Source organism: Peromyscus eremicus, unplaced genomic scaffold, assembly GCF_949786415.1.
Source record: "Peromyscus eremicus unplaced genomic scaffold, PerEre_H2_v1 PerEre#2#chr22_unloc_1, whole genome shotgun sequence".
In the NCBI taxonomy this organism is placed as follows: domain Eukaryota; kingdom Metazoa; phylum Chordata; class Mammalia; order Rodentia; family Cricetidae; genus Peromyscus; species Peromyscus eremicus.
In genome coordinates, this window is record NW_026734286.1 from 5,451,128 (window position 1) to 5,591,887 (window position 140,760).

The window sequence follows — 140,760 nt, forward strand, 5'->3', positions numbered from 1 at the left end:
CCCGAAAGAAAAGAAAGAAAGAAGACATTTTTGAAGATTGTTTTATGGGTGTGGGTGCTTTGCCGACGCCTGTGCACGGTGTGTGTTGTACCCACAGGGGCCAGCAGAGGGCATCAGAGCCCACGAACTGAAGTTAGAGGTGGTTGTGAAATGCTGTGTGGGTGTGGGGAGTTAAACCGTGGTCCTTTGCAAGAGCAGCCAGTGCTCTTAACCGCTGACCCAGCTCTCCAGCCCTAGAATAAAGAACTATTTTATTGTTTTGAGACAGTGTTTCTCTGTGTAGTTCTGGCTGTTCGGGATCTTACGGTGATATTTTATTTGTATTAAAATGTTATTTGTATGGGCCGGGCGGTGGTGGCGCACGCCTTTAATCCCAGCACTCGGGAGGCAGAGCCAGGCGGATCTCTGTGAGTTCAAGGCCAGCTTGGGCTACCAAGTGAGTTCTAGGAGAGGCGCAAAGCTACACAGAGAAACCCTGTCTCGAAAAACCAAAAAAAAAAAAAAAAAAAAAAATGTTATTTGTATGTTAATAAATAAAGTTGCCTGGGGGTCAGAGCTATTAGCAAGCCATAGGAAAGCAGGGCAGTGGTGGTGTATACTTGTAATCCCAGCACTTGGTAGGCAGAGCTAGGTAAGTCTCTGTGTGTTCAGGGATACAGCCATTATTGGACACACATGCCTTTAATCTCAATACCAATCATGGAAAACCTGGAGGCCTATACAGACAGGCCGTGACGAGGTGATCATGTGGTTGGGTTTACAACCAATGAGAAGGCAGAACAGAAATTCTATATAAGGACTTTAACACAGAAAGTAGCTCTGGATCAAAGAGGTAGGACCACCGCAGGAGGAAGGGTAAGGTTTTAGCTCTTAGCTCTGACCTCTTGGCTTTCTTCTTTGCATTGGTTCTGGGTTTCTTATTTAAAAAGACGGTTGGTTACATCTACAGGATCTCGCTCTACAGTGCTGGGATTAAAGGCATGCGCCACCACTGCCCGGCTAAGACCTTTTTAATTTTTTGGAGGAGCTTTGCCATCCCTCATCCTCCCTGCACCAAGAGAAAGCACCAGGGCTGCAGCCCTCCTGCCCACGGCGCCCTCCCGCCCACGGCGCCCTCCCGCCCACGGCGCCCTCCCGCCCACGGCGCCCTCCTGCCCACGGTGCCCTCCTGCCCACGGCGCCCTCCTGCCTGGCAGCTTGCTGACAGCATTCCAGACAAGTGAGAGACCCTACCTCAAAGAGACAATGGATGACGCGCGAGAAACAACATTCGAGGCTGTCCCCTGGCCTCCACACAGCCACACACACACCTGCAAGCACAGATACTCTCATGTGTGCCCTGGCACACATACGAACACACACATATGCACATGTGTGCACACACGGACAAAAAGAAAAGGAGGTAGAGTTCATATGTCACCCCCAACTCTATTTTGAAGACACTGTGAAACCTCCCAGAGAAACCTTATAACCTTATCTTGGGGTCTGATTGCAGATGAGACAGTCTAGGACAGCAAAACCATGACGGTGACACTGTGGACTTGCCGGGCTCTAGCATTCTCTGGTCAGGCCTGTGAGAGATTGTCTACGTTAGGTTAACTGATGTAGAAAGACCCACCCTGAATACGGATGACCCCACCCCAAGGGTTGGGGTGCTAGACTGAGCACCAGCACTCATCTCCCCACTTCCTGGCTGTGAATGCCCTGTGACCTGGCACCTCACACGCTGGCCACCATGCCTTCCCTGCCGTGAAGGACTGTGCCCCGGCAACCATGAACCACAACAAACCTCCCTGCCCTAAGCTGCTTTGGCCAGAGTGTTTTATCCCACCAACGAGAAGAGTGCGTGCCCCGCAAATGTGACACTCTGGAGAGTGGGACAGTGTCCTGGTGAGCTTAGCTGTCCACTGACCACAGCTACTCCTGGGGAGTCTAAACTGAAGGGCTAACCAGATCAGACTGACCCGTGGCTGTCTCTGAGAGAGGTCATCTTGATTGGTGGTGTCTGCTATGGGCGGCACCACGCCTAGACAGGAGGTCCGGGGCTGTAAGAAAGCCAGCTGAGCCAAAGAGCATCCTCCACGGCCTCTGCTTTAGTTCCTACCTCAGCTCCTGCCCTGACTTCACCAGTGATGGACTGTGGCCTGGAAGTGTGGCCAAACACAGATCCTTCCCTCCTCAGGGAGCTTTCGGTCAGGTTGTTGGCCCCAGCAACCAACATCAGACTTGGACACAGGTCATGATTAATAACCACACCAGGGCAACAGGAAAACGACCCTGGGTAAACCGGAGTGCAGTTGCTCTATGCGGCAGGCAAAGAAAACTCAGGTCTGGCATGTGCCAAGGGCTCCAGTGCTACCAATGATGTCTCTGCAGGAAGCAGGGTGACAGAAGAAAGCCAGCTGTCTCCCTGACACACCTGGGCCAAGGTTTGTAGGAGTCAAGCTGGATTTTTGGAGAGTATATATCGAGATTGCTTCCCTTGCTCAGTATAATGTGGAAGGAGGGAACTCAATTCATTAACTTCTATTACAAGAAAAGCAAATGATGGTGGAGGCCTGTCATTTAGGCCATTCAAAAAGCTGAGGCAGGAGGATGACCAGTTAAAGGCCAGCCTGGGCTAGAATGAGCTCAAGGCCAGTCTGGGCTATAGAGTAAGACCCTGATTTTAAAGTACCTGGAGTTGTGGCACAGCAGAGGAAGCCCTGCCTGGAATCCCCCAGTGAAGGGCTGGAGGCGTGGTCAGGGTGGAGCCCCGCCTAGAATCCCCCAGTGAAGTGCTGGGGGCGTGGTCAGGGTGGAACCCCACCTGTAATACCCCAGTGAGGGGCTCAGCAGTAGTGTGTCTGCCCACAATACTGCCCACCCTCCATAAGGTCCATCTTAAGCACAAAGGACAGAAAAGAAGAGAAGGAGAGGTGTAGACTTGATCTCTAACCCCGGCCCTATAAGCACAGCACCTTCTCCTGCTAGGTAGGAATCCCAGGTCTCCTTCAACCTGCACCATAAAAGGCAGAGAAAGGTGACCTCGTTGTGAGCGGGCAGTGCTGAATGAACTTTTGTCGGTGTGCACCCTTCCTGTGGCTCCCCTTACAGACGGTCTGGAGCACGCCAATTCCTGCTCTCCTCATTTTATTAGAAGCAGTTGCCTCAAGCCCCATCTTCCTTGGGGGACTCGAGACAATCAATGTGTTATAAATTAACCATCTGGGCTTCATCCTGGGAACATGCCACATGGCTACCGGCTGTCTGCTCTCCATCCAGACGCTCTGCCATCGAGGACCGCTCAAGGCCCCTCAACCTTGCTGGCGTCCTGGGCTCAGCACGCATCTGCCTCTCTCTCCTCTCTCTCTGTCCTGCAGGGCACCAGGCTCAGCAGTATTCAGAATAGTCTTCCTCCACATAGTTGGAAGGGAACCAGCCAATCTGGAGACAGAAGAAAACCCCATGAGAAAAATCTGTCATCTTCGCCCCTCATCACAGCAGGCTGGACCCCTCCTGCCGTGGGGCCTTCACACCTGTTGTTACTCCACTGTGTATGCCCAAGGATGGCCCTCTGCTCATGTGTCACCTTGTCAGTAAAGTCTTCTGGTCACCCTGCTTAACAAAGTAAGCCACACCCACTCCACACACATCTAGCCCTGATCGTCCTCCACAGAGCTCATCATCATCGTGACATAATAATGAATGATTATGTATTCTGCTGATTGACAGGATTAACTGCTAAGCCAACTCCCCTCCCCCATCACAACGTGAGGTTGACAAGGGCGGGGAGTTTTGTCTCCTACTCAGCAGACTCCCAAGAGCCTAGAACAGGTCCCAGGGCTCAGTAAACACTTTATTAATAGTTCTTGGAATGTTGAGTAGACAGATGGATAGATGGGTGGGTGGGTGAGTGATAGATGGATGGATAAATGGATGGATAGATGGATGGATGGATGGATGGATGGATGGATGGATGGATGGAAGGATGGATGGATAATTGAGTAGATAAGTGCATGGATAGATGGATGGTCATAGATACATTAGTGGATGGGATGGATGGGTAATGAATGGATGGATGGGTGGGTGGATGCATGAATGGATGGATGGGTAGCTGGATGAACTGGTGGATAAGTGGATGGGTGGGTGAATGGCTAGTGCATAAATACATGAGTGGATGGGATAGATGGGTGGGTAGGTGGGTGGGTGAGTGGATGATGAGTGAATGGGTGGGGTGATAGATGAACAAATATATAGATGATTGATAGATAAATGGGCATGGTGGGTAGATGATAGCTTGATGAATACATGGGTGGAAGGACGAGTGGGTAGAGAGACAGACACATAAACAGAAAGAATGGTTGCACAGAGATGGGTGACTTGCACATGAATGCCTGGATGAACCCTGTCTGCCCCAGACCTGCTTAAACAGTCTAAGTGACTCTCTCGACCCCCAGCTGAATGTGACAACAAATGTGTTTATCATCTGAGCATTTCTCTAAATCATGGGAGCTTTGTGACATGTTTCCCCCAATAGAACAGAAGTTCTAACCAGTGTCCTTATCATCATTCAAAAAAATACTGAGAAAACTTTCGAGCAAGGAGGAATGCTAGATGCTCAAATTCATCAGAGGATGACATGGAGAAGGGCCTCCATCCATACAGTACAAAGTAGGAACTTAGCCAAAGCGAGCTGGCCTGAAGCACCTTCAGGAGCATCTTTCTCCTTCTAACTAGAACCAGAGTGGGCAAAGAGCACTGTGGTCACCCCAAGTCTGCCTCTCCATGCATTCAATAGTTACTGAGCACCTACTATCTGCCAAGCCATGTGATGCAGCAGTGATCGAGACAGATTCCTCCTCTGCATCTCCCATATTTGTCGATCACCCTCTCACTCCATAATTTGCATACACTGGGGAATTTGTCTGATGAATGCATGAACTGATGGATGGGTGGGTTCTGATGAATGGGTGAACTGGTGGATGGGTGGGTTCTGTGGAATGAATGAACTGATGGATGCGGTTCTGTGGAATGAATGAACTGATGGGTGGGTGGGTTCTGATGAATGAATGAACTGATGGGTGGGTGGGTTCTGATGAATCAGTGAACTGGTGGATGGGTGGGTTCTGTTGAATGGATGAACTGATGGATGGGTGGGTTCTGATAAATGAATGAACTGATGGATGGGTGGATTCTATGGAATGAATGAACTGGTGGATGGATGAGTTCTGATGAATGGCTGAACTGATGGATGGGTGGGTTCTGATGAATGGCTGAACTGATGGATGGGTGGGTTCTGATGAATGGATGAAGTGATGGATGGGTGGGTTCTGATGAATGGATGAACTGATGGATGGGTGGGTTCTGATGAATAGATGAACTGATGGATGGGTGGGTTCTGAGGAATGGATGAACTGATGGATGGGTGGGTTCTGATAAATGAATGAACTGATGGATGGGTGGATTCTATGGAATGAATGAACTGGTGGATGGATGAGTTCTGATGAATGGCTGAACTGATGGATGGGTGGGTTCTGATGAATGGCTGAACTGATGGATGGGTGGGTTCTGATGAATGGATGAACTGATGGATGGGTGGGTTCTGATGAATGGATGAACTGATGGATGGGTGAGTTCTGATGAATGGATGAACTGATGGATGGGTGGGTTCTGATGAATAGATGAACTGATGGATGGGTGGGTTCTGAGGAATGGATGAACTGATGGATGGGTGGGTTCTGAGGAATGGATGAACTGATGGATGGGTGGGTTCTGAGGAGTGGATGAACTGGTGGATGGGTGGGTTCTGAGGAATGGATGAACTGATGGATGGGTGGGTTCGGGAGACTGAACTCGGTCTTCAAGTTTATAATGCAAGCACTGCACCAGCTTAGAACCTTTCCAGCCCACTGGCAGCCATTTTATTGCTTTAACCTTTTTATTCCTTACCCTCCTAGCCTCTCATCACCCTAACCTCTGGAAGGGTGGGTGAGGAGCTCCCCTGCTTGGGGTCCTCTTTCCCATCACCATCCTGACCACTCCCTGGTGTGACTGCCTTGTTAGAGGTCACATGATCTCACTGTTTCACAAAGACAGCCATTGGAAATGCTCCCTTTGCACTCAGAAAAATCTCTAGCTCATAGTGTGTTCTCAATAAATAGATGTGGGTGGGAAAATGTGTTAAATCTCAGTGTCCTTTTGCCCCTCAGACTAAGGGTGACCTGCATGGGAGCCACACTCCATCCCACCACAGCCAAGCCACGCCCCCCACACCCCACCCAGTTAGCCCTCCCCCTCCTGCCTCACCCGGCCATAGATCTCCCCACGCCACCAGCCCTGCTGTCCCTTCTTGTTGAGGATCTTGATGATATCACCCTCCTTAAGGGACAGTTCCGATCGGTCCCGGGCACAGAAGTCGTAGCGGGCTTTGGCGGTGCCGAAATACTTGGTGCTTCCAGCTGTGAAGAGAAAAAGAGATGCCTAAGCGTCTGAGGTAAATATCAGCCACCGTCTGGGGACAGTGTAGAGAGGGACACGCTCTCGGGATGGTACCACCTAGCTGAAGGGTCTCTTTGATGGTTAGCTTCAACTGTCAACTTGACCCAACCTAGAATAACCTGGGGAGAGAGTCTCAGAGAGAGAGATGTCTGCATTGTGTTGGCCTGTGGACATGTCTGTGGGAGTTGTCTTAATGAAGTGAATTGATGTGGAGATCCAGCCCACCATGAGTGGCACCATTCCCTAGGCAGCGGGGGGGGGGGGGGTCTTGGGCTGACTAAGAGTGGACAAAGTGAGCGGAGCACAAGAGAGCAAGCACACATTCATCTCTCTCTGCTCCTGACTGTTGATGGGATGTGGCCAGCTGCCTCAGGCCCCTGCCTCTGTGGCTCCCTCACAGGGATGGACAGTAACCTAGAACTGTGGACTAAAGTAAGTCCTTTGTCCCATGTATTGCTTTCCATCATGACATTTATCACAGCAATAGACATGAAACCAGAGCATCCACTGGGTGACCTCTAGGCTGAAGGGACACAACTCTACTCCCAACACTATCCTCTCAGGCCAAATTTAGAAAATTTAAATATTTTAAGTAAGGTTTCATGATGTAGCCCAATGTGGTTCCAACTCACTATGTAGCCCACACTGAGCCCAAATTTATCACCATCCTGCCTCAGCCTCCTGAGTGCTGGGATTATAAGGATGCACATCACACGTGGTGAGACCAGGTTTTCAATCATTTTAATGGTGTTTCATATATAGTCAATTTCTGTACACCTGTACGTCCTTAACTTCATATTAAACTCAGATACACAGAGAAGGTAGACTATATTTTAAAAAGTCATTAAGGGTGGCTGGAGAGGTGATTCAGGGCTTCAGTTCCCAGCACCCACATGGAGGCTCCAAATCACCTGTAACTCCAGTTCCTGGAAATCTAACACTCTCCTCTGGATTCTGTGGACACTGCACTCAAGTGCACAGAGCAATACACAGACACACATGTATACACATGATTAAAAATTAAAAATAGGGGCTGGAGAGATGGTTCAGCTGTTAAGAACACTTGCTGCTCTTCCAGAGGACCTGAGTTCAGTTCCTAGCACCCACATTGGGCAGCTGTAACTCCAGCTCCGGGGGATGTAGCACCCTTTTCTGGCCTCTGCAGACACTGCACTTGGGGTAGTTTGAATGTAATTGGCCTCCATAAGCTCATAGGGAGTGGCACTATTAGGAGATGTGGCTTTGTTGGAGGAAGTGTGTCACTGTAGGAGAGGGTTTTGAGGTCTCATATATGCCCAAGCAATGTCCAGTGCCTCAGTCCACTTCCTGTTGCCTTCTGATCAAGATGTGGCCAGCACCGTATCTGCCTGCATGCCACCATACTCCCTGACATGATGATAATGGACTGAACCTCCGAAACTGTAAGCGGGTCACCCCAATTAATTGTTTTCCTTGAGAGTTGTCATGGTCATGGCGTCTCTTCACAGCAATAGAAACCCTAACTAAGACAGAAGTTGGCACCATGGCCAGAGGTACTGTTGTGATTGTTAGCATTTAGGCATCTGTACTGGCCTGCCCTTAGGGTCCTGACAGGATGTATCCTCAGCTGCAGCCACTAAGAGCGTCCACTGTGCACATTTGCTACGTTTCCTTATGAAAGGCAGGCCTTGCCCACCTCCCGTCTCCTTTCTCTTTTCCTTCCTCATCCCCAGAGACCAGTCCCTGCCCCCTTCTCTGCCCTTTCTCTCTCCCCTCCCCTCAATAAACCTCCTATATGGACCCTGTTATATGGTGTGACTCCTTCCCACCATTTTAAAAGTACAACAGTGATAGGCTTGACCATGGTTTTGTTTGGAGTAGTTTGGACTTTGGGAGTTTGAGAGCAAGTGGGATGCTTTAAGCACTGCTTAACGTGCCCTACTAGTAGGAGCATGGAAGACAGTAGTGCTAAGAGTGATTTGAACTGTGAGGGGCATACTCAGCAATTTTTAGAGGAGAAGAATTTTAGTATGTTGCCTAGAGATCATTCTTGTGATATTTTGGTGAAGAATGTGGCTGCTTTTTGCCCTTGTCCAAAGAGTCCACCTGGGGTCAAAGTGAAGAGTTTTGGATTAATTGTGTTAGCAGAAGAAATCTTAAAACAACCAGCTATAGATTCTGTCACGTGGTTATTAGTGGTAACTCTAATGAAGATCTATAATGAAAAATAGCAAGCTGAGCAAATAAAAACACAAAATGTACAGCTTGAGAAAAGGGGCACCAGGAAGTGGAATGGAGCTAAGTCTTGTGTTCAATAAGATAAATCGATGAAGAAATTGATTAAAGGGAATGGTGATCCCAGAGCAAGATCCCACCCAGATAAGTTTCCAACTTGTGAAAAGGAATTAAAGAAAAGCTTAGAGCTGGGTGTGGTGGTGCACGCCTTTAATTCCAGCACCCAGAAGGCAGAGGCAGGTGGATCTCTAAGTTTGAGGCCAGCCTGGTCTACAGAGCAAGTTCCAAGACAGCCAAGCTTAGGTAGTAAAAGACAGAAAGCTGGTGAAGATGTAGTTAAACAAGGGGGCCATGTTCCAGCCCTGCTGGGGGATGTCTTTCCATACGCTGTGAACATATGTTGTTCCCATTGGTTAATAAATAAGCTGCTTTGGACTATGGCAGGGCAGCTTAGAGACAAGTGGGAAACCGAAGGAGAGAAACAGGAAAGAGAAAGGAGGAGTCTGGAGAGAGAAGCCAGCACCACCAGGAGAAGTAAGATGTGAAAGTATCGGTAAGCCATGAAGCCACGTGGCAGCTTATAGATAAATAGAAATGGGTCAAGTTATAAGAGCTGGCTAGCAAGAAGCCTGCCACAGGCCATGCAGTTTGTAAATAATATAAGCCTCTATTTGTTTACTTGGGTCCAAGCAGCTGCAGGACCACGGCTGGGCAGGACCAGAGAAAACTTACGGCTACACAGCCCCAGTAAGCAACAGAACTTGTCAGCTTCTGTCACATGACTCTAGCTTCAGAGTTAAGGATAGAAGAAATGGGTTACGGAATTTGCCTCTGTGCCTAAAGAAAGCTAGGGCCAGGCATGTGTTAAGGATGTCCCTGAATGGAGGCCTAGTAGAGAGGCCTGTGTGTGAAGCTGCAAAGTTGAAGCCCGGATTGCCTTGGAGAACCCAAGATACTGGCGATGCCAGAGTCATGGGATGGCTGCCCAGGAGAGCTGCTAACAGGGAGTGGAACCAGCCCAAGAGAAAGAAGTGTGCTGCAGTCAACAAAGCTGAGTGGAGTTGGAGATCTGAAGAGTGCTTTGACATCAGACATGGAGGCGCAATGTTTGGAGTTTGCCCAGCTGTTTTTCGGTCTTGCTTTGATCCAGTATTTCCTCACTATGCTCCCTTTCCTGTGTTTTGAAATGCTAACATATATCCTGTGCCATTATATGTTTAAGTTTATTATCTGTTTTTTTTTTAAGTTTTATTTTACAGGGAATTAATTACAATTAAGAGACTGCATGAATCTCAGAAGAGACTTTGATCTTTTGACTTTTCAACATCATTGAGACTATGATAGACTATGGGGACTTTTGAAGTTGGACTAAATGCATTTTGCATTATGATATTGTTACAAGCTTATGGGAACCAGAGAGTGGAATGTGGCAGTTTGAATGTAATTGGCCCCCATAAGCTCACAGGGAGTGGCACTATTAGGAGATGTGGTCTTGTTGGAGGAAGTGTGTCACTGTAGGGGGTGGGCTTTGAGGTCTCATATATGCCCAAGCCATGCCCAGTGCCTCAGTCTACTTCCTATTGCCTTCTCATCAAGATGTGGCCAGCACCATATCTGCCTGCATGCCACCATGCTCTTCTTCATGATGATAATGGACTTAACCTCTGAAACTATAAGCAACCCACCTCAATTAAATGTTTTCCTTATCAGAGTTGCTGTGGTCATGATGTCTCTTCACAGAAACCCTAACTAAGGCAGCACTTGGGTGGCATACACACACACACACACACACACACACACACACACACACACACACACACACACACATCAATCTTTAACAAATAAAAGGAGAAATCTCCAATATCACACAATGGCACATAAAGGGGCAGGCAGGCCCTGGAACCCCTGGCTCTCCCTCCACGGAGAGAAAGTGCTGTGCAGCCCCCCAGCCTGGGGTGTCCCCCTACCTGGCGGCTTGCTAATGGCTCTCCGCTCAGGCTCCTTGTAAGGGAACTGCAAGGTGGTGTCCAGCGACTTGAAGCAATCTTTGAGAGAATTCTGCTGATAAAACTCCACCAACTCCTGGAAAAATAACCACAGAACAGTTGTTCTCCCAGCTGGCCAGCCCACGGCAGAGCAAAGCCCAGGCCCTGTCTGCACTCCAAACAGCAACTTGGTGGCTGACTATGATGGGGAACTCCTTCCTCTACTGGAACAGCAAGGACCATCCTCGGAAGGGACCCTGCCATGAGCATTATTGACCATCACCTTGAAAGACCTAGACTTACCCTGAGACAAACCTCTGGGCATGGCTGCACTCAGATGAGGTGGGAAATTCCACCTGAATGTGAGTGGCACCATCCAAGGCTGCTGTCCCAGGGAGAATAAAAAGATGAAAGCAGGCCGGGCAGTAGTGGCGCACGCCTTTAATCCCAGCACTCAGGAGGCAGAGGCAGGCGGATCTCTGTGAGTTCGAGGCCAGCCTGGTCTACAGAGGGAGATCCAGGACAGGCACCAAAACTATGCAGAGAAACCCTGTCTCGAAAAACCAAAAAACAAAACAAAACAAAACAAAACAAAAAAAAAAAAAAGAAAGAAAGGAAGGAAGAAAAATGAAAGCAAGCTGGGCACCAAACCACATCGCTCTCTGCTGCCTGACTACGGATGCCTCATGCTCCTGCCCCACACCTCCCTCCAGGACAGTCCCCAGCCTCCAGCTGTGAGCTGGAAAAACCTGCTTTACCATGTGTTCGGCCACAGCAATGAACAAACTCAACAATAGACTACCACAGGCTGAGGCTGGTTCTCCAAGCAGCCAATTCATTTTACTTCCTGCCGAGGTTACCAAAGAGGCTCACCAAACCCAAGGCCTCCCATAGTGCCCATGCCTTTATAATTAATAATCATGTAAGCACCAGCCAGCATGCACACCACACATGACCAAAGCCTCCGGGAACCCTGAGTGTTGAGGATGTTCACAACTCTCCCATTTCACATTTATTTGTTTGTTGTTTGTTTATTTATTTATTTATTTGGGGAACAGGGTGCTACAGAGCGCATGTGAAGGTCAGAGGTCAACTTTCAGGACCCAGTTCTCACCTTCCACCATGTGTGTTCCAGGGGTCACACTCAGGTTCTCAGCGTTGGTGGTAATCACCTTTACCCGCTGAGCCATCCTGCCCGCCCTCTCTCATTCTATAAATAGAGACAATAAGTTCTCCGCCCAGGTCCCACAGCGGGGACAAGACGATCATGGGTGGCAGCTGAGATCAATAGCTCAGATCTGGCCTCTGTGAAAGACTTTAGATTTGATTTCAACTTCCCAGTTTGTTGGGTTTATGGGTCTTTCTCCCACAAATGGCTCATGCTGACGCCATAGAATCAGTTGGGCCCAAATTCAAGAGTGTTCCACAAACAAAGTGCCCCATTCAAGAACTTCAGGTTAAAAAATGCCATTATCATGAAAAAAAAATTAGGGGTGGGGCAGGTAGGATGGTTTAGTGGGTCACGCTCTGTCCACAGCCCCAGACCCACGTAACGGTGGAAGGACCTGACTCAACACTTGTTAAGTTATGAATTTGTCAATGTCCTCAGTTTCCTCAAAGATCTACTGATCATGGGTAAGGCCCACGTGACGTGCGCACACCAATCAGTTTCAAACGCCTAGAGGAAGATAAAAAGCATTAACAGTACACCAAACACTAGCTAAGCGCTCATACATTCTCAACGAGACAGGCAGTCGCTCAGGTCATGTGGAGCCAGTGTGGAGACCTGTAACCATCTGGGCTCTGGTAGCCTGTGAAACGGGAAGGCAGAGGGTGGGCTGACTCCAGTCAGCCGGGAGGGGTGGTGGTGAGTGTGAACACATCTGTGTGTGGGTGTGGGCATGCGTGTGGGGACCAGAGGTTGACTCCAGGTGTCCCCATCTATCACACTCCACCTTATATTTTGAGTCAGGGCCTCTCACCGAGCCTGGGGCCCCCCGGTTGCCTAGTCAGGGAGGCACTTGTCTCCAGTTCACCAGGGCTGGGGTTACAGGCATTCACCACCACACCTGGCTTTTCTGTGGGTTCTGGGGATCAAACTGAGGCCCCTTGGGCACTTTATCTATGAGCCTTCTCCCCAGCTCAGCCTGTTTGATATTAACAGACACCCCTGTGAGTGCCCAGCACTATTATCTGTCTTTTCCACACAGTTGGTCCTTAGGGAGATGAGTTCATGGTCAACGTCTCCCTGGGAAGGGCTTCTCTAAGTATAAAGTGAGGACCCTATGACATGGGTGCAGACATGTGCCACACAGGCTCTGGGCAGCTTCTGTGGGGGTGGGGGCAGTGGCCCTTACCGGAAGACCCCGGAAAGCCTTCTTCTCCGTGATCCGGTATAGCCCCTCTGATGTCATGATTTTAATATGTTTGACCTCGACGTTATACCTGAAGCGAGGGAGAGAAGAATCAGATGGTTGAGTCCCGAATCTGAGGAGCTCTACCACGCCTCCACCCAGGCTGCAAGCCCCAAGGATGGAAGAATCAAGCTGGACTCCTTCAGGGATGGGGATCCCAACCCATCCTCCTGGGGTCTCTGCCACTGTGAGCCTCCCATTCTTCATCTTCTACAGAAGTTTTCTTTCTCCCTGAGATAGCTCATCCTGGGTGTCAACCTGACAGGATTTAGTGACCTCTGGGTGCATCTGTGAGGGGATTAACTGACAGGGCAAGTTCCTCCTGGATGTGGATGGGAACATCCCCGGGACTGGAGTTCTAAACTAAGTAAAAAAGGAGAAAGCGAGCTGCATTCATCTCTGTTTTATGTCAACTTGACACAGAGTCATCTTGAAAGAGGAAACCTCATTGCAAAATGCCTCAGTAAGATCTGACTGTAGGGTGTTTTCTTAATTAGTGATTGACAGAGAGGGCCTAGCCCACTGAGGGTGGTGCCGTCCCTGGGCTGCTGGTCCTGGGTTCTTTAAGAAAGCAGGCCGAGCAAGTCAGGGAGCAAGCCAGTAAGCAGCACCCTCCATGGCCTCTGCCTCAGCTCCTGCCTCCAGGTTCCTGCTGTGACTTCCCTCAGTGATGGAGTGTGATGGAGTGGAATTGTAAGCTGAATTAACCCTTTCCTCCCCAAATTGCTTTTGGTCATGGTGCTTCATCACAGCCGCAGAAACCCTAAGACATTCTGCCCTCTGAGTGTGGGTGCGATGTGACCAGCTGCCCCATGCTCCTGCCACGGCACCTTCCCCATGGTTTTCTCCAATCGTGAGGTGGACAAACCCTTTCTCCATTCAGTGGCTTCTGTCAGGATTTTGTAAATCCCACTACCTCAGGGATGTGTTGAGAAGCCACAAAGAGCCTGCGAGAAGACAATAGTGTCCTCGAATAGAGAGGGAAGAGTCCACCGTGCAGCCGGAAAGATGGTGGAATAGGAAGGATGGGAAGAAAAAGGGCTTCGTTAGCCTGGTGAGTCACAGAACAACAAAAATGGAAGGGACCCTGGGCATGGCGGCGGCGCTCGCCTTTGATCCCAGCACTCCGGAAGCAGAGGCGGGTGGACCAAGGGGAAAGACGGGCATTTCTGCCAACAGGAGAAGCTAAGTAACACAAAAACCCCTAGAAATGCTTTTTTTGTTTAATCGTTGAGGGGGTCACTGAGATGGCTCAGCCGGTAAAGGTGCTTGCCACAAAGCCTGACAATTTAAGTTCAACCCCCAGACCCCTCACATTGGAATGGAAGAACAGACTTTCGCAAGTTGTCCTCCGGCCTTCACAGTGCACCATGGTACACGCACACACAGGAAACAAACTTTCGTTAAATTGCTGAGCTCTCGCAAAAGTACTGGAAAACCCCAAAGCTAAAAATAAAGGTGGAATCAGGGGCGGAGTGACCGGGGCAAATTAACTCCCTAGCTGCCGCGTTGAGCTTAGCATCCAAGGCGGCTGCGCCTGGCGGTCACGTGCACACGTGGAGTGGGTCCTGGTACTGCGGCCACTCTCCCCATGCATGCTTCATGGGCTCCCCTCCACGGACATCTGCACTTTGCACGCTCCAGGGACCTGGAGCTCGGGGATTAGGCCAGGCTGGCCAGCGAGGTCCTGGGATCCTCCTGCCTCTCAGTCCCCAGGGCTGGAGTCACGGGCACAGCCAGACCTGGCTTTAAGTGGCTGCTGAGAATTAAACCGAGGCCCACAAGGTGATCTGAAGGGCACTTTTCAAACCAAGCCATCTCGCCAGCCCCTATCCTGGGGTACTTTTCTGAAACTATTGTGCAGATGCAAATCAAGACCACAGTGACTGCAGTCATTGCAGCTGTCACCAAGACAAGACACAGCCAAAATTCCAAAGAGGATCGAGGCCTGTGCACAGTCTGCTGGGATCACAAACTCACGATGAAAACTAAGCTAGAAAAACACCACCCCTCAACTCAAGGAGACAAGATATATGTAGGGGCTGGGGAAGTGGCTCAGTCAGTAAGGGCTTGTTGCTCAAGCATGAGGACCCAAGTTCGATTCCCAGCACCCACTTAAGAAGACCAAGGTGGACGCCTTTAATCCCAGCACTCGGGAGGCAGAGCCAGGCGGATCTCTGTGAGTTCGAGGCCAGCCTGGGCTACCAAGTGAGTCCCAGGAAAGGCGCAAAGCTACACAAAGAAACCCTGTCTCAAAAAAAAAAAAAAAAAAAAAAAAAGAAGACCAAGGTGGGGTAACACTTGTAACCCCAGTCCTAGGTGGGCAGAGAGAGGTGGGTCCCCAGCCCGCATAGCCTATTCTCAATGAAAAATGATGCTTCAAAACTCAAGGTGGAGCTGGGCCATGGTGGTGCACGACTTTAATCCCAGCACTCGGGAGGCAGAGGTAGGAGGATCTCTGAGTTTGAGGCCATCCCGGTCTACAGAGTGAGTTCCAGGACAGCCAGGACTACACAGAGAAACCTTGTCTGGGGAGGAGGGGACAAACTCCAGGTGGGGGCTGCTGGTGGTTCAATGCATAAGGAGCTTTCCACAAAGCCTAACAACATGAGTTCAATCCCGGAGACCTACATGGTGGAAGGAGAGAACTGACTCCTGCAAGTTGTCACCAACCACTACATGCCTGCTGCAGCATCCACATGTGGACACATGGGTGAACGACCACAAACAATAAATAATGCAAGTAAAAGTCACAGTTCAATGGCGGGATGTAAGTTAGTGCAGCATGGAGACCAGGAGATCTGTCCTGGGGCAGCTAGGTTTTATATCCCAAGGACAAACGGTCAGCATATCCACGTGATCCTAACAAGCCTGTATTCATTGCAAAACTATCAACGACACCCAGGACACGGAATCAACTAAGGTGTCTGTAGACGAAGAAACTGTGACAGACACACACAGTGGAATATTATCCAGCCACGAAAAGGATAACATCCTGTCATTTACAACGTGGAGAAAGTGGAGGATGTTATGTAGTAGAGTAAGCCAGACACGGGAAGACAAGTACCACAGCTTCTAATTCACACATCAAAGCTAAAAGTGTTGGCCGCAAGAGTAGAGGCAAAAATTGCATCAAGGGAGAGAAAGGAAGAGGGAACAAGACAAGGGAGAGAAGAGGAGGAAAAGAAGTAAAAATCGGTAGAATGCAGTAGTTCAACAAAAGGTGCGTGTGGACAGTGTACACTTTTAGACAGTAAAAGCCTAGACACGCTTGGCAAGCCCAGGTCGGAGGGGTGCGGTCAGAGAGGGAGGAGCCCATATCAGAGGGGCGTGGTGAGGAAGGGAGGAGCCCAGGTCAGAGGAGGCGTGGTCAGAGAGGGAGGAGCCCAGGTCAGAGGAGGTGTGGTCAGAGAGGGAGGAGCCCAGGTCGGAGGGGGGTGGTCTGGGAGGGAGGAGCCCAGATCAGAAGGCCTGGTCATAGAAGGAGGAGCCCAGGTCAAAGGGGCGTGGTCAGAGAGGGAGGAGCCCAGGTCAGAGGGGCCTCAGGGAGAGAAAAGTTACTTAATGCTGATGGCGAATTCCGCTGTATCCTTCACCCTCTGCCGCACCAGGTAGGTCCCATCAGAGCGGTTGGTGAGGATGCCCTCGGCTCCTGCTCGCTCCATGGGGCCAGCATACCTGCAGGGACACACCTGAGTCAGTCATGCCAAGGGGTGCAAGGTTGGGGTGCAGCTAAGGTTTTTGGGGTCCTTGGAATTTGGCCGTTTGCTGTGACGGGCATTTTCCTGAGCTCACACTGGACACTCATCTCTGTGAGCACCAGAGTAGAAACCCAGTGAGGTGTCAGCCTTGTATACTAAGGTTAAGGGGAAGGCTGTCAAGAGGGCTCAGAGGTGAAGGAGCTTGCTGCCAAGCCTCAGGACTTGAGTTCAATCCAGGGAGTCCTCTGGATGAATCGAGAACCAACTCCCACAAGTTGTCCTCTGACCTACACACACGTGCACACACAGACACATGCACATACATACACACACATACACACATGCACAATAAGTGTAAAAAAACCACTTAAGTAAAGGGAAGCCTTAAAATAAATTAATAGTATTCAATGCAATGTTTAAAAACCCAAAAACAATGAAGTCAACTGAAAAAGGAATGAAGCCTATGCGTGGCCACAGTGTGGCCTACACCAGGCTCCGTGTAAGAACCAGACACCAAAGAATGCACAGCGTGGGACTCCATGTGGGGCACGGCCACAGCAGGAGAGTCCAGAGGCAGGGAGTGCATTTGTGGGTGCTGGGGCTGGTCAGGAGAATCCCTCCTGTAGGAACGGGACTAGGGAGTGGGAAGAAGTTTCTGGAACTAGAGGCGATGGCTGCAGTCCATTCTAAATGCACCCAAACATACCGAATACGAATATAAATACAAATACACTGTCATGTGATGTACTTATGTCCTTTGAATTCCTTTATTACTGTTATGTTGCATGTGGAGCTTGGCATCAGTCTTCTCCTCCAGCCGTGACACAAAGGCTTGTTTTGTGCCCTAAACTCAGGTCCCCCAGCTCAGCAGCAAGTGCTCTTATCCTCTGAGCTGTTTTCACCGGCCTTGTCTGTTTCCTTATACAATACACGCTGAAGTATCCATACTTATGTGTGTAACTACATGTAGAGTGTATTATGATGATATATGTAGCATGAATAACACAGTTATGTGTAATGTATAACTATACATATGTAACTGCACTTTTATATATTGTGGCATATATAATGCAACCTATTTCTATGTAATCAGCATCATCACCATCACCTTCAGAACCATCCTCATCACCATCACTGTCATCACCACTACTGCCACTATCACTCTCACCACAACTACCATCACCACTATCACATGAACCCCAATCACACCTTCCTCTCCACCATCACCATCCTCATCACCACCATCACCACCACCACCAACACCATCCTCAACACCACCATCAACATCACCAGCAACACCATCCTCATCACCACCATCAACACCACCAGCAACATCGTCCTCATCACCACCATCAACACCACCAGCAACACCATCCTCATCACCACCATCAACACCACCAGCAACACCATCCTCATCACCACCATCAACATCACCAGCAACACCATCCTCATCACCACCATCAACATCACCAGCAACACCATCCTCATCACCACCATCATCACCAGCAACACCATCCTCATCACCACCATCAACATCATCAGCAACACCATCCTCATCACTACCATCAACATCACTAACAACTCCATCCTCATCACCACCATCAACATCACCAGCAACTCCATCCTCATCACCACCATCACATCACTATCATCATCACCACCATCATCTCCATCATCAACACAATCACCATCTCCACCATCACCATCATCATCATCACCACCATCATCTCCATCATCCCCAACACTACCCATCACTATCATCAGCATCAACATCACTATGCTCATCACCAGCAACACCATCACCATCATTACCACCATCATCACCACCACCTCCATTACTGTCCCTGTGACTTTAATAATTGCCCAGTCACCTTCCTTCCCCCCAAGTCCCTCCCCAGCAGCTCTTGGCTCAGGGTAAACTCAGAAGTGCTTGGGATCCAAATAATAAATTGCTGATTATCCTGAAAACTTCCACATTCAGCCTGAGTTCTCTCTTGACAACACACACACACACACACACACACACACACAGACACAGACACACATACATACATACATACATACACACACACACACACACACACACACACACACACACACACACCATTTTAAAATAAGAAAATGTGATTGTACTCACCAGAGATGCACGGACAAGTCCTGAGGAGGACCCTGGGAACACAGACAAAAACCCAGACTCAGAGAAGAAGCCCTTGCCTGGAAGACTTCAGGGACACCTGCTCATATCCACTCCACTAACATCTGCTGCTTGGGTACTACGTTTCAGGCACTGTGCCACTCAAGGGAAAACAACACTAGAACCCGGTTGACTTCCCTCATGTCTATACATCACATACAACACACATACATTAGCCTTAAGCCAAAGGTGCTGGCCACCTTTCCAGCATGACCCAACCTGGGAAGACAGTCTCAAGGAGAGACTGTGTAGATCAAGCTGCCCATGATGTGCCTGTGGGAGATGTTCTTAATTATGTTAACTGATACAGGAAGCCCAGCCCACTGTAGGTGGATCATTCCCCAGGCAGGGATCCTGAACCATATGAAAGAAGATAAACTGAGTAGAGTATAAGCAAGTGAGTAGGTGACCGTGCACCTAGTCGTTTCTCTCTGATCTTGACTGTCAACGTGATGTGACAGCTGTTTGAAGTTCCTGCCTTGGCTTCCCTACAATGATGGGCTGTAACCTGGAATCACAGGCTGAAATCGACCCCTTTCTCTTCCAAGTCACTTTCTGTCAGGCATCTTATCACAGCAACAGAAATAAAACTTGGACACCAGGAATGGTGTTCCCTTCCTTCAATGGTGGACAAAAGTCTACACAATATGACAGATGCATAAAGTGGCAGGTCTACAGAGGACACGGAAGGAGAAGAGAGAAGTCCTGGAGGAAAGAGGGGATAGCGGGACTGAGGAGGAGGGGGACGGAGGAGAAAGAGAGAGGGGTGAAAACAGTCAAACAACGTGGCACACATGTCTGACAATGGCTTTATGAATCCCGTGGCTGCATGCAATGAGTATCCCCCACTTAAAACTATATTGAAGGAGGATTTTCTGATTTGCGCAGATCATAGAAATCATGCCTTCCAGCAATGATGGGTACGTGGTGGCATGTGGATAGAGAAAAGGGACAGTGCTTCCTAGGCAAGCTGTCCACCACTCAGCTAAATTTCAAACCTAAATGATGTATATTTGTGTTATTGTTTAGAATTTATCAGGAGTGATGGGGATGGATTCAGGGCCTTGTACATAAAAAGCAAGTACTCTAAACCCTAGTTACATCTCAGCCCCTCACTGGGGGGATTCTAGGCGGGGCTCCACCCTGACCACACCCCCAGCCCTTCACTGGGGGATTGTAGGCAGGGCTCCACCCTGACCATGCCTCCAGCCCCTCATTGGAGGATTCTAGGTGGAGTTCCACCCCTGACCACACCCCCAGTCCCTCCCTGGGGGATTCTAGGCGGGGCTCCACCCCTGACCACGCCCCCATCCCCTCACTATGGAATTCTAGAGGAGGGCTCCACCCTTGTGCCATGCCCTAGACCTTGAGATGACCAATCAGTATTACCCAATCAGGAAGGAACAACGGAGTTTGAAACTCATAACATAATTTGACATTACAGAAATTTAAGTTCACACAGAGGGCATATATATGTGGCATGAAAGTAAAAGAGAACTGTTCGGGAAGAAGATCGGGAACAGGAGGAAGGGGAGGAGGAAGAAAGGGAAGGCAGCTGGGGATAAATGTGAACAAAAGACAATGATGTAAACAGAAAACCGTCATTAGGAAGCCCATTGTTTTGATGCTAACTGGAAGTTGATTTAGGGCTAGCAAGATGGTCAGTGAGAAAAGGTTCTTGCCCACAGGTCTGACCACCAAGTTCAATCCCCAGGATCTGTATAGCAGAAGGGGAGAACCAGCTCCCACGAGTGTCCTTCAACCTTCACGTGTAAGCCACGGGAGGCACACCCACACACATACAAAATAAATGACTGTAACATGCACTATTTTAAAAGTGAATCGAAACTACTGAACTTGAAGGCTGTGGCCCCGGTAGATGAGCCAAGCTCCAGTCAATGGCCTCACACCCATGAGTGTGTGGGCAGCACAAATTGAACTCTGGGTTAATTTTAAAATAACAAACAAAAAGAACGTAAAGTTGGTAGGGATGAGAGTGGATTTGAGAGGAATTAAGGGCATGAATGGTGGGGGAATATGGTGAAAATATATTGTGTGCATGTACAAAATGCTCTAAGAACTGATTTTAAAAAATGTATTTTTAGAAGAAAAAGAAAAAATAACAATGACCATGGAACCACTGAGAAGAAATGACAGCTCTGTCCATCAGGAGAGTGGCCAGAAGAAGGAGGCCATGATGCCTTCACAGGACTCTGTTTAGTGCTTAGGAAAGAAGCCAGGGACTGGCCCACCTCCTGGGCCTCTGCCCGCCCCATACAACACCCCAAGAAAAGTGTAAGTTATTTCATAGAAAAAGCAAGAAGCTTCCACAATCAGCAATCATATGCTGACTCCAAGGTGGCTCAGTGGAGTAGACAAAGCCTCGGTTTGGCAAGGTGTGACCTGCCATGACGGACAGGATGGGTAGGGACATGACAGATGGATACATAGATGATGCATGAGGGATTCTCAAGGTGACCTCCCTGGTTGGTTTCGTCCGCCAGGCCTCTATCTGAACCCTTGACCCTAACAATCCCGAATCGAGGCACTCACGTGGACGTAGGGACGCACTCTGTTACAGGGGAACCAGCCGACATCATTCGTAGCAGTATTTCTTCCCTAAAAATGCAGGAGACAAAAGCATGAGCAGAATTTATAGGTATCCATTCGCACGTGTGTGTGAGAGAGTGAGAGACAGACAGACAGACAGACAGACAGAGAGACTATGCACTCACCTGCATGCATACATCTATTTCTCCTCTCAATGGATACCATGTTTATTCATCTCTCACTCACCATGAGGAATCAGGGACATATTTCAGAGGTAGAGGCCCTGCCTAGAATCCCCCAGTGAGGGGCTGGGGACTTGACCAGGGTGGAGCCCAGCCTAGAATCCCCAGTGAGGGGTCAGGAGTATGGTCAGGGATGGAGCTCCCGCCTGGAATCCCCCACTGAGGGGCTAGGGTATGGCTCAGCAGATAGAGTTGCTTAGCACCCTTGAAGCCCACAAGATCCACCCCAGCACCACAAGATTAAAAACATCTAATCCATAGAATTAAGATATTGTGGTGTCCTTAGAGCTGCCAAGGAGTTCCAGGCTCCCAGGAAGGTAGTCATCCCCGGATATCTCCACTCATATACCTATCCCACAGGGACCCACTCCAGAAACTCATGAGACTGTGGCCCCACTCCCTCAGGTTCCCTGCACCCATAACCATGACCTCGTCTACACTTGGACTCCTCTGGAAGCAACTCAAGGGCCTCCTGAGGCTGGGCCCTGACCCCTCCATGTCACCCGTACTTATAACTTCATGCCTTGCCCCTCGCTCCTACAGCCACAGTCCATACCTCCCACCAGTTGTGTTCAGCCTCTGCCTTAGTGAGCTCCACAATGTCCCCAGGGTTGAGCCGCAAAAATACTCCAAAGGCTCCAGGTGGGGGAGGGATCCCATAGTACTCCTGAAACACTTCCATCTTAGGCAGGCCTGGAGGTGGAAGGAGACAGAACAACATGGCTAACAGAACACTCACAGCTGTGTCTAAGATGAGAAAAACTGATAGTACCAAGTGGTGGTGAGAGTGTGAGGAAACTGGAATTCAAGCTGAGCAGCATGTACTGAAGTGTATCTGCGCCGGATCCCAGCAATCCCACTGCAGCTTACACACTAGGCAATGCATACACAGCTGCCTAGAAGTAGAGCCCCCGCCTAAAATCCCCAGTGAGGAGCTGGGGGCGTGGTCAGGGCGGAGCCCCCGCCTAGAATCCCCCAGTGATGGGCTGGGGGTGTGGTCAGGGTGGAGCCCCGCCTAGAATCCCCAGTGAGGGGCTGAGGGTGTGGTCAGGGTGGAGCCCCGCCTAGAATCCCCCAGTGAAGGGTGGGGGCGTGGTCAGGGTGGAGCCCCGCCTAGAATCCCCAGTGAGGGGCTGAGGGCATGGTCAGGGTAGAGCCCCTGCCTAAAATCCCCCAGTGAGGGGCTGGGGGCATGGTCAGAAGTGGAGCCTCCTCCCCCTCCTGGAGTAGCATCCAGTTGCTCCCCTCATAGCACTCTGCACACTCACCCAGTTCATTCCTTTTCTTTTCCTGGGCCCTTCGATGTAGCTTGTCCTAGAAGGAGAGATAAAGAAAGTAGGCACCTATTCCCAGCCAGGCGACTCCTTAGCTCTTCACTGTCCTTGTCCAGCCAAGGACGGTGATGCCCACTGCTAGGGTCTCCTGGTTCCTCTCTCATGAGCCTCTGTGATTTCCCAAGTACAGAATGAAATTGGATCTTACCTTCTTCATAGTGCCTGAGAAATCTACGGAAGGGAAAAGTGCATAGTTCAGAAAGAAAATCCCCCCACAGAGAAGCAAGCCCACCTCCCTCACATTGGCCGAGAAATACCTTGCCCATGGCGGCCACACGGAGGCACTCTCCCCAGACACTCCTTGTGTGCAGGTGCCCTGCACCTGTGACAGCGATATCCCTGGTAGAATGTGCCTCTGGAATGCAGGAGAGATAAAGGAGAGTCATGGGGTGTTACTGGTACCCTAACCATCAACACATGTCCTTTGGAAGGAAGCAAAGGCCAACTGTGGGGATGCATACCTGTCATGCCAGCATTGGAAGGATGAAGCAGATAGTATGTCCAAGTCTAGCCTGGGCTACTAAGGCAGACACTATCCGAAAGAAGGATAAGGGAGAAGAGAAGAAGGAAGACAGGTAGAGGAGGAGTAATGGATCACAGTAGGGCTTCCCTTCTCTCAAGCAGGTGACCAGTGAAGGATCTCTCTCTACAGAGGAAAGTCTGAGAAAGCCCAAGGCTCAGGATCTCCCACATACCCACCTGAGTAACATCTGACAGGCCTTGCAGGAAGTGGTCTCCTCAAAGGAGAACATCTGGAAGTCATGCCCATTAGCTGCGGCATTCTCTGGGTAGATGTTGGAGCTGGAGAGAGAATTTGAAAGCAAAGAACCAATATGTCATCCCATACATGGACGAAGAGCATTCTACAGAATAAAGGTATTGCAGTATCCATGCATGGATGTTTGAATTGCATCCACCTTCAGGCTACTGTGAGTCAGGTGCTGTGCGTATCAAGGAGAGAGGAAGCAGGTGGGCAGGTACCATAAGGGCTAGGAGAAGGAGGGAGAGCGATAGTTTACAGGGTACAGGGTCTCCTGTGAGGTGATGGCAGGGTTCTCAGCTAAGAGGTGATAATGACACATTTCTAATGTGTTAAATGCCATGGAATTGTAGCTATAAGATGTTTGGGGTTTTGTTATACAACTTTCACCTCAACAGAATGAAGAGCAGGTGGAGGGGGGAGGCAGAGGAAGAGAAGGAGGTGAAAAGAGAGAAACAGATGGAAACGTGGGAAGGGAGTGTGTACACAGAGGCAGAACTGGAGAGGGGAGAAGAAAAACTAGAGAAAGAAGGAAAGGTAGAGGAGAAGGAGATGAGAAGGTCTTCGTTTTTTATTTTTGTCCTGTTGTGTTCAGTTTATCGTTACTGCTGGTTCAGGTTTTTCATTTTATCTTTTGGGTTTTTGTTTGTTTTTAGTTTATTGTTGCTGGGGTTGGTTTGGTTTGGTTTGGTTTGGTTTGGTTTGGTTTGGTTTGGTGTGGAGAGTGAAGCAAGCAACAGGAGAAGGGGACTCACATGGCCATTTCAAACTGTTCCATCCACTTCTTCTTCAGCTCCCGAGTCTTGAAGAACAGCTCATAGCCCTGGGCGCCTTGATCCTCGATGAGAAGGAACATATGGCTCCACTGTATGTGGAGAAATGGGTCTCAGATTGAACCCCCTGCAGAAGGCAGGACCACATCCCACCTTCCCCTCATCCCTCGGGGTAGCAAACCACTCCTGCTGCTGGATATGTGCATGGATGTATTCACACAGGGCGCCATCTAGACCATCCAAACACACATCCATAAGCCCAAAAGCCACACACAGCCTTCCGGACAGCAAGCCATTATTTGTGTGTTTATTCTCTAAGGGGTAGAGGGAAGAGAGGAGGAAGGAGACAGAAGAATGGAAGAGAGAGCTGATGCAAGAGGGAGATTTCCACTCTGTTGTGGAATATGACTATGCAAAGGTGTGTTACATTTGTTTCTGCTGCATTTGTTTAACAATGTAAGGATGTGTGTTTAAGTATGTAAAGATGTGTTTCATTTGTTTAGCCTTGCCTGCCCAAGGCACCTGATTGGCCTAATAAAGAGCTGAATGGCCAATAGCTAAGCAGAGGAAGTATAGGTGGGGCTGGCAGGGAGAGAAAATGAATAGGAGGAGAAATCTAGACTCAAGAGAAACTAGAGAAGAAGAGAGGAGAGAATGAGGGAGACGCCCAGGGCCAGAAGGCAGGCAGCCATCAACCAGCCAGACACGGAAACAGCAAAAAAGTACGAGAAGGCAAAAAGCCCCGAGGCAAAAAAGTAGATAAAGAGAAACAGGTTAAGGTAAAAAAGCTAGCCAAAAAACGAGCTAAGCTAGAGCTGAGCATTCAAGACTAATAATAAGTCTTTGTGTCATGATTTGGGAGCTGGATGGTGGCGCAAAAGAAAAAGCCTGGTATATAACTCAAACATCATGTCCACACTCTGACCAGTGGAATCTTGTAAACAGCCCACATCCCCTCTCCCTCACCCATCACTGTTGGGATCCTGTGTTACTTTCTTTGTAGAATCCCTTTCCTTTCCATCCTTAGTTCCTACAATGTAAGTGTGATGGCAGAGCGGATAATGCCTGGGTTTTTGATATTTTTTATTGTTTTTTGTTTTGTCCCTTGAGGTCTGTGTTTCTAGTTGGTACTTGCTATTGTGTTCCCAGTACAGAAACTGAGCCCAGGGCCTCCCACAATCACTCAACAGCTAAGCTCATCCCAGACTGGCTCTGAACTCACTTTGTAAACAGGCAGGCCTTGGACTTGAGGTCCTCCAGCCTCAGACTCCCAAGTAGCTCAGATTACAAGTCTGCACCACCAAGTCCACCACCATGTCTATGCCAGCACCCTCATGAATGATGCAGACATATAAGGGCTCAGCATTGGGCAATGGCTCAGTCAATGAAGTGCTTGGGGACCTGAGTTCGAACCCCAGAACCTACATTAAAAATATCAGGAGTGGCCAGATGGTGGTGGCACACAGTCTTAGTCCCAGAACTCTGGAGGCAGAGGCAGGCGGATCTCTGTGAGTTTGAGGCCAGCCTAGTCTACAAATCAAGTTCCAGGACAGCCAGGGCTGTTACACAAAGAAACCCTGTCTCAAAAAAACGTGTGTGTGTGTGTGTGTGTGTGTGTGTGTGTGTGTGTGTGTGTGTATCAAGAGTGATGTCCCAGAGCTGGGGAAGCAGAGATGGGCAACCCTCTAGGTCACCCTGATCAGCTGGACAGTCTAGCCGAAGGGGCAAGCCCCAGGTTCAGTGAAGAAAAAACAAAACATAACAAGGTGTTGGCTGGCCCCTGAGGAATGGCACCTGAGCTAGCCTCTGGACTCCAACTTACACACAGAGTAGAATTTTTAAATGAGAAGATTAAAGAGCAAGTAGTTAGAGACTCTCTCTCTCTCTCTCTCACACCCACACGCAGGGGGCCCCAAGGCCAAGCTGCCCAAGCACCAGTCCTGCCGACAGAGCCCACCTTCTTGTTGTCTCGCTCCCCGGAGGAGTCATCCCGAACTTGGAAGCTGTGCAGGTTCACCGAAGCCTTGAGGTCATAGGAGTCCCCGCGGCGCTTACAGATGAGCAGCGCTTTGTCCAGCAGGAAGGCATACCTGGAAGCCTCCAGGTCAGGGGCCCGGGTCTGACCCCTCACCCTTCCAACCCACCCACCCCCGTCTCCCAGGCCTCTCCCCTCCTGCAAGGTGGATTCGCACCCTGACCTTGACCAACTCAGTCAAGCTCACCCACGTGATCTGAGTTGGCGCAGCCCTGTCGGACTTCACTCAACCACACATCCGTCAAGACTCCATGTGACAGTTAAGGTGATTCCACCAACCTTTCCATCTATCAATCAGGCCCCGTTCCTCTACTTGACCCAGTCTCCTCTCCAAATTTAGGGACTTCGCCCACACGTCTGTTCGGAAAACTGGCCCCACCAAGAATCCTTCAGATATATCTTGGCTCCACTCATCTATCTAGGCATCTAGCCACGCCCCCTGGCCAGACTGCACCTCAGATCCATGTTGACTCTACCTACTTGCCTGTCTAAATACCTGGCCTCATATGGGCATGGTGTCTCCTTCCTTTAATTCCAGCACTCAGGAAGCAAAGGCAGGTACATAGATCTCTGTGAATTCAAGGCCAGCCAGAGCTACCTGGTGAGACCCTCTCTCACAAACAAGAGACCCTGACCTTACACAGTTTCACCTCAAATCTATGTTGACTTGCCCACCTATCTAGAAATCAGATGCCACTTACTGCCCAAGCCTCACCCCATACTCAGATTGACTCTGTTCCACCTTCCACCAAAGCACTGGCCCTGCCCACGCCCTCTGCTCCTCCCTTGGTTCAAGTTGGCTCCACCCACCTGTCCGTCTTGGACCGACGTTCCACTGAGGCAATCTTGAGCTCACCGTCAATCTTAGGCCGACCATAGTTGGCCAGAGACTGGTCCTACACAGTAGGCAGAGTGGAGTTTAACCGTGGATCTCCAGAAGGGGATCAGCACCCTGCCCATGGGTCCACACCCTTGGCTCACTGGACTTCACCCCTCACCAGGTTCTCGATGGACAGCTGGAAGTTCGTGATCTGCCGCAGGGTCTCGTTGTCCCTCTTGACCTCATTCACACACTGTGCTAGGTCCTGTGGGCAGGAAACGGTAGGACAAGCTTCCTTGCCTGCACCCCTGGCCCAACCCCTTCCGTGGGCAGTAGAGGATCAGCCCCCACCAGGAGGCAGAAAGGTTGCTGCCAGCCTGGGTACCCAACCAGCAACACCCACTCCCTCACCCTCATGGCGTCCAAGGCCAATCGCAGGTTCTCCTTTTCCGTGGCATCTTGCGTGTGTTTCACTAGCTCCTGTGTGGACCAAGGAGTCAGGTGTCACCTGGGCCTGCCCCTAGCCCCCAGAAGAACTTCCAACCGATGCTGACCCACCAGGTCCTCCTAGAGGCTGGGGCATGACCCAAAAGCTGATGCATCCAACCCCTCAAGCCAGCTCTTCCCTATCTAGGCACAGCTTAGGATGCTGTAATGATTCATTTTAAAGGTCGTGTTGACAGTCAAGAATCACCTGAGAAGAGAGTCTCAGTGAGGGACTGTCTAGACGGGGTTGGCCTGTGTGTGAGTCTGTAGGGATTGTCTTAATTGTGTTCATAGAGGTGGGAAGACCTGTCCCATGTGAGTGGCACCCCTGCCGGGGTCTGGTTTCTGGACCTATATAAGTGTAGAGATTGCTCTAAGCCCAAGTGAGGGACCATTCGTTCCGTTGGCTCTGCACTTGATTGTGGGCGTGGTTAGCCGCTTTGACTTCCTGCCTCGACTTCCCAAGATGGTGGACTATAACCTCGAAAGTGAGCTGACTAAGCGCTTCCTCCCTTATGGTTGCCTGTGTCTGGGCGTTTTCATCTCAGCAAGAAAAAGGAGACTAGAGCAGCACCCAGCCACAGCCAGGGAGCCCCCGCCTTGTGACGGCACCTGGAGGAGGAGGTGGTATTTCAGCACCCGCTGCATGGGCACCATCAGCAAATCCCGCAGGGTGAATCGGCCGTTGTTGGCTCTTTGAGAACATTCCTGGCAGGGCAGAAAACAGGAGCATCATGGGAACCAGATGGACGCGGGAGGGATGGAGGGAGGCAAAGGGAGGGGAGGAGGAGGAGGAGAGGCAGGGGAGGACAGACAGACAACAGTACAGATGGTTCAGTCTGTAAAGTGCTTGCCGCATGAGGAACTGACTTCCATCCCCAGAACCCAGTTAAAACAAACAAACACTAAAGATAAAATAAACTGGGCGTGTTGGTGCAGGCAGCTGTGAGCTCTCTGCCAGTCAGCCTAACCAAACCAGCCAGCCTCAGGTCCCAGTGAGAGACCCTGTCTGAAAAACAAGGTGCCAGGGCTGGCGAGATGGCTCAGCAGGTAAAGAGCCTTGCCAACAAACCTGACAGTCTGAGTCCGGTCCCTGGCACCTCCACAGACACACTGTGGCATGTGCACACAGAGAGAGCAAATACACAAATAAGACATAAATGTAAATGAGGGACGGACTGCAGAGACGGCTCGGTGGTCAAAGGCACCGGCTGCTCTGGCACAGGACCCGGGCTGGATTCTCAGCACCGACATGGAGACCCACAACCATCTGTAACTCCAGTTCCAAGAGATGGGATGCCACCTTCCAGCATCCACAGGCATGGCCAGCAAGTGGTGCACATGGACATACATGCAGGCAAAACTCACACCACATAAACAACAAAAAAAAATTTAAAAGATAGAATGTGAGAGGGGTATACTCCCAGTGTTGACTTTGGGCCACTACATGTACATGAACATGTGTGCATATGCACACACATACACTTTGAATAGATATATATTTGAGTAGTTTTCTATTCCCATGCCTTTCACCACACAACCCACCCAAAGCACAGCATCTCCCAGCAAGGAAATAAGGAAGAGGGGATGTTGTGGGCTAACAGAGGCTTCCTATGAGGAGGAGGAGAGGGGAGGCAGCGGGGGGTGGGGGTGGGGGTGGAGGGGGAGCCAGCGTTAGACTTAGCCAGTGGGGTAGGGAGAGGGACCCATGGGCTACACTGGGATCCAATTCAGACGAAGACGAAGCCTTGGCATCAGGGATTTCCCAGGATCAGGGTCTTAGGGTAAAGTTGGGACATCATCCCAAAACCGGGGTTCAGTGTGAGGTGAGACCTGGGTTCAGGGTCAAGGCAGGTCATCACAAGGTCAAGGCTCTACTGGGGTATGGGCTCAGAGTTGTGGACCATATCTTCCCTGATCTATTTTCTCTGCATGGCCTCTGGAAGCCTCTCCCCTCAATGACCCCAGCTAGAGGCTGGGGAGACGACTCAGTTGGAAAAATGCTTGCCATGCAGTTACAACGAGTTTGAAAGCCCAGGACCCACATGAACAGCCAGGCATGGTCACATATGTCTAACTCTAGCACTGGGGAAGAGTTGGCAGAGGACAGAAACAGACAGATATGAACTGTCTGACCAGCAAGTCTAGTCAATCAGTGAGCTGTGGGCTCAGTGAGAGACTGTGTCTCAAAATATAAGATGAGGAGCTATAATGGAGGACACCAACCTCTGGCTTCCAAATACACATGTGCGCATACACACACACATACACACACATACACACATCAGGAATGGTGGTGAACACTTGTAATTCCAGCTCTGGGAAACACAGGTCCCTGGGGCTCCCTGGCCCGTCTAGCCTACTAGGTGAGTTCAAGAGCAGTGAGAGACCCTGTCTCAAAAATCAAGGTAGGTGGTGAGACCCAAGGCATCCACAAGCAGGCACACACACGTGCATGGACAGACAGACACATATGCATGTGCACACCTCATGCACGAAAGATTGTAAATTGCAAAGTGGGCCCAACTCCATCTGTCCCGAGCTCCCCAAGACCCATAAAGCAGAGCGGGGGAATCCCTCCAGGGCGGCACAGCCCCACCTCCAGCTTCATCTGCACATCCTCCCTCGCTGTGGCCACTTGATCCAAGCGCTTGCTGGCCGACTCCACCTGACTGCAGTAACGGCCATAAACAAGGAACCTGTGGGCCAAGATGGGACACCGTGGAAGGGTGATTATGAGGTCAGAGATATCTAAGCACCCATTCTGGCCTCATTTATCCCAAACACATAACCCGGAGCCACAGTTTCCCTATCTGTAACACAGGCCTGGCAGCAATACCTCCCAGAGGGTTACTTTAACAGTAAACGGTAGCGTGCAGCTGAGGCTCTTACCAGACTGTTGCATACAGTCTGTGCCCAACAGTTGTTGACTTCACAATTATTGTGCACCAACTGTGTGCCAACCCCTGTTCTAAGTACCTTATACAATGGTTTAGTCAATCCTTATTGTAACCCTGAACAGGATGAGGAAGCAGAAGCTTCCCAGTGACACACACAGCAGAAGTAAAAATTAAACAAGAGCTGGGAAAGCCAGCTGAGGGTGTGGTTCAGGGGTGGAGCCCCGCCTAGAATCCCCTAGTGAGGGGCTAGGGGCGTGGCTCAGGGGTGGAGCCCTGCCTAGAATCCCCCAGTGAGGGGTGGGGGCGTGGTCAGGGTAGAGGTTCCACCCGGAACCCCCCAAGTCCTGGATTCATTCAGCCTTCATCCCCCATTCAGTGAAGAACCCTGCCCATTGTTCTCTAATGTCTCTCATGCTCTGGCATGGCTGTGATCTCCAGGGTCTGGTCAGCCACGTCTCACCTCTCCTTATACTTGATGAAGACCTGGTACAGCATGGTCGCTCCTGGGGCAGCCAGGGCATCCTTCAGCTCCTTCAGGAAGTGGGTGTGCACGGAGAGCAGCTCCTACCCCAAGGGAAAAAGGAAGGAAAGATGGGGCTGGAGCCCGGGCACAGACACAGCAGCAGGAGAGGAGAGAGCCGCACCCGTGTTCCAGGGAGGGTGAGGCTCAGAGATTATCTCCTTGGAAAGAGGCAAAGAGGTCTGGGGACCTGCCGGCTCACCTCGATGTTGACGAAGATGGTCTCCATGTCTTGAGGCTTGAGGAATCGCTGTAAGGGCTTCATGAAGTGCTGAGGAGAGGGGAGGGAGGGTAAGACGAAGAGGATCCGCCATCCAGCTCACCCAGAGGGACAGAAAAAATGGATGAGGCAGGGGACACACAAACAGCAAGAAACAGACACAGAGAGACAGCAACAACACAGACAAACGGCAAGGAAGAGACAGACAGACTGACTGACAGAGAAAGAGATGGAGACAGAAACAGAGATAGTACAGAAAGACACAGGCACCTGCATAGTGATAGGAATAGAGGCACGCACGCGCACACACACACACGCACACACACACACACGCATGCACACACACATACACACACACACACACACACACACGCAAGCACGCACGGGGGGGGGGAGTTCAAGAGCAACAAAACATAGAGATGGGCAGAAACAGAACTAGAGACAGGCAGAGAATTAGAGATTGAGACACACACGAACGGGAGAGGGAAGGGTGAGCAAGAAAAACAGAAGAAAGACAGATAAACAGAAAGAGACAGAGAGACAAAAGAAATGGAGAGCTAGACATGGTGACACATGCCTGTCATCCCAGTGCTTCTAGGCCAGCTGGGCTACATAATGATAAAATGAATAAATGTAATTTTAAAAAAAATAAAGAAGAATCAAAAGAAAGGGAATGTCCATACAAAAATTGTCTCCAACTGTTCCAAGGCAGAGTTATCACCAATCACCCCAAAGTGGACACCATCAAAGCCCACCAGCAGGCAACAGACCAAGTGTGGTCCTTCCACACGCTAAACTATATATTACTCAGTGATGAACAGGCTCTGACACGTGTGGAGGGACCCCATGGACATTGTGCTGGGTGAGAGAACCAGACACAAAAAGGACCACACAGTGTGGGGCTCTCAACAGGACATGTCCAGAGCAGGGGAATCCAGAGACAGAAAGTGGACTCGTGGGTCCTGGGGGTCGGGGAGAATGGAAAACTGAAAGGTGACAGCTGAGGTATAGTTTGTCTGTCTAGGGCAGTAGCATGTTTTATAATTAGACAGTGGCATTGGCTGCCCATCCCTGGATTTAACAACTGACTGAGTGGGTTTTTTTGGTGTATTTATCCATCTCTATTAAGCTGGCTTTTTTAACAGCGGAGCCAGGGGTGGTGGCACATACTTCTCATCCCAGCACTCAGGAAGCTGAGGCAGGAGTATTGTGAGTTTCAGGGCAGCCTGGGCTACATAGGAAGACCCCCCTATGAGGAGACAGGGAGGAGACACCCCTGGCAGGGCCCGTGGGTGCAACGCACCTGATGGATGGAGCCCAGCGTGTCTGTGTACTTCTCCTCAGTCTGCTGGATCTCCCGCAGGCAACAGCAACGTTTGTCATACTCCGTCATCTTGGGCTGTGAACAGGGACCGCAGAGGCTGGTGAAGCGCTCTGCAACTGTCCCCACCTCCCCACCTGCCCAGCCCTTCCCAGACCCACACACCGGCGTAGGCACCGTCTCTGAACGCATGAGGTCCTCGTAGATCTCATCCCCCTCTGCCTCCTCATTCTCCACGCAGTCATAAAGGTCCTCATCTTCCTCCGCAGTATCACTGGGGGACAGATTCAAGCCATGTCCCCAAGCCAAGGACCCATCAGATCCATTCAGAATCAAGGCTGAATCCACAATACCCCCAGGCCTTTCAATGTGTCCCCCTCAGAAACCAGGACAGATATATGTCCCCTCAGGCCCTGGGACAGATCTGTGTCCCTGAGACCCCAGGACGATCTACATTCCTCAGGCCCTGGAACATATCCATGTCCCCTTAGACTTCAAGAAGATCCATGTCCCCTCAGACTCAGGAAGATCCAGGTCCCCTCAGACCCCAGGAAGATCCAGGTCCCCTCAGACCCCAGGAAGATCCAGGTCCCCTCAGACCCCAGGAAGATCCAGGTCCCCTCAGACCCCAGGAAGATCCAGGTCCCCTCAGACTCCAATCTCCGCTGTGTCCCACAAACCCTGAACACATCGGACCCCAATACTCACTCAATCTGGTCTGAAAGGCCACTGTAGATGTCTTCGTCGCCCATGGTGGTGTCGTCTGTTGGGAAGGGCCTGGAGGACAGAAAGGCATAAGCAGGGCGGTGGGACGGGGGGCTGGAGCTTCAAGGAGACCCCAGACCACAGCCCTGACTGCTACTCACATGATTCCTTTGTTCTGGGCGATGGGCGTCCATGACAGAGCGGACAGGGTGTAGATGACCTGCAGTGAGGGTACAGCTGCTCGAAGTCCCTTTCCATCCCACCCCTCGGGCTCCCAGCACGGAGGCTATCCCTTCGGACTTTGGGGAGCACAGTTCAGCATCTCCCTTACATCCCTGCACCACAAGCAAAGCCTCCCCACTCTTGGGTCCACATGAGCACTCAGGCAGCGTAAGGCAATAATTTGTTACATGGGAGTGATTGGGGATCAGAGAGGCAGAACTCAGCCGAGGTCACACAGGAAGCGGTGGGCAGATCCTTGAACTCATCCTACATGCCCCAAGCCCATGGTACGGGCAGCATCCTGGAAGGCCAACCTGGCTGCACTACCAGCCCCCCAGTGGGCACACACGCACACGCATGCACACGCACACGCACACACACACCAGAGGTCCCACCTCTGGGCACTGGGAATCCAGCTCACCTTTCCAAAGTCCTGTACATCAAAGAGGTCGAAGGCCTCGAAGAGTTCGCTGCGCTTGAGGCCGAACTTCTCACAGCAGGTCGACAGGAAGGTTCGGATGTTCTTAAGACAAAGGAACTATGGGGAAGAGAAACGAGGCTGAGGACACACCACGTGTGTGTGCACATAGACACACACACATACACACACACATACACACACATACACACACACATATACACACACACATACACACACACACATACACACACACATACACACACACATACACACACACATACACACACACACATACACACACATACACACACATACACACACACATACACACACACATACACACACACACATACACACACATACACACACATACACACACACATACACACACACATACACACATATACACACACACATACACACACACATACACATACACACACACATACACACACACATACACACACACACACATACACACACACATACACACACACACACACACACACACACACACACATACACACACACCGGCAAACCAGGAAATATAGATGTAAAAATAAATACATGTGTAAGTAAAAATGAAATAGAGCCAGCTGTAGTCCGAAGGTTCTCCGCTCCACCTGGCCCTGCGGTCCCACATTCCTGGGGTCCCACCTGGCCCCACGGTCCCACATTCCTGGGGTCTCACTCGGCCCTGCGGTCCCACCTTCCTGGGGTCCCACCCGGCCCCGCGGTCCCTCAGCCACTTATTAAATAATCATTCAGAGGCTTAATATTAATTACCGATTACATGGCCTATGGCAGGCTCCTTGCTAGCCAGCTCTTATAACGTGACCCATTTTTATTTATCTGTAAGTTGCCACATGGCCGTGGGTTACTGACACTTTCACATCTTGCTTCTCCTGGTGGTGCTGACGTCTCTCCAGACTCCGCCTTTCTCCTTCCTTTCTCTCTCCTTCAATTTCCCACCTGTCTCTAAGATGCCTTGCCATTGGCCAATACAGCTTTATTTATCAATCAATCAGAGCAACACATATTCACAGCATACAGAGAGACATCCCCCAGCACTTCCTCTTTTCTGTCTAATCAAAAAGTGAGACACAAGGAAAAGCAGCTACTGAACTCTGCCAAGACAGGGTAAGAGGGTCTTTCAAAATTCCTGCTTCTGAAAATGGTCTGTCAGATATTCGAGGCCTGTAGCCAAATTGCCCCAACGATGCTGAGAAATTTTAGTAACTGTCCAGGCTGCCAGCTGTCTCTGTCTATTCTCCCAAGAATTTTGGAAATTGCTTGCTTGCATTTTCCATTTTCTCAGGTATTATTATGTTCCTTCTCAGGTCTTTGATGGACTTGAAGACTAGATAGTTATAATTATAACTTTCCTTGGTTATGATGAAAGATAAATTAAAAATAAAACCTTAGACTCACAAATATAGGATAGATGATAAAATATTTTCTTTAATTTTGCCAAATACAAATAGACTAGATATTGTAACTGTAATTCTTCCTTGGTAACTGTTTGTTATATGTAATTTTACTATGTTAAAGTTAAAACCTTCCTTTTTGATTAGACAGAAAAGGGGAAGTGCTGTGGGATGTCTTTCCATACGCTGTGAATATATGTTGTTCCCATTGGTTAATAAAGAAGCTGCTCTGGCCTGTGGCAGGGCAGGTTATAGCCAGGCAGGAAATCCAAGGAGAGAGACAGGAAGAAGAAAAGCAAAGGAAAAGAGACACCGGGCTGCTGCCCAAGGAACAAGATGCCAGCAGACCGGTAAGCCATGGAACACATGGCAAAACACAGATTAATAGAAATGGGTTAATTTAAGACATAAGAGCTAGCTAGCTAGAGGCCTGCCATAGACCATACAGTTTGTAAATAATATTAAGCCTCTCAGTGATTATTTTATAAGCAGCTGTGGGACCACGGGGCCAGGAGGGACCAGAGAAACCTTCTGACTACAGCCAGCAGCATGGCTCAGCAGATGAAGGCACTTGCTGGACAATCCTGAGGATCTGAGCTCGAGCTCCAGAACCCACACAAAGACGGAAGGAGAGAACGAATCCACAGTTGTCCTTTGACCTCCACACGTGTACCGTGGCACATGCATGCACCATGGCACGTGCATGCACAGCCACACCCACAATGACAATGATAATAATAAACAAAAACTGTGCCGGTCTTGAATTCACTATGTAGCCCCAGATAACGTTGGACTTATATAATCCTCCTGCCTCCAGGAAATGTTATATTTTTATCACGTATATTTGTGTGTGAGCAAACGCACACATGGAGGTCAGAGGATAACTTATAGGAGTCGGTTCCTTCCTTCCACCACACCGGTCCAGGGGATCAGTCATCAGGCTTGGTGGCAAGTGCCTTGTTTTTTTTTTTTTTTAAGATGTATTTATTTACTATTGTATACACACATTTTTAAGATAAGATAATGTTTGCCCAAATCCTAGAGCAAGCATGGGGTGGTGATGAGACTTATCAGCAGTTGCATCAGGCAGGGAGGGTGGGGATCGACTCAGAAAGGCACGAAGGATGGACACGTTCTTTATCTCGGGAAGGATGTGGGCTGCACAAGAGTTTGCAGTAACGAGAAGTGATTGTGTGGAAAACCCAAAGACTTGAGCGTCTTGTAGGAAAATTGGACTCTGTGCTGAGAACAAGAGACTGAGTGCTCGGCCCTACATGAGACGTCAATATTAACCCCATCCCAATCGAGGCTCAGGGAATGCCATGGGGTGTGGAAAGACCATGAGAGCCGGGGATGGGGAGGATTGCCATGAGATGCTGTCTGCTGGAAGTGACACCGTCATCGCTTGGGGACTGATAGCAACTGTGGGTGCCTGCGTGGAATCACGCCAGCCTGACTCCAGCACAGACTGTTAGATGGCCTAGGCCCCACTACTACTAAGGAGCTCTTGGCATTCTGTGGAGAGAGGATCATTGTTTACTGACGGTATGGCCATTGGTGGGGTTCCCGAGCCCCAGTGGATACCCCACACATGGGCAGCACTAACCAGGAATACTGGATTATAAAAACATGAAGTTGGGAGGAAGTGTATTGGATGGGATATAGAAGGAAAAGGAGGGGTGAATGGAGGTGTGATAATATCTCATTGTATCCATGTTTAAAATCTTCAAGAACTGGGGCTGGAGAGATGGCTCACTGGCTAAGAGCACTTGTTGCTCATGTAAAGGACCAGCACCCACATGATAGCTCACAACCATCCATGCAGCCCAGTTGCAGGGGACTGATGTCCTTCTTAGGCACCAGGCATGCTCATGACACACTGACAGACAGACACACGAGACACTCGATTACAAAAAACAAAGCAAATTTGTTTTGTTTTGTTTTGCTCTTCGAGACAGGGTTTCTCTGTGTAGTTTTTGGTGCCTGTCCTGGAACTCTCTCTGTAGACCAAGCTGGCCTCAAACTCACAAAGATCCGCCTGTCACTGCCTCCTGAGTGCTGGGATTAAAGGCGTGTGCCACTGCCACCCAGTCAAAGCAAATATTTTTAATACCAAGAATAAAACAGTATTTGCCAATACTTATTTTTCTCTTAATATTAATTTTTCTTTATTCTTGAGAATTTCACATATGTATACAATGAAATGTGATTGTGTCCACCCTGTCTATCCCCCAAAATCTCCCCCAACATGGTCCTCTCACAACTTCGTGTCCTTTTTGGTTTTCACAGCCCACTAAGACCAATCTGTGCTATCCGTGTGTTGCATGGGTGTGAGGCATTCACTGGAACATGGGAAACCCACCAGTGGCCACACTCTCAGCAAAGAATGATTCATCACCCCTAGAAACTGTGTTACCATCAATAGCTCCACCATCAGAGAAGGTGGAGCCTAGAGCCATCTACCCACCCGTCCATGCTGGCTTCACCTTGTGCAGGTACCCACAGCCATGGTCAGTTCATGAGTGGTATGGCTTCATCGTGTCCAGAAGACAAACCGTTTCACAGCACCCCTCCCCAGTTCATACATTCTTCCCGCCTCCTCTTCTGAGACGTTCCCTGAGCCTTGGACTGGGGGAGGACTGTTTCAACAATGTCCAAGACTGAGCTACAAAGACAATGCAATTTCTACTAAAGTCAGTTTTTAAGTTATTACAGTTGGCACATGACTCAAAAGATTGTGTGGAAAATCATAGAGTTATCAACACTACACAAGATGTTCTGACAACGGCAAATTCATGTGAGGCTGCTGGCCTTGCAAGAAATTAAAAGTTATCAGAAATGTTGTATGTGTTTGCATGTGTGTGCATGTGTACTGTGTGTACAAGTGGACAGCAGTTGATGCTGACTGTCTTACTCCATCACTCCCCAGTTTCTTTACTGAAGCAGAGTCTCTCACTAAGCCACAGCCCTCTGATTAGCCTACGCTGGCCGGCTGACTCCACCTCCCAGGACTGGGGGATTACAGGTCTATTCCCAGCTTTCTATGTGGGTCCTGGGGATTCAAACTCAGGTTCTCACACTTGCATAACAAGCACTTTACCCACCATCTCTCCTGTCCCCAAGAATTATCATCATACATCTACAGCGATTCCAACAGTGTGATAATGGCCACCAGCCTCCAAGATGGCTGCCGGGCTCCAAGATGGCCATCAGGGTGCCCAGCTCCCGGTGTCCATGCAGAAACTGCAGTCATCTCTCCTGTAACCCCCTTCCATGCTGAAGCAACTGGCCCTGTGTGACTGACAGTATTAGTGAAAGTATGATAAGGGACTCTTTAAAAGTGGGCACGGCGGCCTTGCGGGTTCTCCTTGACTTCTTGCACCATTTGACCACAGCCGTGTTGTAAGGCTACCCAATCAGTGCTGTGGAGGAGATCTGAGGTTCAGCTGAACCACCTGGGAAGCGATCATCAAATGAGAGCGCCCCATCCAACACTCGGCTGTGGTCTCACAGGAAACCTTAAGGGTGAACTGCAAAGCTAAGCCACTGACCCGAAGACCCTTTGAGAATCGTACCGTCAAGCCACAGAATCACTTGCTACACACTGATAAGCAGGTAAGTGGAGATAAGACAAGCGCGGGGAGGGTTGTGTCTACTGCATCTTGTGGTTCAGTGACAAGGCTATTCAAAGAGCTTGACCTGGTGTGAGCCCTCAGTATCTGGAAACTATTGTCATTGTCATCACAGTCATGAACATCATCACCATCACCACCATTACCATCACCACCATCACCACCACCACCACCACCACCATCACCACCACCACCATCATCACCACCATCACCACCACTACCATCACCATCACCACCACCACCATCACCACCACCATCACCACCATCACCACCACCACCATCACCACCACCATCACCACCACCACCATCACCACCACCACCACCACCACCACCATCACCATCACCATCACCACCACTACCATCACCATCACCATCACCACCACTACCATCACCATCACCACCACCACCACCACCACCACCACCATCACCATCACCACCACCACCATCATCATCCCCATCACCACCATCACCATCACCACCATCATCATCACCATCACCACCACCACCATCATCACCATCATCATCACCATCACCATCACCATCACCATCACCACCACCACCATCACCACTACCATCACCACCACCACCATCACCACCATCACCATCACCACCATCACCATCACCACCACCACCATCACCACCACCACCACTACTATCACCATCACCACCACTACCATCACCATCACCACCACCACCATCATCATCACCATCACCACCATCATCATCACCACCACCACTACTATCACCACCACTACCATCACAATCATCATTGCCACCATTCCCATCATCACCACTATCATCATTATCACTATCATCCACATCATCAATCACCATCACCATCATCATTACCACTATCACCATCAAAATCAGTACCATAATCACCATCAGCGTGATCACCACCATCACCATCAGCACCACCCTCATCATTACCATTGCCATCATCACCATCATCATTACCATCATCAGTTGCTATCACCATCACCAACATCATTGCCGTCACCGTCTCCATCACCATCATCACAATCATCACTATGATGTGCACAGCTCTCGCACCATCAGCCTACTGCTCCAAAGGCTAAGCCTCTACTAATGGATGCATGGTATTGATCACATCACGTCACCCTCGTCTGTACTGATGGTGGAATCCCAGTGAACTCAACATTCATCATGAGTGCAGAGATCAGGTCTCAGCAACCATTGCTCCCCAGCTCCTGGACCCAGTGGCATCAGTGTAAAACGGTGAAAGGAATGGGTGGGGCCATCAACTCACTACAAACCTATTGAGTAACTAGTGAAGCTAAGCACATTTGCTCTTTGCCTAGAGAAGTCTTAACTCTCCTGTGTTTAGGATGTGTATGTGTGCGTATATTTGCATGCATGCTTGTGTGTTAGTTCAGGTACACATGTGTGGAAGTTGGAGGACAACCTAAGTGTTGGCACTTGACTTATACCTGGCTTGAGCCAGGGTTTCTCTGTTGCTTCCGTGCCTGTGAGCCTCCAGGGACTCCCCTGTCTCCACCTCCCATCTCATCCCAGGACCACCTCACATCCACTCCTGACTTCCCACTGGGTTCTAGGAAGAAACTACAGTCCACACACTTCCTTGGCAAGTGCTTTCCTCTTGGAGCCCTATCTCTACATCCCTCTTCCCTGTTTGTGAGACAGGTTCTCATGTAGCCCAGGATGGCCTCAAATCTGCTATATAGCCAAGGATGAGGACGCGGTCCCGATCCTCCTGCCTCCACCTCTTGGTATGCTGGGAATGACAGGAGCAAACCCCAGGTTGGGTTTTGGTGGTCCTGTGAATGGTACCCAGGACTCCATGCATGCCAGACACAGATGAGACAAGGCCCCAGCTCTAGACTATTTTTTGAGTTATTTTAGATTGATAGCCACATGGGGCCCTGTTCTCACATGCCCGGCCTCCCACCACCAACACCCCACAGAGGACTGGTCCACTTGCAACAACTGCAACAACCCAACACGGACACTTCACCATTGCCTAAGGTCCGCACATCACTCAAGGGCTCACTCTTAGATATGAAAAGCTATTTAAAGACCTGGGGCTGGGGGTGGGGATCAAGAGAAGTTGTACTGAAGGACAGGGAGGGCCTCATGGGGACTACGTCCCTCTCTGGGGAGCTGTAGGCAGCTAATGGCTTCCCAGGAAGGGAAAGGGGTTTTCTTCAGCATTGAAGCCACTGGTACATCATGGCCCCTCACCCCCACTCTCTAGCAATCCCAGCACTGGGGAGGTGGAGACCGAAGGATCCCTGGGGCTCACCGTCTAGCCAGCCTTGCCGAGCTGTTCAAAGTGAGAGTCCCTGTGCTGATATGGAATGCAGAGGGGCTGGAGAAATGGCTCAGCAGTTAAGAGCATCTTCACAGAATCCAAGTTTGGTTCCTAGCCCATATCACACCAGAGATGAAAATGGCTGAACAAATGACTTCCGTCTGACCGGTGGGATAACTGAGGCCCACCAAAGGGACACACGTGTGAAAAGCGGGAGCGTGGAGAAACCACGGAGCATGAAAGCCAAGCCCTGCCCCTGCTCCCCCCTGACTCGATGAGCCACACTGAGCCAATGCACCCCCTTCCTCCAGCCCTCACAGTGACATACTAGGGGCCGACATATCACAGGAATTATTCATACCACCCAGAATTCCTGTGGGTCCTGGACTAACCCCAGACATCCAGACAGGGCCACCAGAGGTGAGAGGTGTCTGTCTGGCCTAAAACAGGAAACTCCCTCCTAACCTCAGAGGATCGATCAGCTGAGCTTTGCGACTGCCTTCCCTTCAGTCACATGACCCCTCCAAAAGGAGTATGATTCATCACGCCTTCCACGGCTTCAGAGTGGCCAGTTAGAGAACAGAGCTCCTTCAGAGAGCAGCAGCGACTGCGGTTAGACCGCTAGAAGAACTTCCCAGTATCATGAGGTATGTTAAAAAGGTGATGAAGGACAGGAAGCCGCTGGCTGTAGGAGGCATGTGGAAGAAGAGTTCTTCCTTGTTCTGTGGGGACAGCCCCTCAGCTTCCCTCCTGCTCCAGGATGAAGAGAGCCACGGTGTTGGGCAAGCAACAAGGCAACTTAAGCAAATTAGGAGCCAAGCACTGTGGTCAAGTCAGAAGTTGGCTCTTGGTGCCTCTGCCCAAAATAGAGAGAATTCTGGTCAAGGAAGTAGCACTGGGGGCTAGGGGCCTCCGTTGAGGGCTGGGGAAAAGCCACCCAGACTCAACACCAATTCTGTCTTCTGTGCTTTCCACACCCACAACCCCAACCCAGGAAAACCACCAGAAACAGGAACTGCCTTACCAGGCCTGGCCGGGGAAGATAGAAGAGGGCAGAGGGATGGCATCTTCCAGGCTCTGCCTGGCTCACTGAGGCAGCCACATGGCTGTCCAGAGAGGGTGGTCATGCTGTGCATCCTACCCAGAGCTTTGAAGTGGAGGAGCTGATGACGCACTGAGTCCAAAGCATTCTGGGAGTGGGGCTGCCTCTCCTCTCCCCTCTCCCCATAGCCCAGTCTCCCAGCCAGTGTGGGGGTGTGGGGAGGGGGGTCAGGTTAATGAAGGTAAGCAGGGGACCTTGGGCAGGTCATCTTAACCTCCATGCTTTGGGTTCCCCAACCAAAAATCAGAAATGAAATTACAGCGTGGTGGTATATACCTGTAATCTCAGCATTCGGGAAGCTGAGGCAGGGGGATAGCTATAACTGAGATAAGCTTGAGCTACATAGTGAGTTCTAGGTCAGCCAGGGTTACACATAGAGACCTTGTATCAAAAATGGGGGAAAAACAAGGGAAAGGAAGGGGAGAAGAGGATAGGAGAGGGAGAGAGGGTGAAGGAGGAGAGAGGAGGGTGCTGGTTAGCAATTTCCTCTAAGATGAAACCTTCCACGTTGGAAGGAAGCTCATTAAGACACAGGGTGTGCTAAGAGGGGGTGATACACTCTGTCCTACAGAGAAGCATGTTAACCTCAGGAACTAAACAACAACAAGTAAACAGAAAGTCCCTGAAACAGACCAGACTCTGCACCCCTCCTCAAGCACAGGCTGTAAGGACCACTGATGGCTGAACTGCCCAGAAGAGGTGCAGACAGGACAGGGCACCTGGAAGAGACTGCCCTGCTTGCAGGCTGTGCAGTGCCCTCCAGGATTCCAGCAAGTGCCGTCCGTGCTGGGCCTCGGTGATGCTGAGGTCGATGAGTCATTTCTGCTCCCAGAAGTGACTCCAGGAACACTCATTGGTTCACCAAGTTGGACTTTGGTGGTGTGCTTGCTTTTCTCTGCTGTCTGGGGTGAATGCACGCGTGTTCACGTCTCTCCCGGAAGAGTGTCACACAACAAAGAGAAGGGAGCGGAAAGAAGAGACAGGCGAAGAGGAAGGGATTGAAAGAGCAGAGGAAGGGAAGGAGGAAAAGAAAGGAGAGAGAGAGAAAGGAGAGAGCCACCTCTCCACTCTAGGATCGAGCACTGACCGAAGCCTGACCCACAAAAGCCAGTCATTAATTGACTCAGCAAGCATACATGAAGTGTTTACTGTTTACCCAGCACACTGAGACCCACTAGTGGACGAGGAAAATGGGCCCGGATGCCACAGTACTTGTAATCTGGAGAGAGTGAGTAGATTAACAGGAGGGACTCTCGCAAAAGCAATCCGGATATGGGTTGGTTACAGCGCTGGTGAAGTGTGTGGTAGGAAGTACAGACAGCTGAGGCATGTGGTACAGTCAGCTGAGGCATGAAGTTACAAGGACAGGCAAATGTACCGCTTTGGGGTAGTGAAGGGGAAGGCAGGGCTCAGCCAGCAGCCACAGCAAGACAGAAAGGGATGGACAGTGGGGAAAGAATGCTGGACAGCGTGACCTTCCACGGCACAGGTACATCCACTTTAAAAAGAACCTTCCAGCTCCTACAGCGAGACCCACACAGCTGTGCAACCTATTCCCCTGACAAGCTCTACTCAAAAAATAAGCGTTGGGGTGTGGCTCAGGGATGGAACCCCCACCTAGGATCCCCCAGTGAGGGGCTGGGGGCGTGGTCAGGGTGGAGTCCTGACTAGAATCCCCAATGAGGGACTGGGGGTGCGGTCAGGGATGGAGCCCCACCTAGAATCCCCCAGTGAGGGGCTGGGGGCGTGGTCAGGTGTGGAGTCCCTGCCTAGATTTCCCCAGTGCTGTGTGTGGATATGTGCACATGACTGCAGGTACCAGAGAAGGCCAGAGGAGGGCGCTGGATCCTCTGAAGCTGGAGGTACAGATGGTTGTGAGCTGCGTGATATGGGTGTTGGGAACTGATCTGACCCAAGCTCTGAGCCATTTCTTCATCCCCCACCTTATTTTGGGGAGACAGTCGCTTTCTCAACCTGGAGCTGGCTTATTAGGCTGAGCTGGCTGGTCAGAGAACCCCAGCAATCCTTTTATTTCAACCTTCCCAATATGACAATTATAGACATGCTCCATCATGCCTGGTCAACTCAGGTCCTCGTGGTTTCATGGCCAGCACTTCACACCCTGAGCCACCTCCTGGCCCTCACACCCCTGTTTTAAAAAGAACACCTACCACTGGTCCTCTGTATCTGCAAGTGGAGTGTTTTCAGGACCGCCTCATCCCCCCAGGTATGAAAGTACACAGGCGCCCCTGTCCCTTCTAGACCCCTCTCTGCATCAAACCTGCACATCCTCCTGTGGTGACTCATCGCAGCTGACAGAATAACAGTGCTGTGGAGAGAGCTGAGGGACAGCAAGCTAGACATTATGATGAGCAACACAGGCAGGATTCCCATTCGGTTCATCCATCCGGTTTGCTGCGCATGCAGAGGCCAGAGGACAAGCTTGAACGTCCTTCCTCGGGAGCCGTTCACCTGGTGTTTTGAGACAGGGTCTCCCACGGGCTGGACCTCGTGGACTCGGTTAGATTTGCTGAGCAGTGAACCCCAGGATCACTGTCTTCTTCTTCCCAGTGCTGGGCTGACAGGTGGACACCACACCTGGCATTTTTTCTCCCTGGGTGCTGGGAATTAAAACTCGGCTCCTAGTGTTTTCAAGGCACTGACGGAGCCATCTCCTCAGCCACACATTTTAAAAGGTGGACATCTCTGAGCCATGGTTGGTTAAGCTCACCGACATAGCACCATCAGATATGGGGGAAGAAACGAATCATTCATTCGTTCACTTTACATTTCATTTGTGTGTGTGGAAGCCATTTCTCCCTCGCACCATGTGGGATTCAGGCATCAAACTCAGGTGGTCAGGCTTGGCAGCAAGTGACTTTACCCACGGAGCCATCTCACTGGCCGCCATACGTTTCTGTCTCTTTCCCTAGCAGCATCTCCCTCTGGAGGGGCGCCGGTGCGTTCATCTTTTTCTTCCAGCTGTGTACCCCTCACCCCGACCTGGAAGGCACTCAGTGACGGGATGGCCGGCTGAGCAGGGGCCTCCTGTGTGCTCTTCCTGCCAGGAGCAGTTTTGAATCCCCATGGCTCTAAGAAAGATTGATTTGCATATTTCCCTCTGATTTGGGGTACTTATTAGCAGAGGGACAGAAACACGGACAGACTGTTTTGCATTACTTGCCGATGGTGGCTTCACTCCCTCTTGACCCCATACCCACCCCTCGCTCCTGTGAAGCCCTCAGCCTTTTACTTGACTGCTGATTTTAGGGGACAGCAGAGCAGGCTGTAGCTACTTCCTTCCTGCCTTCTTTCCTCTCTTCCGCTTTCTTTTTAAATTAAATTTAATTCGGGGGTGGGGGGTCCAGTGTGTCAGTGTGCGTGTGTGCATGCATATGCATGCATGTGAGTACAGTATGGTGCATGTGTGCTCGTGAGTGTATGTGCACACATGTGTGCATGTGTGCGTGTGTGTGTGTGTGTGCATGCACGGGCGCACACGTGCATGTGTGTCGGCCCAAAGAAGTCAGCATTGGGTTTCTTCTTCCCCTGGTTGCTCTTCATCTTACTTTTATTTTAAAAAACAGTCAGGCATGGTGGTGCACGCCTTTAATTCCAGCACTCGAGAGGCAGAGGCAGACTGATCTCTCCAAGTTCAAGGCCAGCCTGGGCTACAAAGGGAGTTTCAGGGCAGCCAGGTCATTTACACAGAGAAATCCTCTCTCGGGGGGGGGGGGGGGAATGTAAATAAATAAAATAAAATTTTTTTTTAAAAAAAGCATCCTTGGCTGCACAGGGAATTCAAGGGTAACCTGAGTTACATGAGAGTCTGTCTCAAGAGTTTTGGGGGTTTGTTTTTGTTTTAATAAATTGTGCTGTACTCAGCTCACAGGATGGCTGCTCTCGTCAATATTCCCTAAACAACAGAGTGGCTCGTTCCATACCATATGCATGCTACCAGCTGCGGGGAATCACCTACAGGTATTTAAAAGCCAAAGGAGGGTGCGAGCAGCTTCTACCAAAATGGCAGAGCATTTTCAACGAGAGATCAAACCGTAGGCTGGTTTTGGACTCCTTGAAGCTAGTCTCTCGTGTACCAAGGGAATACATACAGCTTGTCAGCAGATGGTGGGCGGCATCATAGGAGAAAATTAGGGGGTGGGGCTAGGGAAATGACTCAATGGGTAAATCATTTGCTGTGCAAGCTTGAGGACATGAGTTCGAATCCAAAGCACCAGCATAAGATCTGGGCGTCGTAGTAGGGACGCCTGCAATCCCAGCCCCGGGGGTGGTACAGACGGGGATCCGGGGCGATCGCAGGCCAGTCTCAAAAATGATAGCGGGGCTGGAGAGGTGGCAAAATGATTAAGAGCATGTTTCTTTAGAGGACCCAAGTCCCGCTGCCAGTAACGCCAGCTCCGGGGGACGCAGTGCCTCAGGCGTTGGCTGGCTCCTGCACGCAAACGCACACGTCCTCACAGAGCGCGTACTCTGGGAACCCCAAAAAATACCTTTCAAGGCAGAAGAAGAGAGCTTGAGGAAGACACCATACCTCCACAGGCACGTGTACAAGACTGCACACATATGGGCACACACGCAGGCGCACAGACACACAAGGAAAAAGACAATGGGTGCCAGAAAAGGTAGGATTTCGGTGACGTGTCAGAAGCCTTGTTGAGAAACTGACGTTTAAGCAAAGACTTGGAGGAGGTGATGGGGCAGCCAGGTGGACACACCAGCCTGAACAGTGTCCCAGACAGAGAAAACTGCCAGCGCCAAAGACCTGAGGCAGGACTGCGCCTGGTGCATTGGAGGAAAGGCTAATTAGGGGCCTGTGGCTGGAGTAGACTGCCAGAGGAGGGTGCAGGGGAGACTGAACCACGTGTCTGAGGAACTAAATCTAGGGGTGAAACAAGCACAATGCTTGTCATTGTCACCATAGCACCCAACCTTGACGTTTGACCTTAGGAGGAAAGCAACAGTGACTGAATGCCAAAATCCACAGTGAGGGGCTGGGGGCGTGGCCAGGGTGGAGCCCCGCCTAGAATCCCCCAGTGAGGGGGCTGGAGGCGTGGTCAGGGGTGGAGTCTCTGCCTAGAATCCCCCAGTGAGGGACTGGGGGCATGGTCAGGGTGGAGCCCCGCCTAGAATCCCCCAGTGAGGGGCTGGGGGCGTGGTCAGGGTGGAGCCCCGCCTAGAATCCCCCAGTGAGGGGCTGGGGGCGTGGTCAGGCTGGAGCCCCGCCTAGAATCCCCCAGTGAGGGGCTGGGGGCGTGGTCAGGGGTGGAGCCCCGCCTAGAATCCCCCAGTGAGGGGCTGGGGACATATCTCAGAGGTAGAACACTGGTCTAGCTCAGGAAGTCCTAAGTTCCCTTGCAGCCGAGACAAATAAATAAATAGGGAACTGAGTCATGGAGATTTTCAGTAACTTCCTGTAATGTTTAGCGTCATCAACTTGACTGGATATGGGGTCAGGTAGGAGCCAAGCCTCCAAACACACCTCTGTGTCTGCTTGTGGGGGGTTGTCCAGACTGGGTTGTTTTGAGACGGAAAGACACATCGTCACTGTTGAGCCACACCATCCTATGGGCTGGGGGCCTGGGCTGAATGAAAACACCAGCGTTCACGTCTCTGCTTCCAGACTGTAGATGTGACGTGACATCATGCCTTCCCTGCCGTAGAGTCTGTACCCCGAGACTCTGAGCCTGGATAACCCTCCCTCCCCATGATGGTTTGAATGAAAACATGCCCCTCATAGTCTGTACCCTGAGACTCTGAGCCTGGGTAACTCTCCTCCCCATAATGGTTTGAATGAAAACATGCCCCTCATAGTCTGTACCCTGAGACTCTGAGCCTGGGTAACCCTCCTTCCCCATGATGGTTTGAATGAAAACATGCCCCTCACAGTCTGTGGCATTTGAACACGTGGTCCCCAGTTGCTGGCATTGTCTGGCAAGGTTTAGAGAAGTGTGTCACCGGAGGAGGCTCACAGCACTTGAGCTGTTCTCCCCAGCTTTCCCTGCAGCATGACTCCCACCTCGGTGGTGTGGACTCATCCCTCTGAACCATAAGCCCAAATCAATTCTTCCATAAGTTGCCTTGGTGATGATGTTTTGTTTTGTTTTGTTTTGGGGTTTTTTTGTTTGTTTGGTTGGTTGGTTGTTTGGTTAGTTTTGGGGGTTTTGTTTTTTGTTTTTTGGGGGGTTTTTGTTGTTTGTTTTTGTTTGGTTGGTTGGTTCTTGGTTGGTTTTTTGTTTTTTGGTTTTTTGTTTTGTTTTGTTTTGGTTTTTGTTTGGTTTGGTTTTGGTTTTTCGAGACAGGGTTTCTCTGTGTAGCTTTGCACCTTTCCTGGGACTCACTCTGTAGCCCAGACTAGCCTCGAACTCACAGAGATCTGCCTGGCTCTGCCTCCCAAGTGCTGGGATTAAAGGTGTGCACCACCACCACCACCACCGCCCGGCCCAGTGATGGTATTTTATCCCAGCAATAAGAAAGTAACTAAGACATTTTCCCAAGATCCTGCAGCTGGAATTGGAACTCAGGGTGTACCAGACCACCAACCTCAGGGCCGCACACTGCATTCCTCCACTGAGCCTGCATTGAAATCTGGGAGATGAGATCCCATTCACTGTGGCATACCCACAGCATCCTTGGCTTGTACACTGGACAGTGACAGTTCCCCAGTCTCCCCCCAGCACCACCAAAAAACCCCTCAGAGGAGAACTGTGTCTCCCTCACACTCACACATACCTGGGGTTAAGACCTCATGCTGCTTCTGGGCCTTGGTGGGTAGGTCTAGCATGCATGAGGCCCTGGGTCCATCCCCAGGACCACATAAACCAGGTGTGGTGGTGCGCCTGTCATCCTGGTACGCGGAAGGTAGAATGTGGGACAGGACTGTCATCTGAACCAAACTGCACAGTTCTCATGAGCTCAGCTGTTCTCTTACAGACTGTTCCCTCACAGGAGAAGGGCCAGGACAGGCCATGGGACCCTCACCTGCCAGTGCATGCAACTCTGCCCTGACTGCATGTGGCCTCAGGATCTCCGGATGGACACAGCTGGGAAGGACCAGGAAAAGGGCTCCACCTGCACAGCCACAGCAAAGCCATCATCCATGAGGGGCACAGACCTTCTAGTACGGCTGCTTTGAGGTCACCCACACTCCTGCCGTAACCACCAGAATTCCTAATTGCTGTTTGCACACATATACTCAAGGAGACTTGATAAACGACGGAGGCCATAGCTGAGGGACGGCATTGGGAGCTCCATTTCCATGCATCATTACACTATTTCAATCACACAAATGTATCATTTAGCCAAACACCTGACTGTCTGGGAAGGCCCTGTTGTGCTTGCTGACCTCCAAACCCTGTCTGACACACCAAAGAGAGCACCACACACTGTCCATGCTGCACTGTGTGTGTGTGTGTTTCCACACTCCTGTTTCAACTGTGTGTGCATGTGTGCACCTGTGCATCCATCAGAGGACAGATGTCCTGCACTGTCACTATCCACCTGATTGAGTCAGTCTCTACCTGAACCTGGAGCCAGCCTGGCAGCCCACAAGGCCAAAGCACTGGGGCTACAGGAAAGGGCTCACGGCCATACCTGGCTTTCTAATGTGTGTGCAGGCTCTCATGTTTGCACAGCAAATGCTGTTACCCAAGCCACTAAATCTGAGCCAATCACCCTGTTGGCTTTTATTTACAGTTCAGACATGGTACCCAAGGCCTCCACCAGTGACGACAACCTCACACCCACCTGAATGGTTGGCTGGGACCAGAGGCTTGGCAATGTCTTTTACCCCAACTCCTGCTTCTCCCAGAGTTTAATGAGCTCCACATCCTGCTGGCTCTTTCCCCAAACCCACCTCTTTATCTTCAGGCCCTTAGCCTCAAAGTTCCACATGGAAGGACTACACACTCCCACAGAGGAGGGAGGTGCACGTTTGTGATGTCTGGGGCCTCTGTTTCTAACCGTGACGTTATCATCCTTTCTGTGGGTCTTAGACCTCATGGGCACTGGCCAGACTTAGAATGCTCCAATCTGACCTCCACCAGCAATTCCAGAACAGCCACTACAGCTGCCTGCCCCTACCTCAGGACCTTTGCACAGGCAGCACCCCCTGCCAGGCAGGGCCATCATCCCCACATCCACAGGGCTCATCTTTCACTGGCCCCTGGCTTCTGCTCTAGGGAGGTTTTCTAGACTCCCTACTCCAAAGTGCCACCAAGCTCCCTTTCCAAACATAGCTTTCTTCAAAGTATGAGCCACTGCCTAAAAATGTACACCTGTCCTTGTTTTCTCATTGATGCATTTCCCTCCTTCAGAATATATGTGTCCCGCTCCCATAGTTCCCAGCACCAAGGGCAGGGCTTGCCCTGCACGGTAACTGTTTGATGAATGGGTGGAGGGTGGGTGGGTGAATTGGCGAATGAGTGGGAGAACAGGTGAATGAACAAACTGATGGATGGATGGATGGATGGATGGATGGATGGATGGATGGATGGGTCAGCCTTGGCTATGACACACAGGGGTGGAAGTTCATACATAAGTCCAGCTGGTGAATAGGTGAATGGAAAAATAGGTGGTGCATAAATGGGTGAGTGAATGGAAGGATGAATGGATGGATGATGGATGGATGGATGGATGGATGATAAATGAATGACGGATGGATGATGAATGGATGATTGATGGATGGATGATGGATAGATGGATGGATGGATGGATGGATGGATGGATGAAGGATGGATGAATGGATGGATGGATGGATGGATGATGGATGATGGATGGATGGATGATGCATGGATGCCATAAAGTGAGATTTTCAGCAGCAGATGTATAAAGGGAGTACATGACTTCTCTGAAGTATGGTTGAGGGGGAAGTTTTTATTGTAGATGTGAGGGAAAATTCAGCAAGCAGCATCTGGAAGAGTCCAGAGAAGGAAGAGAAAGTAGTAGCCTGAACATTGCCAGCAGAATGGACTGAGTCATGGGGGGGGGGGCGCAGACAAAGGAGAAGAAGAGAGAGCAAAAACGAGAGAGAGCCAAGAGATTGAACAAAGAGCCAAGAGGGCACTTGGCCAAAATGGTGGAGTTATGAGAAGCTGGGAAAGGGAAGCCCATAAGCTGGTGAAGCTTAGGGTAGAGAGTGGGGTGAGAAGAGCCTGCGAGGAGCCACAGATACTGAGTGAGCCTGGAGCCCAGCATGTGCTTTGGTATGCTAACAGGCACCACAGCAAACATTTGTCTGGACTTTCTTTTGGACCTGACAGGATGGATGGATGGATGATGGATGGGTGGATGGATGGGTGGGTGGATGGATGGGTGGATGGATGGGTGGATGGATGGGTGGGTGGGTGGATGGGTGGATGGATGGGTGGGTGGGTGGATGGATGGATGGGTGGGTGGATGGATGGGTGGATGGATGGGTGGGTGGGTGGATGGATGGGTGGGTAGATGGATGGGTGGGTGGATGGATGGGTGGGTGGGTGGATGGATGGGTGGGTGGGTGGATGGATGGGTGGGTGGATGGATGGGTGGGTGGATGGGTGGATGGGTGGATGGGTGGATGGATGGGTGGGTGGGTGGATGGGTGGGTGGATGGATGGGTGGGTGGATGGATGGATGGGTGGGTGGGTGGATGGATGGGTGGGTGGATGGATGGGTGGGTGGATGGGTGGATGGATGGGTGGGTGGGTGGGTGGGTGGATGGATGGATAGATGGGTGGATGGATGGGTGGTATATATACTATTTCTTCCCTTTTGCTGGCAAAGGAGAGTGATGAAGAAAATGGAGGAACTAAGTAGTGTTCTCATTACAAACGCTACACCTTTATCTCTGTTGTTTCCATCAGTCGCTCCTTTTCTTTTCCTTTCTGCCTTCCACATCCCATCCCACTCCATCCCCAGCTGACAATGGCCCACAGGCCCAGAGGCAACCTCCCCGAGGCACCTCCCTCTGGCATATTGTGCGTAGCCCATTGGTTCTCACACACAACTCCACCAGATACAGAATTTCCAAGGAAGGCAGAAGGAACCGAGGCTGGAAGCCACAGAAAAGACAGATGGGGAGGGTTAGGTGGACCCTAACCCAGCCTGAGGCTTCATACAACGGGACATAGGGAGCCAGAACAATGGGAAACCTCCTACTGACTCTTCAAAACCCAGCCTAAATATCCCTCTCTTACATAAATCCTGATTCTCCCAGGCACCCAGAGCACACAGGCCTGAGACATATTTTTTTCTGTCTCCTTAAGTTTAAGAGCCCTTTGGGGGCCAGAGTCAAGTTCCCAGCATTGCCTGGTACATATTAGGACTATTGTTGGAACATAGCCGGTCCTCTGGGGATTAACACCATGCACACTTGCCCTTCAGAAAATCAGCCTTAGCTATGATGCACAGAGGTGGAAGTTCATCCTTAACTCTGTTTTCCCAACAGCTGCGATTGCCACATCGTAGGGCACCCTGAGACCCGCCAGAGCTGGGGCCCAACGTATCCCATGGCTACTTCCTCCAGCCCTTGAAGCTACTGGAGTTCAAGCAAATGTAGGCAAATCCGTGATGGCCTGTAGCCAGCCAGAGGAGCGGTCCATGGAGGACAGTGGGTACTGTGTTTTATGTTCCCTTCAGGAAACTTGTGGTGGCTCCAGGGGCCACTACCTCACCCACTGACAACCCCAGGGGATAACCTAGAGACCCCAGCACGCCATTCTCAAAGTGACTTCCTTCTTCAACTACATGGGACCCCTCACATGAGGGAAGAGACCAGGCCCCAGCCCATCATTTCCAGGGACAACCTCCTGGGATTTGGAGGAACCAGCTGTAAGGGCCTCAAAGACTGAGGCAGGAAAAGGAAGGTGCCCCCTACCCCAGGGTTGTATCCTTCAAACCACAGGGCAAGGCCATATTCCCTTCAATACAGCTCATGTCCCTCAGCTTCCATGGAAAGGCCATGTACCCCTCTGACTTGAACCTGTATCTTCCTCTTCTAGGGCTATCAGACCTCCCCACCCCACTCCCCCCAAAAAAAACCAGCATCTGTGGGGAAGCAGGGAAGAGAGGACAAAGCCACCAGTCACCAACGCTCCAGCCACATTCAAATAAGGATTTGAATACATTTCCTAAGCTCACCAGGGCACATCTGAGCATGCCTCCCCTTGAAGGGTGGAGAATGCAGAAATGCCCGGCTCAGGGACACCAACGACCGTCTTGGGATACCAGGCCTGGGCCCTGCATTCACTGGGCCCTTCATGAGATGGGCAGAGCCAGGAAGCCACAGGGGATAACAGTGCAGCCCCCCACCCTCCATGACACACAGCCCAGAGCCCTGACAGGAAATGGGGGTGAAGGAAGATGTGAGGAGGAAGGAGGGGACCAGAAGAAGCGGAAAAGGAGGAGCCAGAGGTGGGGGAGAAGCGGCTGAAGGCCTCTCTCCTCAACGCCTGAATCTGGTGACTCCAACCTCATGCACCCTCTTGGCTATCCACAAGGCACATCGGTACCCCTAAGGCCCCTCTAGATGGGTCCTAACAGTTAACCTCGGGTTGGAGGGATTTCCCCCTAGTTTGCTGAGGCAGATGCAAGCCAACCTAGAGTCTGTAAACCCACGCAGAGCCCTGTTCTGCTCAGCACCTCCCTTTAGCCAGATCCAGTCCCTGAGAGGTGCTCCCCCAACCCAGCCCTGCCCTGGCATCACCCAGCAGGCTCACCTGGGACATCTGGGGCCGTAGGTTAACCTCCCGCAGGTTGATGGCTTGGGGCAGCAGGTTGTTAAGCAGTTGACACAAGAGGACACCATCGCGCAGTGCCTGCGCCAGCTCACACACCTGGGCTCCCTCCCAGGTCACACGGTGGCTGGGAGGCAGCACCCGACACTGGATTAACCAGTGGGTGCACTGTCGCCAGAGCTCCATGGTGGCTGCCTGCCTCCCCCTCGGGGAGGCCCCGTGCACCCTCGCGCCTCCACCACCGCTGCCGCTGCCTGCCCCAGTGGGGACAACTACAACACCACTTCCTCTTCTGTGACTGTAACTGTCGCCCTGGGGGTGGGGGGTGGGGAGGAGCTGTGGGGCGGAGGGGAGCACCTGCAGTTCCGCCCCCACGCCTTCCACGCACTGGTGTGACCTCCCTCGCCTTTCTCCACCCACACTGAGCGGACCTGGGCACCTGCAAAACCCAGCAGTCATTACCTCATAAGCTGTCGCCTCCTCTGGCTCCTCCAGGTCCCCTGAGTAAGGCCCTGGTCTCTCACAGTCTGTTCCTGCTACAGCCCCCAAAGGGCACCCTTGAGCACTGAGTGAAGTCTCAACCATCCCTCCTCTACCCCATAGCCCTTTATGGCTCCAACTTCCTTCTCCACAGAGTCAAGACCCAAGTCCTCCCTGCGCTCCACAAGGCCCTGCTCACCCTGCCCCCACCCCTCCCAGCCTCCTGGTCCCCTCATTCTGTCCCTCCCTGTGCTCAGGCCACACTGACCTCCATCCTGCCCCAGACCCTTTGTACTCATGCCTACCACCTCACATAAGTTAATGACTGACTACATTGCTTCCTACATGTTGCTTTTTGACTAGTGAGCGCTCAGCCACAGGGGAGACATCTGTATGGCCACCATCCCAAGGCTCAAGGGAGAAGGGGTGGAAAGCTTGTAAGAGCTGGGGGATGGGGAGGGGAGCTGCAAAATGCTGTCTCCCGGGCGTGGCATGAGGGCTCTGCTCATGAACTCAAGACGGGAAGATGAGCCGACATTCCCACGGGCAACAGTAATAACGAAGTGGGTTAAAACGAGCAAATAAGTGGGGAGAATGTGAAGGGGGTCCCTGGGGGAAGTAAGGGGGAATTGAGGGTGGGTATGACCAAGATAGAGTGCTAACGTGTAGGAAACTGTCAAAGAATATTAATATAAATGTATAGCAGAAAAGATACTCTGCTTTTACAGTTGTTTTTTCTTTTTCATTTTTATTACATTTATTTGCTCATTATATATGTATATATACATATATATACATATGTGTGTATGTGCAAAGACACATGTGGGGCACAGTATATGTGTGGAGGTCAGAGGACAGGGGGGAGGGAGTCTCTTCTTTCCATCCACCATGTTAGTCCCAGGGATTGAACTCAGATCTTCAGGCTTGGCAGCAATCACCTTAGTCCACTGAGCCCTCTCACCATCCATTTTTTTTTCTTTTTTCTTTTAATCTTGTGCTGTGAATACCATGTGTGTGTGCACGTTTGTGAGTGTTGGTGCACACACACTGTGGCCCACGTGTTGAGGTCACAGGACAACCTCGGTGCGGGTCCTCTCTTCCACACCGCTCAAGGCAGGGTCCTTCTCTCTCTTGCTCCTGGCTAGCTGGTCCCTGAGCTTCCAGGATTGTCTCTGCCTCCCATCTCATCCTAGGAGCACTGAGGATAACGAGCCCAGACTACCTCCTCCTGCTTTAAGTGCGTCGTGGGGATTTGAACTCAGGTCCTCTCATTTGCATAGCACACACTTGACTGAGCCGTCTCCTGGGCCTCCAAATGTCTTTTTTCTTTTCCTGAGGTATTCCCAAATTTCAAACCACAGCCCTTCTCCACCGTTCCCTGTCCTTTCCCTTTCTTTGAACTATGACACCCAATAAACCTGACAGTTATCATATAGCCCGCCTTCCCTGCTGTGAGTTCCCCTCCGAGCCAAAGCCACCATTGTCCTTCCCTGTCATCATTAATTCATTTTTTAACAAATATTTACTGCCTTCCTGACCATACTTATTATTTAGCTCCTACTATCAGGAGCTAAAACTACCTTGGCAGGGAAGCCTCTCTCCCATTTAGCTTGCCAGGTTCAAGGGGCTCCGCTCCCCTCCAGCTCCGCCTTTTTCCAGACTTCTGGCCACTAGAGGGCGCTAGACCGCTTCCCTGGACCAGCCTGAGTCTGATTTCCATAGCGGGGAGATGGGGAAGAGGTGGGCACAGCCTGGAAACACTCCCTTTTGCAACTCTGCAGGCGAGGACAGTTTCCGTCCCCTATTTTTGGCATCTGTGACTTCCTACGCGTCCTCTCCCTCTTCTGTAAACTGGGTAACAACTTACTTTCTCTGCACACGGTCAGGGTCGGAGATTAGAGGGGGCGGCCAGGCTGTGAAAAAACGAGGCAGGCTGGAGAGCACCCACTAGGGCGCTAAATTCAAATTCCATCCCCACCACTCCCAAGCTGAGGTATATTTGCACTAATGGCTTAGCTGCCCCACCCCGTGCCTCAGTTTCTCCACTGGGAGAATGGGGGTGGGTGATGTGAATAGTACCTATCTCATTCCTAGAGGGATGTGAGTGAAAATTAACCCGTTGAGGCAGGGCTAGCAAGCTGAATTGTCTTGGTATACAGTTGGTATTCAATAAATGCTGCTGCTATTATATAGAATACTTCAAAGAATCTCATATCCCAGGCTGGCCTTGAACTTCGCAATGTAGCTAAGGCTGACTGAACTGATCCTCCTGCCTCCACCTCCCGCGTGCTATAGTGAAAGGTGTGCGCCACTACACCTCGTTTATACAGCGCTGGCCTTGGAACGCAGTCTGCGCATGCTGGGCCAGCGCTCTTCCCACTGAACCCCTGCCACAGCCTGACTTACTAGTAAGCTTTGAGTAAACGTGGCCTTTTAACAAACGTAGTATTGCCTCTCTTGACGAAGATTTCCAACCCCCAACTTCCTCTACCTCGACTCCAGGCATCAGGGTTGGGACCCGAGAAACCATCAGAACCCTCGGTCCTCATTCGGGTCCCAAACTCCCGCCCGACTCTATCTTTGATGAAGGCTGTCGCCTTTTCCCACAGGTCTCTCGACTCCAAACCCAGGGTGGAGGACCGGCCTGGAGGAAGCTGATGTCACAGCCCAGGGCTGCCCTGAACTGACCTGGATCCCTGGGGATTTGGAGAGACACTCTCAACTCGGCCAGGTCCTAGAAAGACATGGCGTGCCGTAAAAGTCATTCCAGAGCTTGAAGCTGGGGCTCAGCAGGTAGAGCGCTCTCCAGCGTGCACGAAGCCAGGGGTTCAGTCCCTAGCACCGCATAAACCAGATATGGCAATGCACAGCTGTCATCCCAGCACTCGGGAGGTGAAGACGGGAGAATCAGGAGTCCAAGGCCGTTCTCGGATACACAGCTGAGTGCTATAAAAGAGAATGGGGGGGGGGGGGTGGCAAGGAAGGGGAGGAAGAATCTCAAACCAAAGTACTAAGTGGGGCGTGGCCGTGAGCAGAAGGGGTGCCTGTCTAAAGAGCAGGGCAACTTTGAGTTGTTAAGGACGAGGAGTCTTTAGAGAATAGAGAATAAGACACGCACGCGCGCGCGCACACACACACACACACACACACACACGGGGGGCGCGGCTAACCGAAAACACAGGTTCCAAGGGGGCGGGGTGAGCGCCTGGGAGGTTCCTTTGGAGGCGGGGCCTGCAGGGGAGGGGCAGGTGGGGCGGGGCCTGCAGGGGCAGGGCCAGGTGCCGGGGCGGGGCTCCAGCCAGGTGCAGCGCCTGCGAGGCTCTGGGCCTGGCTGGGACGTGCACACCGCGCTCCTCAGCTGCTGAGCCCTAGATTGAGTTCCTTCGGATACCCCAGAGTCTGGCCCAGGTGAGTGAGGGGGTGGTCTTTGGTAGATCCAGGGGTCCCTACTGATCGGGGTGGGGTCGTCAGCCCTCAGGGAGAACCGAGGATCCATCAAAGAGAGTCTGCGGGGGGCCGGAAGAAGTCTCCAAGTGAGTGGCTGCGCGTCATGCGTGTCCGGGTACCCGGGTGTGCCTTGGGTGGCCCTCGCGCAGCTCCCAGCGTGTTTCCTGCTCTCTGCGGAAACACTCTCGGCTTCCACTTTCGTGTGCGCCATCGCAAATCCGGATCTGCCCCTCCCTGGCTGGCTGGCTGGCTCCAAACCCTTCCTAAAGTCGCCTGTGGTCACTGGTTTAAAATGGGGTGCGCCCCCTACTGTGAGGTCTCCCTTCCTGGTATCCTTGCCTTTCTCTCTGGTCCCCCCTCGCTTGCATCAGCACCTTGGTCCTGTGAAAACATCAAAAAGCATCCCGTCTAACCATCTCACCCCCACCACACCACACCACACCACCCAGGCACCCCAAAGCTCTGCCTTGCTGCCTCAGCCCAAACCTGGGTCTCAGCTCCCAGGGCCTTTTGTACTTACAGAACCGCAGCCCCCTGGGCTGACGAGATGGCCCAGCTGATACAGGTGCTTATCCCTGAAGCCTCCTAGCCTGAGTTCCTTCCTGGAACTCTCGTGAAGACAGAAAGAGAGAACCGTGTCCACTGACTTGTCCTCTGACCTCCACCCTCGAATCTTGGCACTCCCGCACACAATAAAATTTAAATTAAAAAAGAATCCTGCCCCTCTATCCTTCCTTACCGACATCTTCCTGTTTCACTGCTTGCGCCCGGGACCCTTAGAAATTATCTTCTTCATTCATCTGTTGGTTGTTGGTTATAGCTGAGGATGGAGTCATTGGGGGTCCAGGGTCTAGGACAGGTTGGTACACAGTAGTAGGTCTTAAATCACTCTATCAGCCAGGGTCGAAGGTGAGACCCCGGAACCCCAACTCCACCTGCGTCTGTGAGGTGTCTACTGGTGACTGCACCCCTGAACATGTGTGCAGCTGTACACAGACGCACGAGACCCACAGACTTTACTCAAGTTCTCCTGGCCCCTTCTCTGGTTCCCCTTCCCTGCCCAAATGAATTATCCTCCAAAAGACCCAGAGGACAGCTTCCTTGACCTGAGGGCTGACTTGTGCCCTCCTTGAGCTCCCCAAACTTGAACCAGAGCTTGGTCCTGCCTCGCCCGCATTCCCGCCGAAGGTTGCTGGAGAAACAGGAATTTGTGAGTCCTAAAGTTCACAACCATAGCCGCGGCCCCACCCGGGAGACAAACAGGAAGTGTGCACGTTCCTGAGCACACCTGACTTCAGGTGTGCAGTGTCTGCGGCAGCTCCCTCCCGGCCCCGGGGGCCCCGGGTCTCAGCTGACAAAGTAGCTGAGGACGCCCCGCCCTCTTTCCAGGAAGCAGTGACTCAGGAGGCAGGAATCTTGCTGCATACCTCTCTCTCCACAGCCTCAGCCACTTTTAGACTACCAGATTCTGAAGATAGGTAGACAGACAGACAGACACATAGATACAAAGATCAATCGTTGGATGGACGGATAGATAGATAGATAGATAGATAGATAGATAGATAGATAGATAGATAGATAGATAGAAAGGAAAGGTAGCCAGCCCTCCTTCTCACCCAAGGTGATTTTCCTAACAGATATTTGAGACACAAGCTGGGATCTGTGGAATAATGTCTGGGATCTAAAATCTCAGATCTAAAACTAACAAAAAAGCTGAGTTTCCAAATACAAGGAGAAACTCAAAATGTAAAATTGCCGTTTGCAGATCAGTCTCTAAGACTGACTTTTAAACCATGGTGAAGGCGGGAACTGGGCAGGAGAGTGGGGCTGCTGATCAGTAGTGGAGCATTCAATTAGCATACACGAAACCCTAGGTCCCATCCACAGCACAGCACCAAATAAACCCAGTCTAGGCGTTCAGGCCTATCACCGCAACACTAGGCAGCTGAAGACAAAAGGATCAGGAGTTCAAAGTCATCCTGGGCTGTATAGTGAGTTCCAGGCCAGCCTGGGCTACATGTGACAATCAAAACAAACATTGTGTTCTGTTGGAGAGTAATATATATGTGACATATTGCACCTTGGCCAGGAGCAAGTGTTCAGTTATCAGTGTGAGATGACTCTAACTTTATTATTTGATTTTATTTTTACTGTTTGGAAATGTTTTTCAGATTAGATCTCACTCTGTAGCCCAGGCTAGCCTTGGCTCCTGACCCTCCTATCTCAGCCTCCAAAGTGCTGAGTTTATAGACATATGTAGCTGTACCCAAATTAAATAATGGTAACTGAAGTAAACAAGCTACTTATGACCAATTTTATGTATATATTTGTTATTTCTACATATACATTGTTTTTCCTTTCTGTATGGTGTCAGCCCACAGTGGGTGGTACCACCCCTACACAGGTGGACCTGGGCTATACAAAAAAAGAAGCCAACAAAAAGTCAGTGAGCAAGCCAGTAACCAGTGTTCCTATGTGGTTTCTGCTTCAGTTACTCTATATATAAATTGTATGTGTATGAGAGAAAGAGAAAGTGTGTGTGTGTGTGTGTGTGTGTGTGTGTGTGTCTATGTGTGTCTGTGTCTGTATGTGTGTCTGTCTGTGTGTGTCTGTCTGTGTGTGTCTGAATGTGTGCTACATGGGGGGTGTGGATGTGTGTGTCTCTGTGTCTGTGTTTGTGTGTCTGTGTAACTAAGTGTATGCCACATACGGGTGGGAATGTGGATGTGTGTGAATGTCCGAAGAAGTTGTGGAATCCCCTGGGGCTGAGGTTACAAGCTGTTGTGGGTTGCAATGTGGATGCTGGGATCTGAGCTCAGGTCCTCTGCAAAAACACTCTGCACTCTTGACTGCTGGGCCCTCTCTCTCACCCTCTGCCTGAGTTCCTGCCTTGACTTCCCTCGGGGATGGAGTGTGACCCAGAAGTGTAGCCCAAGTAAATCTTCTCCACCCCCAAGTTGCTTGTGATCAGTGTTTCCTCACAGCAACAGAACAGCAAACTAGGGCAAATGTAGATCATTTTGTTTTATGTAATATATATTTACTTATAAGTAAGTGTATTTATTTTTATACAAAAATTTCTCATCTGAGCTGGAAGCTGTAGCTAAGTAGTAGAATTCATGCTTCTCTTGAGCAGGACCCTGGGTCAACCCCCAGTGTGAAATGAGGCCTACACTGTTAATACTGAGATATTTAAGGCTGGGAGGTAGCTCAGTTTCTGTACCTGCTAGGCACCTGTCCCCAGCACCACACATGTACACACACACACACACACACACACACACACATACACACACACACACACACATACACACTAGCTGTGCATACTGGCACACACCTTTAATCCCAACACTCAGGAGACAGAAGCAGGCAGATCTCTGTAATTTCTAGGCTAGTCTGGAATGCATAGCCAGTTCCAGGCCAGCCAAGACTGCACAGTGTGACCCTGTTCCAATATATATATATATACATGCATGAAAATATGGCTGTGAATTGCTTGTTTAATTTATCATATGTGCTCATATTGTATGTATGTATGATGTATGTATATATGTATGTATCTCATCTATAGTGGCATTTGAGCTATGATACAATGCAGACTCTTCACAAGAGCCCAGTGTAGAATTGGCCTAGATGTCCATCAACACACGGATGGGAAAGATATGTGGCCCAGCACTCAAGAAGTGGAGGCAGGAGTTTAAGTCCAGCTGGGCTATATGATCTCCAAAGGGGGAAAAAAACTGGAGAGGAATAAAAGGGGAATGTGATATACGTGTGTGTGTGTGTGTGTGTGTGTGTGTGTGTGTGTGTGTTATGCAGTTATAAAGAAAAAAATATGTCATTTGCAGGAAAATTGATGGAACTGGAGATTGTCCTCTTCATTAAAATAAACCAGACGCAGAAAAACAAATACTACGTTTTCTCTCACATGTAAAATACATATAATCAAGTACTTATATGTACACACAGGCACATATATGACATGAAATTAAAAGGCAAACTCTTTAGAAGTGAAACAGAACCAGCACCGTGGGGGTGTGCAGGCAGGAGAGGGTGACGAGGAGCTGGAGATCGGATTCCTCGGGAAAGAGTGCTTGCATAAGTGTCCCCTGCCCCAAGTAAAGTGCTGACTGTGGCCACACACCGCAGTAAGTCCAGCTTCGGATGGGCAGAGGCAGGCAGGTCTGGGGAGCCTGGGAGCCTAGCCAAAATGGCAATCTTCCAGTTCACTGAGGAACCCCGCCTCAAGGAATATGGGAAAGAGCAATAGACACCCAACATCCTCTGGCCTCAACACATGCCTGAGGGTGCAAACGCCTGCACACACACACATGTGCACACACCAAATGTGTGTAAATATTTGAACAATAGAGGGGTGATGGGGTGAGGATGGGCAGACTATATTATAAATAGGTACAAAGATGTCATGGTGAAACTCACTGTTCCGTGTGCTGAGTATCTGCTTGTTCTGGCTTTATTCCTGTTGTTCCCTGTTGCTGGGATAAGACACTGACCAAAAGCAGCTTAGGATCGGCCAGGGCTTTACTATGGCTTCCAGGTCACAGTCCATCCCTGAAGGAAGTCAGGGCAGGCACCCAAGCAGGAGCTTGTGGCAAAAAAAGATGGAGGAACACTGTTTGCTGGCTCGCACACAGACCCATGTTAGCTAGAGTCCTCATAGAGCCCAGCGCCACCTTCCCAGGGGATGAAGTGTGCCACCCTCAGGGGGCTGCGCCCCTCCACACAATTAACAATGAAGACAATCCCCGACGCGTAAATCTGATCATGATGTGTAAAGTTGACAGTTAAAACCAACTAGAGCAAAGCTAAAATGAATGAATGAATGAATGGGACTGCCACTTTCTTTTTTTTTTTTTTTAAAGATTTTATTATTTATTTATATATATGAGTGCTTTATCGGCATGTACAACTTTATACCAGAAGAGGGCATCAGAGCCCACTAGAGATGGTTGTGAGCCACCATATGGTTGCTGGGAGTTGAACTCAGGACCTACTGAAGAGCAGGCAGTGCTCTTAACCACTAAGCCATCTCTCCAGCCCACTAGGGACTGCCACTTTCAAAACTTAAGATAAGGATGAAAAGATAAGACCCAGCCCCTCAGTGTGCAGGACTTATTGCTCCCATCTTGCAGATGTGAAAGACTGAGGCAGGGTGAATGTGCAGAGCTCAGCCCTGATGCCCTCCACCAAGAACTCCACGCAGGTGCCACAGGATAAAGACGACCTTGCCTGCCAGCCCTGGTACCACGGTCAGCTGTCTCGACAGGTATGGGCCCTGCAGGCTAGTGTGGGAAATCCTGGGCCTGTTGGGGGCAGGTGGGCTGGAGGACTGGACACTCTTGAAGGCTGGCTAAGTGGGAGCTGTCAGATGAACTGAAATCATCCCCGTTTCCTGGGATACCGCTGAGGATGGTAATGGAGACTGAGCAGACCCTCTGCGCCCTCTCTTACCCCTGTCTGTGTCCCACTCTTCCCCGTCTCTCCCCTGGCACTTCCTTTGAAGAGGGGCCACCTTGCCTCCATCTCCCTAGTATCACACAATCAAGAGACCTGCGACCCTGAAACATACAATAAAATCATGGCAAACAGAAAGCTAAGTGGTTGCCCAGGAATCAGACATGCCGAGTCCAGATCCTAGCCCCACGATTTACATTCTATGGGACTATGGACAATGTATTTGAATCCTCTGAGGCTCAGTTTCCCAATCTATAGAGTGGGAAATCAAAAAATTCCTCTCAAGTTTGGTGTGGTGGCGCACACCTGTAAACCCAGCACTCAGGAGGCAGAGGCAGGCAGATCTCTAGGTTAAAAGCCAGCCTGGGCTTACAGAGTGAGTTCCAGACCAGCCAGGGCTGCATAGAGAGGCCTCGTCAAAACAAGAAATAAAATACTCCTTAGAGCCTGGTAACATAAACACCTACAACCTCAACACTCCGGAAGCTCTGCAGTTCAAGGTCACCCTGGGTTACATAGAGTTTATCTCAAAAAAGTCAGTAATTCTGGGTTCCTGACCCAGCAGTAGAACACTGACCTGGAATCCCTCAGTTTGGGTCTGTGGGCGTGGTCAGGGGGTAGACACCCCCACAACCCCTCACACACACACCCTGCTTAGAATCTCCCAATGAGGGACTGGGGGCGTGGTCATGGTGAAGCCCCACCTAGAATGCCCCAGTGAGGGGCTGGGGGAGTGGTCATGGTGAAGCCCCACCTAGAATGCCCCAGTGAGGGGCTGGGGCGTGGTCAGGGTGGAGCCCCACCCAGAACCCTCCAGTGAGGTCTGGGGGCGTGGTCAGGGTGGAGCCCCGCCTAGAATCCCCCAGTGAGGGGCTGGGGGCGTGGTCAGGTGGAGCCCCACCCAGAATCCCCAGTGAGGGGCTGGGGGCGTGGTCATGGTGGAGCCCCGCCTAGAATCCCCCAGTGATGGGCTGGGGGCGTGGTCAGGGCGGAGCCCCGCCTAGAATCCCCCAGTGAGGGTCTGGGGGCGTGGTCAGGGTGGAGCCCCGCCTAGAATCCCCCAGTGAGGGGCTGGGGGCGTGGTCAGGGTGGAGCCCCGCCCAGAATCCCCCAGTGAGGGGCTGGGGGCGTGGTCAGGGTGGAGCCCCGCCTAGAATCCCCAGGGAGGGGCTGGGGGCGTGGTCAGGGTGGAGCCCCTACTCCACCGTGGCTTTTGCCGGCTGCGGGAGGGGAGGGTTCTGGAAGCATGCCACCTATTCTGCATCCTCAGGAAGCTGAAGCCCTTCTGCTACAAGATGGCGACTTCCTCGTTCGTGCCTCGGAGTCCCGAGGGGGCCACCCCGTGATCTCCTGCCGTTGGCGAGGCCAGACCCTACATTTTGAGGTGTTCCGAGTGGCACTGCGGCCGAGGCCCGGTCGCCCGCAGGCCCTCTTTCAGCTAGAAGATGAGAGGTTCGCCAGCATGTCTGCCCTGGTCCACAGTTACACGACCCACAGGCGACCGCTGTCCCAAGCCACGGGAGCTGTGGCCTGCACGCCTGTGAGTCAGAGGCTGCTGACGCGTAGCTTCAGTGAGGATGTGCTCACAGACAGCCGAGATGCCACCAGGCCTCTCAGGTACTCAGTGCTGAGGCTGCGGCTACCTGATTATTTCAGGCGGGGAGGGTCTGGTGCAGCCCAGGCTGGGCTCGAACTCGATGACCCTGAACTGCTGATCCTCCTGCCTCTGCCTCTGCCAGCCTAGTGGCAGGATTAGGAGCTAAGAAATGCCATCACCGAAGTGGCCGGCAGGTTGATGGGACTGGTTGGTGGCATTTTCTCCGCTCTGGCTAGACCCACAGCCCTTTGCACTTCCGTCTCCTAGGCCTAGGAAGTGGAGTTCCAGCCAGCCTGCCGACTTGGACCATTCAGGAAGGGGCAAGGATGGCGCCAGGGCAGGTGAGGGGCCCCCAGGGCCACGGTGTCTGGGAGATTGGTTCCTCCATTCTCCCGAGTGTGCCCAGGCCCTTGATCCACCTCAGGGGACCTTGGTTTCTTGTTATGGTCAGTTGAGAGCCTCTTGATACTGACACAGGGTCATAAGTGTGTTCTCGTGTGTGTGTGTGTGTGCGTGTGCGTGTGCGTGTGCGTGTGCGTGTGCATCAGGCCTGGGTCTAGGTCATAAGTGAGTATTACCATGTTTATGCATCAAGCCTGGGTCATAAGTGTGTATTCATGTGTGTGTATCAGCCCAGCTATGTGAGAGGCCAAGACGGAAGGATCTCCAGTTCAAGACAACCCACACTATCCTACACTGTTCCACACTGTCCCACACTGTCCCACACTATCCTACACTGTCCTACACTGTCCCACACTGTCCCACACTGTCCCACACTGTCCCACACTGTCCCACACTATCCCACACTGTCCTACACTGTCCCACACTGTCCCACACTGTCCCACACTATCCCACACTATCCTACACTGTCCCACACTGTCCCACACTGTCCTACACTGTCCCACACTGTCCTACACTATCCTACACTGTCCCACGCTGCCCCACGCTGTCCCACACTGTCCTACACTGTCCCACACTGTCCCACACTGTCCCACACTGTCCCACACTGTCCTACACTATCCCACACTATCCTACACTGTCCCACGCTGCCCCACGCTGTCCCACGCTGTCCTACACTGTCCCACACTGTCCTACACTGTCCTACACTATCCCACACTATCCTACACTGTCCTACACTGTCCCACACTGTCCTACACTGTCCTACACTATCCCACACTGTCCTACACTGTCCTACACTGTCCCACACTGTCCCACACTATCCTACACTGTCCTACACTGTCCCACACTGTCCTACACTGTCCTACACTATCCCACACTGTCCTACACTGTCCCACACTATCCCACACTGTCCTACACTATCCCACACTGTCCTACACTGTCCCACACTGTCCCACACTATCCTACACTGTCCTACACTATCCCACACTATCCTACACTATCCTACACTGTCCCACGCTGTCCTACACTGTCCCACACTGTCCTACACTGTCCTACACTATCCCACACTATCCTACACTGTCCTACACTGTCCTACACTATCCCACACTATCCTACACTATCCTACATTGTCCCACACTGTCCTACACTGTCCTACACTGTCCTACACTGTCCCACACTGTCCCACACTGTCCCACACTGTCCTACACTGTCCCACACTGTCCTACACTATCCTACACTGTCCCACACTGTCCCACACTGTCCTACACTGTCCCACACTGTCCCACACTGTCCCACACTGTCCTACACTGTCCTACACTAACCTATACTGTCCTACAGTAACCGACACTAACCTACCCTACCCACTGGGACCGTCTCTCAAAAGGAGGTGGGAGGGCAGGGGAGATGGCATGGTGGGTACAGTGCTTGCCACACAAGCACGAGGACCTGGGTTCGGATCCCCAGAACCCATGTTTTAAAAAGTCAAACATGGTGATGTGTATTGGGTATCTATGCTGGGCAAGTGGAGACAAGAGAATCCCTGGGACTTACTGGGCCACCAGCCTGACATAGTCAGGAATCCTAGGACAGTGACACAAACTCTTATCAAATAAAATAAAGTCAATGATGCCTGAGGGGCAACACCTAAAGTCATCCTCTGACATTCATATGCATGTGCATGCCTAACCACACACACAAGAACACACACACACACACACACACACACACACACAAACATACACACACACTCAAATTTAAAATGTAGTATACAGAATTCAGAACATTCCCCAAGCGATGAAGATTTGTTTTCAAGATGGCGAAGGTTGAGAGAGACTTGAGTCTCACTTCCACCCCACTCTGCCAAGCTGTCTAAGCACACCCACATCCCTCCTTGTCTCAGGAGCGCCCCCTACTCTTGGATCTGCCCTGCACCGGACAGGCAGTGAACCCACACTGCTGAAGGCCTTGCCTCACCTGGGAACTATGGCAGACAGTCTCCGAGCCTCTGATGGACAGCTCCATGCGAAGGCTCCCTGCAAGCCGCTCCGGACACCCTCCTTGGCCTCTGGACACACCCCAACATACTGCGAACTCCTCCCCCGAGTACCCAGTGCTCAGAAAACGACTCCCAGACCAAGCTGTCCAGAGCCAGAGGCTTGTTGGTGGGAAGCCGAGGAGGAAGAAGAAGAAGGGGACAGATGCTTTGTAAGGCCACACGCTGAGGTCTCATTTTGCACCCCTGACCACCCCTCTTGCCTGCTGGGACCCCAAAATCGGCCCTTGGACCCTACAGTGTTGCGCACTCTCCGAAGCTTGTTTGTGGCACACCATCCTGGGAGTACTGCTCTACACCTGCTGTTGGTCGATTGCCAGGTGGGTCACCTGCTAGGGTCCTCCATCGGCAAAGGGATAATCTGTGGCTTTTCCTGGGGTGTCCTGAAATGTCTGCTCGCCATAGATAGGGCACCGGTGGCAGAAGAAGGAGATGATTCAATCTGAGTCTAGTTTAGTGATTTGGAGAGTTTATGGGGTTACTTCCTGGAGTACATACAGGTGAGAGGTCACTCACAGGAGCACGGTGACTCAAGGGCTGCATCACCTAAAAAGCCCAATGCTAGCATGGGTAACTACTCACAAACGCCGCATCCCTAGCGCCCCCTGCAGGCTGCTCCAGAAATTGTTACCCCTTGTGAATCTTGTGAACCTTGTAAGCTTCAGAGACTGCTGAGACTTCCAAGTTTCCTTTATTTCCCTGGCCTTGTCAGTTCCCCACCCATCCTAGGAGCTAGCTTCCCTGCTCCGTCCAGGAAGGCGTGTTTCCATTAGGAGGAAATGACTTCACCAGAGGAACAGAAGGCAGGTTCCAAGGGCTCATCAGCATGCTTAGTCTGTTTCACCTTGCTTTGTGTTCTCTTGTCAAGGCTGTAGGCCTGCTGGGGGTGACCAAGAGTCAGAGGAGTGCCATGGGTGTCGCCTCTGGTCTAGAACTACTCACACTTCCTCATGGTCATCTCCTGAGGTTGGAGGTGCTGGAGAGGTGAGGTGTGGGGTGTGACTTCCTAACCCAGTTTCTGCCTACATTCCCCATGGTGGAGGGGGCTGGGCAACCCACTTCCTACCCCCTCTCCCATCACAAACTCTCCCACTGTCCCCAGACCCTTGCATTCCGCCTCTGCAGGATTGAGACCCTGGCGCTGGCCGGGGCCGTGGCTGTGCTGGGTTGCTCGGGGCCCCTGGAGGAGCGCACAGCGGCTCTGAAAGGCCTGGTGGAGCTGGCATTGGCGCTGAGGCCAGGAGCCACAGGGGACCTGCTGGGACTGGCTGGGGTCATGGGCGCCCTGCTCATGCCCCAGGTGTGTTGGGAACAGGGGTGGGGAGGAAGCCTGGCTGCCGGTGACAGGAAAGAGGGGGACTAGTTGGGGCTCCAACTAGTTGGGGCTCCTGGACACAGAGACTAGTCTCGTCTCTGTGTCCAGGTATCCAGGTTGGAGAGCACTTGGCGTCATCTCCGACAGAACCACACGGAGACTGCGCTGGTCTTTGAACAAGAGCTAAAGCCTCTGATGCGGGCTTTGGATGAAAGTAGAGGTGAGAGAGGGCCTGGGCTGTGCCTTGCCTGCCTCGGGCTCTCCTCAGCCCCAGGCTCCTGCGCGGCTCCAGGCCCCCCTCTCTAACCTAAATTTCCCCTCTGCCGGTTTTCGGCTCCCCGCTCTAGGCTGCCTCCTGCGCCTTAAGCTCTTCCCCTGCCCCGGCCTCCTTCCCAGCTCCAGGATCCTCCCCTGCCGTATGCCTGCTCCATCCTAGGCTTCTCCCTGCTCTAAGCCTAGACTTCTCCCTTGCCTTGTGGTGGGCACCATCCTAGACCACTTCCTGAATCCTAAGCACCTTCCCTACCCTAGGCCCTGGCCTGTCCCTCCACCCTCACCCCCACCCCCGCCTTTGACCACGCCCTTGTTACCACCTTGGCTCTGCTGGAAGCCCCATCCCACCGTCCCCAGCCCAGATCCTACCCTTCCCACAGGACCCTGCAACCCAGGAGAGGTGGCCCTCCCGCACGTGGGACCAGCAGTGCGCCTGCTGGAGGGCGAGGAGACCTCTGGGCCGCTGGACGAGTCCTGTGACCGGCTGCTGGGCACCCTGCTTGGGGCGCGACAAGTGGCCCGCGATGCACCTCAGTTCCGCCGGGCGGCGGCCCAGCGCCTGCAAGGTGAGCAAAGGCCCCTTGGAGGCCACTAGTCCAAGCTTTTCAGTCTCACCCAACTGGGACGCCACACCCCCGGAGGAGGGTCTAGCCCTAATCGTGAGTGGCAAATATTGCTCCCCACAATAAAAGGGACCTCTGAGCCCAGGGGAGCTACACCCAGTGTCCCACCCCAACCTCTGGCCTGTGAAGATCTGGCCCCATTGGGGTCCCCTCCAACACGACTTTCCCCAGTCAAGAGTCACACTTCCCTCCCACCTGGGCCCAGCTCAACCTCTAAGACCCTTATCCTAGGGAATTTCTAAGACCTTAGGTGTCCCCACCCTCCAAAGGGGCAGGCTCAGCCCAAGGTTTGCAGAGCTGGATGGCCATGACCTTCAACCCCACCTCCAGGCATAGCCTCTAAGGCAGGGCTCCCTGAATGGTGCACCTAGACTGGCCACCCTCATGCCCTGCCCTCACCCCTGCAGAGATCAAGGGGCCCCCTACCTCTGCTAACCCAGGCACTCCCCACTGGCTCCAATGGATCAAAGTTCCTAGCACTAAAAGACAGGTATGGGAGAGGCCTGAGCCACACTCCACACCCCATAGGCACCTGACTCTGCCTATAGGATTCAGGCCCAACCCAGAACTATGGGAGGCACTGACCACCAGCTTCCTGCGCCGCTTACTCTGGGGGAGCAAGGGGGCCCAGGCCGCCAGAGCCCACCGCCTGGAGAAGTTCCAGCACGTCCTCAACATCCTGTCCCAGCAACTAGAGCCTCAGGGCTGAGAGCCCGGCCCCATTTTATACTTGAGAGACCCCAAAGAGGCTATTCAAGAGGCTATGAAATGAAGTGGCCCACACCCGTAACTCCAGCACTTGGAAATGGAGATGGAAGGCTCAGGAGTTGAAGGCCAGCCTCAGCTACGTAAGTTTGAGGCCAGACTGGGCTACAAGAAAATTATGGGAAAAAAAAAATTTAAAAAGAAAAAAAAAAAATATGCCCCCTCCTGCGGTCAAAGTTTACAAGAATCTCCCTCTTAAAATGGACCCCAAGAGATTGGGGTGTAATAGCTGCCTCCTTTTTTACCAAAATACCTATTCATGTACCCAGAGACCAAGCCTCACACTCCCGTATGTACCCCTTACTCATCCATGCATACTTTCTGAGATATCCAGAAGGCAACCACATGGTGAATATGTGACTTTTCTAAATAAAAACACCTTACAGATCTGGCATCAACAAATCCGAATCTACCTCTTAAATGCTGTGTGACTCCCAGCAAACCACCTGACCTCTCTGTGCAATCTAGGGAAATGTGGCCAGAATGAAAGCTTAATGCATGAGTGATGCCTGGTATACAGTAAGTGGGTCACAAGCATCGGTAACACACACAAGGCTTGCCAGGGTGGTACCTAGGTTCGCCTCCACGTACTCCCTGTGTGGCTCATAAGAAAGGCAGCCTTTATATTTTTAACTTGGGAGGGGCACACACATGTATGACGGCAGTTGCCAGCTGACCAAGGGGGGTGCAGGCTCGGATGGTTGAGATTCAGATGTTCCTGTTCAAAACCAACTAGGGTCCTCTGTGAGAGCAGCCAGCGCCCACTGCCAAGCTGCCTCTGCAGAGGTACCTTTTGAGGGCACAGACTCCAAGAGCTTTATATAATTATATATACTTTTTAATATAAAACAAAACTTGGCCCAAGCCGAGCGGCAGGAAGGAAGAACGGTCGTAAATGAGAATATGTACAACCACGCGGGAAGGCATGAGTGGGTCCCCGGAGGGTGACAGGTGGGGTGGAAGAGAGGGGGCAGCAGGTTACACAGGTCTCAGCCCAAAGCCACGAGGGCAGGAATAAAGTGCAAGGTCCTGGGGGCCCCTGTGGCCCAGAAGCAGCAGCTGACAGCCCTGCCCCTCGTCCCCCGCTCTGGGGGGGTTCAGTTGAGTGTGACTCGGAGGTAAGAGGTGGGCACATAGCCCTCGCCTTCTCCCTGTTTCCGCCTGACCCGTGTCCATCCATCACCCTTGTCTTCTTCCATCAGACTGAGGTCTTCCCCCTCCGACATGGAGATGGTTCCCTCACTGGATCCTGTTGGGGAGTGTGGGGTGGGGACAGGTCAGATTTGGCGAAATCGATCGGAAGTTACAGCAACACTGTCCCACTTCAGCATCAAGGCTCTTTCCCACCCTGGGGACAAGCCTATGGGAGGCCTGTGAGGGAGTTTCTAGATGGGCAGTTAGATGGGAAGCCGGACTGAATGTGGACAGTCTAGCCCACAGGCTGGGGTCCTGGACTGAATAAAACGGAGACATCGAGAGCCTGTGGGCAGCTCAGGGGGTGAAGTCGCTAGTCGCTGTGTCTGACAGCCGGAGTGGGCTCCTGGAGGTTGTCCTCTGACCTCTCTCACACAAAAAATAAATGAAAATGTTTTAAAATAAACGATAAAATAACCCTTCCTTAAGTTGACTCCCCAGGTCCCTCCTTTGGCCAGTACTGCGGACTGAACCTCGGCCTCCTGAACACTAACTAGTCAGGCACCCTACCACTTGGGCTTCAGCCTTCACGCGAAGTTCTCTTTGTCAAAACGAAAGGTAACTCATGCACTAGGCCCACCTTCAAAGTGGTAGATAGCTACACACTGGCCGATAGGGGATGTAGGCTCTTCAAAGTCCTCATCGAACTCAGTGTAGATGGGGGTGTCCTGGCCTTCTTCTGAAGGGGGTTCTTCTGAGCTGCTTGAAGAAGGAAGAAAGAAGAGAGCCTGACCCTCCAGGGGATTCCAGGTGAGAGCTCCACCCCCTGACCACGCCTATAGCCCCTCACTGGGGGATTCCAGGTGGGGGCTCCACCCCTGACCATGTGTACAACCCTTCACTGGGGGATTCTAGGTGGAGCTCCACCCTGACCATGCCCTCAGCCCCTCACTGGGGGATTCTAGATGGAGCTCCACCCTGACCACGCCCCCAGACCCTCACTGGGGGATTCTAGGCAGGGCTCTACCCTGACCACGCCCCCAACCCCTCACTGGGAATTCCAGTTGGGGCTCCGCCCCTGACCAAGCCCCCAGCCCCTCACTAGGGGATTACAGACCAGTGCTATACCAAACTCACACCTCATACCTGCTCTTGGCTTCCCTACTCACCTCTCTTTATTATCCTGGGATCCACTGTTGTTGCTGCTACTGCTGCTATCAGGTGGGGCAGTAGCTGGGGGGTCAGGGGGCCTGGAGTGACGGCTTAGGCTGTCCCCCCGGTTACTGAGGACCCGGCTTTCAGCTTCTGCCAACCAAGCCTAGGGTTGGTTGGGATCACAGCATGAGTTCCAGGGTAAGGTATTGAGGTCAGCCCACTCTTGGACTAGGGACATTTCCTGACATCACCCATGCACACCCAAAACTTAGACGAGAGGCAGTAAGGTTCTATCCCGTCCCCGCCCTGCAGTGACTCAGCTGCTCGGCCTGCCCCCGCCCCGCCCCTCCCCAGAGCATCCTCTGACCTCATACTTCTGCACTTCTAGCTTCAGCCTCTCGATGTTGCCCAGGGTTTCTGCAATGCGGGGCTCTAAGCTGGCAGGGTCTCCCATCTGCGGTGTTTTCTCATACACATCTTTCATCTTCTTCAGGGCCTCCCTAAGACCAGACAGACAGACAGACAGACACACGGGAAGGAAAACACACTCCTGTGACTTAACAAGTAAAAAACAGGCTCAACGAAAGGCAAGATGCTGGTGACGGACTCAAATGTGCCTGTGCATAACGGTACATGCTGAGGCCAGAGATTAGCAGGTTCAAGGCTAGCCTTGGCTAACCTGGACAACTTAGTAAGATCCGTCTCAAAAACATCAAAATGGAATGGTAGAGATTTCTCAGTGGGTGATGTGCTTGCTGCCTAAGTGTGAGGACATGGGTTCGATCCCCAGAGTCCAGGTAAAAAGCCAGGCACCGTGGCGAGCATGGTTGTAATCCCAGCACTCAGGAGGCAGACAAGAAGACCCCTGGGGCTCCAGCCAGTCTAGCTGAATCTGAGCTGCAGGGCAGTTAAAGACCCTGCCTCAAGAAACAGGGTAGACAGAGGAGATGGCTCAGTGGGTAAGAGCACCAGCCTAAGGACATGAGTTTGAATCCCTAGGACCCATGTAGCACAGTAAAGATCCAGGCCAACCTAGAAAACTTAGCAGAACCCAGTCTCAAAATAAAACATAAAAATAAGGGCCAGCGAGAGAGCTCAGCAGATAAAGGTGCTTGCCACCAAGCCTAACAACCTGAGTTCAATCCCCAGGACCTATGTGGTTGAAGGAGAGAACCAACTATGGGGAGATGTCCTCTAGCCTCTACATAGAAACTGTGGCATGTGTAAGTAAGCCCATACACAAAATAAATGAACAAATAAAAACAAAATAAAAAAAAAATAAAGTAAATAAACTGAAAAGCCAGCCTTTTTGACTCTAGGCACTCCAGGCAGGCAGACGCTCCACGCCACTAGAAACGTCCAGGCTGCATGGGTGCAGCTCCCATAGGTACCTGTAACTCATGCATTGTGGGGGACAGAGATAGAGGTGACCTGCTGGCTGTTAGCCCGGGTGCTGGTTCAGCAAGAGACCTTATCTCTAGGGAATGAAAGAGATAGAACAGCCACCATGTGAGATCCTCCGGCCTCTGTGCCTGCAGGTCTGTGCAGAGCTGTACGTACACACACACACACACACACACACACAGAAAACTTCCCGAACCACACCTAAGGAAAAACACTCCAAGTTGTCCTGTAGTCGCCACAAGCAAGCACACTCATGACCGCACATGTGAAATGAACCAGGCATAGTGGCACAGTAAAGATCCAGGCCAACCTAGAAAACTTAGCAGAACCCAGTCTCAAAATAAAACATAAAAATAAGGGCCAGCGAGAGAGCTCAGCAGATAAAGGCGCTTGCCACCAAGCCTAACAACCTGAGTTCGATCCCTGGGACCCATGTGGTTGAAAGAGAGAACCAACTATGGCGAGATGTTCTCTAACCTCTACATACAAACTGTGGCATGAGTAAGTAAGTCCATACACAAAATAAATGAACGAATAAAAACAAAATAAAAAATAAAGTAAATAAACTGAAAAGCCAGCCTTTTTGACTCTAGGCACTCCAGGCAGGCAGACGCTTCATGCCACTAGAAACGCCCAGGCTGCATGCAGCTCCAAGCATGGCTTCTGTCCCATGATTTCCACATGTGAACAGCCAAAGAGAATCTGGCCGGCCACCTGCTAACAAGTGGCCGGCGTCACCCCTATTATGTAACGGGGCTGGGGAGAGGATTCTATTGCTTGGAAAGAATGACTAAAGATTTTCTTGTCTGGCAGATTTTTTCAAGTTAATATTTTGCATTTCAGCCTTAGATAACTCAGCTCTCCTTTCCTCCTATCACGATGGTGACTCAAGACTGACAGAGTTGAGGGTGAGCTGTCCTGGTATTAATGAGGTAAGACTCCACAGACTGGGCTTTTTGTTTTGTTTTCCTGTCTACTAAAATCTTTGAAACTGAGCCTAGGTGCCGGTTTTGTAATTCCAGCTACTTGGGAGACAGGCATGAGAACTGAAAGTTCCAGAGCAGCCTGGGCAATTTAGCCAGACATAGTCTCAAAATGAGAAGTAAAAAGAGAGGGCTGGGGGCGTGGTCAGGGTGGAGCCCCGCCTAGAATCCCCCAGGGAGAAGATGGGGGCGTGGTTGGGCTGGAGCTCTACCTAAAATCCCCCAGTGCTGCTGGGGGTAGTTCCTAGCCTACAGAGGACAACCTGTAATATATATACTATATATATTATAATATAATATATATAATAATAAACTATAATAAACAGTTTGTTTTAGCAAAGTGTATATTAACCTAAGCTGACATTGTAGCTATTCTTTAATTTATCTAGTTACTTATTTATTTCTTATAACACCTGCCTATGTGTGCCTTTACATGCCGTCACGCCTCTTTGGAGGTCAGCAGCCAGCTTGTGGGAGTGGGTTCTCTCCTTCTACCACCTGAGATCGAAGTAAAATCTTCCAGCCCGGGTGGCAAGTGCCTTTAGCCATTGAGAGTATTTTTGAGAGGAGAAGCAAAGTGTAATGAGCCAGTGATTTTCTTGCCTTTTGCTCAATGATGTGAGGAGGGAGAGGGCACAAGCGTTCACATCTCCATCGGCCACAGGGACTAACAGGAAACAGAAAGTAACGGATTCTTTCCTGCTTTTGAGACAGAGTCTCAAGAAGCCCAGGGTGGCTTTGAACATGATCCTCCTGCCTCAGCCGCCTAAATGCTGAGATTACAGACAGGAGCCACCACACCCAACTCTGCGACAGGAATCTCCTATAAAACCATCAGATGTGGCCAGGGAGATGGCTCAGTCAACAGTGGTCACCTGCAGGCCTCGATCCCCAGCTCCCTGGACAAAGCCCAGCATGAGACCTCACGTCGGTAATCTCAGCATTGGGGCGGCAGAGATAGGAGACCCCCAGGTCTCACTGGCTGGGCAGCCTAGGCCACTCAGCAGCCCGTGTTCCCCTGAGACCCTGTCTCATGTGAAGCCAGTGTAGTGATACACGCCTTTAATACCATCCCTTGAGATCTCTGATTTCAAGACCTGGTCTTCATAGCGTTCCAGGCCAGCCAGGTCCACATAGTGAGACCTTGTCTCAAAAAATAAAAACAACAAAGGAAAAGGACAAGGTCGGGGGCCGGAGAGACTGCTCGGTGATCAAGAGCAATTACTGAGCAACCTTGAGGACCCCAGTGCTGATTCCCGCACCCACACAGCACGCTGGGTACAGCCACACACCACCTGCAACCTCGGTAGGCATAGAGAGGGCAGCCAGGGATGGTTGGCTGCCAGCCAGGCCAACAAGACACCAAGTCCCAGTTTGAGGAGAGACCCTGTCTCACAAAGAGAGTGCAGAGGACGCTGACCTCCTCCTCTGGCCCAGCACACCAGTGTGCACGCCCACAAGACAGAAACGAAGCAGAGACCTTCAGAGCCCAGAGTGGGTTGGGAAATCTTAGTGTACAACTGAGATATGGTAGCAGCAGATAGGACCCAGGCAGGCAAGTGCTCCACCGTGGAGTACATATCCAGCCCTGGAGTAGCCCTGCTCAGTTCCGCGCTCATCGCCTGCCTCCTCCAACGCGCATGCTCACCTCTGGTCCTCCTCTTTCTGCAGCTCCCGGTTCCTCTCTTCCAACTGTTGCTGGAGTCGCTTTCTCTGCTGCTCCGGGGGCAGGTGACTGAAATCTTCGGTGACCACGGTCTGCATGGTGAAGCAAGGGATGAGGTTTGGGATTTGGGACCCTAAACTTCCCAAGCGCCTCTCTCGCTCCTGAAACACCAGGTCCACCTTCCTCCCTTGGCAGGGCTTTTGGGGAGCGAGGCCATGCATACAGCAAAGCTGGAATCTGGGGGGACCCAGCAGGCGGCAGGAAAGAGCCCAGGGTCCCACCATCCGGCCTCAACTTACCCCACGGCCACCTCGGAGGCTGCGGAAGGATGCTAGCCGCGGTTTGACCGACTTACTGATCTCGCTCAGTATGGCCAAGGGGTCGCGGCCAGAACGAGGGGACGGGGGTCCATCAGACAATGTGGAGGGTAGGTGACCCCCCAGGAGGGACAAGGATGGGGGACGCGGCTACCGGTGGGGGCCAGGGAAGTGGGGGGATGGGTCAGGGATGGAGGCGCGAGGATGTAGTCGGAGGATGGATGGACGCAAGGAAGGATGGACGGACGGGACACAGGAAACAGGAAACAGGAAAAAACAAAATGGAGAAAGAGGGAAAAATAATGATAAGAAAAATCACAACTGAATTGTAAGATCACACAGAAAACACCTGTAAAAGTAACAACGAAAGACCTGGGAGGCGCCAGGGGAGACAGGAGACGGGGAGCCGGGGCCAGGCAGAGGGCTCAGCAGGGAAAGGTGTCTGCCGCCAAGCCCTGAGTTCCATCCCAGGACCCACAGGATGGAAGGAGAGAACCGATTCCCATGAGCTATTCTCTGACTTCCACATGTCCCAAAATATACACAAATAAAAGTCTGAAAAGTTAAGAAGACTATGAGGCAGGTGTCACAACCACTTCCCAAGCCCTCTCTGTCCCTTGAGTCTTAGGGACTCATGCAGCACCCCAGGAGGTCAGACGCCTGTCTCCTCTCTGGCATGCTTTCTGGGCTTACAGTCTATAAGGTAGGGTGCAAGCCCACAGCAAAGGCTGGGGACAGAAAGATGACTCAGCGTGTAACATTGCTTGCCACCACCAAGCATGACGACTCTTGAGTTTGGTCCCTGGGACCCAGGAGAGACCTGAGTCTAAAAGTCCTCCCATGACTGCTACATGTGCACAAACACACAAATACACATGATATACAAATTAAAAAACGTAAGAGCCAGGGTGGTCAGACACATAGGCTAAAGGGGACAGACAGGGGGATGAGAGGTTGGGGACATTCAGTGCTTGCCTACCACTGGGAAGTCCAGGCTTGGGAGGAGGGGTGTCATGTAAGAGGGGTCTCAGAGTCTAAGTGGGTCAGAAAGAATAAACCAACTGGAAGGGATCGCTAAAAGAAAGAACGGCTGTGGAAGGATAAACCAAGGTGTGTCCAGGTATACACTGGACCCTAAAAGTCAAACTCCCAAGGAGAAAACACACAGAGGTGGAGGGTCCCCAGAAATGTAGAGAATGGAGACAGGGAGAAGGGACTCCCGGGGTTTGGGGGGCAATGTCACAGCTGTCAGGCCAACATGAGCTCTTCAAGGGTCTCAGGATGCGGCAGAAGATGCCACAGGCCCCCTACCCTGTCCCCTCTCATCCTCAGAGGGACTCCCAAGCCAGTCAGCGGGCTAGCGGTCCTGCCTTCCTCTCTTCCCTCCCCTCTAGCCTGGGCCCACAGCCAAGAGGAAAATTCCTGCCCCAGGACTCGGCGTTCCGTGTGGCTGGAGCTGACTCAGTGAGGACCTCGGCTGACTGTCCCCCCCTCCCCACCCACTCCTCACCCCAAGAGCTACGGACCCCACCTTGTTCTTTTTCCCAAAAGGCCAGCGCTTGGCACGGCTGCGGCTGGAGGCCGCTCGGAGCTCGGGCCTGCCGTCCGGGGTGCCCAGGCTGCTGTCCGAAGGCACTCGGTTCATGACTTGGCTGTAGTCTTCGAATTCCAAGTCACCCGGGCGGGCGAACCCTGACTTGTGTAGTTCAATGAGGACTTGTGAGTCCTGTGGGAAGGGACAGGGAGCGAGGGACAACCAGAGGTTACTTCAAGGAGCTACTTTTGGGGAGGCACCCTCCCCCAGCCCACACTTCATCCCACTGGGCCCACGCCGAGCACCCACATTCTTAGCGTCCACCGACTCTGCGGCCACCTTCATACCCTCCAAGCATTTGCCAATGATGGGGACCACCTGCAGTTCAGCCTCTGATAAGAGCCCGTACCCGGCCCCCAGGCGGGTGGCCCGGCGTTCATCCATGTCCTGCAGCTTCTGGAGAGCCGAGAAGAGCGCGGGGTGAGTCAACCCTGCAAACACCCACAGGCTGAAGGCATCAGCCCCCAAGCTCAGGCTTAAGAGCGAAGACAGAATCAGATCTGTCCTCATGACCCAACAGGCAGGAGTGAGAGACGCAGGGCCGGGAGCTCAGAAAAGTCTTCTCAAAAGAGATTACAAGGAGTCAGAGCTTCGGATAAAAAGTACATGCAACACAGACAATCCTAACACCAAGGTTGGGGCAGAGAGTGGGGAAGAAGACTGGGAAAATTTTGAGACCTGGAGCTTGTTAGAGCTGGGGCTTAGAAGGATGAATAGGAGTTTTAAAACCAAAGAATGGTATCTCTTCCTCGAGTCCTTCTTTTGTCTCTCCATCCCTTCCCTATTCCTTCTTCCTTCACTCTCTTCTGAGACAGGCTCTCCTGGAACTTGCTCTATAGACCAGGCTGGCTTTGAAAGCCCTGCCATCCTCCTGCCTCTGCCTCCAGAGTGCCGGGGCTACAGGCGTCCTCCAATCTCTCGTTCTAGGAGTAGGGACATGGCAGCCGGGGTGCAGGCACCAGCGTGGGAGTTGACTAACCCCGAGGGATTTTGACCACAAGCTTAAAGCGCTCACGTCGAATATCTGGGGCATCTGTGAGAAGTAGAAGTGGGCCTGGTCTCGGTTGAAGCGCTGCAGCTGGGCGGCATACTCGTTCTTGCTCTCTTCGGCCATGTGGTTCCGAAGGTGGGCTTGCTGCTTGGCCTGGGCAGTGGGACCGCGAGGTGGAGGTCACGGTTAGGGACTGGCTTTACCCGACCCCGACGGCACCAGCCCGTCACAGACTCTGCCCCATACACACCTTCTCCACATCTGCCTTGGTGGCATTAATGTCTTGGTCCAGCCGCTCGGCGGTGTGAGCCGCTTTCTCAGCCTCCCGGCAGTCTCTCTCAAACTTCCGCTTACTCTGCACCAGAGACACAGTGGAGTGAGGGGCCGGCCTCCCCCCGGGACCCGAGTGAGGAGGCAAAGGTTCACAGGGAGCTGTGCACCAGCCAACTGTTGGGATGGCACACACCAGTCACCCCAACACTAGGGGGGTGAAGGCAGCAGGATCAGAATTCAAGGCCAACCTGGACCTCCCCACATGAGACCGTGTCTAAAAACCAAACCAGAACCAGAAAGATGGCTCAGCAGGTAGAAGTGCTTGTCAGAATGCCTGGCTACCCTGAGTTCAGTTCCCCAGAACCCCCACAGAGGTGGAAAGAGAGAACGGACCTCCAGAGAGTTGTCCTGGAGTCATACACACACACACACACACACACACACACACACACACACACACACAAAACCATGGCATGTACATGCCCCCCACACACACACCATGGCATGCACATGCCCCCCCCCACACACCATGACATGCACATGGCCCTCCCCACACACCATGACATGCACATGCCCATACACACACATACACACACACACACATACACACACACACACCATGGCATGCACATGCCCCCACACACACACCATGGCATGCACATGCCCCCCACACACCATGACATGCACATGCCCATACACATACACACACACACACACACACACACACACACACACACCATGGCATGCACATGACCATACATACACACACACACACACACACACACACACACACACACACACACAAATAGAGTTCAAGGCCAGGCCAGCACGCCAGACCCCACCTCAAAATAAGAGGTGTAGGCACAGAGGTGTGCTGGTACCCCTGAGGGAAAGGGGGGCCTGGTCACACATGGGCAGCCACCCCCGCCCCAGCTCTTCTGGGCCTGAGCCACCAGCTGCCCCCATGCACACTCACAGTCTCCAGCTGTTTGAAGCCATTCTCCAGCTGTTGCTGGGCCCGCCGGCCTTCCTGGAAATGCTGCACAGACAAATGGAGACCCTCAGCGGGGTTCCCACAGGACCCTCAGCAAGCCCGGGTGAGGGGAGGGACTCACCATCTTCCTCTCCTGCTTCATCTCCTGCGAGTACTTGGCCAGCTCCAGACACACCTGGATGCCCAGACTCTCGGCCACCAGCTCTCGCTGGCCGGCGAAATCATTGACCTCCTGGAGAAGCTGGATGAATGACTGTTGCTGGCTGAACCTGGTGGAAGGGGACAAGCAGGGCTCAGGACCAGAGCCGGGCAAGCATGAACCTGCCTGGCACAGTGACACAGGCCTGTCATCCCAGGGCAGGGCAGAAGGATGGAGAGTTTGAGGCCAGCCTTGGCTATATCGTAAGTTAGAGGCCAGCCTTGGCTATGTGAGACCCTAGGAGGAGAGGAATGGAGGGGGGAGGGAGGGAAAAGAGACCAAGGAGAGAAGAAAGGAAAAGACAAAAATGGAAGTCTTGAGCTACAACATTCATTCCCAAGAAGCGTTATGTCTGTCCCTAACCTCTAGATGTCCTTAATTCAGATGCATTTTGCAATCAAATTTTTGGATGCACAATGCTTACAACATCTTTGTCGTTGTTTGAGACAGGATCTCACTGTGTAGCCCTGGCTGGCCTGTAACTCACAGAGATCTGCCAGCTTCTGCCTCCTGAGTGCTGGGATTAAAGTTGTGCACCACCATGCTCAGCCCTGATAACATCTTTTAGTCACTCCCCCCAGGGCTGGTCGCAGAATCCTAGAATCAAATTTTTGTTTGTTTGTTTAGGTTTTGAGGCAGGGTCTGGCTACATAGCCCAGGCTAGCCCAGAACTCGTGCTTTTCCTGCCTCAGCCTCCTGACTGCAGAATCGCAGAGCTGAGCATGCCTAGCACCCCTCATCAAATTTTACAGTGAAAGGTATGAATACAGTAATCCTTCAGTAGCCGCGGGAACCATTTCTAGGTCTCCTAGAGGGTACCAAAGTAAAGGACGCTCAAGGTCTTCTATGCAACAGCAGGGTTTGCACAGACTCTCCCTGGATGACTCAAGACATCTCATACAATGTAAACACAATGGCAAAAGAAAGTCTGCCTGTGTTCCAGAAAGGAACAATTTTGTTTTGTTAGATCATTTTCAATCCTCAGGGGCTGGGGTCGGAGGCATTGAGTGAGTAGAGAGCCCCCCAGCATGCATGAGGCCCTAGCTCCACCGCAGCATAAACCAGGTACGATGGCACACATCTGCCACCCAAGCACGCTGGAGGTTAAGGCAGGGAGATCAGCCCTGAGCTAGTGAGTTTGAGGCCAGCTTGGGGTACACGAGACCCCCCCCACACACACACACACATTTTCCAAACCTCAAAAACCCTGATCACGCTAAGTGGAATATCATTCACACCAAGCCAATGTAACCAGCTACCACAAACAACTATCTTAATTTTTGGATTTGGAGCTTTCTGGATTAAGACTTTTATTTATGTATTTACTGAAAATACAGTCTCACTGTATAGCCCAGGCTGGCCTGGAACTCACAATCTCGCAGTCTCGGCCTCCAGAGTGCTGGGATAACAGCATTTGCCACCATACCCAGCTCACCTTTTAGATTTTAAAGAGAAGGATTCAGAATGTAGTTAAAAGTTCCTGGAAATGACTACAGACTGGCTCCCTGTTTGTTTGTTTAGAAATTTGAGACAGGGTATCATGTAGGCCAGGCTAGCCTCAAACTCACTAACACAGCTGAGGCTAGCCTAGAACCCAAAGGATCTAGGATCACAGGTGTGCACCAACATGCCCAGTTTTTGGCCACTGCTTTTAGACACATAAACTCAGTTCATCCTCATACACACCAGACAGTAGGAATCACTGCCATCAGACCCATTTTGCAGATTAGAACAGAGGCAATAAAGGTTACTGGCCCAAGTCTGGCTGAGTGACACATGCTGGTCAATCCAGGCACAAGGACTGCCTCATTAGCGATCAGCCCTGGCTGAGGGAGTAACAGAACAACCAAAACCATATCTCAAAGACAAAAACAAGGGCCAGCGAGATGGCTTAACAGGTAAAAGGCGCTTGCGGCTAAGCGCGAGGACCTGAGTTTGATCCCTGGGGCCCACATGGTGAGGAGAGAACCGAGTCCTACAAGCTATGCTCTGACTGGAAGATGCGGGTGCACCTCAATCTCAAAACTAGATAAAGAGTAAAAAGTCACTTGCCCCGAAAGAACTCCTAAGCTGAGAATTTACAAAACTAAAAGTCATTCTGCTGGAAGGGAGTAAATTCCACCCCAGGTCATCCAGACCTTTAGTGGGAGGTGGGACTGGAGGTGCGAAAGTGGAGTGGCCCCTGGGAAGGAGAGAAACCCATGCATGCCCTGCTCCCCACCCCCACCCCCACCAGAGTCTTAGCCCATTCTTACTTGACTTCGGGGTCATCTTTGGTAGGTCTCTTGGGAAGGTACTTTTTCACCAGGCTCCTAAGGGTGGGAACAGAGGCAGGGAGGCTGAGACCCTGGCACTCCTGCCGGGTCCCGGCGGAGTCCCAGCGCGGGCGAGCACCCACCCTCCCGCTCACCGGAGTTGCTTGGCATAAGCCTGCTCCACCTCGGCGCGTTCTTTCACGAACTTCACGTATTTGTCCAACAGATCCAGTCCCCACTGCGTGTGGCGTTCCAGCACCTCAAACTGATCCTGATTGCAGGGGCGTGATTGGGGAGGGTCAGGGTCACCTGGGTGGGGGCACCAGGCCCCAGCGACCCGATGCACAGGGGGGTGGAGGTGGGGCGGAGGCGGGACACGGCACAACCTCGTGGCTCAGCGGTTCCAGCAAGGACTGGCTGGCTTCCCCAGGCGCCGCCCCGGCGTGGCGCAGAGGGAGGCAGGAAGCTGGCGGGAACCCCCATCTCCTCCTCCCGGGAAGGGCCTGGACAACAGGGCCAGGGCCCCAAACCGGACGGCTGGGTCTCTCAGAGTCGGGGTGGCCAGCAAGGGTGTGGGAGGAGGCTAAGCCACTCCAGCTCGCCCCGAATCCTCTAACCCTCCCCCCAAATTCCGGAAAATTAAGCAGGCTTGCACATAAGACAGGCACAGAGGGAAAGGGTTTGTGCAGCTCAAAGTGCGTGTTAAGAGGGAACTTCAAAGGCCAGATTTCCCCATTCGCCATGATCCCCCGTAGAGTGACTCAGTTTCCCCCGCTTCTGTGATGCCTCCACTACAGTGGCTCATCCCCACTACACCCGAAGACTACACCGCCTCCAGAAAGAGGAGGGGTCAATAGTCCGACAAGGATTCAGGGAAACTTCTAGGGCTTCCTGGGTGAGGTTAAGTGGCGGGTAAGGGGTGGCTCCGCCCAGCGCCCGGGGCTGAGTCTTGCAGCCCCCTTCCCCTCCCCCTCAGCGTCCCAAGCCCTTTAGGGCAATTGCAAGCGGGGAAGCCACCGGGTGAGGCCCCACGTGGGAATGAAGGTGACCAAAGAGTCCCCTCCCCCTCCCAGCCGGACAGGCGGGCGACGGGCAGGGACCCAGGGGCCGTAAGATTAGCCTCCAAGCAGGCCAGGGCGCTCAAAATAGGTGACCTCGCCCAGCTGTCCCCCCCTTCCTGGCCTGGTCCAGGGACTTCTTGTGATGGCCTCACTTTCAACTCTGTGCCTCAGTTTCCCTATGCCGGTCCTAGGCAAAGTATCCCTAGGGCCCTCTGGATGTCTAGAAAGTCCCAAAGGAACTTTTGAGGGAGTGCTAAGGACAGAGGGCGGGGACCCGCGGGATCAGCTGCGAGGGAAACCGCAGAGTCCCGGCAAAGGTACAGAGGGGACAAAGAGCAGAGAGGCCAGGACCCCAGCAAGTGGGAACCCGGGGAGCTGGGGGAAAAGGACTCACCCACAGCTCGGTGCCCCAATCCATGCTGGTCCTGCCGCCAAGGACGCCACCGCCTCCTTCCCGGGTCCCCGCCGCCCTCCACCGGAGACTCAGCCCCAGGGCGGTGTGCCCAGGCCCGCCCCGCCCCTCGGCCACGCCCACTCGCCTAGGTCACCACGCCCCTTTGAGCTTGCCCCGCCCCTGCCCCGCCGAGTCCCCAGCGGGGTGCCCTAAGGGCGGAGCCCAATGAGGAGGCGCTCAACGGATGCTCCGCCCTCTCCTAAAGGGCCATGGTCCTCCTTCAAGAACGCCCAGATTTATTTTCCAATCTGTACCCCCATATTACTCTCCTCTGCCATCCCACACTATTCCTCCTTTCCCTTTAACTTCGCATTTAAAAAAAAAAAATCAAAATATCAAAACCCCAAACCCAAGGAGTCTCTCCCACTTCTCCACTCCACGGCAGGGAAAACCTGCGGTCGGTCACTAGGCTCTTGCGGGGACCAACTAGGCTCCAGAAATCTCCATTTCGTCCCACTAATGGTCTGGTTCCCTCCGGCCACAGAGCAGATGGGATGATTTCGATCCAGCCCAGGACGCACCTCCAGCCAAGGCCGGGTCCATTAGCGCACCCCCACCGCATCCTCCTGACTTCCCTTCCTCCCCGCCAGAGCCTCCTCTGGGAAACTGAGGACAGGCTGCCCTTGGGGCCCCAGTTCTGGACTACACACACACACACACACACACACACACACACACACACACACACACACCAGGTCGCGCTTGCTCCTGACTGCCCATTTTCCAGCCTCATTCACTGAGGCCCAATCAGTACTACGCGCGAGATTCCCATGTAGTGTTTCACACACACACACACACACACACACACACACACACACACACACACACAGCTTAGACTCTGGGGCCCTGAGGCTCAGAAGTTCGGTCCTCCTAACCATAAAAGTCCTCTCACACCTCGTAAATCCCCTTGAGACTCCCAGATGAAAAGGAAGAGGCCCTGGTGGCTCCCACCCCCACTCTCCCCGGCCGTAGGTGCTTTCTCTGCTACTGCAGAAATGCCAAAATATCTTTCTGGTGCTTTAGCTGGAAGTGAAAGGGGCAGTCCGGACTTTTGAGGAAAGATGCCCTGGAGACCCCGCTGGAACCGAGGCTCCGGTGAGCCTTGGCCCCACCTGCTGGCGGCTTGAGGGCTAAGCTCCCAGACGCAAAGCCCAGTGGGGGAGTGGGGGAGGAGGTGGAGGAGGAGTCAGAGGCCGATGGGAGTAAGGTATCCGACTAGGGCGGGAAGCTTAGCGCCAGGGTCAGCAGTCTAGTTAAGAGCTGAAGACTACCACAGGGGTCCAGAAGTTGGGACTCCTGCAGATCTGGGGGCTCGGTAGAAGATGAGGACGCGGTGTGTAAAGTGGAGTTGAGGTGCCTAGGATCGGAATGAAATGAGCAGAGATCAGGGTTTCAGTTTGAATTCAGGGCCCCGCTGGTGCTAGGGGTTAAGCCTAGGGCGGAGTCTGCAGGTGGGGACCTACAGTGGCACTCAGCCTGGGATCAGAGGTCAGCACAGGGTCAAGAATTTTAGGCTTCTCGGCGGCCCAGGGAAGTTGGAACAGGGCAAGCCTCAACAGATGCTTATGTTTACCAAAAGCTCTACTTCTGGCCGGGAGCCACGGCCGGGGCTGGGGGGGGGGGGGGGGAGAGTGCGTCCCTGGGCATACTGGGAAATGTAGTTTATGCGTGCCTTGTTTCGCGGATCTGCTTCCTCTGCATTCTGGGTAATGTAGTCTTGGACCGTTAAGAGTGGAAGAAGATAGTCTGCTTTAAGGAACGGACATGGGTTCCTAGATCATTGGTGAGTCGTCCTGTTCATCAAACTGTATCCGGGACGATTTGTCTAGGGATTGGAGAGTATGAAAGTGGGGCTGAAAAGACTTAGCACGCCCATTTGGAAGGTCTTCTGTCCATCAAAAGCATCTCAGTTGATAATTGGGTGACCCGGCTACGTCGTGCGACGATTGGCTGAGATGTAGGCGGGCCTTATCGGGCGTCAGAGGCGGTGTCGTGGGGCAGTCGCAGCCCCAGAGATGGCAGTGAGCGAGAGGAGGGGGCTCGGCGGCGGGAGCCCCGCGCAGTGCGGATGGGGATGCTTGTCGCTGCTGGTGCTGATGCTGGGCGGCTGCTCAGGCCGCATTCACCGGCTGGCGCTCACAGTGAGCCCCGCGGGCTTTGCCTCGCCGTCCTCCTCCCCATAGCTCCTTCGGAGTGAGCGGCTGCACCTCCCACTGCAGGCCGCGAGTGGTCTCGTCCCGGTCCCCCCTCACCCGGTGCTCGCAATGGGTTGGCCTGGCTTAGGGGGCGGGGCTCCATCTCCCGCGACCCCTGACTCCTGGCCCTTTAAATTCCCGGGGACCCTTGGTAACAACCATAGGACATCCTGGGAGGAGGGGGTACCTGGTAGGATCTTCCTGGAATTCATTTCGATGGGAGGGGGGGGGGGGGACTACTTTGAAAATTCAGCCCAGATAGAATCGTCAAGTTTTCTGTGAAGTCGGAGCTGGTCACACCAGCATGTGTAGAACACTGCTGGTAGTGTGCATCGATATGGGGCCTTCCCTGGGGGTGCCAGGATTTCACCAGACCCTGTAGCTGCCTGGGACTGAAGCAGGGAAATGCCACTACCGCCACCACTACCCTGCACCTAGGAAGGCTTTCTCACATGCTTGTGCCCTAAATAAAAATGCCCAGAGGCTCTCGGGGAAGTGGGCTGGACTGGGGGAAAGTGCCCTTGCCGCCACTGTCTGTCTTGTTTCCTGCAGGGGGAGAAGCGAGCTGACATCCAACTGAACAGCTTCGGATTCTACACCAATGGGTCCCTGGAAGTGGAGCTGAGCCTACTTCGCCTTGGCCTCCAAGAGACAGAAGAGAAGCCAAGGGTGAGGAGGCTCACGGGAGGGATCGGTGCACAGGTTCTGGAATTCCATCCTAGATCTGTCCCTTACCCGTGTGATCTATGGCAAGTCCCATAGCCTTCTTGAGCCTCAGTTTCTCCACCTGTCACTTGGGAATGAATACAGTGTGTCATGCAGTTGGATGTTTGGGGTTCAGATCAAGTCACTTCACCATCCCTGCCGGCTGAGGCAGGAGGATCAAGTTACCCAGCCCCAGACTGGGAGATTCCCACAGGTGCTCTACTGCTGAGCCCCCCCCCCCACCTCTGCCCCTTTATAGTGTAACATTTTATACATGTACATAGTATATTTTGATCATTATGTGCCTCCACTTCTCCCCCTAACTCCTCCAAGATCCATCCCCACCTTCCCAAACTCCTCCCAATTTCATGTCTTCTGTGTTCTTAAGACATGGTCTCACTATGTAGCCCCAGCTGGCCCGGAACTATGTAGACCAGGCTGGCCACAGACTCAGAGATCTGCCAGCCTCTGCTGTGCCACTGTGCCCAGACCTTTTTTTTTTTCAATCTGGGGCCATCCCCTTAAAGAAAACTGGCTCTCCCTCCCCAGCATCAGTCAGCAGCCCATAGCTCCTCAAGCACCCCTCTTCCCTCCCTGCTGAAATGCTGACTGCTTGCTTGATCCTGTGCAGACAACCACAGCTGCTGAGTTCATAAGCAGCAGTCTGCTGCATCCAGAAGACGTTGTTTCTCCCTGCTCCGCCCCAGCCTCTGGCTTTTACACTTTTCTCTCCTCCATCTTCAGCGATACTCTCTTGGTAGAAGAGGTGTGATATACATGCCCAGTTAAACTGGCTTTCTTTTTTTTTTTTGGAGGGGCGGAGTTTGAGACAGGATCTCAACTATGTAGCTCTGGCTGTCCTAGAACTCACTGAGTAGACCAGACTGGCCACAAACTCACAGAGGTCCACCTGCCAAGTGCTGGGACTAAAGGGGTGCCCAGGCAGCCTTGTTTTGACAGTTTGTTTTGAGACAGGGTCTCATGTAGTCCAGGTTCGCCTAAAATTCCATCCCCTCCTGCCTCAGTCTTCATAGCCCATGAAATGGCATGCTCCACCCTGCCCATTAACATTGTAGGTGGGTAAAACCAATCGGACTATGAAAAGTCAGAGGAAGTGTGTTCTGTATGAGCATTGGGAGTCAGGGTGGGACAGGTCACTGAGCATCTAGCACATGATGGGTGTTCAGTACCTGAGATGAGCCACGGGTGGTGGTACATGCTGAGACAGTAGGATTGATGCAAGTCCAACCCCAACCTGGGCAACGTGGTGAGTACCCTACCAGCCAGGGCTGTCTCGAAGCAGAACAGAGCTAGGCTGCATCCCTTCTGCTGCCGAGGGTGTTTTGGAAGCCCCTCACCATTTTCTCTTTTCCATCAGGTGGGGTTCAGCTTGAGTCGGGTTCGATCTGGCAGCATTCACTCCTACTCGGTGAGTGGAGAGCATCAGAGGGGATGAGAGAGGACTGATAAGGTGTTGAGGGTCTGTCTTCTTCGTATAAAGCCTACAGCCCTGGGTTCTTTTCCAGAGATGGGGCAGGGAGGGGCCCCGGGTGAATGGATAGTGCATTGAACGAGGCTAGATCCACGGGCAGCTATAACCCGGGTCCCTTCTGTCCACTCCCCAGAGCCGGAACTCCCCCGGATGCCCTCTGGAGAGAAACAGCAGCAACTTCCTGGTCCTTTTCCTCATTGATATCAAGGACCTGCAGTGAGTGGGGACAGGGGACCCCAAAGATCCACAGCCCTAGGGAGAAAGCCAGTCACTTTTGCTCCATGGTACATCGTGTGTTTGTGTGTGTATGTATATATGTGCACCCACACGCATGCTCCTGGAAATTGATCCTACAGCCTTACAAATTGTAGGCAAGTGCTATAACCCTGACCACGCCCCTGGACCCTCACTGGGGGTTTGTGGGCGGGGCTCTACCATGACCACGCCCCCAGCCCCTACTGGGGGATTCTAGGCGGGGCTCCACCCTGACTACATCCCCAGCCCCTCACTGGGAGATTCTGAGTGGGGCTTCACCCTGACCACGCCCCTAGCCCCTCACTGGGGGATTCTAGGCAGGGCTCCACCCCTGAGCCATGACCCCAGCCTTATTTGTACCTTTTATTTATTTATTTATTTATTTATTTATTTATTTATTTATTTATTTATTTTTGGTTTTTCGAGACAAGGTTTCTCTGTGTAGCTTTGCGCCTTTCCTGGAACTCACTCTGTAGACCAGGCATGCCGGGCAGTGGTGGCGCATGCCTTTAATCCCAGCACTCGGGAGGCAGAGCCAGGCGGATCTCTGTGTATCTTTTATTTTAAGACAGGGATTCAGTAAGTTTTACAAGTTTGAGCCTTGAACTCACTCTGTAATCCAGGCTGACACTGAATTGGCAATCCTCCTGCCTCTGCCTCCCAAGTACCTTGGATCACAGGCCTTTTGTCCTCAGACCAGGCCATGTTGTCTTCTGATTTGGTGGCCCTTCCCAGTAGACAACCGTAAATGTGGGAGCTACCTTGATGGTTGGTAGCCAGATGCGAAGATCTGGTGACCAGTGGCTCAGAGAGGTTCTCCAGCCCCTTAGGGAGGGCATCCACACACATTGTATACCTGACAACAGACTTCACCCTCCCCTCTTCCTATTCCTCCCTCACCCAAGGGTCCAAGTCCGAAAATATGGGGAGCAGAGGAAGTTGTTCATCTCCCCTGGCCTCCTCCCTGACGCCCCGGCCCCATCAGGCATCCCGAAGCCAGAGCCGGCAGGCACCCCTAAGGAGAGCAGTGGTAAGTCCGGGAGGCTGGGCAGAGCTGCCCTGGACATACCCCAAATTTCTGCCCATCTGTGTTTTAACAGTCACTCACCCATCTCCTACAGAGACCTCTGCAGTCAAGGAGGATCAGGCAAAGCCTGGAGCACCCCCAGTTTCAGGAGGGAAAACTGTCCCGGGGGTACACGGACACTCGGCAGAGGGCCAGCCACAGAGGCAGCTGCCCACACGGGACCCCGGCAGGAAGGAGGAGGACCTGGTGTTGGGGCTGGGCCACCTCAACGACTCATATAACTTCAGTGTGAGTGCATGCTTTGCCCAGATGTCCCCGCCTCCCCCGAACCCTGCCGCAGCTGGGGAACCCTACTGAGACACCCCTCCTTGTGACTAGTTCCACGTGGTGATCGGCTCCAGGGCAGAGGAAGGCCAGTACAGCCTCAACTTCCACAACTGTCACAACTCCATTCCCGGCCATGAGCAGCCATTCGACCTCACTGTGAGTGTCCAAGGACAGGCGCACCCACCCGGCTGAACTGTGGTTGTCTTTGTCCTGTGGTTGTCTTTGTCTTTTTATCACACTTTATTTATTCGGGGGAGGGTTGGGGGCATGCACCACAGCATGTGTGTGGAGGTCAGAGGACAACTCTGAGGAGTCAGTTGTCTCCTCCCACCTGGGGGCCCCAGGGATCGAACTCAGGTCGTCAGACTTGGCAGCAAGCTTCTTTACCCACTGAGCCATCTTGCAAGCCCCTGAATGAACCTAAAGTCTTCCATTGGGCCTTGGTGAGACATGGCAAACTAGGGTACCCAACTGTCCTCGAATCAGAAGTTTTTAAGGGAAGACAAAATTTTATCTATTTCAGGTGTGTGCAGAATGTGTGTGTGTGTGTGTGTGTGTGTGTGTGTGTGTTCATTCATTCATATGTGCAAGGAATCTTGTATAGTGTACAAAGGAAGTCACAGTCAGCTCTCACTGGTGTTCCAGATGCTGTCCATCTTGATATTTGCTTTTTGTTTGTTTTGTTTTGAGACAGGGTCTCACTTGGTAGCCCAGGCTGGCCCAGAACTCACTATGAAGACCAGGCTGGCCTCAGACTCACAGAGATCCCCCTGCCTCTGCCCCCGAGTGCTGCTAGTAAAGGTGTGCGCCACCACCGCCCGGCTCACCTTGTTTTTTGGGACAGGGTCACAGATTCAGGCAGGCTGGCTGACCAGCACTGTCTCTACCTCCATGCTGGGGTACCAAGCAAAGGCTACCATCCCAGGCTTTCTTTATGTGCGTTCTGGGGATCTGAACTCGGCTCCTCATGACGGCGCTGCCTCCCCAGCTGAGTCCTGAGCAACCTATAGCCTCGTTTTACATTTATTTTGAATGTGAGTGTGTGAAGTGTGTGTGTGGCGCATGCGGAGGTCAAAGGGCAAGTTGCGGGCGTCAGTTCTCCCCTACCCTCGCGTGTGTTCCGAGGATGGCCACCTGAAGTTGTCCTTGGCCTCCACACGTATAAACAGAACCACACAGTGTGCCCTAAGTCAGTGGTGCTCAACCTGTGGGTCTCGACCCCTTTGGAGGCTGCATACCAGATGACCTGTGTATCAGGTATTACGTTACAGTTCATAACCATAGCAAATTTACAGTGATGAAGTCACAGCAAGATAGTTCTGTGGGGGTGGGGTGGGGGGGGTCACCACAACAGCACACCTCAGAGCCGTATTAAAGGGTCACAGCATCAGGAAGGCTGAGAACCGCTGGCCTAAGTGATCCGGTCACAATGTGGGGATGTTGTATTGGATACTGTGAGTCACTTTTCTCCTGGGAGGCCCCTAACCAACACCATGTAACACCTCTGTATCCCTGGTTTTCTGGAAATGTGGCAGGCCCTATGCACTTCGTACAAAGACTGGGTCATCCCTGGGTGTTGGTTCTGCTGTGGTCCTGGTGCCAGTCCTCTGTGGCTTATATGGCTGTGTACCCATTTGAGAGACAGGACCAACTGAGGCTCTAGCTAGGAAGTAGAAGAGCTAGAGACTGGAACTCTCTGAAACCCAGAGCTAGAGCTATAGGAGCAAGGCCACCTGCCTCCCCTATTTACAGGTAATGATCCGAGAGAAGAATCCAGAAGGCTTCCTGTCAGCAGCAGAAATCCCCCTCTTCAAGCTCTACCTGACCATGTCTGCCTGCTTCCTGGCTGCAGGCATCTTCTGGGTTTCCCTGCTCTGCAAGAATACGTAAAGCCCCTCCCCACGCTCCCCACCCTCCCCTCCCTCCCCTCCCCACCTCTCCTCTGAGGGCCTCACATCCTGATCTCAAAGGTGCTCTCTCCACCCTGTTCTCCCTCTGGCAGATACAGTGTCTTTAAGATCCACTGGCTCATGGCAGCCCTGGCGTTCACCAAGAGTGTCTCCCTGCTTTTCCACAGCGTGAGCACCCTGGGCCCGGTGGCGACACAAGGGTGGGATGGTGAGACGGGACATCTGTCCACCTGTGCGCCATGTCCATCTCATCTCTTCACACTCAGCCCGGCTCTCACCACCTACCCTCCAGGACCATCCATTGGTCCAGCGCTGACTGTCCACCATATTGTCTAACCATCCCCCCACCCAACTGTGACACCCCCGTCATTGTGGAGGGGGTCCATGGTGACTGTTTTCATTTCCCTCCCCAATCACCCGCTCATCCGTCCTAATTCTCTGTTCCTAACTGTCCCCCGGCCATCCGTCCTTCTCTCTGACTGCCCATCCGTCTGCCTACCTCTCCAGATCAACTACTACTTCATCAACAGCCAAGGCCACCCCATCGAAGGCCTCGCCGTCATGCACTATATCACACACCTGTGAGTCCCCCGGCACACGGGTGGGGGAGGCGGGCAGGAGGGGCTGGGCCCCCCACCGCACCGTCAGACCTCCCCGACCCTGCTTCCCCAGGTTGAAAGGTGCCCTTCTCTTCATCACCATCGCCTTGATCGGCTCGGGCTGGGCCTTTGTGAAGTACATGCTGTCAGACAAGGAGAAGAAGATTTTTGGAATTGTGATCCCCCTGCAGGTGTGTGTGTGGGAGGGGGTCCCATGGGGGTCTAGGGAGGTGCAGGGAGGGGGGCTCAGGAGACAATGGAGACAGGGAGAGATTCAGAGAGGAAAGCTGGGGTGGGATAGAGGAGGGATGCTGGATGGGGTACAGAGAGGGATGCTGGGGTAGGATACAGGGAGGGATGCTGGGGTAGGATACAGGGAAAGATGCTGGGATAGGATACAGGGAGTGATGCTGGGGTAGGATACAGGGAGGGATGCTGGGGTAGGATAGAGGAGGGATGCTGGGGTGGGATAGAGGAGGGATGCTGGGGTGGGATAGAGGAGGGATGCTGGGGTGGGATAGAGGAGGGATGCTGGGGTAGGATACAGGGAGGGATGCTGGGGTAGGATACAGGGAGGGATGCTGGGGTAGGATAGAGGAGGGATGCTGGGGTAGGATACAGGGAGGGATGCTGGGGTAGGATACAGGGAAAGATGCTGGGATGAGACACAGGGATACTAGGGTGGGTGGGGGATAGAGGAAGGATGCTGGGGTTGGGTAGGGGATAGAGGAAGGATGCTGGGATGAGATACAGGGTAAGATACAGGGTGGGATACAGGAAGGGATGTCCAGGTGGGGAATGGAGGGGTGCTCCGTGAGGTACAGAGGGGAAAGTCCATGGTGGTAGGGGATTGGGAAGTGGTTCATTTTCAGTGGACAGGGATAAGAGGATGGGAATAAAATCAGGTGGCAACCTGCCATCCCCACAGGTCCTGGCTAATGTGGCATACATTGTCATTGAGTCCCGTGAGGAGGGTGCCAGCGACTATGGGCTCTGGAAGGAGATCTTGTTCCTGGTAGATCTCATCTGCTGTGGTGCCATCCTCTTCCCAGTTGTGTGGTGAGAACCCGGCCCTGCCCCTCAGCCCCTCCGAGGCCCTGCACCCTTCCTCCCCTGGCTGAGCCCTGCCCCTCTGCTACCCTACCCCACAGAAGACTGCTGTGCACTGGGTTGGGGTCATGATCATTTCCCACATCCCTCCACCTGCTGCAGGTCCATCCGGCATCTGCAGGACGCATCTGGCACTGATGGGAAGGGTGAGGACCCCTCCTCTAGTTTTTTCCTGCCCTGCTTTCTCTCTGACACCAGGTGCCAGGGCCCTGTGTCTGCCGGGCTCTGTTTTTGTCTCCCTCGTCTGTCCCCTCCGTCACCTCTCCCCCTTACCAGTTGCTCTTGCGGCGGTTCATCCTGTTGCCCTGGAACTGCCCCCCAGGCCCTGTCTTCTTCTCTGTTGCCCTCCCCTCCTGCCACTTTCAGTGACCCCACCCCACCCCCATTCTGTGCCCACCCACAGTGGCGGTGAACCTGGCCAAGCTGAAGCTGTTCCGGCATTACTACGTCATGGTAGGAGTCCTGCCCTCCCCCAGGCCCGAGTCCCTCCCTGCTGCCCTCCGCCCCTGACCCCCGAGCCTCACTCGTCCTCCGTCCTTGTGCCCCGTGTGCCCCCAGGTCATCTGCTACATCTACTTCACCCGCATCATCGCCATCCTGCTGCGTGTGGCCATGCCCTTCCAGTGGCAGTGGCTGTACCAGGTGAGCGGCGCCCAGCAGGGTCCCTAGTAGTGGGTGGGTCAGGAGTGTGAGTGGCCAGGGAGCGCCCCCTGAGCCCACGCTCCGGCCCCCAGCTCTTAGTGGAGAGTTCCACGCTGGCCTTCTTCGTGCTCACCGGCTACAAGTTCCAGCCAGCTGGGGACAACCCTTACCTGCAGCTACCGCAGGAGGATGAGGAAGATGTGCAGATGGAGCAAGTGTGAGCAAACTGGGGGGGTCGGGATGGGGGGGCTGGGGCAACAGGGCAGGATGGGATTAGGCCTTAGGCTGCTTCTGGGGGTGTGCCTAGGTAGGATTGTGGGTGGGTGGGGCCAAAAAGGACTAAAGGTGGGGTGGGGGTGGCCTCGGAGTGGGGCATAACTGGCTCTGGGGTGGGCTGAGGAGGATGAGGGACGGGATCCAGGTGGTCCACCGGGATCAGATTGGTGTGGGCAGCTTGGAGGACTGGCAGGTCTGGCTTCACTCTGGGGGCGGGATTAGAACAAGGAAAGGATGGGCTGTAACACCCGGGCCTGGGGGCCTCAGAGGCAAGCTGGGCCAGGGCCAGGCCACTCTGGAGTGGTGGGAGCCAGGCTGACTTGACAGCATATTGACTGCTGGGCTGGGTCTGGGGACGGAGGGGTGGGATGGGAGTGGGCCAGGCCTGCTGTCCTTCAGCTGCTGGACCCCGCTTCTGCCATGTGCCTCTCAGGATGACGGACTCTGGGTTTCGGGAAGGCCTGTCCAAAGTCAACAAGACAGCCAGTGGCCGGGAGCTGTCGTGACTTCCCTGCGTCCAGCCAGACACCCTCGGTCCTCCTGCACCCCGCACACCTACGCTCATCTCCAGGGTGCAGGGAGCCCTAGAGGCCCACACCAACAAGGCACCCAGGACGCGGGTCCCCAAGGAGCCTTTCAGAAGCAGGCGCCCTTCTCCCAGCACTGCAGGCCTGTCCTCACCAGGGGACGCCTCGGCCTCCCTCAGTACAATAAGGACCAACCTTTTTTTTCACTTCTTGAGTTTCTTGACGTTGAGGGGTTTGAGTGCCTAAGGCAAGCTGCATTTGTGATCTAGAACCCTGAATTCTCAGTCCACGTGGTGGCACATGTCTGTCATACTGTTGCTCTGGAGATCCTCATGAAGCCTTGGGCCGAACTATAAACAAAAATAAAGAGAAAACAGAATTCACAGTGAGGAGAGGACAGTCTGCCGATGCTGTGCTGGGCCCTGGGTTGGCTGCTGGGGACAGTGTGACCAAAGTCCCACCCCCACCCCCACCCCGGGCCCCCATCCCAACCTTCAGGGGTCTTTCAAGCCACCAGACCCAGGATGAGGGTCACACACACAGGGACTGCCCCAGCCACAGAAGTCTGGAAGGTAAAGGAAAGGTGAGGATGAACCGGTGTGCCCTGAAGACAGGCTGGGGATGTGAAGCGCCGGCTGTGCCTGTGCCAGGACTGAATGCAGATCCCAAAGCCTCCCGAAGATACCCCTGTGCCTGTGATCCTAGCGCCAGGGAGGTGGGGAGGGGCGGATCCCTGGGCCCGGCTGCCCAGCCAGCCTAGCCTACTTCTTGCAGCCCAGGCCGTTGAGACACCCTGTTTCAGAACTAAGGTAGGCGGCACCCAGGCAACAGCAGCGAGGCTGACCTGTAGCTGTCCCACCTGAGGACACAGTCAGTGTGGAGAGGGTGGTTAATGACTACCTTAGGCCACAGACGGCACTCCTACCAAGGCATGGCGGTTCAAGCCTCTAACTCCAATATTCAAGAACCCGTGGCAGGAGAGATACTGTGGTTTGAGGCTAGCCTGGGCAAAGAGTGAGATCCTGTTCATGTAAAAATGGATAGACATGGCCATAAGGGTCCAGCAACAGCCTTGGCCTGGCCCCTTGGGGACCCCCTTAGAGTTCACTCTCCTCTCGGCCCTCCCCTGAGGATACCCAGGAATGTCTTATAGAGCACAGAGACACCATGGCGGTGGGGGAAGTGGGGTAAGGAGAGGGAGGGGTGAGGGGCCGGATCAAGGCTTCCACAGTAAGGAAGTGAGGCCAGCTGCAGCCCAGATGAACAAATAGCCCAGCCAGCGGAAGCATGGGAGGGTGTGAAATCAGGAGGTGGAAGGCAGTGTCACGACTGGCCGGGGCAGCAGCAGACAGTCCTAAAAACAGGCTGAGGCTTTGTGCCAGGGCCCGCGAGAGCCATGGAAGAATCAAGAGGAAGGTCAGGACCCCGTGTGCCTGTACACGAGGAAGTAGACACAGAGATAAACTCCCACTCCAAAGATGGGCACACCCTGATCCTCCCCAGATGTGAATATGTCCCTAACAGCAAAAGGGAAGATCTGAAGGATGAAACCAATGTGAGGGCACCCTGGTGGGGCCAGCATCCTCACAGGGTTCACAAGGTAGAGGGCTGGGGCTGGTGGTGCACACCTTTAAACCCAGGAGGCAGAGGCAGACAGATCTACATAGAGTTCCAGAGCAGCCAGGGCTACACAAAGAAACCCTGTCTCCAAATAAACAAAAAAAAAAAAAAATCTGGACTGGAGAGGTGGCTCAGTGGTGAAGAGCACTGGCTGCTCTTCCAGAGGACCCGGGCTTAACTTTCAGCATCCATGTGGCAGCTCAAGATTATAACTCCATTTGCAGGAGTTCTAACCCCTCAGACATACACACAGCCAAAACACCAAAGCACTTAAAAAAATAAATAAAAGGTTAGAGGTGAGCTTGAGCAGAGGGCAGGAACCACATAGCGCTCACACTTGTCCTCGTAGAAAGTCTGGTTTGTGTAGTGAGAATGTCTCAAAAAAGAAAAGAAAAAAAAAAAATGAGAAGAAAGAAAATGGAGGGGATGGGCGTCGGGCACCTACCTGAGTGTTCTATTTGCAAGGTGCATTTCACTGTCTCTGGAGACCAGGCTCAGACTCAGTACCTACAGGGGTGAGGAGGTGGGGGTGCTGCCCTGTGGCTGGACTCTGACCCCATCCCTTTCCTTTTGTGTCACCCGGGGTGCTGCAAGCACCCCACAGAGCTCAGGGAGGAAGCACTGGACGGTGCAGGGGTCAAGGTCCCTGAGAGTTAATGAGTTACTGGGTAGGAAGAGAGGTCACCCAGCCTGGACAGGAGTTCCGGGAAAGCCATGCAGTGGGGGTCCTGGAAGTGAGGAAGCAGACCGGAGCCTGGGCTTTCCAGCACAGAGGGGATCCTGTGCAGGAAGGCGGGAGGAGTGCCACACCCCTACAGTCAGAGTGAAGGGGTCCTGCCACCCAGAAATCAAGTCTGCCCCTTTCTGTCATTCTGACACCAGAGCTCAGCACTGATAGAAGAGTCTGCAGCTCCCTCATTTTGTGAGACAAGGTCTCTATATAGACCAGGCTGGCCCGGAACTCACAGAGATCTGCCTTCCTCTGCCTCCCTGAATGTGTGCACCACCACGCCGGGCATTTCTCTCCGTTTTTAAGTATGTTTGCTCAAAGAGCATTTATTTGAATTATTTTATTATTTTTAGGCAGTGTCTCATGTAGCCTAGGCTGGCCTTAAATTCCTGATCTCCAGGGTCCTGAGGTGTCAGGCCTGCTCCACCACACCTGATCCATGTGGAGTTTTGAGACAAGCTCTCACTATGTAGCCCAGGCTGGCTTGGAACTCCTGTAATCCTCCTGCCTCAGTTTCTCAAGAAGAATGGCAGGCATGTGCCACCATGCCTGGCACTAGTCTCCACTCTGTGTGTGTGTGTGTGTGTGTGTGTGTGTGTGTGTGTGTGTGTAGGCCCAAAGTTAATGTCCACTGTCTCCACTAGTCACTTTGCACTTCTGTGTATTTACCAAGGCCTCTCACTGCACCCAGAGCTCACTGGCTCCCGGTCCAGCAAGCCAGCTTGCCCAGGGAATCCCTGCCTGTGCCTCTGCTGGGTTATCAGAGGATGGTGCCCAAATGGCAAAGCCACTGGCTGTGTGCCCACCGAGCCGTCTCTCCAGGGCTTGCTGTGCGCTCCAGGTTGGTCTCAAATGACAGTCCTCCTTCCTCAGCTTCCCAAGTGTTGGAATGATGGGCGGGAATGCACCCCCTTACCTGCCATGACTCTACCTTTTCATTGTTTGTGTGTGAGGGGCAGTTCGTTGTTGTTTTGTTTTGTTTTAAGCCATGTATACATGATCTTATAAAAAGTCTTGAGGCCAGAACCCTGGGCTCGTGGCCGCCTCCCTGGAAATCCCCTCACATGCTCCCCACCATGCTGGCTCAGCAGGCCCACTCTCCCCTCCCGATGTTCTGACACAAGTTCTTCTTTCCCCAGAGGACAGTCACAGGATTCAAGAATTTCTCATCTCTCTATCTCTTCTCTGACTTTCTCCCTCCCAGTGGGCCCTGATCCAATCCTGGCTTCCTGGTTACCTCCCAGCACTAAATGCTGCAGTCCAGTGACTTCCCAGATCAGGATGGGGGCCCAGACCCTTCCCACATTCCCAGCCAGAGCAGGAGCAGGAATGACTGTTAACCATCAAGTTGAGAATTAATTTTTCTCCCCCACCTCAGCCATGGGGTGGCTCCTTTGTGCTCAGACCTGCCAGTCACCCACCTCCACCCGACAGGGTAAACAAGTCCACAAAGACAAACCAAATCCGGTAGCCAGAAAGAAGTCTCCACTGGCAAATCACAAAACCCTCCTATTTCAGGCTAGAGCGAAATAATGGGGCCAGAAAAAAGGCTGGGGGTGGGGGGCTCTTGCTGGCAACTTCCACCCCAGGGACATATCATAGTGGAAAGACAGAAGGGACACCCACACGTTGTCCTCTGACCTCCACACACGCATGAGTATATACAATCATAAATAAGATGCAATTTTTAAAATATGTGTTACATAGAACAAAACCAAGAAACTGAGTGCCTGGGCTAGGGCAGACGCAGAAGCAGAGGGCGTAAAGGGGAACACTTGGAGATCCAGTTTCAAAAGCTGGGCCCCAGTTTTGGAGGCAAGCTAATGCATGCACCTCCCCTCCTCCCCTCCTCCCCTCCTCCCCTCCTCCCCTCCTCCCCTCCTCCCCTCCTCCCTTCTCTGTCCTCCCTCCCCCCTCCCTTTCTGCCTTCCACAGAAAGGATGTCGCAATCCTAGCTAAAAGACAAGCCAGGTTTGTTCTAACTCCCAGCCACCCCTGTGCCCAAGAGGCCAGAAAAACTGAGTGGTTTACAGGAAATCATCGCAAACTGTCCCCTTAACTCCCTCAGGACACAAATACCTGTTCTTGGATTGGGCATCACCACCTTGGTTCACAGTGTTCCCTCACAGTCATTCACAGCCCAGTCTCAGAGGACAGGGTGGTGGTGGTGGTGGTGGTGGGTGCCAGGGAGAGGCAGATAGATAACTCCAGATAGATCCCAGTTACTCTCCAAGATTCTCAAAAGGTTCCCAGGCAGGTGGATGTGACCACCGATCCCCTCAGCATTCCAGAACCGAGGCTCCAGAGACTGAGGCACAGGTTTATAGGTTGCAGGGCCAGCTTGGGCTAAGGAAACAAAACACATTGGGGCTCAAGTGGGTATGGTCACACGTCACCTCAGCACTCCAGAGCTGGAGGCACTGTGAATGCACTGCTCGCCTAGAATACATGAAGTGCTGGGTTCCACCCCAGAACCACATAAACCAGGCCTAGTGACAACTGCCTGTCACCCCAGCACTCAGGAGGTGAGGCAGTAGGAGCAGGGGTTGAAGGTCATCTTTCTTTACATGGAGACTTGGCAGCCAGCCCAGGCTACAGAAGACGCTATCATAAAAGAGGAAAACAAAAAAACAGCTAGATTTGGTGGCCACCCCTTTAATCCCACCCAGCACTTTGCAGGCAAAGGCAGGAGGACCTCTGAATTCTTAGGCAGCCAATACTACCTGGGACCCTATCTCAAAAGATCCGAAATTCAGCAAGCGTGGCCCAGTAGCCAGGCTGAAAGGGAAACTGGCAATTCATTTCCTGGAATTTACAACCCAACTAGCAGGTGTCTAAATCTATAGAACCCTCACAGAGAATGAGCTGGCAAGTTCTAGCAAGATTACCTACAGGAAACCAGGGAGACACCAGCTGTGTGGACAGTGTGCTTTGCAGGAGGTCATGGAGACCCAAGGCTCACCCCTGGCTGGTGAGTGGCAGGTCAGAGAGGAAGTGGCTGCCAGGGAGTCGGGCCTCTGAGGTGGCTGGTGACCAGGGAAGTCTATCATCAGCATAGATTGATTGTTTTCACACAAGGGCAGGGAGGAGGAGAAAGTTCTGTGAGCACTGACCTGGAATAATCTTTGAGGCAAACCTTTCCCGCACAGAAAACCTTCCCCACTCAGAGAAGCAGGGAGAACAATACAGGGGCTAAGGGTTACTGTGCAACCCGTGGGGCTAGCAAGATGACTCCCTGGTTCCCACCCGGCACTGGTTGTCCATCCGAAGGATTCGTGTTTGATTCCCAGCACCCATAGGCGGTTCATCCAAACATCTGCAATTGAAGTTCCAGGGGATCCGACGTCTTCTGGCCGCCATAGGCATCAGGCATGCACGTGGTGCCCAGACATACATGCAGGCAAAACACTCAGACACATACCTATACACGGAGAAGCTCTGTCTCGAAAAATCTAAATAAATAAATAGACAAATACAGATTTTTAAAAAAGAAAGAAAGAAACCTGGAGGTGGTGGCACACGACTTTAATCCCAGCACTCAGGAGGTTAATCTCAGCACTCGGGAGGTTTCATCCCTCCACTTAGGAGGCAGAGACAGGCAGATCTCTGTGAGTTCGAGGCCTGCCTGGTCCACAGAGTGAATTCCAGGACAGCCAGTGCTGCTTAGTGAGACCCTGTCTCATAAATAAAAAACAGAAAGGAAAGAAATGGTGTCATGGAGCCCAGTCAGGCTTCTAACTTGCTGAGGCTGACCTTGAACTCCTGATCCCCATGCCTCCACCGCCTAGTACTGGGATGACAGGTCTATGCCACCAGAATTGAATTCTGTGCTACTGAGGAAGAAACCCAGCCCTTCATGTGTGCTGGGCAAGCGCTGTTCCCCAGCAGACCTCCTGGAGAGTGAACTCCCAGGCAGCCTTCACAGCCAAGCTGAACTGTCCTCACCTCCGAGAGCCCCTTCTGGATCCTCTAAGAAACAGAAGTCTTTCCCACTGCAGAAAACGCTCCACAGAGCTGGGACTGTGTGTGAGGAGCTGCCCACACCCCTGATCCTCCTCATAGGAAAGGTTTTGTCTGTAAATGCATAAGTAGAGCTTAGTGATGCCCAGCAACTGGGGAGGTGGAGGCAGGAGGATTGCTTGAAGGCAGGAGTTCAGGACTATTTAGCACAATGAGTCCCACCCTTCCTGATGCTGTGACCCTTTAATACAGCTCCTCATGTTGTGCTGACCCCCAACCACACACACACACCATAGAATTATTTTCATTGCTGCTTCATAGCTGTGATTTTGCTACTGATATGAATCATAATGTAAATATCTGATATGCAACCCTCAAGGGGGTCGCGACCCACAAGTTGAGAGCTGCTGATTTGGCGAGCACTGTGGGTGGGAGAGAGAACCAGACGACAGACAGACAGACAGGCAGACATGCTCTGGTGCTCTGACCCAGCTAAGTGTGGAAGGAGTCACTCTAGACTTCAATTGTTTCAACTGTAACCGAGGGCAGCAGGGACCAGCCAAGGTTCAGCGTTTGGTCTTGACCCCAAGAGAAGCCTGAGCCGGACAGGTATTCAGAGCTCTAGGGAAATGTGCTTCGGGTTACTCACCCCAAGACATGTTGGCCCCAGGCTTAGGAAAAGCTTAGGAAACTATGTTGCAAAATCTGGGGCAGTCCCTGGGGGCAGGAACAGGGAGGGCCCAGAGGAGGAGGTCTACATAAGAGGCAGTCTCCACAGCCTGGCTCACTCCTGCCCACCCCTGCCCCTCACTCCCTCACTCCCTCCACCCTTCTCCTTCACTATGGCACCGGCTTCAGGGCCCCAGCTGCTGCTGCTGCTGCTGCTGGCGGGCTGTCCCCTGGCTCTGGGGAGCCCCTTGTAAGTAGTTACCTTCTTCCGTGCAGGGTAAGGAGGGGTTCTTCCATGCAGGGTAAGGAGGGGTTCTTACATGCAGGGTAAGGAGGGGTTCTTACATGCAGGGTGCAGTTTCTTGTAGAATTTCTGAGGTATCTGGGTGAGTGTGGCTTTGTGGGGGGAGGGTAAGAGATAGGGGTGTTAAGAATTTGCGCTGGGGGGGGGGGGCTGGAAGACCGTTCAGTGGGTAAGAACTCTTGCTATATGAACATGAACCTTGTCCAAACTCCCAGCACCCACGGAAAAGCCAGGAGTGGCCTCAGTGCCTGTAACCCCACACTGTGGGGCCGGAGACAGGATAGCTGGGGGTTGCTGGCTGCCAGCCCAGCGCCAGGTTCAGAAACAGGACCTTGGCTTGATAGAATAATGTGTGGGTGAGAGAACAGAATATCTGATATCCTCCTCTGGCCTACACACACACACACACACACACACACACACACACACACACACACACGCATGCGCGCGCGCGTGCGCACGCACACACACACACATACACACGCACACACACACACATGCACGCACACACACATACACATGCACGCACACATACACACACGCGCACACACACACACACATGCACGCACACACACACACTCACACAGTTAAGAGCATGTGAATGAGCATGTGCACACAAACAGAATTTGGCCTGCTTTTTGTGTCAGAGTGTTTACAGTCTCATGGTCATGGAACCCCCATATTGTAGCATTGGGGCGCCTAATAATAAAACAGAAAGTCTGTAGTTTTGGGGTGTCTGTGATGTCTCATGGTTTAGGCAATGGTGAGTTTGAGGTTTGGGGGATTGTTGGGGTCTGCAGCCCTTGACTGTGTAGACTCAAAAGCCAAGCTCAGATTGGGCCTGGTGACTAAGGCCTGTCTTCCCAGCTACTCTGGGGGCCGAGGCAGAAGGCATGCACATTCTAGGAAAGCTTGGTCTACAGAATGAGTTCAGGGCTAGCCTGGTCAACTCAGCGAGCCGCTTTCTCCAAATAGAAGAAAAAGAGGTTAGGTGTAGTTTGGTGACAGAGCACTTGCTCTGCATGAGTGGTTCCCAGTGCTGAAACCAGGGAAAGCCAGCTTCCGGTGGTCTGGTCGAGGGAGAGTGGGCCATGGTTATGTACCTCCCACATGGAGAGGGATGTAATGGCACCGAGGCAGGAACGTGGATCCAGGCATCTGCTCTGGCAGCTAGCACCGGGAGCCCTCCAGAACCAGTGACTGGGCCGACCAGGCACTGACGGACTCGGGCTGAAGTCTCCGGCCTGGAGGTGACATCTGCTCCCATATTTCTTGGACAGTTATTCCATCATCACCCCCAATGTCCTGCGGCTGGAGAGTGAAGAGACCGTCGTGGTGGAGGCCCATGAGGCACAGGGTGATGTCCCAGTCACAGTCACCGTGCACGACTTCCTGAAGAAGCAGGTGCTGACCAGCGAGAAGACGGTGCTGACAGACGCCACGGGACACCTGAGCAGAGTCACCATAAAGGTGGGGAAGGGAGCTACAGACAGCCACAGCCCCTTTGGTCTAGCCTGAGTCCCCTCCCCTCGGGACCCCTCCCCTCTGAGTCTCTTGCTCCCTGAGGCCCTCCCCTGTATCCCCACCTCCCCGAGCCCCTCCCCTCTGAGTCCCCTCCCTTCTGAGTCCCCTCCCCTCTGAGTCCCCTCCCCTCTGAGTCCCCGCCCCTCCAAGTCCCCGCCCCTCTGAGGCTCTCACCTCTGAATCCCCGCCCCTCTGAGTCCCCTCCCCTCTGAGTCCCCGCCCCTCTGAGTCCCCTCCCCTCCGAATCCCCGCCCCTCTGAGTCCCCTCTCCTCTGAGTCCCCTCCCCTCTGAGTCCCCTCTCCTCTGAGTCCCCGCCCCTCTGAGTCCCCTCCCCTCTGAAGCCCCGCCCCTCTGAGTCCCCTCTTCTCCGAATCCCCTCCCCTCTGAGGCTCTCCCCTCTGAATCCCCGCCCCTCCCAGTCCCCGCCCCTCCCAGTCCCCGCCCCTCCCAGTCCCCGCCCCTCCCAGGGAAGGGGCACAGAGGAGGCCCGAAGGCACAGGGATTACTCTCACCACACCCTGCAGCCGGCTCCTGACTGCCCCCCTGGCCCATGTGTAGATTCCAGCCAGTAAGGAGTTCCAGCCGAACAAGGGGCACAAGTATGTGACAGTGGTGGCGAGCTTCGGCACAGTGATGGTGGAGAAAGCGGTGCTGGTGAGCTTCCAGAGCGGGTACCTCTTCATCCAGACAGACAAGACCATCTACACCCCGGGCTCCACGGGTAAGTGGTGTGGGTGAGTGCCCACCCGGGGCTGGGAGGCCCTGCCAGAGCCTGAGGTCTAACTCTGCCCGTCCCCCTCACATCCTCCAGTCCTGTACCGGATCTTCACTGTGGACAACAATCTGCTGCCTGTGGCCCGGACAGTCGTCGTCACCATTGAGGTACCAGCTACTGAGCTTCCCAGAGACCCCCGGAAAGGGGCAAATGGCTACACAGCACGGCCCGTGCAGAGAAACCAGAGGCCTGGGAAGACCCCTAGGAGGGTCAGAGACCCAGCAATCTGACTCCAAAGAAACTCGCTGGGCCTCAGTTTCCCCATCTGAAGATTGGGATGAGCGTTAGTGGTAATCCCGTGTAGTCTGTTCTGCCTGGTAGAGGCCGCTGTGGAAGCCTGAGTCAGTAGCTCCCACCTCTTCAGGGTCAAGGCCCAGGTCTTCTTTGCAGGGCACAAGGCCCAGCTCATTCTGCCCAGTTTCCTCCCTGCGTGCCCCCTCCCTCTCTGTCCCTCCCTCCCTCTGCTAAACACACACACACACACACACACACACACACACGCCACCTCTGATCTTCTAAATGTCCAGGCATTTGCTGTATGAACTATGTCCTAAGCCAGTGAGGTCAGGACCCTTTATCGAAACATACAGGGAATGCACAGCACAGAGAGGTTGAGCCATTTGCCTGAGACCACACAGCTTCTAAGTGGCACAGTAGGGATTTGAACCTAGGCCGAGTGACCAAGGTCTGTGTTCTTAACTGCCTGCCGCCTCAGTAGACATAGGAGATGGTGTGGTTGGGCCTCTTAAGAGTGGCTATATCCCATATGCCTTTCCTGACTCTTTACAGACCCCTGATGGCGTGCCCATCAAGAGAGACACTCTGTCTTCCCACAACCAGTATGGCATCTTACCTTTGTCTTGGACCATTCCAGAGCTGGTCAAGTATGTCTGGGTCTCCGGGAACAGGACTCCCCTGTCCCTGGAGAGGGATGGGGAGGTGCTTGGAGGCCCGGCCAAACTCCTCATCTTCCTGCAGCATGGGGCAGTGGAAGATCCGAGCCTTCTACGAACACTCACCACAGCAGAACTTCACCGCAGAGTTTGAGGTGAAGGAGTATGGTAAGTCCTGGGGGGCCTGATGGAGTCCGGGTAAGGACGAGGCCACTGTCCCTGTGCTGCCCGGGCAGCCCTGCCGACACCATCTTTGCCATCATCCCACCCCACCCCAGTGCTGCCCAGTTTTGAGGTTCTGGTGAAGCCTGAAGAGAAATTTTATTACATCGATGACCCGAAGGGCCTGGAAATTTCCATCACGGCCAGGTGAGGGTGGGTGTGATGCACGGAGGGGATGGGTCTTCAGCCACAGCCAGAGAGGTCTTCGGGACCCCACGTCTCCTTGCCTCGCAGGTTTCTGTACGGGAAGGATGTGGACGGGACGGCCTTCGTGATCTTTGGGGTCCAGGATGGCGATAAGAAGTTTTCTCTGGCCCAGTCTCTCCAGCGCGTGGTGGTAACTGTCCCAGCCCTGTGACAGCCTGGAACCTCCGTCTCTCCCTCTGAGGCCACGCCCCCTCCCCTTGGCCCCTCCCACCTCTTAGCCCCTCCCAGTCCCACACTTGGCTGAACCTAGCCACCCATTCTGAGCCCTTCCCCTTCCCAGCTCCTCTCTTGGGGACCTTCTCCCCTCCTTCACGCTCCCCTATCCTCTGCAGATCGAGGACGGTTTGGGGGAGGCAATGCTGAAGCGACAGGTGTTGCTGGATGGGGTACAGCCTTCCAACGCTGATGCCCTGGTGGGGAAGTCCCTGTACGCCTCTGTCACTGTCATCCTGCACTCAGGTGAGGCCTGCTCTGATGAAGGAGGCCAGGTAGCAAGGCCAGCCTAAGCCAGGAGGCCTGGCCCTGAAGGGCTGCTGGGGAGCCTGCCCTTACTGTTACCATCCATCCCCTCAGGCAGTGACATGGTAGAGGCAGAGTGCACTGGGATCCCAATTGTCACCTCGCCATATGAGATCCACTTCACCAAGACGCCCAAATTCTTCAAGCCAGCCATGCCCTTCGACCTCATGGTAAGACCCACGGCCAGTGGATCTTCACTTCAGTTTCAGTCACTCCGACCACGCCACCTGACCCTTCTGCCTCTGTCCACAGGTGTTCGTGACCAACCCCGACGGCTCTCCAGCCCGCCGAGTGCCGGTAGTCACTCAGGGATCTGATGCGCAGGCTCTCACCCAGGACGATGGTGTAGCCAAGCTGAGCATCAACACGCCCAACAATCGCAATGCCCTGACCATCACCGTGAGTGTCCAGAACTCAGGCCCTAGTCTCCACAGCCAGGGAAATACTTGGGGCACTGATGGCTTCCCGATGGGTTCTGTGGGTCACCCAGAGGGTCCCACGTTGCTGTAACCAAAACCGGCATGAGGCTAGAGTTTGTCATGGCTGGGCAGGCACCGAGGCAGGAGCTTGAAGCCGCTGTTCACGTATCGGCAGAGGTGAACGCTGGCACTCGGCTCGCCTTCTCCTTTTTATTCAGTCCAGTCCTCTAGCTCAGGGGAGGACGGTGCCACCCACACATAGAGTGAGTCTTCCCATTCAACCTCACCTAGAAACCCCCTCACTGGCACGGTCAGAGCTCATCCCCTGATTGATTCTAGATGCTGTCAAGCTGCAGTCAGTATTAACTATCACCTGGGCAGCTCTGGGAATCAGCATGCCTCCCTCTTTCCCGACTTAGGTGCGCACCAAGAAGGAAGGCATTCCGGAGGCACGACAGGCCAGCAACACCATGAAGGCGCAGCCCTACAGCACTATGCACAATTCCAACAACTATCTACACCTTTCAGTGTCTCGTGTGGAGCTCAAGCCAGGGGACAACCTCAATGTCAACTTCCACCTTCGCACAGACCCCGGCCAAGAGGCCAAGATCCGCTACTACACCTACCTGGTCTGTGGTCACCAGAAGCCTCAGCTCCCCCACATGACTTGCCAGCATCCTAGGGATCCCTGCCAGGCCCCAGGGTCTCCCCTACCCATCCTAAGGATCTCTGCCCAGCCCTGGGGTCTCCCCTACCCATCCTAAGGATCTCTACCCAGCCCTGGGGTCTACCCTACCCATCCTAAGGATCCCTGCCCAGCCCTGGGGTCTACCCTACCCATCCTAAGGATCTCTACCCAGCCTTGGGGTCTACCCTACTCATCCTAAGGATCTCTGCCCAGCCCTGGGGTCTCCCCTACCCATCCTAAGGATCCCTGCCCAGCCCTGGGGTCTCCCCTACCCATCCTAAGGATCCCTGCCCAGCCCTGGGGTCTCCCCTACCCATCCTAAGGGTCTCTACCCAGCCCTGGGGTCTACCCTACCCATCCTAAGGATCTCTACCCAGACCTGGGGTCTACCCTACCCATCCTCAGGATCCCTGCCTGGCCCTGGGGTCTTCCTTACCCATTCCATGTAGCCTCCCCCTGATTCTCATGCCAGCCCATTGTCCCTCCAGGTTATGAACAAGGGGAAGCTACTGATGGCAGGCCGCCAGGTTCGGGAGCCTGGCCAGGACCTGGTGGTCTTGTCCCTGCCCATCACCCCAGATTTCATCCCTTCCTTCCGCCTGGTGGCTTACTACACCCTGATTGGAGCCAGTGGCCAGAGGGAGGTGGTGGCCGACTCTGTGTGGGTGGATGTAAAGGATTCCTGTGTAGGCACGGTGAGTCGTGCCCCCACCCCCATCTCTCTTCCCCTCTTTCCTTTCTTTGAGACATAGGCTCACTATATAGCCCTGACTGTCCTGAAGCTCATTATGTGGACTAGGCTGGGCCTGGAACTCTGACCTCTGCCTGCTTTTGCTCCGCCCCCCACCACCATTTGCATCCCCTCTTCTCTCTCCTATTTCCAACTCTCTCCTCACCTCTCTTACTTTTGCTTGTCTCCCCCCTCCACTCTGCACCCCCCTCCTCCCTCCTCTCTCTCTCTGTCTCCTCTCTCTCTCTCTCTCTGTGGTCCTTCCAGGGTTGACCCATCCATCTTGCTTCCCCAACCTCCCTACAGCTGGTGGTGAAGGGTGACCACAGAGATAACCGACAGCCCGCCCCTGGGCAGCAAACGACACTCAGGATCGAGGGAAACCAGGGGGCCCGAGTGGGGCTGGTGGCCGTGGATAAGGGCGTGTTTGTGCTGAACAAGAAGAACAAACTCACCCAGAGCAAGGTGAGTACCTGAGCCCGAAGTGGAGCAGAGTCGGGGAAAACGAGGGTGGGGTGGGCGCGAGAGGCTGGGCTGGGATTCCGTCAGGGGCTGGATGTGAGGGTAGGAGGGATGGGGACGGCCGGGTTGATCTTCATCGTGGATTGGATGAGGCTCTGCTCACCTGGCCTCTCCCCGCAAACCCCGCCACCCACCCCATCTCACCCCACTTGCAGATCTGGGACGTGGTGGAGAAGGCAGACATAGGCTGCACCCCAGGCAGCGGGAAGGACTATGCGGGCGTCTTCATGGATGCAGGCCTGGCCTTCAAGACAAGCCAAGGCCTGCAGACTGATCAGAGAGTAGGTGAGAAAAGGGACCAGGGGTGGACACAGGGAGGGACATGCCTCCACCCCCAGATGCCCATATAGGAGCAGGACCCCGAGAGCAGGAAACTGAATCTCACCTTCCTCCACAGCAGCACCTGCCATGCCTGTTTTGTTTTAAATTAGTTTTTAATTGCATTTAATGGAAGTGGTGTGTGTGTGTGTGTGTGTGTGTGTGTGTGTGTGTGTGCATGCACACATGTGCATGGGTGTGCATGCTGATGTGCATATGTGTACACAAGTGTGTATGTGTGTGCGCAGGAGAGTGTGTGTGTGTGTGTGTGTGTGTGTGTGTGTGTGTGTGTGCACTCACCCCACAGCATGCATATGGAGGTCAGAAGATAGCTCACACCAGTCAGTTCTCACCTTCCACCATGCGGGTCCTGGGGATCAAACCCAGGTCATCGGGATTAGCAGCAAGCCCCTCTACCCACTGAGCTCTTTTGTCGGCCTCCACTGGTGCTCCCTGAGCCTCAGTCTCGTCTACTGCAAACAAGGGTGCAATCACACCCTGGCCTCACCCACCTCACGCCTGTCCCTCCCTCAGATCTTGAGTGTGCCAAGCCAGCTGCCCACCGCCGCCGCCGCTCGGTACAGTTGATGGAAAGGAGGATGGACAAAGGTTAGACGGACACCGTCTCCACGCATCACCCACTCCATCCTGTTAGAATCCCACGGGAGGAAGGGAGGGTTGCCTCCCTTGCCCTACCCCAGGGAAGTTCTCCCTGGAGTTTGGTCTGATCCTCTCCTGATGGCTAAGGCTGACGCCGGGTTTGGGCCTCCCACAGCGGGTCAGTACACAGACAAGGGTCTGCGGAAGTGTTGTGAGGACGGCATGCGGGATATCCCTATGAGGTTCACCTGCCAGCGCCGGGCACGCTTCATCACCCAGGGGGAGAACTGCGTGAAGGCTTTCATAGACTGCTGCAACTACATCACCGAGCTTCGCCGGAAGCACCAGCGAGACCAAGTCCTGGGCCTGGCCAGGAGTGAGTGGCACCCCAAAGGGGAAGGGCTCAGCTGTCTAGCGATGGGGTGGCTGCACCTGTCTGCTGGGAGAGTGGCCCAAAGCCTGTGGCCCCAGCCCTGAACCCTGGGAAGACAGCAGGAGGAGGGCGGAGGCCATCTGGGCTTCATAGGAAGGAAGAGGAAGTAAGGGAAGGCAGTGAGGGGGCCCAGGGTGTCCTCGTACTGGCCTTTGCCCCCATCCCACAAGCCAATGCATCTTCAGCAAATGAAGAGAAGTTCTACAATCACTCCACATCGCAACTAGGTATGGTGGCACATGCCTGTCATTGCACACTTGGGAGACTGAGGCAAGAGGATTACTGTAGGTCCCAGGCCAGCCTGGGCTACCTAGTGAGTTCCCAACCAGCTTGTATGATGCTCATCTTGATGCCAACACATCTGTAGAACACGATTTTTAGTTTTTATTTCCTGAATGGAGAGAGGACTCCCCACAAATCCCCAGTGCGTCTGCATTTATGTAAATGCATTCACCCTCACCCCAGGGTGAATGCGTTTATGTAACTCAGAAATGTATGCAAGGGCCCTGCCTCAAAGTGGGTCTTTTTCCAAACCACATCTACCCATCCTCAGGTGACATGGATGAAGACATAATTCCCGAAGAAGATATCATCTCTCGAAGCCAATTTCCAGAGAGCTGGTTGTGGACCATAGAGGAGCTGAAGGAACCGGAGAAGAATGGGTATGGCTCCATGGTCAGTGGGTAAAGGTGTTAGCCACAAGACTGACATGGTGGAAGGAGAGAACCAACTCCCACAAGTTGTCCCCGACCTCTACATGGGGTTAGGACAGGAGGCCACACACTCTCTCTCACACACACAGTAAATACATGTTTTAAAAGGCAGGTGAGTCTAGGACACCCCCAGTCTACATTCCTGCCTGATGGCAGAGAGCATCCCTCCAACAAGCTCTTTTACATATGATTGGCATGCACCTGCCAACTTCCTGTCTCCTCTGGAGTCACCATGGAGGTCCACAGGTGCAACCCAAAGCTCCTCTCTAACGTCCCCAGGGGTCCCCACCTCCACACCCTTCTCCATCCTGGTAGATCTTACTACTTAAAATTTAAATTTCTGCCCCACCCAGAATCTCCACGAAGGTCATGAACATTTTTCTCAAAGACTCCATCACCACCTGGGAGATTCTGGCAGTGAGCTTGTCAGACAAGAAAGGTAAGGGAGGGGCTGGGGAGGTGGCTCAGAGGTGAAGAGCTTGCCCTGTGAGCATAAGAACCCAAGCTCCGTCTGCAGATCCAACATAGGCAGGGCGTCCGGGTGCTGGGGAGGCAGGAACAGGAGGGCCGCTGGGCTTCCTGGTCAGCCAGCCTAGCCAATCAATGAGCTCCAGGGTCCATAAGAAACCCTGTGTCAAAAAATAAGGTAGAGGGCCAGGGGAGCTCAGTGGTTAAAAGCATTTGCTAGTCTTGCAGAGGACTAGGGTTTGGTTCCCCGCACTCACTTCAGGCAGCTTACAACTGCCCGAAGTTCCAGGTGATCTGATGCCCTCTTCTGGCTCCTATGGGTACTGCACTGAGATGCACACAAACAGAGATACATGTGCACTTACATAAAATTAATTAAGGTGGAGGAGCAATTGAAGACAACACCCAGTGTCGACCTCTGGCCTCCTCAGGCACGTGCACCTGTGCACACATGTGTACATGTAAACACATAGAGGCTGGGTACAACTGGCTGTAATACCACCACATCTGGGGTTTGTTAGTCACATGTGTGTGTTTAGTCTCTACCTTTCTGTGAATGGGATCAGCCATGGCCATCAAGGGAACTTGAACCAGGAGCCTGGCTAGGCCTCCCTGCACAGCCCTCCCACCTGGACCCTTCACACTGCTCTCTGCCCACAGGAATCTGTGTGGCGGACCCCTATGAGATCACAGTGGTGCAGGACTTCTTCATTGACCTGAGGCTACCCTACTCTGTGGTGCGCAATGAGCAGGTGGAGATAAGAGCTGTGCTGTTCAACTACCATGAGCATGAGAAACTTAAGGTGGGAGCAAGCCAGAGCTGGGAGGTTCAACAGGACCCACGAACCCACCTTTGCCTGCCCTACCCTCCCTCACTTACCCTGCACCGGCCCCACCCTCACCTGCCCTGGTCCCTCCTCACCTGCCCTGGTCCTCCCTCACCTGTCCTGGTCCTCCCTCACCTGCCCTGGTCCTCCCTCACCTGCCCTGGTCCTCCCTCACCTGTCCTGGTCCTCCCTCACCTGTCCTGGTCCTCCCTCACCTGCCCTGGTCCTCCCTCACCTGCCCTGGTCCTCCCTCACCTGTCCTGGTCCTCCCTCACCTGTCCTGGTCCTCCCTCACCTGCCCTGGTCCTCCCTCACCTGTCCTGGTCCTCCCTCACCTGCCCTGGTCCTCCCTCACCTGTCCTGGTCCTCCCTCACCTGCCCTGGTCCTCCCTCCCTGTAGGTGAGGGTGGAGCTGTTGCACAACCCAGCCTTCTGCAGCCTGGCCACTGCCAAGAAGCGCTACTACCAGACCATCGAAATCCTTCCCAAGTCCTCCGTGGCCATTCCATATGTCCTTGTCCCCTTGAAGATCGGCCTCCAGGAGGTGGAGGTCAAGGCTGCTGTCTTTGGCCACTTCATCAGCGATGGTGTCAAGAAGACACTGAAGGTTGTGGTGAGTCCTCGGGGGCATCTGCTGTCCCTGCCCTCAGCTCTCCCTGCTGTTGACCTGGGCTCGGAGACACCAGGGATCATCTTAGGGCCCAGGTGTCACAGAGATTAGAGCTGGCCGGGGCGAAGCTCTGGGCTCTGTCCTCAGTAGGGTACGACCTGTCGTCCGAGCACTGGGGAGGTCGGGACAAGAGGATCATGAATTTGAGAGCAGCAGGGGTAACTTAATGAGAACTTGTCTCCGGTTTGAAAAAGTTAAAAGGTCCCAGGGAGAGGCTCCCCTGGCAAAGCGATTGCAGTATAGGCACGAGGACCTGAGTGCAGGTCCTCAGCCCCCAGATAGATGCCAGAGGAAGTGGCTGACTCGTCGAGAGACTCCGTCCCAAAAGATAGGGATAGAAGAAGACATATGGCATTGACACTTTCACATGCTTGCACACATTCAACACACACATGCACACACATTTGCACATACTCACACATGCATGCACACTCACACAATACGTGCACATGTGTACACACACATGCACACACACTATACATACACACATGCACACTTCAGTCACACACATGCACACACAGAGGCATGCACACACACACACACACACACACACACACACACACACTCACACATACATGCACACTCCCAAACACATGCATATGTGTATATATACTCACACATATGCAAACAACATGTACACCTTACACTCACATACATGCACACTCATGCATCCACACTCTCACACACATGCACACAAGAGTGTAAGGTAGGTGTTTGTATCCCCTCCTCCTCAGAAGAAGTTGAGACACAGAGAGGTCACACAGGGAGAAGAGGCGAAGTCCTCTGAGGGGGTCATTCTCCGAACAGCGTCCTGTTCACCATCCATGTATCTCTTGTTGTTTTATCCACCCTCCTTCACAGCCGGAAGGTATGAGAGTCAACAAAACCGTGGCTGTCCGTACACTGGATCCAGAGCGCCTAGGTCAAGGTGAGAGGCAGGCAGAGTGGGCAGGGTGGTGTAGGGCACCAGGAAAGGGGCAGGGGGAGCTGGTACTACCCAAGTCTCTTCCACACTCATCCTGCAGGGGGAGTGCAGAGGGAGGATGTGCCCGCCGCAGACCTCAGTGACCAAGTGCCAGACACAGACTCGGAGACCAGAATTCTCCTGCAAGGTATGATGCCTCTTCCCTGGTGTGAGGGTCTGGGCAGGGGTCAGAGTAGCTGGGAGCTACGAACAGAGCTCCATCTCTCGGAGGGGGAAGACCTGGACCAGGATGCAGGATTTGGATCTCAATTCTGCCATTTCAAGTTGGTTGACCTGGGACTCATTTCTTTTTTTTTTTTTTTCTTTTTTTTTTTTAAAGATTTATTTATTATGTGTACAGCATATGTGACTGCAGGCCAGAAGAGGGCACCAGATCTCATTACAGATGGTTGTGAGCCACCATGTGGTTGCTGGGAATTGAACTCAGGACCTTTGGAAGAGCAGTCAGTGCTCTTAACCTCTGAGCCATCTCTCCAGCCCGGGACTCATTTCTTAACATAATGCCTTCCTGTGCCTCAGTTTCCCCCTGTGAAAAATGAGGGCAATGATACTGTCTTAGTCACTGTTCTATAGCTGTGATGAGACACTGACCACGGCAATTCTTAGTCTGTGATCTTTACGGCAGGGAGCAGGCAGGCATGGTGCTGGAGCAGTAGCTGAGAGCTACATCCTGATCCACAGGCAGAGGAAGGAGAGAGACCAGGCCTGCTCTGTGCTTTTGAAACCCCAAAGCCCACCCCAGTGACACACCTCCTCCAACAAGGCCACACCTCCTAATCCTTCCCAAACAGTTCCACTAACTGGGCACCAAACATTCAAATATATGAGCCCCTGGGGGCCATGCTCATTCAAACACCACAGACACTCTCTGCCTTGTTTGCTGTGAGGATTGACCCATAGCACTTCCAACCCCCACTTCATCTGGAACAGTGCGGCTTGGGTCAGCCTGCAGGAGCCTCCTGCAGAACTTAGTTTAGCAAATAGCATTTGCTGGTAAAGATAGTTCATGAGAAGCCACACCGGCCAAGTGCAGAGGATCTGCCCTTCTTGCGTGGATCCAGGAAGAGCAAGAAGGGGGTGTTGCACCTCTCAGACAAGCTACCACACAGAGCAAGAGACAGTACCTAACTCTAAAGCGGTTGGGGCGTTAAATGAGATGCTATGTGGAGTTCTCCAAGAGACAGTAGCGATGAATTCTAAGCCACAGCTGTCCATGGCTACTGCCATTATTTTAATTAAAGGTGAAATTCAATGTCCAAGATGGGGTACAACCTCCCCCTAAACCTACATAGGACTCGCCCTCCTGCAGTCCCCAAGCTCTAGGCTTCCTCTGGTCAGAGACCGGCTTGAACAGAACTTTTTTCCTCCACCCTCGGCTGCAGGGACCCCAGTGGTTCAGATGGCCGAGGACGCAGTGGATGCGGAGCGGCTGAAACACCTGATCGTGACCCCCTCAGGCTGTGGGGAGCAGAACATGATTGGCATGACACCCACAGTCATCGCGGTACACTACCTAGACCAGACGGAACAGTGGGAGAAGTTTGGCCTGGAGAAGAGGCAGCAGTCCCTGGAGCTCATCAGGAAAGGTGGGCCTGCTCTGGAAACCCCCAAACCAGCTCCTCCTCCAAAGGCTCCTCCCCTCCTCAGAAGCCCCGCCCTTCCTCCAGAGGCCCCCTCCTCAACCTCACAAGCCCCGCCCCTCCTCCAGAGGGCCCCCCCCCTCAATCTCGCGAACCCCACCCCCCTCCGGAGACCCTACATCTTCTCCAAACCCCTCCCCTCCCTGCATGTCCTACAGGGATGATTTGCCTTCTATCTGATCCTGGGACCCAGACTGAGTCCTCTTTCCAGAATCCGTGCCCTGCTTGGCCGCTCCTTCCTCTCTCCACACTTGCCCATTCCATACAGCACCCCTGCTCCCACTCTCCTTAGTGAGACCCTCCCCCACCATGCTCCCACCCACCTACACCCCACGCTGTCCCCCCTTTCTCAGCTTCCTCTCCAAGCCCTCCTTTAAAGCCCACTCCCCCTCCCCAGGATCCCGGTCCCACACTCTTTGAACCCTCATTCCACCTCACATAGGTGGCGTCTTTGTCCTGCCTTCGGGGCACCCACTGCCCACCTAGTCAGCCCAGCCCCAGCCCACCCCTCCCTTTGGTGATCCTGTCTATTCTGCACAGGGTACACTCAGCAACTGGCCTTCAAACAGCCCAGCTTTGCCTATGCTGCCTTCAACAACCGGCCACCCAGCACCTGGTAAGGACAGATGCTCAGCGTGGCACCCACAACACCCCGACACCCACCTGAGCAAAGCCTGAGTCCCCACCAAGAGTGGTCTGGTCCCTCCCTGTCCACAGTCAAGGCTGCAGAACTGAGTGAGCCTTAGACGCCTTTATGCACCAGCTTCATGGGCTTTGAGATGAAAAACCCAGAGGGGCTCGGTCGCCCCTCTGCTCATTGGTGGGTGTGGATGTCATTCTCTGTTTCCAAAAGCCGATTGGTTCACATCTGGTGTCCACCTAACCCCCGCCCTCAGGCTGACCGCCTACGTGGTCAAGGTCTTTGCTCTGGCGGCCAACCTCATCGCCATCGACTCTCAAGTCCTGTGTGGGGCTGTTAAATGGCTAATTTTGGAGAAACAGAAGCCGGACGGTGTCTTTCAGGAGGACGGACCCGTGATTCACCAAGAAATGATTGTAAGAGGCGGAGGGATTCCAGACCGAGATGGGTAGAGGGTCCTGAGATGGAGAGGAAAGAGCACCACTCCATCTGCCTGATCACTTAGTGGAGGTGGGGGCCGGCAAACAAAGTTGTAAAACACCAAAGTGTTGCAAGAATCAGAGGCTGACAGAGCCCGCCACGGGAGGGACATGTATGGTACTGTGCTTGGGACCAGAGGTCAGCCTTGCAGAGGTCAGCCTTGGGTGTCTGTCTTCAAGGGCCGTCCACCTTTTTTTTAAAGATGGGGTCTCACTCTCCCAAGGCTCACCAAGTAGGCTAGGCTAGCCGGTCCCTGAGCTCCAGAGGGTTGGCTGTCTCTGCCTACACAAGCACATGCCACCACACCCAGATAGATATATTAATGTGAGTTCTGGGACATCAACCTCTGTTGCTCAGGCTTGGACCATCCATCTTTCCAGCTCCTACTAAGTGTTTCCACTCATGATCGTTTGCATTTACTGTGGACGTGTCGGGGGTTGGCCCCACCACACATCAAGGAGCACTTGTCCGTCTGTGGCGCCGCTGACTGACTCATGTCCATCCTCCCTGTTGGACAAGAAACCCTGTGAGGGATAGCCATGTGTGCTTTTCCTCAGCCATTACACTTGGGGCAGCAGTACAGGGACCCCGGTGACACACAGAACGAACAAACAATTCAACTGATTCACCCTAGAGCGGGGAGCCAAGCCCAGACTCCGCAAGTCTTCAGGGTACACGGTAGCCAGGTAGGGACACAAAAAGACCCACTTCTCCTCATCACAGGGTGGATTAAAGAACGCCAAGGAGGCCGATGTGTCCCTCACAGCCTTCGTTCTCATCGCACTGCAGGAAGCCAGAGAAATCTGTGAGGGGCAGATCAACGTGAGTATCCTGTCAGCAGCCCTCCATCCCGCCACCCACCCAAGCTGTGGGGAGGGGTGCTCTTACTTCTTCCCTGTCGCCGCCGTGATCAAACACTCTGACAGAAAGCAACCTGAGGGAGAGAAGGGTTTCTTTCCGCTTATAGCTCCACAGTGTAGACATCCCTGGGGGAAGTCGAGGCAGGGACTCAAAGGCAGGCATGTTTGCTGCTCCACACAATGTTACCTCGGACCAGCGAACTCATCCCCTTCACGGCCGAGGAAACGATGCTGCTCGCTGCCTCAGTGGAAGGCTCGTACCTTGGCTAGCTTGCTGGGACACTTCAGGACCACCTGCCTAGGGATGGTGCTGCCCACAATGGCGCTCCCACATCTATTACCAATGAAGAGAATCCCCCGCCCCAGACATGAGCAGAGGTCGATCTGACCTAGGCAGTTCACCCTCTGAGGTTCCCCTCTTAGGCTCCCCTGAAGCTAACCAGGGGAGGAGCAGTTGTTGCCTTGAGCTGGGGGGTTTGGCCCTCTCAGCTTCTATCTAGATGATCTTGCGAAAAACCATGACACCTGTTGTGCATCGTTGTGACCTCAGGGCTTTCCATGAAGTCTGACATGTGACTTTTCCTGGGGAGACCCAAAGAAACGTCTATGGCCCTAGACAGTGGCCAATGACAGACCAAGGAAACGAGCCCCAGTTCAGCTTGTGGAACATCAATTTATTGGGTCACTTATGGGGGCATGGGGAGCTGAATTGCCAAAAGGCCCACCTCACCGTGGGTAATGAGTCACAAAAGCTCATGCCTAGAGTCCCCTGCGGAATCGTGGGCAGGCCCAGCAAAGAGACTCCCTACCCCAGCGATTGCTTACTGCATCTGTAGCCATCGGGAGGGACATGGTGTGTCTTGTGCCTCTCATGAGAGTCCTGAGCACTTGCGCGTTTTGGGAGCCTTCCGAGCCCCTAAGTCTCTCTTTGTCTTTTTGAGTTCTATGAGCCATCCCCACCCTCTTGGAAGGAATGTTTCAGCTCAGAGCAAATAGCTGCACATCCAAGTTCAATAAACGAATAAATGACGAGCCCCTGACGGTGTGATGATGGCGATAGTGATGGAGGAGGCCATGATGATGGCGATAGCGATGGAGGAGGCCATGCTGATGGCGATAGCGATGGAGGAGGCCATGCTGATGGTGATAGTGATGGAGGAGGCCATGATGATGGCGACAGTGATGGAGGAGGCCATGATGATGGCGATAGTGATGGAGGAGGCCATGATGATGGTGATAGTGATGGAGGAGGCCATGCTGATGGCAATAGTGATGGAGGAGGCCATGATGATGGCGATAGTGATGGAGGAGGCCATGATGATGGCGATAGTGATGGAGGAGGCCATGATGATGGCGATAGTGGTGGAGGAGGCCATGATGATGGCGATAGTGATGGAGGAGGCCATGATGATGGCGATAGTGATGGGGAGACCATGATGATGGCGATAGTGATGGGGAGGCCATGATGATGGCGACAGTGATGGAGGAGGCCATGATGATGGCGATAGTGATGGGGAGGCCATGCTGATGGCGATAGTGATGGAGGAGGCCATGATGATGGTGATAGCGATAGAGGAGGCCATGATGATGGCGATAGCAATGGAGGAGGCCATGATGATGGTGATAGCGATGGAGGAGGCCATGATGATGGTGATAGCGATGGAGGAGGCCATGATGATGGCGACAGTGATGGAGGAGGCCATGATGATGGCGATAGTGATGGGGAGGCCATGATGATGGCGATAGTGATGGGGAGGCCATCTGGCATAGGATTAGACTGACTGCTGAATCTGGTTTCTAGCTTATGCCAATTTGGGACATTTTATTTATTTATTTTAGTGATAAGCCCTAGGGGAGTATTTACAGGACCATAATCCACCATTGTGATGAAGCAGGGGTCACCCACTCAAGAACCCACAGTCCCACACTCCTGCACACCCCTAATGTACAGACAGATTCAGCACAGAGGTGCCACACAGTGGCCCCAACAACCTGGGAACTCTTAAAGCCAAACACGTCAAATACAGGGGAGCCCCACAAGGCAGATCCTATCCTGGTGGCCCAGAAGTCATGCTTGTGAAATCCCAATTGTTGTCCCTCACAGAGCCTTCCCGGGAGCATTAACAAGGCAGGAGAGTACATCGAAGCCAGTTACCTGAACCTGCAGAGACCATACACAGTGGCCATTGCTGCGTATGCCCTGGCCCTGATGGGAAAACTGGAGGAACCTTACGTCACCAAGTTCCTGAACACAGCCAAAGGTAAGGGGACACCTCAAGGGGTGTGTGGGTGGGTTGAGGGTCACCTCAAGGAGAAGGGGTGTGGGGGGTGAGGGTCACCTCAAGGGGAAGGGTGCATGGCTAAGGGTTGAGGAAGTGTCCTGGACACACACACTGAGCCCAGATGCATGGTTCTTAGCTGAGGGATGGGGTGGATGGCCCCACACGGAGCTGCACTCAGTCCGTCAGTCTGTTGACTCTTCAATGTAAACCACACAAGAGGCCTGGGGCATCTTTCATTCAACCTTACACTGGGCATCCAAGTCCAAAGAAGAGTCGGGAGCTGGTGGCTGGAGACGGCCTTCATTTCTTTTCCTGTTTCTGTTGTAAAATACCCCAATGACAGCAACTCCAGGGAGGAAGGTTTCATTTCAGCTCACAGTCAAGAGGGCAGTGCATCCCAGCTGGGAAGTCAAGGCAGTGAGAGCTAATCAGGAAGCATGGTGGATGTAAGCCTGCTAGTGCTGGGTTCATGTCTCCATCTTACACAGTCCTGTAATATTCCTACCCACAGTCACGATGGGTCCTCCCACCTCAGTTCACACAGTCAGGATGAGCCCCCGCTGGCAAGGCCAGGGGATTGTCCCTCAAATTGACAATCCACACCGAGCACAAGGATGCTGACCATAAACATGGCCACCCGGGCACGGGGCAAGCTAGCTCCTGGACCACTCTCAGACTGCACAGGCAGTGGATGAGGGGCTGGGGTGTCCCCTGTGCAGATCGGAACCGCTGGGAGGAGCCTGGCCAGCAGCTCTACAACGTGGAGGCCACATCCTATGCCCTCCTGGCCCTGCTGATACTGAAGGACTTCGACTCGGTGCCTCCTGTGGTCCGCTGGCTCAACGAGCAGAGATACTACGGGGGCGGCTACGGCTCCACACAGGCAAGTGGCCTCCAGCGCCGCCCTTGCCTCCCAGGTCTCCCGGAGGAGACCCAAGACCCAGGCATGCAGCTCCCCTGTCCGAGCAGTGTGGGAGACTGCAGGCAAGCAGAGAAACCACATCACGTGCCTTGTTCCACCAGGCTTCCAATGGTGCCCTTGCTTGCTGGAGGGTTCTACATTATATTCTTCATTCTGCTAGGCTCCCAATATTCCCCCATTCTCATCAAAATGGTCTAGATCATGTTCCTAGGCTCCCCCAATGTCACCCTAACTGGAGGGTTCTAGGTCATGTTTCTAGTTCCATCAGGATCTTAATGCCCCCCTCCATCACGGGAAGGTTCTAGAATATGGTCTCAATTTGACTAGGCTCCCAGTGTCCCCCTCTCTCATGTGTGGGTTCATGGTTTCACTAGACTCCCAATGTCCCCTTATCACTGCAGGGTTCTAGATTATTTCCTTCACTCCAGGGGACTCCCAGTGTCCCTCTCTTTCACATGTGGGTTCCAGATCACATTCTATATTCTGCTGGGTTCTCAAATGGCACACTTTCATATCTGTGAGTTCTAGACCAAGATTCCAGTTCCACCCAGACTCTTACTATCACCTTTTTGTCGTTGGTATATTCTATATCAGTTCTCATCTACACAAGGGTACTGCCCGGTGCATCTTCCTCTAGAGCTTTCCAGATGGTGACTTTGGCAACTAGGGCAAGCTCAGGCTCAAGCTTGATCTTTCTTTCTCATGGGCTGTCAATCACTTCTCAATTGAGTTCCGTCCTCAGTATCACTTTAGAGTTTGGTGCCTCCACACTCCAGTTCCTGAGATGGTTCTAGACTAATTCCTGGCCTCCTAAGCCCAAGTCTAAGACGCCTTCCTCTTGATGGGTCTAGAGGTTCTAGACCTTCAGTCTTACACTTGGATTTTCTGATAGATCCTGGCATGTTTTCAGCATTGGTAACTTCTGAACAAAATCTTGCTTCCTTAGAGAATTCTAGACAGGCCTTCAGTATCCAGTGACCTCCACTGTTCTCTTCACACTCTGGTGGGTTCTAGGCCACAGACTGACTAATGACCAGCCCTGGCCTGACCTTCTCACACACAGAGCTCTGGGACATCCACCCGTTTCTAACTTTATCTTTGCAGGTTCTGTGTGTGGTGCTGATGCCATAATTCTGATCCATATATCATTATCTCTCCCCAGCATGTCCTAACCACCAATTAGAATACAAAGCTAACCATCTTTCTATCCCATGGGCTCTAGGCCACCTTCATGGTATTCCAAGCCTTGGCCCAATACCAGACAGACGTCCCCAACCACCAGGACTTGAACATGGATGTGTCCTTCCACCTCCCCAGCCGCAGCACCCCAACCAAGTTTCGCCTGCTCTGGGAAACTGGCGGCCTCCTACGATCAGAAGAGGTACAGCCTCACCCCTCACCTCCCTCGCTTCCACCTTCTGTACAGCCAGGGCTGCAGGAGAGAGGTCAGATGCCTGCCAGAGCCATCAGAGCCAGGGGCAGCTGGCCTTGTATGTGCACTCACGTGTGTGCATGCCTGTGTACAGGTGTGGGAACATTTTGTGTGTGTGTGTGTGTGTGTGTGTGTGTGTGTGTGAGGCCAGAGGACAACCTTCAATGTCATTCCTCACAATGCTGTTCACCTTGTGTGTCAAGACAGAGTCTCTCGCTGGGCTAACACTCACCAAATAGACTAGGCTGGCTAGTCAGCAGGCCCCAAGGATCCCCCTCTCTCCGCCTCCCCTGTGCTGGGGTCTCAAGCCCATGCCTGGCTTGTTTTACATGGATTCTTGGGATCAAACCCAGGTTCTCACGTTTATAAGGCAAGCACCTTGCCTACTGAGCCACCGCTGTGGTCCTGAAGCTGGCCGTTAACACCCTTCTTCTCTTCCCCAACTCCATGTAGACCAAGCAAAACGAAGCCTTCTCTCTAACAGCCAAAGGAAAAGGCCAGGGCACGCTGTCGGTAAGGAAAGGGAACCCACACCTGCTGGGCCCACCGCTCTCTCCTGTCCCCCTCTCCCTGTCCTCGGTCATCCTAGGCTCCTGTGGGACTCTGTCTCCTCTGACCAGGTGGTGACAGTGTATCATGCCAAAGTCAAAAGCAAAGTCACCTGCAAGAAGTTTGACCTTAGAGTCACCACAACACCAGCCCCTGATACAGGTGAGTGGAATAAAGACCCTTCCATCACCTTCTGGCCCCACCCCTTCCCATCCCTGCCCTCCTCCTGAACCAGGATCCAAAGATACCTTCTCCCATCTTTCTGTTTCTGATTGTAGCCAAGAAGCCCCAGGGTGCCGAGAATACTATGGTCCTTAACATCTGCACCAGGTGAGGATGGGAGTCCTTGGGGCTCATCCTGGTCAATCCCTCCCTGAGCTGCATCCTCGGTCCGTCTCCCCTGTTAACAGCACTTCTTCGTTCATGCCGGCAAGCTGGAATTCCCTCCGGCCACACAGCACATCTCTCACATAACCCCAAGGTTCACATTCCCTCCGGCTTCTCTCCTAGAGCGCCATGATATGACATTCAGACTTCACTGCCAGGGCAATGTTTACTTTTCTTATTATGTGATCATCTCTGCCAGCCAGTTTCTTCTTTCCGTGACTGTGTGAGTGTGTGTGTGTGTGTGTGTGTGTACACGTGTGTATGTGAGAGTGTGTGTGCATTTTTTCATGCCACAGCTTACATTCAGAGGTCAGAAGAAACTGCAGGAGTTGGTTTTCTCTTTTCACCATGTGGGGTTTTTACCATGTGGGGTCTGGGGATTGAATTCAAGTTGGAGCTCACTGCCACACCAGCATCCACACTGCCACACCAGCTCTCCACACTGACACACCAGCTCTCCACACTGACACACCAGCATCCACACTGACACACCAGCATCCACACTGCCACACCAGCATCCACACTGCCACACCAGCTCTCCACACTGCCACACCAGCCCTCCACACTGACACACCAGCCCTCCACACTGCCACACCAGCTCTCCACACTGCCACACCAGCCCTCCACACTGACACACCAGCATCCACACTGCCACACCAGCATCCACACTGACACACCAGCATCCACACTGACACACCAGCATCCACACTGACACACCAGCCCTCCACACTGACACACCAGCATCCACACTACACACATATCCTCCACACTGCCACACCAGCCCTGGGATAACTCACTAAGTAGCCCAGGCTAGCTCCCACCTCAGCCTCCCAAGTGCTGAGGCAGCATGGACCGCCACACCTGGCTGTGTCCACTTACATTACGCTCAGACAAGTGTTTCCCAAACCAAACCCCTCTTCAGTGCTGGGTGGAAAGCAAGAGCCTGGGTCCCAGTGAGACCCCTCATCCAGACACTGGCCCTGGGTGCTGACCCCAGCCCGAAAGCTGACAGCCTTTTTTTTCTGCCATGTGCAGGTACCTGGGAGATGTGGATGCAACCATGTCCATCCTGGACATCTCCATGATGACTGGATTTATGCCGGACACAGACGACCTGGAACTGGTAGGGAGGCTTGGGTCTGGGGTGCAGGGAGTCTGAGGTCCAGAGAGGAGATGAGGAGTGGTTCTCACCAGCTCTGCTCTTCCCCAGCTGAGCCGCGGAGTGGACAGGTACATCTCCAAGTACGAACTGAACAAAGAGTTCTCCACCAAGAACACCCTCATCATCTACCTAGAAAAGGTACTGCTGTCCCAGGGAGGCTTCCATGTCTCCCTTCCTGTCCCTTCCCAGCTGAGTTTTTCCCTCCGTCATGATGGTAGCTCAGGCTAGCCACAGGCTTGGGAGTACAGGAGCCGTGCTATGAGATGATCAGAGTTTGTAAAATGAGGTGACCGACTCCGAGCTGCCCCTGCTCTCCCCACAGTCCAACTGGTGTGGGAGATGAGAGAGTCCTCTGCTGCATGATCCGGGACCCGAACTCCTTCCACGAGTGGGTCTCCCACCCCGGGGATGACCTTTGAGTTTGCAGCAGCCGCGTCAGGAAAGTGAACTAACTGTGCATGAGTTTGATTGTGAATGGCAGGGTCTCTCCATGTAGCCTGAACTGGCCCCAAACTCACAATCGCCCTGCTTCCTCCTCCTGAGGGTGGAGTTATAGAGGTATGTCACCAGACCTGGCTATCGGCGATGTTTTCCTGAGCACTGTCAGAGCGTCCCTCAGATTGCTCTAACAAAACACCTGAGGTGGCGTGACAGAGAGAGAGATGTTAAGTGCAAATGGTTGGAAAATAACAGCCCAGGACTGGTTGATCCCAACTATTTAGCCTCTCACAAAAGCCTCGGGCAGATGGCGGGAGAGCGTGCAAGAGAAAGGCCAGAGTGCAGGCAGGGCCAAGAGAAGTCCAGGAATCGCGCTCCTTTTTATAATGACCTACATGACGGTAACCAATTTGCTCCACTGAGAGCTGGCCCGCTCCTCCAGACAGGCACTAATCCCCTCCGGAGGTGACCCCCTATGGCCCAGTTATCTCCCTTAAAGGTTCGGTCTGCTTAATGCCACCGTATTGTGGTCGGAACGAAGAGAAGTCAGAACAAACAGCAGCAGGTAGACAGTGGCCAGCGGCCAGAGCTCCGTCACCGGGGTACCTCTAACGCAGAGTGAGGCGGCAAGCGGTCTGGCCCCAAGCGCGATGGAAAAGGAAGTCAGAGTCCATGACTGCTCCTTCCTCCTTGCTGGTCCGCCCCACACCTTCCAGAGCAGTGGTTCTCAACCTTCCTGACACCACGTCCTAATGCACGTCCTCGTGTTATAGAGACCTCCAACGATAACATCTCCTTCATTGCTACTTCATAACTGTAATTTATCAGGGTTGTGGGTCATAATGTAAATATCGGCACTTTCTGATGGTTTGAGGTGGCCCCTGTGAAAGGGTTGTTCAACCCCCAAAGGGGTTGCAACCCACAGGTTGAGATCCGCTGTTCTTAGAACATGCCTGGTCCCTCAGTTTCTTCACAATGGCTCCAAACGCCAGGACTGTGTCCTGGGCTTCCTCTGTGACACTCACTGACCAGCTCCACCCTTCCCCTCAGATCTCACACTCGGAAGAAGAATGTCTGTCTTTCAAAGTTCACCAGTTCTTTAATGTGGGACTTATCCAGCCCGGCTCGGTCAAGGTCTACTCCTATTACAACCTGGGTGAGCAGCCAACTCAGGGCTGGGTGTTGAGTGTTCCGCGTGTTCAAGGAACCCGGAGATCTGAGTATCAGTTCTGGCAGCACCAAAGATGAAAACATTGGGGGCCCTGGGGGTCCCTATGCTGAGGCTCTTTGAGTCCTAGGAATTGGAGAATTGGGAGACGCAGGGTCCAAGGATTTGCAGGTTGGGGTTTGAGGAGCCAAGACACCTAGAGGCTGGGAGGGCCTGAGAATTCCAGGGACCTACAGTTTTGACATCTGAGCATCTCAGGGCTCTAGATGGAGGTCTCAAGACATTACAGTCTGAAGGGCCAAAAGAACAGAAAACCTGGGGTCTGAGTGTCACAGGGGTCCGGGGTTGGGGACCTAGCATCTCAGGGCTGAAGGGACTCACTCACTGGGCAATTCCCCGCAGGCGTGGTCTCTGGGGTGGAGTCCCTGGCCCTCTGACCTCTTCCTATCACTTCTCCCCACAGAGGAATCCTGCACCCGGTTTTACCATCTGGATAAGGAGGATGGAATGCTGAGCAAGCTCTGCCACAATGAAATGTGCCGCTGTGCTGAGGGTGGGTACCAGGAGGGCGTGAAGGGTGGACCGGGCCTGGACACATCGACACAACCTCTCCACTCCCGTGGGGGGCGCACGCGCGCGCGTGCGGCTGAAAGCCTCACTCAGGGGACATGGAGTAGGATAGGTGTTCCCTCTGGGGCCAGCCCCAACGCAGACAGAGGGACTCAAGAGCCTGTGTCACCCCACCCCACAGAAAACTGCTTCATGCACCAGGCACAGGAGAAGGTCAGTGAGAAGGAACGGCTGGAAAAGGCTTGCGAGCCTGGAGTAGACTACGGTGAGTGTGGCTTCTGCCGGCTCCGTCACACCGTGTGGAGTGAGCGATGGGGTGGTGTGACGGTGTGTGACTGGCAGGAAACAGCAGGTGCCTGTGTTCCGTCGGGCTCTGGCTGTGTGTGACTGTTGCGTTTGGAACACGTGTAGATGTGCCGTGAAGGGCCGTGCGTGATCTGTGTTGTGTGATGTTTCCTGGGGAGACATTCACCCCAGATAGGGCACAGACCCCCTAAGTCCTGCTTGCTGAACCAGTGAGTTACTGGGGTTACTCATTAAAGCTGGAGTGAGGGGTTCCTCGCAGGAGCATGAATGACTTTTATAACCTCTGGGAGGGGCCCTGTGGACCTTGTAAGTTTCATTTATTTCCTGAGTCTTAAGGGCCCTTCTTCCAGAACCTGAGGTTTCAATGACAAGGGCGTAGCTAAATAGTAGGGAGTCAGTGGCCTGAGTAGGGGCTAGCAAGTGAGAGAAGGTGGGTGTGGCTATGGGTGGGGTTGGCCAGGAGGCTGTAATACATAACCATGGTTATGTGGAGCTGTGGATGGGATAATTCAGTCGGTATGGCTCCGCGTGCCCAAGCGGGAGGTCCTGGATTTGATCCCCAGCACCTGGGTAAAAATCTCAGCACAGTGGCACATGTCCCTAACGTGAGCACTGGGGAGGCAGAGCCAGGAGGTTCTCAGGGCCAGCCTAGCTGTACCAATGAGTTCAAGGTTTCAGTAAGGTCCTGTCTCAAAAAACACGAGGAATGGAGCTGGCTGGAGAGCTGGCTCCATGTGTTAGAACACTCCACATCAGATGCTTGTGATATCAGCTCCGGGAGATCCGATACCCTCTTCTGGCTTCTGAGGATGCTGCACTCACACGCACAAACGTGTGCAACCAACATGTGCATCAAATGGACCTCTGACCTACACACACACACACACACACACACACACACACACACACACACACACGTACACGTGTGTTCCAATTGGCCTCTCAGTGATAAACGCTGACCTAAAGCGACCTGGGGAGGGAAGGGTTTATTTCATTTTACAGCTCACAGTGGGTCATCAAGGGAGGAACTGAACTGGAGACCGCAGAGGGAAGCTGCGTCCTAATGCCCCTCCCTCCTGGCCTGCTTAGTTGCCTTTCTACACAGCCCGGGCCCGCCTGCCTAGAGATGGCGCTGCCCACAGTGGGTTGGACACTCCTTATCAGTTAGCAATCAAGAAAATGCCCCAGAGACACGGCCACAGGCCAAGCTGACGGAGACAGCTCCTCAGCCGAGGTTCCCTCTTCCCAGGTTTGTGAAGCTGACAACTGATGCTGTGATAACATGTGAACATGTTCATACACACACACACACACACACACACACGCGCGCGCCTGTAGCTGTGGGTGACTGTAACTGCGCATGGCTGAGTGTGAGCCGGACGTGTGTTATGGTGACAGTTGTGACTTTGCGTGGCTGTGTGTTTGCAGTGCTCAAGAGTGGCTTTGGACAGCAGTTACATCCATCATGAAAATGACTGTCCTTACACGACATGTCCTTACTGGCTCTAATCATGTGTGTGGTGTGATTTTGCAGGTTGCCACGGTTGCATGGCGCTGTCATTGGGGGCGACTGTGCCGAGAACAGCTGCCTCTGTGTATATGACTCCTTGCCTATAATGCTAATCGTGTGCATGGTATGTGTGGCTGTGAATGTGCACGTGCTTCTGTGGCCCGGAGTAGCCCGTACCCTCAGTCACAGGAAACTTTACCATGGATGGCTGTGCCTGTAGGCAGCTGTAACACTCACAGGTAGCCGTGACTGAGTACATGAGTGAGTCTGGGCATGGCTGCTGGTTGTGTGTGTTCCTGGGACGCGACAGACTGAAGTATCAGTGGCTCTGACTCAGCCTGTCTCTGCTTGTAGGTGGGGGAGTCACATGGTCGGGGGCATGTGCTGGTGAGAGCCCCATGGCCAACCCTGCTCATGACCCTCACTGCCCCTCCCCCACACAGTGTACAAGACCAAACTAGTCACGACGGAGCTGTCGGATGATTTTGACGAGTACATCATGACCATCCAGCAGGTCATCAAGTCAGGTACCTAGCCCTCTGTCTTCCCACCTCCCCAACCCCTCTCCCTCTGCGGGGGCTCAGCTTCCCCTTCCCTGCTCCACAGGCTCAGATGAGGTGCAGGCAGGGCAGGAACGCAGGTTCATCAGCCACATCAAGTGCAGACAAGCCCTGAAGCTGCAGAAAGGGAAGCAGTACCTTATGTGGGGCCAGTCCTCGGACCTCTGGGGAGAAAAGCCTAAGTAAGTGCCCATTCTGCGCATGTGCATGCGTGTGGCTGCCCCCTCTAGCCCCACCCACTGCCGCAGGAGCCCGCCCTCACCTGCTCTCCCTTCCCCAGCACCAGCTACATCATCGGGAAGGACACGTGGGTGGAGCTCTGGCCCGAGGCTGATGAATGCCAGGATGAGGAAAACCAGCAACAGTGTGAGAATCTGGGGACGTTCACAGAGAACATGGTGGTCTATGGCTGCCCCAACTGACCACAGCCCCGCCCACCAATAAATCTTCAGTTGTATTTCACCCTCCTCCCAGTGTCTGGAGTCGTGGGGTGTGTGTGTGTGTGTGTGTGTGTGTGTGTGTGTGTGTGTGTGTGTGTATGTGTGTGTGCGTGCGCGCACGCACATAAACATGTTTCTGTGTAAGGTGCATGTGTGCGCATACGTGTGGACACCAAAATTCCTTTTTTTCTTCTTTTCTTTCTTTCTTTTGTTTGTTTGTTTGTTTTTCAAGACAGAGTTTTTCTATGTAGCCCTGGCTATCCTGGAACTCACTACATAGACCAGGCTGGCCTCGAACTCACAGAGATCTGCCTGCCTCTGCCTCTGCCTCCCAAGTGCTGGGATTAAAGGCGTGGGCCACTACAACTGACACCTTGTATTTTTTATTTATTTGATTTTCAAAATATGCATTAATTTAATGTCTTTATATGAGCCACATGACTGCCTTGGGAAAGGGGGCTGCAGCTACAGGTGATTGTGAGCTCCCCGATGTGGGTGCTGAGAACCAAACCCAGGTCCTCTGCAAGTGTTCTTTACTGTGGAGCCACCAATCCGTCCCCAATAACTTTTAAAGTGGGTGTGTCTGTGTGTCTGTGTGCAGTACCCACCAAGGCCAGGGGAGGACCCTAGATCTCCTGGAGTTACAGGTGGTTGTGAGCTGCAAACTATGGATGCTGAGAACCGAGCTGGGGTTCTCTGCCAGAGCTCTTAACCACTGCACCTTTTCTCCAGCTGTGTGCACCTTGTTTACCTGGGGCTCACAGGTCAGCTAGGCTGTCTCTCTGTCTCTGTGCTGGGATTATGTGCGCCCTGAGGACGGACGTCTAGTCCTCACACCTACACAGCAAGAATTTCACCAACAGTTATCTTCTATCCAACGCTCGAGTTTCTAGAGCATCAGTGACACCCCAACACACCTGCTAACTCACCTGGAGCTCAGACACCCCCACACACACCTGCTGACTCACCTGGAGCTCAGACACCCCCACACACACCTGCTGACTCACCTGGAGCTCAGACACACCCCCACACACCTGCTGACTCACCTGGAGCTCAGACACACCCACACACACCTGCTGACTCACCTGGAGCTCAGACACACCCACACACACCTGCTGACTCACCTGGAACTCAGACACACCCACACACACCTGCTGACTCACCTGGAGATCAGACACACCCCCACACACCTGCTGACTCACCTGGAGATCAGACACACCCCACACTCACCTGACTCACCCAAGCTCAGACACACCCACACACACCTGCTAACTCACCTGGAGATCAGACACCCCCACACACACCTGCTGACTCACCTGGAGATCAGACACACCCCACACTCACCTGACTCACCCGGAGCTCAGCCCCATCCTATCTGTTCCCATTTCATGGGCTGCAGTGGTTCACATGGTTTGTGATCAATACTGTTTCCTCCAGAAGTAGACAGTTCCTTGTGGAGGGAGGGATGAAGTTCACCTCTCTGACAGGATTCAGGAAACATTAATCTCAAGGTTCCTGCCTTGTTACCTTCCTGTCCGGACTTTCTCTGATGATGAACTGTGTGATCTGTGATCTGTGATGTGGAAGTATAAGCCAAATAAATCCTTTCCTCCCCCACTTGCTTAGGTCATGGTCTCATTGCAGCAATAGGAACCCTGACTAGAACACAGTCTCCTTGTAGTCATCCACCACTTCTGGCTCTTACAGTCTTTCTGCTCCCTCTTCTGCAACGATCCCTGAGCTTTGGAAAGAAGGGGTGCAGAATGTATGTTCCACTTAGGGATGAGAATCTTCAGTCTCTTATTCTCTGCACCTTGGCCAGTGTGCTCTCTGTGTTAATCACCAGCTAATGCAAATAGAAACTTCTCAGATGGCGGTTGAGAGCTGTGTTGATCTGAGGGTATAATAATGAGTCATTAGGGGTCAGCTCAACACTGTGTCCACATAGCAGAATAACAGTAGTAGGTTCTCCCCTCAGTCCCATGACGTGTCTAGCCACAGATTTTTGGCCTGGTAACTGTGCTAGGTATAGTCTTCATCTCGTGGAGTTGGGCTTCAGTCCAGTCAGAAGATGGGTTGGTTACACTGTGGTGTTTGTACCACTGTTGCTCAGTGGGCATGTCCTGCCAGGCAGCTGTTACTGAAGCTCTCAGGGTTCACAGCTGGGAAAGCCTGGAGTTTACTCTCCTCTGGTGGAGTGCATAGAACCTTCCAGCACTGTGAAAGCTAGCCAAAAGGAATGAAGCTTCCAGGACAAATCACCTTGACTTCTTCTGCACGTTCTGTGATTCTGGTATGCAATGTCTTCAACAACGGGGTCTGACCATAAAGTCCTGGGGTTAACCGAGAGCATTGACACTAGCATGTAATGTTTGGGGGATCTATGGGACTTCACTAGCCAGCAACCCCCAAAGAAGTTAGCCATTCCTGGTATTGAACTTTTTTTGTTTTGTTTTGTTTTGTTTTTCGAGACAGGGTTTCTCTGTGTAGTTTTGCATCTTTCCTGGAACTCACTTTGGAGACCAGGCTGGCCTCAAACTCACAGAGATCCATCCACCTGCCTCTGCCTCCGAGTGCTGGGATTAAAGGCGTTCGCCACTACTGCTCGGCTGAACTTTTTATTTATTAGTCAATGGTGTCTAAGAGGACCAATGTCACCCCATTCAATATAGGGTAACATGCACAAAACATACATATGCACATGAAGCATGGACAGTGGTACACAGGTTTCCACATCACTGTTTTCAATTATCTTTAATGTTATGTATCCCTCCCATATTTTCCTCCGTTACCACGACCTCCCCAATTTACCTCTCCCTATTCTACTAAACCCCTTTAAGTCTGTACCATGGTTTCCACATCCCCATTCCTTGGTTAATGGAAAGCCCCCCATTGCCTGTGGCCCCTCACTAATTTCCTGATCTCCATGAGTGTTTCTAATGAAACATGTATGTGGAGACTCAAAGCTAACATCTACAAAGGAAAGAAAATGTGTCGGTCTTTCTGTATTTTACCATAGGAACAAAAAGTAATTAAAACACACTGAGAAATAAATAAATGGGTAATTGTAGAACATTTTAAATTACCGGGGGTGAGGCTGGGAAGAGGGTGCAGTTCGTAAAGCGCTTGCTGGGCATGCATGAAGGCCAGAGTTCGATCCCCAGAACCCACAGCCAGACTTGGCAGGGAGGCATTTGTCTGCCATCCCACAGGCTTAGTAGAGACAGGATTATCCAAGGATCTTACTGGCCAGCCAGCCTAGAGAATTAGTATGTTTGGTGAGAGACTATATTAGTTGGAGTTCTCAACTGAGATTAAGCATTACAGAGATAACTGTGTCAAAAAATGAGGAGGCTGGAGAGACGTAAGGAGGCTGGAGAGATGTAAGGAGGCTGGAGAGATGTAAGGAGGCTGGAGAGATGTAAGGAGGCTGGAGAGATGTAAGGAGGTTGGAAAGATGTAAGGAGGCTGGAGAGATGTAAGGGAGGCTGGAGAGATGTAAGGAGGCTGGAGAGATGTAAGGAGGATGATGGAGAGATGTAAGGAGGATGATGGAGAGATGTAAGGAGGCTGGAGAGATGTAAGGAGGCTGGAGAGATGTAAGGAGGATGATGGAGAGATGTAAGGAGGCTGGAGAGATGTAAGGAGGATGATGGAGAGATGTAAGGAGGATGATGGAGAGATGTAAGGAGGCTGGAGAGATGTAAGGAGGCTGGAGAGATGTAAGGAGGATGATGGAGAGATGTAAGGAGGCTGGAGAGATGTAAGGAGGCTGGAGAGATGTAAGAAGGATGATGGAGAGATGTAAGGAGGATGATGGAGAGATGTAAGGAGGCTGGAGAGATGTAAGGAGGCTGGAGAGATGTAAGGAGGCTGGAGAGATGTAAGGAGGATGATGGAGAGATGTAAGGAGGCTGGAGAGATGTAAGGAGGCTGGAGAGATGTAAGGAGGATGATGGAGAGATGTAAGGAGGATGATGGAGAGATGTAAGGAGGCTGGAGAGATGTAAGGAGGCTGGAGAGATGTAAGGAGGCTGGAGAGATGTAAGGAGGATGATGGAGAGATGTAAGGAGGATGATGGAGAGATGTAAGGAGGATGATGGAGAGATGTAAGGAGGCTGGAGAGATGTAAGGAGGATGATGGAGAGATGTAAGGAGGATAATGGAGAGATGTAAGGAGGCTGGAGAGATGTAAGGAGGATGATGGAGAGATGTAAGGAGGATAATGGAGAGATGTAAGGAGGCTGGAGAGATGTAAGGAGGCTGGAGAGATGTAAGGAGGATGATGGAGAGATGTAAGGAGGATAATGGAGAGATGTAAGGAGGATGATGGAGAGATGTAAGGAGGATGATGGAGAGATGTAAGGAGGATGATGGAGAGATGTAAGGAGGCTGGAGAGATGTAAGGAGGCTGGAGAGATGTAAGGAGGCTGGAGAGATGTAAGGAGGATGATGGAGAGATGTAAGGAGGCTGGAGAGATGTAAGGAGGCTGGAGAGATGTAAGGAGGATGATGGAGAGATGTAAGGAGGATGATGGAGAGATGTAAGGAGGCTGGAGAGATGTAAGGAGGCTGGAGAGATGTAAGGAGGCTGGAGAGATGTAAGGAGGATGATGGAGAGATGTAAGGAGGATGATGGAGAGATGTAAGAAGGATGATGGAGAGATGTAAGGAGGCTGGAGAGATGTAAGGAGGATGATGGAGAGATGTAAGGAGGATAATGGAGAGATGTAAGGAGGCTGGAGAGATGTAAGGAGGATGATGGAGAGATGTAAGGAGGATAATGGAGAGATGTAAGGAGGCTGGAGAGATGTAAGGAGGCTGGAGAGATGTAAGGAGGATGATGGAGAGATGTAAGGAGGATAATGGAGAGATGTAAGGAGGCTGGAGAGATGTAAGGAGGCTGGAGAGATGTAAGGAGGATGATGGAGAGATGTAAGGAGGATGATGGAGAGATGTAAGGAGGATGATGGAGAGATGTAAGGAGGATGATGGAGAGATGTAAGGAGGCTGGAGAGATGTAAGGAGGCTGGAGAGATGTAAGGAGGATGATGGAGAGATGTAAGGAGGCTGGAGAGATGTAAGGAGGCTGGAGAGATGTAAGGAGGATGATGGAGAGATGTAAGGAGGATGATGGAGAGATGTAAGGAGGCTGGAGAGATGTAAGGAGGATGATGGAGAGATGTAAGGAGGATGATGGAGAGATGTAAGGAGGCTGGAGAGATGTAAGGAGGATGATGGAGAGATGTAAGAAGGATGGAGAGATGTAAGGAGGATGGAGATAGGATTCATTAGTTCAAAGTTCATAAGGCTGTTGCAAAGGACCCACATTTTGTTCCCAGAGGCCAAGTCTGGAAGCTTACACCTAGCTGTAACTCCACCTTCAGGGGAGTCAGTGTCCTCTTCTGACTTCTGCAGACCCCAAACCCCCCCCACACACACACACTCACAAGGACACACATAAGTAAAAATACATATTAAAAACAATAATATGGTGAGCTATTGAGGAAGCTAGCTAATGTGGGCCTCTGTCCTCCACATATATGTATACATGGACACATATATGCAATATGTTCACACACACACACACACACACACACACACACACACACACACACACCCTGAGTGAGTCACTGGGGAAGCAAAGACTCTTCGCTCAAGCTGCCTACAAGTTGTGCAGGAAAGTCCAAGAGTGCCAGCCTTCACTGGTCATCGCCCATGCTCAGTTGGGACTTTTGGTGATGCGCGTCTTTGAGTCACTTTGGTTTCAGTAAGGAACCCCCACCCATGCTTCTGTCACCGGATAAACTCACTGGTTCACCGAGCTGGACTCAGGTGGGACCTCTCCTTTTGTCCTTCTTTCTCCCCATTATCTGCAAGCAGATGTAGAAATAGTCTCCCCCAGGAAAAGCAAAACCACCCAAGACCTGCAAGCTGACAGGGTCCGTCCTGGGCAGCATGTCCTCCTCGTCCCCCCACACCTGCCTTTAGCAGCCCGGCTCCTCACCCCCACCCCACCCCACCCCGCACACTTGCGGGTCCACTCTCAGTTCACTTTAGTCTCACTGCTCTCCTCGGCAACAGCTTTCTGCCCCTTTGCTTGTGAGAGCTAAGCCTAGTGTTCTTGGTTCCCTGTGGACTCCCCTGCACCTCCCCATCTCCCCTGAACCCTGCCCGGCACCCTCACCCCTGCACTTGTTGTCCTGTGGGTTAATCTAGATTGTCAATTTGGCAGGAGGTAGAGTCGCCATGGAAACGATCTTCTACTCACCGCAGCCACTGATTATCTAGATTGGGTTAACTGAGGGAGAGGACCCGCCCTGAATGTGAGAGTTGCACCATCCCCTGGGCTGGGGTCCTGGGCTGACCGGAAAGGAGAAGGTGAGCCGGACACCAGCGTTCACCTGCGTCTGCTGCTTCACCGTGAGCCTGTCGCGAGCAGCTGCCTCAGGCTCCTGTCTCAACTTCCCCACCGTGACAGGCTCTTCCCACTAACTGTGAGCAAGATAAACCCTTCCTCCTTGTCTTGTTAGGGTTTCTGATGCCTCGATGCACCACCGTGACCAAGAGCAACCTGGGGAGGAAAGGGTTAGTTAATTCAGCTTACACTTCCAGATCATCATCCATCATCTAAGGAAGTCAGGACAGGAACTCACACAGGGCTGGAACCTGGAGGCAGGAGCTGATGCAGAGGCCATGGAGGGTGCTGCTTACTGGCTTGCTCCCCATGGCTTGCTCAGCCTGCTTTCTTGTAGAACCCAGGGCCAGCAGCCCAGGGATGGCACCACCCACAATGGGCAGGGCCTCCTTCATTAATCACTTATTAGCAAAATGCCTTTCAGGCTTGCCTATGACCCATCTTCTAGAGGCATTTCCTTAACTGACGTGCCCTCCTCTCAGATGACTGTAGCTTGGGTCAAGTTGACATCAAACTATCCAGCACGTTTATCCTTCTGAGTCTGGGTTACCTCACTCAGGATGATTGTTTCTGGTTCCATCCATTTGGCTGCAAATATCATGATGTCATTGTTTTTCTCTGCTGAGTAGTACTCCATTGTGTATATGTGCCACATTTTCATTATCCATTCTTCAGTTGAAAGGCATCTAGGTTGTTTCCAGGTTCTGGCTATTACGAATAACACTGCTATGAACATAGTTGGGAGGAGGGAGGACAGGGGAATCTGTGGCTGATATGTAAAATTAAATTAATTATAAAATAAAAATATTTAAAAAAACTATCTAGCACAACTTGTCAACTTGACACACAAACACATCCACAGTGAAGCACAACCTTTCCTTTCTTGTTCATCACCAAGGTCACACGTTAACATCAATATCACAATATAAAGCATTTTGCAAACTTAAAAAATCCCACAGCCTCACAAATGCAAACACTTTCAAATTTAGTCCCTTTAAAACTCCGAAGTCTCTTTTAAAATCTAAACTCTTTAGCCTCTCAACTGTTGGTGCCTGTAAAATTGAAAACAAACTAAGCACTTCCTTATTTCGAGAAGGAAGAACCAGGACACAGTCAACAACCTGGACAAAACCAAACCAAACTCCAACTGTGTAGATAGCTCAACGTCCAATGTCGGGAATTCACACACGACTTCTGGGCTCCTCCAAGGGGCTTGGGCCACTTCTCCAGCTCCGCCCTCTGCAGCACACACAGCTCATCTTCTAAGCTGGGGCAGGCTTTGCTCCTCTGCTGCTGCTGGTTTTGGTGGTCATCCCATGGGACTGACACCTCAAATGCCAGGATCTTCTGCTGACACTGAGGCTGCACCCTCACCAGTGACCTCTCCCGGCCTCTCCCAGCGCCAAGCCTCAGCTGCTCTCCGTGACCGCCTCATGCCTTCAAAACCAGTACCTCCAGTACCAGTGACTCTTACACTACCCGGTTGGGCTGCCAGCACTAGGTACAACCTTGGGCACCTCCGCAGCACAGCTTCTGTGTGCTGACTCTCAGGAAACACTTCCCAGAAGATTTCACCTCAGTGATGCTGGTCTCTTCTTCATCACGGCTGATTCTGCAGCCCCAGCTGAGCAGAACCACGAAATCTTACTTCAAATATCAAACATCCTCCATAGTCTTACTGTTGTTTTGTTTTGTTGAAATAGGGTCTCTCCACAGTCCTTGCCTTTTTGGAACTCACTCTGCAGACCAGGCTGGCCTTGAACTCACAGAAAATCCACCTGTCTCTGCCTCCCAAGTGCTGGGACTAAAGATGTGTATCACCACACCCAGGAAGCTCTGGTTGTCTTTAAGGAGCTCTCGAACTTCCCTCGGTAACGTCACAGGCCAGGCCTCCATGGTTCTCAGCAGTCTGATCTCGCAGGCTCCCATAGAACAGCCACTGAGCTCTGCATACTCCAAGTTCAGGTGCCACCACAATAGTCTCCAAAACACCGTCATGTCTGTCACCTTAGGATCCCTATTGCTGTGATAAATCACCATGACCAAAAGCAACTTGGAGAGAAAAAGGATTTATTTTAGCTTATACTTCCAGGTCACAGTCCATCATTGAAGGAAGTCAGGGCAGGAACCTGGAGGCAGGAGCTGAGGCAGAGGCCACGGAGCGGAGCTGCTTACTGGCTTGCTCCCCATGGCTTGCTCAGCCTGCTTTCTTATAGAGCCCAGGACCAGCAGCCCAGGGATGGAGCAGTCTGTAGTGACCTAGGCCCTCCCACAGGCCAATCTGTTGGGGGCATTTTCTCCATTGAGGTTCCCTCTTCCAAAATGACTCTAGCTTGTGTCCAATTGACATAAGATTGTCCAGCACAGACCATAAGAGACTAGAGAATGCTTCCAGGCAGGTCCTGTATGGGGGATACTCTAGGCTGCTGAGTCATTTGAGTGGTCCCAGGAATAGACCTGAGTGGGCAACAGCGACGGAGTGAAGGAAAGACGAACATAGACCCAGGGATACCTGGGGTCAGGCGGTCTGGGCCTTTGCCACCCTGGTAGTTCAGCACGTTTGTGGTACAGAGCTGAACAGAGAAGCGGGTTATTGCATACGGCTGAAGGAGGCAGCTTATTTCAGACACATAAACCAGGAGACAGGGCCTATATATACAGAGGGATTTGGAAGGCGGGTTTATTTAATCTCTGTAAGAGCAGTCTCTGCAGGGGAGCGGTCTTCAGACTTCCAGCACCCAGGGGGAGAATGGAGGATGCTTTCCGCACACCCTGTCAGCATCACACATGGAGCGGAAGACAAGGCTTCGTCCTTTGCCTCAGAATCTGAGGCTCTGGAGTCCTCGGCATGCCCATGACCGTGTCAACAACATGTATCCCCTCAGCACCTCACACACTCGGGCTTCCTCTGGGGTGGGGGCCATTCCTGAGGCAGGTGGATGGGTGGGCCCAGGGTCAGGGGTGAGCGTCTCCCAGGGAACCCTGCTTAGGGAAGCAATGTGGCAGAGAACTGGGGTTCTGTGGTCACAGAACTGCCAGCTCTGTGTGAGGCCAAACACTACAGTGTGGGGGCCATTGAGTTGAGAAGGGGGCCTGGTGCCTCCTGAGCAACCCTGAGCCCTTATAATATGGGAGGGTGTGTAATGGGGCTTAGGTCTAGGCTGAAGACTTGGGGACAGGGTGGTTGTATCTGGAAATCTGCCCCAACCCCCTTCCTGAGATGGACACACACATGAGCACACCCATACACACTGAGGTACATACACGCATGTGCTAATGGATGATACACACTGTAGCACATGTGAGCATATATGGGCCTGCGTACACATCAGGAAATGCGTGTGTGCATGTACCTGCATGCACACAGGCACAAATCAGAACATCTACGCCTGTATGCACACATGCAGGAACCTGTGCCTTGCAAGCCCACAGCCATGCATCTGCACATGCATTTGTACCCGTATGCATGGATTAAAGCTTGCACACAGAGCTGTGTGCTTGCATGTATGTCTGCATATGCACGTGTTGGAAGCTTGCATGGAACCCACAGAAGCGCTTCTGAGGGGAAACAGAGCCACCAAGCTGGGTGAACAGGGGCTGCCCCGTCCATCTCCACCTGAGTCACATTTTCTGGAAAGTGTGAGCGATGGTGTGAGTGAGAGTGAGCTGGGGGCTGGGCCTTCTGGGGGCACAGGAAGGAGAGGAGGGTGCGTGGGGAAAGCGGAGGCACCAAACCTCAGCTT

At 52.7% G+C, this 140,760-nt stretch overlaps 5 protein-coding genes across 12 annotated transcripts; 3 read left to right on the top strand and 2 right to left on the bottom strand.

Moving 5' to 3' along the window:
- Positions 1–3,115: 3,115 nt before the first annotated feature.
- On the bottom strand, positions 3,116–54,732 carry Vav1 (vav guanine nucleotide exchange factor 1). The gene is made up of 27 exons (XM_059251773.1): positions 54,466–54,732; positions 34,298–34,414; positions 33,816–33,874; positions 33,658–33,726; positions 33,115–33,223; positions 32,932–33,027; positions 31,611–31,679; positions 31,349–31,452; positions 30,588–30,687; positions 28,601–28,696; positions 27,914–27,982; positions 27,681–27,767; positions 27,493–27,578; positions 26,605–26,737; positions 24,630–24,739; positions 23,814–23,915; positions 23,372–23,469; positions 23,263–23,285; positions 23,049–23,094; positions 22,337–22,473; positions 21,542–21,607; positions 18,932–18,963; positions 16,655–16,771; positions 13,037–13,124; positions 10,662–10,776; positions 6,289–6,440; positions 3,116–3,426 (listed from the first exon to the last, which is right to left on the bottom strand). The coding sequence occupies exons 1-27, from the start codon at positions 54,667–54,669 to the stop codon at positions 3,373–3,375; spliced, it is 2,538 nt and encodes an 845-aa protein (XP_059107756.1). The 5' UTR covers positions 54,670–54,732; the 3' UTR covers positions 3,116–3,372.
- A 3,528-nt stretch (positions 54,733–58,260) lies between these two features.
- Positions 58,261–70,890, top strand: Sh2d3a (SH2 domain containing 3A). The gene is made up of 10 exons (XM_059251935.1): positions 58,261–58,371; positions 63,564–63,697; positions 65,156–65,502; positions 65,750–65,823; positions 67,782–68,254; positions 68,803–68,918; positions 69,060–69,234; positions 69,358–69,469; positions 69,903–70,088; positions 70,694–70,890. Exons 2-10 carry the CDS (start codon positions 63,608–63,610, stop codon positions 70,852–70,854), a joined length of 1,734 nt encoding a protein of 577 aa, XP_059107918.1. The 5' UTR covers positions 58,261–58,371; positions 63,564–63,607; the 3' UTR covers positions 70,855–70,890.
- Positions 70,891–71,726: 836 nt separating this feature from the next.
- Trip10 (thyroid hormone receptor interactor 10) lies at positions 71,727–85,438 on the bottom strand. 8 transcript variants are annotated; one of them, XM_059251967.1, is made up of 15 exons: positions 85,331–85,438; positions 84,031–84,146; positions 83,876–83,932; positions 81,543–81,690; positions 81,404–81,466; positions 80,405–80,509; positions 80,179–80,307; positions 79,413–79,559; positions 79,101–79,295; positions 77,552–77,719; positions 77,235–77,344; positions 73,567–73,699; positions 73,214–73,362; positions 72,685–72,803; positions 71,727–72,159 (listed from the first exon to the last, which is right to left on the bottom strand). In XM_059251967.1, the coding sequence occupies exons 1-15, from the start codon at positions 85,352–85,354 to the stop codon at positions 72,008–72,010; spliced, it is 1,815 nt and encodes a 604-aa protein (XP_059107950.1). In that variant the 5' UTR covers positions 85,355–85,438; the 3' UTR covers positions 71,727–72,007. The 8 variants fall into 8 exon arrangements, with proteins under 8 accessions (XP_059107950.1, XP_059107949.1, XP_059107948.1 ...); XM_059251966.1 differs by having other exon boundaries at positions 72,685–72,806; XM_059251965.1 differs by having other exon boundaries at positions 83,876–83,959.
- Positions 85,439–87,352: 1,914 nt separating this feature from the next.
- Positions 87,353–96,844, top strand: Gpr108 (G protein-coupled receptor 108). The gene is made up of 17 exons (XM_059251710.1): positions 87,353–87,531; positions 88,138–88,254; positions 89,669–89,719; positions 89,916–89,998; positions 90,943–91,067; positions 91,159–91,352; positions 91,443–91,547; positions 93,144–93,277; positions 93,394–93,469; positions 93,809–93,882; positions 93,974–94,091; positions 94,829–94,959; positions 95,113–95,156; positions 95,414–95,463; positions 95,569–95,652; positions 95,745–95,869; positions 96,362–96,844. Exons 1-17 carry the CDS (start codon positions 87,406–87,408, stop codon positions 96,432–96,434), a joined length of 1,710 nt encoding a protein of 569 aa, XP_059107693.1. The 5' UTR covers positions 87,353–87,405; the 3' UTR covers positions 96,435–96,844.
- A 6,720-nt stretch (positions 96,845–103,564) lies between these two features.
- C3 (complement C3) lies at positions 103,565–130,620 on the top strand. The gene is made up of 41 exons (XM_059251945.1): positions 103,565–103,684; positions 105,019–105,208; positions 105,822–105,984; positions 106,075–106,145; positions 106,828–106,922; positions 107,017–107,099; positions 107,210–107,300; positions 107,388–107,490; positions 107,693–107,819; positions 107,934–108,049; positions 108,132–108,278; positions 108,718–108,927; positions 109,475–109,681; positions 110,023–110,181; positions 110,394–110,523; positions 111,091–111,165; positions 111,332–111,532; positions 112,143–112,251; positions 112,656–112,741; positions 113,431–113,573; positions 113,998–114,210; positions 115,129–115,195; positions 115,293–115,379; positions 116,635–116,838; positions 117,433–117,508; positions 117,789–117,948; positions 118,736–118,834; positions 120,977–121,133; positions 121,874–122,037; positions 123,299–123,457; positions 123,962–124,021; positions 124,129–124,219; positions 124,336–124,387; positions 125,480–125,567; positions 125,655–125,744; positions 127,095–127,200; positions 127,676–127,765; positions 127,964–128,047; positions 130,042–130,125; positions 130,205–130,340; positions 130,439–130,620. The coding sequence occupies exons 1-41, from the start codon at positions 103,608–103,610 to the stop codon at positions 130,578–130,580; spliced, it is 4,992 nt and encodes a 1,663-aa protein (XP_059107928.1). The 5' UTR covers positions 103,565–103,607; the 3' UTR covers positions 130,581–130,620.
- Positions 130,621–140,760: the final 10,140 nt, after the last annotated feature.

Bases quoted from the DNA above. Each gene is read 5' to 3' on its own strand.
- Vav1 (XM_059251773.1), bottom strand. From the start codon at position 54,669: ATGGAGCTCTGGCGACAGTGCACCCACTGGTTAATCCAGTGTCGGGTG. The intron at 31,680-32,931 runs GTGCGTTGCACC...CCCTCTCCTCAG, and splicing joins CGCTGGGCTCCATCCATCAG to CACTTCATGAAGCCCTTACA. The intron at 21,608-22,336 runs GTATGGACTGTG...CTGCATTTTTAG, and splicing joins CTGAACACAACTGGTGGGAG to GGAAGAAATACTGCTACGAA.
- Sh2d3a (XM_059251935.1), top strand. From the start codon at position 63,608: ATGCCCTCCACCAAGAACTCCACGCAGGTGCCACAGGATAAAGACGAC. The intron at 65,503-65,749 runs GTACTCAGTGCT...TCCGTCTCCTAG, and splicing joins GATGCCACCAGGCCTCTCAG to GCCTAGGAAGTGGAGTTCCA. The intron at 69,470-69,902 runs GTGAGAGAGGGC...CCCTTCCCACAG, and splicing joins GGCTTTGGATGAAAGTAGAG to GACCCTGCAACCCAGGAGAG.
- Trip10 (XM_059251964.1), bottom strand. From the start codon at position 85,354: ATGGATTGGGGCACCGAGCTGTGG. The intron at 73,700-77,234 runs GTGAGCATGCGC...GTCTGGTCTTAG, and splicing joins CAGAAAGAGGAGGACCAGAG to GGAGGCCCTGAAGAAGATGA. The intron at 72,807-73,213 runs GTGAGTAGGGAA...TCCTTCTTCAAG, and splicing joins TCCCAGGATAATAAAGAGAG to CAGCTCAGAAGAACCCCCTT.
- Gpr108 (XM_059251710.1), top strand. From the start codon at position 87,406: ATGGCAGTGAGCGAGAGGAGGGGGCTCGGCGGCGGGAGCCCCGCGCAG. The intron at 87,532-88,137 runs GTGAGCCCCGCG...TGTTTCCTGCAG, and splicing joins TTCACCGGCTGGCGCTCACA to GGGGAGAAGCGAGCTGACAT. The intron at 89,720-89,915 runs GTGAGTGGAGAG...TCCACTCCCCAG, and splicing joins GCAGCATTCACTCCTACTCG to AGCCGGAACTCCCCCGGATG.
- C3 (XM_059251945.1), top strand. From the start codon at position 103,608: ATGGCACCGGCTTCAGGGCCCCAGCTGCTGCTGCTGCTGCTGCTGGCG. The intron at 110,524-111,090 runs GTGAGAAAAGGG...TCCCTCCCTCAG, and splicing joins GCAGACTGATCAGAGAGTAG to ATCTTGAGTGTGCCAAGCCA. The intron at 117,949-118,735 runs GTAAGAGGCGGA...TCCTCATCACAG, and splicing joins TGATTCACCAAGAAATGATT to GGTGGATTAAAGAACGCCAA.